The 144,179-nt window shown below is 44.4% G+C and overlaps 2 protein-coding genes across 4 annotated transcripts; one reads left to right on the top strand and one right to left on the bottom strand.

Moving 5' to 3' along the window:
• Positions 1–41,173: 41,173 nt before the first annotated feature.
• On the bottom strand, positions 41,174–136,532 carry LOC121283261 (intraflagellar transport associated protein). The gene is made up of 6 exons (XM_041197643.1): positions 136,528–136,532; positions 131,931–132,106; positions 81,307–81,443; positions 53,604–53,670; positions 43,043–43,176; positions 41,174–41,524 (listed from the first exon to the last, which is right to left on the bottom strand). Exons 1-6 carry the CDS (start codon positions 136,530–136,532, stop codon positions 41,369–41,371), a joined length of 675 nt encoding a protein of 224 aa, XP_041053577.1. The 3' UTR covers positions 41,174–41,368.
• On the top strand, positions 102,091–140,875 carry rag2 (recombination activating gene 2). 3 transcript variants are annotated; one of them, XM_041196741.1, is made up of 3 exons: positions 102,091–102,113; positions 110,653–110,738; positions 138,448–140,875. In XM_041196741.1, the coding sequence occupies exon 3, from the start codon at positions 138,472–138,474 to the stop codon at positions 140,023–140,025; it is 1,554 nt and encodes a 517-aa protein (XP_041052675.1). In that variant the 5' UTR covers positions 102,091–102,113; positions 110,653–110,738; positions 138,448–138,471; the 3' UTR covers positions 140,026–140,875. The 3 variants fall into 3 exon arrangements, with proteins under 3 accessions (XP_041052675.1, XP_041052676.1, XP_041052677.1); XM_041196742.1 differs by lacking the exons at positions 102,091–102,113; positions 110,653–110,738 and adding an exon at positions 119,423–119,602; XM_041196743.1 differs by lacking the exons at positions 102,091–102,113; positions 110,653–110,738 and adding an exon at positions 136,198–136,271.
• The last annotated feature ends 3,304 nt before the right edge of the window (positions 140,876–144,179 follow it).

Below are 144,179 nucleotides of genomic sequence, written 5' to 3'. Positions count from 1 at the left end.
CGAGTGGCTAGGGTCTGGAATATACAGTCTGAGAGTGTGGGGGAGACAGGTTCAATCGAGTGGTTAAGATCTGGAATATACAGTCTGAGAGTGTGGGGGAGACAGGTTCAATCGAGTGGTTAAGATCTGGAACGCGCAGTCCAGGAAACTAAAGCCCTCCCTCCTGTGCCATCTCTTCAGCCACGCTTTCAGCCTCTCTTTCCTCCTATTCCTATACTCACTAGCACGTGGCACAGGGAGTGATCCAGAGTTTACAACTTTTGAGGTTCTGCTTTTTAATCTAACTAGCTCCCTAAATTATTATTGCAGAACCTCATCCCTCTTTCTACCTATGTCATTGGTACCAATGCGAACCACGACCTCTGACTGTTTGCCCTCTCCGTTCAGAATGCTCTGCAGCCATTGTGTGACATCCTTGACCCTGGCACCAGGGAGGCAACAGCATCCTGGAGTCACATCTATGGCTGCAGAAGTGCCTGTCTGCACCCCTCACTCGAGTCCCCTCCCACTATTGTTCCTACCCTCTTACTCCTCCCCCCCTTGTGCAGCTGAGCCACCCACAGTGCCGTGAAATTGTCTCTGGCTGCACTCTCCAGAGGAACCTTCACCCTCACCGTTTTCCAACACAGAAAAATGGTTCTTGAGTGAGATGCACTCAGGCTTTCCTGATTACCTGCCTGCCTCCATTCTTCTGACTGGTGGTCACCTATTCCCTCTCTGACTGCACTTCCTTAAGCTGCAGAGTGACCACATCTAAAAACGAGCCATCCACGTGACTCTCAGCCTCGCGGATGCTCCGCTGTGTCTCCAGCTGATACTCAAGCTCCAAGTCTCATTACTCAAACTGGTCAAGCCGGTGGCACTTCCTGCACATCTGGTCATCCAGACTCCGAGGAGTGTCCAAGAATTCCCACATGCTGCAGGCTGCACAACGCCTGGGACTGAGCTCCCTTACCATACTTTTTGTTTGTTTTTAATTAAAAGATTATTTCCTTAAATTTAAACCCTGCTCTGCACACTGAATCTCTCTCTTTACAGCCCCGCTCTGCTCACTGAATCTTTCTCTTTACAGCCCCACCCTGCTCACTGAATCTCTCTCTTTACACCCCGACTCTGCTCACTGAATCTCTCTCTTTACACCCCGACTCTGCTCACTGAATCTCTCTCTTTACAGCCCCGCTCTGCTCACTGAATCTCTCTCTTTACACCCCGACTCTGCTCACTGAATCTCTCTCTTTACAGCCCCGCTCTGCTCACTGAATCTTTCTCTTTACAGCCCCACCCTGCTCACTGAATCTCTCTCTTTACACCCCCGCTCTGCTCACAGGTTCTCGCTCTTTACAGCCCCGCTCTGCTCACTGAATCTTTCTCTTTACAGCCCCACCCTGCTCACTGAATCTTTCTCTTTACATCCCCGCTCTGCTCACTGAATCTCTCTCTTTACAGCCCCGCTCTGCTCACTGAATCTCTCTCTTTACAGCCCCGCTCTGCACACTGATGTCTTGCTGTGCCGTTATCAGAACCGAGTACTCCTGATAGTCTGATAATGGAAAAATCTTTGATGTAACTTCTTAATTGTAGCAGATAAGGTTGGTGGCTTCATCTTAAATATGGTTATCCATTTTGAATGAGCATCAACAATGAGCAGAATCATTGTTTTTTTCCCATGAAAGGTCCCACAAAGTCAACGTGTAATTGTACCCATGGTCTTCCTGGACATTCCCAAGGGTGTAATGGAGCTGTTGAAGGCAAGAAAGAACAAAGAACAAAGAAAAGTACAGCACAGGAACAGGCCCTTCGGTCCTCCAAGCCTGCGCTGATCATATTGCCCGTCAAACTAAAACATTTTGCGCTTCTATGGTCTGTATCCCTCTATTCCCATCCTATTCATGTATTTGTCAAGCTGCCTCTTAAACACCACTATCGTACCTGCTTCCACCACCTCCTCTGGCAGCGAATTCCAGGCACTCACTACCCTCTGTGTAAAAAACTTGCCCCGCACATCTTCTCTATAGTTTTCTCCTCTCACCTTAAATCTATGTCCCCTAGTAATTGACTCTTCCACCCTGGGAAAAAGCTTCTGACTATCTACTCTGTTCATGCCATTCATAATTTTGTAAACTTCTATCAAGTCGCCCCTCAATCTCCGTCACTCTAGTGAGAACAATCCGAGTTTCTCCAACCTCTCCTCATAGCTAATAACCTCCAAACCAGGCAGCATCCTGGTAAACCTCCTCTGCACCCTCTCCAATGCCTCCATATCCTTCTGGTAATGTGGTGACCAGAATTGCACGCAATATTCCAAGTGTGGCCTAACCAAGGTTCTATACAGCTGCAGCATGACTTCCCAGCTTTTATACTCAATACCCCTGCCAATGAAGACAAGCATGCCATACGCCTTCCTGACTACCTTATCCACCTGCGTTGCCACTTTCAGTGACCTGTGGACCTGTACACCCAGATCCCTCTGCCTGTCAATGCACTTAAGGGTTCTGTCATTTACTGTATAATTCCTACCTGTATTAGACCTTCCAAAATGCATTACCTCGCATTTGTCCGGATTAAACTGCATCTGCCATTTCTCCGCCTCAAGACTCCAACCGACCTATATCCCGTTGTATCCTTTGACAATCCTCTTCAGTATCTGCAACTCCTCTAACCTTAGTGTCATCTGCAAACTTACTAATTAGCCCAGTTACATTTTCCTCCAAATCATTTATGTATACTACAAACAGCAAAGGTCCCAGCACTGATCCCTGCAGAACTCCACTAGTCACAGCTCTCCATTCAGAAAAGCACCCTTCCATTGCTACCCTCTATCTTCTATGACCAAGCCAATTCTGTATCCATCTTGCCAGCTCACCTCTGATCCTGTGCAACTTTACCTTCTGTACCAGTCTGCCATGAGGGACCTTGTCAAAGGCCTTACTGAAATCCATGTAGATAACACCCATTACCCTTCCATCATCGATCATCTTTGTCACTTCCTCGAAAAACTCGATCAAGTTAGTGAGACACGACCTCCCCTTCACAAAACCATGCTGCCTCTCACTAATACACCCATTTGCTTCCAAATGGTAGTAAATCCTGTCACGAAGAATCTTCTTCAATAATTTCCCTACCACTGAGGTAAGGCTCACCGGCCTGTAATTTCCTGGATTATCCCTGCTACCCTTCTTAAACAATGGAACAACTGGAACAACATTGGCCATTCTCCAGTCCTCTGGGACCTCACCCATAGCCAGTGAGGATACAAAGATTTCTGTCAAGGCCCCAGCAATCTCCTCCCTTGCCTCCCTCAGTGCTCCGGGGTAGATCCCATCTGGCCCTGGGGACTTATCCACCTTAATATTCTTCAAGATGCCTAACACCTCCTCTTTTTTGATCTCAACATGATCCAGGCTATCTACACACTCTTCCCTAGACAAATCGACCGCTAAGTCCTTCTCTTTGGTGAATACTAATGAGAAGTATTCATTTAGTATCTCTCCCATTTCTTCTGGCTCCACACACAGATTCCCACCTCTGTCCCTGAGTGGGCCAACCCTTTCCCTGGCTACCCTCTTGCTTTTTACATATGTATAAAAGGCCTTGGGATTTTCCTTAATTCTGGTTGCCAATGACTTTTCATGACCCCTGTTAACCCTCCTGACTCCTTGCTTAAGTTTCTTCCTACTTTATTTATATTCTCCATGGGCTTCATCTGTTCCCAGCCTTCTAGCCCTTACGAATGCTTCCCTCTTTTTGAATAATCTCATAATATCCTTTGTTATCCAAGGTTGCTGAAACTTGCCATACTTATCCTTCATCCTGTCAGGAACATGCCAGTCCTGAATTCTTATCAACTGAAATTTGAAAGCCCCCCACATGTCAGTTGTTGATTTGCCCTCAAACATCCACCTCCAGTCTAGATTCCTCAGTTCCTGCCTAATATTGTTATAATTAGCCTTCCCCCAATTAAGCACCTTAACCCGAGGACTCCTGTTATCCTTATCCACCAGTACCTTGAAACTTACTGAATTATCGTCACTTTTCCCGAAATGCTCCCCTACTGAAACTTTGGCCACCTGGCCGGGTTCATTCCCTAATACCAGGTCCAGTATTGCCCCTTCCCTAGTTGGACTGTCTACATATTGTCTCAGGAAGCCCTGCTGGATGCACCTTACAAATTCTGCACCATCCAAACCCCTAGCACTAAGTGATTCCCAGTCAATATAGGGAAAGTTCAAATCACCCACCACAACAACCCTATTGCTCTTACATCTTTCCAAAATCTGCCTACATAACTGTTCCTCAATCTCCTGCTGGCAATTGGGAGACCTATAGTAAACCCCCAACATTGTGACTGCACCCTTCCTATTCCAGAGCTCTACCCATACTGCCTCGCTGCATGAGCCCACCGAGGTGTCCTCCTGTCCTACAGCTGTGATATTCCCCTTAACCAGCAGTGCAACTCCCCCACCTCTTCTACATCCCTCTCTATCCTACCTGAAACATCTAAATCCTGGAACATTTATCTGCCAAACCTGTCCATCCTTCAACCAAGTCTCTGTAATAGAAATAACATCATAGTCCCAAGTACTAATCCAAGCTCTAAGCTCATCCACCTTGCCTGTTATACTCCTCGCACTGAAACAAATGTATTGAGGACACCCAGTCCCACTGTGTTCAGTAATTTCTCCCTGCGTGCCCTTCCTCTTTGTCCTACTGGCCATATTCACTGGTCCCCAGTCATTTATTTCACCTGCTGACCTATTGCTCTGGTTCCCACCTCCCTGCCATACTAGCTTAAACCCTCCTGAGTGACACTAGCAAACCCCGCAGCCAGGATATTGGTGCCCCTCCAGTTTAGATGCAACCCGTCCTTCTTGTACAGGTCCCACCTGCCCCGGAAGAGATCCCAATGATCCAGATATCAGAAACCCTCCCTCCTACACCGTCTGTTCAGGCTCGTATTTAGCTGCACTATCTTCCTATTTCTAGCCTCACTGGCACGTGGCACAGAGAGTAATCCTGAGATTACATCCCTAGAGGTCCTGTTTTTTAACTTTCTGCCTAACTCCTGAACTCCCGCTGCAGGACCTCGTCACTCTTTCTGCCTTTGTCATTAGTACCAATGTCTGCCACGACCTCTGGCTGTACTCTTTTACAATTGCTGACATTGCACACAATTCTTCACTAAACTCTCTATTTCACCATCCATTCCCAGGCCACCATAGATAGCTGTGTGCTATGATCTTCATTTGGGAAATTCCTGAATGTGCGCTATGTATTTCAATTAAAAGAGGCTCCCTTCCCTTTGGAGGAATTATCACTCGTGGTCCCCACAATAAGATGCCATCCTGGCTGATAATTTCATGTCTCCTGATAAAGTACGGTTTCATTTTATCAGATACAGGCTCCTGTGGCCAACCACGTAGCACTTGTTCTCATACTTGAGATAGGACTGGGTCCCGACTTGTCCAGTCTCTGATCTGTTGAGCACATACTAGCGAGGAGTCTAAGAAATTTAACAATAAAATACATTTCTGCGGAATTGGGACTTGCTCATCATTTTCTTGTAAAGGCAAACAACTAAGCACGTCGGCATTTGTGATTTGACTGTCAGGCCTACATACAGAAGTGTATTTGTATGCTGCCAGGATTGAAGCCTATCGTTGAATTCTTGCTGAGGCTGTGGGTGATATAGCCTTGTCCTCACTGAACAATCCCTGCAATGGGTTGTGGTCTGAAATGATTATAAAATGGTGGCCGTGTACATACTGGAGAAATTTCTTGACACCCAAGATGATGGACGGGCCTTTTTCTATCTGCGAATATCCCTTTTCCGTTGTGGTGAGCGTTCTTGATACGAAACCTATAGGCTATTCTGTGTCCTCGTCCATCCAATGAGAGAGCACTGCTGCCGCTCCATAGGGAGATGTGTCACATGTCAGTAGTAATTCTTTCCTCTGGTCCTAATGCACTAATAGATTGGACAAGTGCAACAATTGTTTCACCTTTATGAAAGCTTCTTTCTGGGGTGCCTCCCAAGACCAACGTTGGTTCTTTTAGAGTAGAGAATGCAGGGGGGGCAGCACTGTAGACAAATTGATTAAGAACAGCCCATAATAGTTGATCATTCCTGGGAATGATTTGAGCTCTAAGACGTTCTTTGGTGCAGGTGCCTCTCTTATGGCTCTCACTTTCTCCTCAACTGAGTAGAGACCGTGGGAACCTACCCAGTGACCCAAATAGATTACCTCCCTCGTTTGCAATGTGCAATTTTCTGTTTTTAGATGCACTCCAACTTGCAAGAAACGTTTTAAGGCTTCTTCTAAATTTGCCAAATGCTTTTTTTCAGTGAATCCTGTCACCAATACATCGTCTAAATAGACTAAAACCTGAGGCAGACCCTGCAGTAAGCTTTCTATTGTTCTCTGAAAGATGGTACAAGTGGAGGAGACACCGAAAGGCAAGCATGTATATTGGTACAACCCTTTGTGGTGTTAATTTTGACAAATTCCCGGGAGGCATCATCCAACTCTACTTGTTGACAGCATGACTCATATCAAGCTTCATGTAGCTGGTTCCACCTGCTGGCTTGGCATACGGGTCTTTGATTTTTGGAATGGGATGCCTGTCTAGCTTAATTACTTTATTAACCATCAGTTTGTAGTCTCCACAAATTCGGACGTTTTGGTCAGGTTTAAAGATGGGGACTATGAGCCCCACCCATTCTAAGAACTGCACAGTTTTCTTGTAGTGCATAAGGTACTAGTCTGGCCTTCATGAATTGGGGGGGGCAGTGGGGTTGCCTCAGGATCCACATGAATTTTTGCCTGCAGCCCCTGGATCTTCCCAAGTTCATCCTTGAAGACTGTGGTGCACTTTCGAAGGAGGAAGGAGCTCTGGTAACACACTTGCTCTGAACGGGAAAATTTCAGCCATTCAAATTTAATCTCCTTTCACCAGTTTCGCCCCAGGAGACTTGGCCCTCTCCTGCTACCACCATCGAGGGCAGCTTTGCCAACTGGCTTCCATAATGGACACTTACTCTGCTTATGCCTCTGACTTTAATGACTTCACCCGTGTGTGTTTTTCATTGGGTAGTTATTTCCTCTAAAGCTAATTGATATTCCCCATTATTCAGAAATCTGAAGGTATGTTCCCCAATTACTGTAGTGGAGGCTCCTGTGTTCACTTCCATTCTAACGGGTCTACTATTCACTTTCCCTGTTACATATATTGGTTCTGTCTTTCCAACCTTCAAATTAAATGAGTAAATATCTGAATTTGTGTTTCAGACTCTTCTACATTGTAGATCCCACTGGGTCTTTTCTTTTGTTTGAAAGTCTGCTTGTCTCTTTCCTTGCACCATCTCATTATGTGTCCATTTCTGTGACAATAAAAACATTCGAGTTTTTTAAACTGCCAATCGTTAAAAGACTGCTTGTTTTCACCTGTATTGAAATTATTCTTTGTTTTCGCCGCTAAGTCATTTTTTCTCTTTTTCCAGCTAGCGGGGGCTGTTTCCTGCTTCTCAGCAGAGTCTTGCATTTTGGCATTCTTTTTGGCTGGGGCTTCCCACCTGATGTGGAGGATGGAGTCATTTTTCCCTCCCTGCACAGCTTTGAATCTCTCACTACTCTCCCCAGGTCCAGTTCTCTCTCTAATGCTCCCCAGGTCCAGTTCTCTCTCTAACGCTCCCCAGGTCCAGTTCTCTCTCTAACGCCTTCTTGAAATCCAAATTTACTTTGGGTAATAATCTCTTCTGAATCGTGTCTTCATTCACACAGCACACTAAACAATCTCTGAGCATGTTGTTTAGAGATGTACCAAACCCACAATGTTCTGTTAACTGTTTCAAACTTGCCACAAGGCAGCAACTGTCTCCCCTGGGGCTCTATTTCTCGAGTTAAACTTGAACCTTTGCATCATTACTGAGGGCTTTGGTTGGTAATGACCCTTCACGAGGTCCACCAATTCATCAAAATCTTTCAAATATGGGGCACTGGGTCTCGTTAAACTTTGAATCAAGCCACAGGTTTTATTCCCACATGCACTTAAGAGGATCGCTCACCTCTTCTCTTCCCCTGTAATTTCATTTGCTTGGAAAAAGAGCGCCAGGCGTTTAATATAATGAGACCAATCATCCATGGCTAGATTGAAAGGATCAATTCTTCCAAATTGCAGCATTCTGAGAAGGAATTACTTCTTCAATTCGAGCAGAACTTCTACTTGTAATTACTGTACGAGGTACAGTGCTGATTTTTTTTCACTTGATTTCTTCTGTTAAACTTATTTTCTCATCATCGCCAGTTTGTTGTAAGTGGTGGCCAAATTGGTACTGTTGAAAGAGTTGATCAGCAGACACTTCTTAGGTGGAAGACTTTCAGTTTAATTACAAAGGTACTCAACAACAACTACATGCATGGTTTCACTTCAAACTCTATCTCTACACTACTAACTACCAACTACTAACTACTGAGGTAGCCACGCTACTCTCCTATTGGGTGTTGAATATCATGTGATCTTCCTTAACAAGCATTCTTCTTAAAGGTGTATTACACATTAGATAAAGCCATAATTACCACAGTGTCATAGTCTGAAAAGGAAAAAAATTTGCGGGACTATGGGGAAAAGGCAGGAGAGTGGCTCTAGGTGAATTGATCCTTCAGAGGGCCAACACAAACATGACAGGCTGAATGGCCTACTTCTACATTGTAACCATTCTGTGATTCTATTGTTCAAATCTTTCTCACATCTTTAAATCATCAAATGCATGCTGAACCTCACTTATATAAACAGCTGTTTTACATATGGAATTTTTATTTTGTGGGTGGATTCTCCACAGAAGGACTCTTGTCCATGAACTGATTTAGTGCTTCATTTCCTCGTGGGCACACAGGAGAATTCAAAAGGGAATTGGGCAGATAGTAGCAAAGGAACATTTGCAGGGCTCTGGGGAAGAATGGGGCAGTAGAACCTGTTGGAGAGCTCTTTCAAAGAGACACCACAGGCTAAATGAGCAGCTAACCTCTTTTTCTGCTGTAAGATTCTATGAATTCTTCTCTTGAAGTAGTTATAATTCCATTTGGAATAGAAACCCTTAAGCACAAAAAAGCCATGTGCCTCTGATGAGAATTTTAGAATCCATCGATCACCTCGGGGATACACAACATTGTTCTAACGGCCATGCAGTCTCACGTCCACAAAATGGAAGAGTATTACTCAAGCAGAAAATGAGATTTTTAATCTATTATGATGTGTGGGTATATAATATAATGTTGAATCTTAAACTATTTGATGATAACCTTTGGAGATTAAACCAAAGGTTGGAAGCTATTCAAAGGAGGAAAGTATACAAAGTTTGAAATTGACTTCCTTTTAAATTAATTAATCCTATTATGGCCCATTTCTGCCATTCAATCTCTATATACCATTTTTACATCATTAACAGCATTTGTAAAGCAACATCTCCACACTGGGCTTGCAAGAAATGGGAGGTGGATATTGTTGCCTAGTGTATAACTGATGTATGACTGGTGTATAACTGGTGATAGGGATCATCGGCCCATTATTGAACATGCCAGGTTTAATTTCTGGTGATTTCAATGAAGGTAAAAATAAGACAGTTTCTACCATTTTACAACCAGACAGTGAAGTGAAAATGCCCCATGGTGTTTTATGACCAGCTCATTTTATTGGTGGGAGTTGTAGTGCACGGTTGAAGTACTGATATTTTATTGGTGGGAGTTGTAGCGCACGGTTGAAGTGCTGATATTTTATTGGTGGGAGTTGTAGCGCACGGTTGAAGTGCTGATATTTTATTGGTGGGAGTTGTAGTGCACGGTAGAAGTGCGGATATTTGGGCCTGTCGTGATCATTTATTTGAAGTTTTAATTATAAGATAACTTTTTCAATTTTTATACTCATCCTCCTGGTATGTAGAGGTACTATTGCACTGGCATATGTACAATTCATCATTGTCAGTTGTGATTTAAAAGTCTTTGTGCATAAAAACAAATTCATTCTCCCAAGGTGTCAGAACAGAATATACTGGAAAATAAAACTTTACCAGACAGCATAATTATCCCAAAAAACAAAAAAAGTTTTCCCAGGAGTTATAATAACAAAGATTGAGCAGCTTTCCCAGTTTCTTTGTATTTATACCGCAGGTTTTGTATAAGGTATGTAAAGTAGTGTCACTGAAGGTGAGCAAGCTCAAACCAATACGGCTTTGAAAAATACAGTGATCCAGTCATTCAGGGTCAGTTCAGGGTCGGCACCTTTTCAGGGCGTTTCTCTGATTGCCTTGTTATACTTTTGCTTTTACAACCAACAAACTGAACAACTTAGTTGGGATATTCCTGTGGGATTTCCCTCACATCTCGTAAACAGACTCTATTCTGCCTCTTCTCTTTGACCTGTCAGGTTGGTTGTACATCTTTGCGTAAAGATAAATCTTCCTCAGATTGTCAGAGAAGTTTCCATCTGAAACATTTATGACTATTCTATCTCTGTTCAAGTTGGCTTTTAATGGTCCGTGCTCACAATTGTCAGCTAGACGGGATAGTCTATTGATGAATGAGTTGATCCCTTCTCCCTACTTTTGACTGCATTGGTTAAATTTTACCTTCCCTATCACAATATGTCTGCAGAGACTGAAGAATGCCTGAAAGGCTCCAATGATATCCTCAGATGAGGCTGTCTCTTTGCTCACACCCAGTCTAGCCAACACATCATCCACGATGCTCCCGACAGCATATAATGAAATGCTAACTTGATTTTTGGTATTTTTAATGACAAGGCCTGAAACGTTGTGGCACCAGGTGAAATGCCTACACCAAATTTACATTTTCTCAGCCTGTCAGTGGCCTTCTGTGTTTTGCAATGATTGAGGGGTTGGCAAGGTAGTAACTGTCATGATGCAGCAGATGATGTGTACCAGGTGGGTCAAATCTACGAGGGAAACTTGATCACACGGTTACAACAATTTTGCAATTTGTATTTTATTTTGCAATGTGTATCTTGAATTGAGTAGTAAAAAGTCCACCAAGACTTAGAGGTTTTTTACAAAATTAAATTAAACATTTATTAATAAAAGATTTCAAGCACTTTGTTTGGCTTAGCTTCTTCTAGCTAGGTGTAACACCTTACTGTCTCTTTGAAATTCAAACTAACCTAATTTATCTATAAATGCAAATTTTCCTTACACCTCACATTTTAAAACTTTAGCCATGTTTACGTATTTAGCATTTCAAACCGAGCTTCCTTTTTATGACCCAAAAGCCTCCAGACCAGCTGTCTCCAGTTCAATTAAATTCCCTCCCCCCCCCAATACACACCAAGAGAAACTAACCCAAACTATTCTATTAACGCACTTTTACAATAAATCACAATAATATTATGAAAATTATTATATTTTCATGAGAGTAATTATTTCTCACCCTGGGTCGAAGTTCCCTTTCACTGCGCTGCCTGCCTTGCTAATCGCTTGGTTGTCCTCATGTTTTTCCTCTCTGGTGTGGTTACTGGATTGTCCTCGATGTCCTCCAGCCCTGCTCTGTACCTGCCGCTGGGTGTCTCTACAGACTTTTCCCGCGTTTCCACCTGTTATTCTGTGGGTGTAGTCACTGCTGCCACCATCTGTTCTTGTGAGCTTGTCTCAGATTCCATGGTTTCCTACTCCAGAAGAGATGCTGTTGGAGACAATGGTCTTTTGTTCAAAACCCTTTATTTATATCACTAACTATTTACAAGCTTATAGAACATCAGGATTTAGCAACAGCTTCTTTCTAAGGTGCTTCTCACTCACCTTCTCTCAGTGAGTGACATCACTGTGACATAGCTCCTTATGGACGTACTCAGTAGATATCATTAGATACTTTACGATCTTGTTTGGGTCCAGATTTGTGCACGAGCAACTTAACCAACTGCAGTATCAGTGAACACAGCCCCAGTTCTCCAAACAATGAAGAGTCCCATACCTTATCTGCTCTTTGCTAATAATACAGCCAAAATACTCAAATAAAAGCCACCAGAAAATAAAAATTCCCTTTTCATCAATGAAACCATCACATATTTTGCATTCCCTTAGCGCCTGGCTTGAAGATGCCTTTGCCAGTCCTTATGAACCTTTGCAGTTCTATCCCAGTTGCTGTCCTGTGTCTGGTGGGAAGGCTGTTGGAGGAGACGGTCGATAGCTTTGCAGACTGTCCTTCAGCAGCTATGGCCCTAAAAAGTCCAGCTTTGGGTTTCACCATCTAGACCTGGGTGCCAGCAGCCTGAACTGTGCCTGATAGACAACAGCAAGGGCACGACAGAGTCAGTGGGTGGGAGCTGTCATCCTGAGAAGGGTATTGGATTGTTTGAGCGGGTGGGGTTGGGGCCAAGTGGTTGTTTAAACCCCCACCCCCACCAGGTTAATGTGGCATAAACGGCCACTTAAAGTCATGAACAAGCCTGTTGTTGACTCATTTGAGGAGCAGACTCAGATTTTAGTTTTAAGAGTTAGGATTGACAAGCTGTCAGAGCCATGACCTGGAGGAGAAGGAGGTGATGGCATCCCGGGGAGCAGAGTGCGGGACAGAGGTCAAAGGCAGCATTGAAGAGGCAAGGCTGAGGGGTGACCCTCATTCACAAGCAAGAGATAATAAGTAATAAGAAATATACTTCATTCTGTATTCCTCACAAGGGCCTTTTTATAATAGAGATCAGGGTTGTGGAGGGACAGGGGGTTCAGGCAGATTCTATAGTCTAATGCCAATGAAAGAAGAGCTTATGAGGAAATGGAATGAAGCCTCTCCAAGTTTAGGCTGACCTGTGATGAGGAGCAGCATGTGTCAGAGAAGAATTATATATTGCTGGGTACCGGGAGGCAGGAGCAGCAGAAAGGCTCCAGAATATGAACCTCACCCAAACCTCCCAGCACACTCCAACACTTTGCCAACCCTCACTCTCCTTTCTCCAGATTTTCCCCAGGATGAAACAGAAACATATACATCAGCTTTAGTGCAACAACTTTCCCAGTGCCTTATGAGTCATCAATTCATTACTCAAGTGACATCACCATGGTGACCTGCACTGATGGTCACTCCTACAAGGTGCTGCGCCCATGTTTGAGGATGAGGCGGAAGCAGGCAGACTACTTGATCATAGGACGGAGAGGCTGCAGCAGCCATCCTCATTGTGGAGGTGTCAGGGGATAGGGGCACCTCCAAAACCTGCTGTATTGGCAATGCTGCAGGCGGCCATTACCACAGGATGACCCTACAGAAGTTTCCCCCATCGGAGGGACCATGAGGTGGATGATGATGGCTGAGCCCCCCGAGGGGTAGCCCCCTCATCACCGTCTATCACCTCCTTAGCCCCTTTGATGATCACTGGAGGGAAACCACCAGCTTGGCTATAGCCATTTGCTCCTCTAGCTGGACATTGCAGTTTGTAACTAACATGTCAGCGCATGGTTCCTGCATCCTCCCTGACTGATGCCACACATGGTTCTTCGTAATGTTGACCAATCTCTCGATGGGGGAGCTCATGCACTTAAAGCGCTGATTCATTACAGGCCACAAGAGATGAACGGACTCCTCCATTCTTATCCCATGACTCTGCAGTGCCTCAGATAATTCTGCTGTGTGGGTACACATCTCACTCTGGTTCTTCAAGTGGATGTGACTGTTTCTGACTCCCTAGGCTCTGTGTCTCCGTCCTGTTGAGCAGGGCTGTGCCTGTTCTCCATCCTCCAAGCGGGATTGGCCACAGCTGGTTCAGCCTCCCGATTCCTCCGGCGAGTCACCCTGAGCTACCAACTCTACCAAGGCAATGAGGTGCACGCAGGAATGCTGATCAGCTCTTTGCCGAACCAGAATGTAACCTATGGAATGTAACCTATAGGATGCATATAACTTAAAGTGACCTGTGAGAATTTATTTTTCATTTTATTCGATGGCTGTTACTTGTCATTTTAAATTTCATTTGATCACCTGGATCCTGAATCTCGGAAAATAAACAACATCCAGAAATCTTACTAAATGTAGGAAAGATTATTTTTGCTCTCAGTCTGAGCTACGATTTTAGACATCAATTCACAAGGTTTTTGTAGTTATGTTAAGCATTTTTTCAGAGTTCGGAGGATTTTCTATGTTTGTGGATTTCTTGTTGCTGTGGGTTAATTACAAACGATGGATTCTCGAAATGGTGTTTGGAAGCAGAATATTGTCTAATTTTGTGGGTAAAACTAGGGGTTAATAAATTAACATTCACATACAAGACAGCAAAACTGCTATAAAACAAAAAACTGCGATGCTGGAAATCCAAAACAAAAACAGAATTACCTGGAAAAACTCAGCAGGTCTGGCAGCATCGGCGGAGAAGAAAAGAGTTGACGTTTCGAGTCCTCATGACCCTTCAACAGAACTAGGTGAATCCAAGGAAGGGGTGAAATATAAGCTGGTTTAAGGTGTGTTGGGTGGGGGGGGTTGGGTGGGGGGAGAGAAGTGGAGGGGGGTGGTGTGGTTGTAGGGACAAACAAGCAGTAATAGAAGCAGATCATCAAAAGATGTCACAGACAAAAGAACAAAAGAACACATAGGTGTTGAAGTTAGTGATATTATCTAAACAAATGTGCTAATTAAGAATGGATGGTAGGGCACTCAAGGTATAGCTCTAGTGGGGATGGGGGGAGCATAAAAGATTTAAAAATATTTAAAAATAATGGAAATAGGTGGGAAAAGAAAAATCTATATAATTTATTGGAAAAAACAAAAGGAAGGGAGAAGAAACAGAAAGGGGGTGGGGATGGAGGGGGGAGTTCAAGACCTAAAGTTGTTGAATTCAATATTCAGTCCGGAAGGCTGTAAAGTCCTTAGTCGGAAGATGAGGTGTTGTTCCTCCAGTTTGCGTTGGGCTTCACTGGAACAATGCAGCAAACCAAGGACAGACATGTGGGCAAGAGAGCAGGATGGAGTGTTAAAATGGCAAGCGACAGGGAGGTTTGGGTCTTTCTTATGGTCTGTCATGAGGGCTACACAGCAATATGATTGATTCATTTCCTTATACCATTGATTTTCTATCCTCCATGTGCAATTAACAGCAAGATGGAAGGTCCAGTTAACATGCGCCTCAGACCCAACATTTGCTGCGAGACCTGGCCAACACTCCCCCACTACAGCCTTTATCAGGAGAGTAAGTTAGAAAAACAGATGGACACAGCAAGAATTATATTGTTAGACCTTTGCTCTGTGCCCAGTGGGGAAGCTGAAAATGGTGCTGGTCCTGTCAATGTAAAGGTGCCCCAAGGCCCACAGAAGGTTTTCCTAAATTCAGGGTCACTTCCAGACAAGACTGCTGAGTGATGAGAAGGGGGAACGAGCTTCCTCAAATTCTGTTAGAGATACAAACTGTACAAAACATGAATTCCTTTAGCCTTTTAAACCATCTATAGTCCTATCATTCTGCTGAGCAACTAAGGTCAAATTATATTAAGATAAAGTTTGCTAAAATAAAATAAAAAGAGAAAGTCATCCCTGGCCTTTTCCCAGTGACATGTTAATCAGTCCATATTTTGAAAGTGTGGGGATCACAGTTACCCACGTCTCCAGCCAACACATTGGGCAGGATTTGCCTGTCGGCGAGTGGGGGAACAGGTCCCACTTGCCGACACGTAAAATGATGCGCAGTGACGTGGACGGAACTCCTGACATCACCGCGTCCCATTTAAATTTTCCGGTAGGTGGAAAATCATCTGTGTGTCCGCCGACCTGTCAATGGCCAATCAAGGCCATTGACCGAGTCATTTAGCTAATCAATGGGTCAGGCCAGGAGCCCCGGCGGGAACTAGAAAAAGCATCAAACCTCATCTTTGAGGGACATTTTAATAAAGTTTATATAAAAATTATGGATATGTCCCAACTCATGTGACAGTGTCACATGAGGGGACATGTTAGGGAAATTTTATTATTCTGTTTTTATCTTTTTTACATTTAGCGCCGATCTCCCTGAGGCTGCACTTAGCCTCAGAGAGATGAGTCGCTCTATCGTGCGCATGCGCAAAAGAGCGCACTCTCGATTTTGGGATTCCCCCCGCCCGCACAGGGAACACATAGCGCTTCCATGCAGATGTCACGCTGGGCGGGCCTTAATTGGCCGGCACACACAAAATGGTGCCGTGCCCCGATCAGGCTTCAACTTCACCCCTGACAGGGGGAAAATCCTGCCCATTATAAGTCTTAAGAATTGGGTAATGAATGTGAATTCATGAAGCTGATGGACACAGGTCTGTTTATGAAGAATGAGAGACCATTAGCACTAACCCAAGAAAACGTTCACAGCAGACCCAAGTAAGATTTTCCAGACAGATAACTCTCTTTTGGTGGGTTGATTGACCTGATATGGGAGTTTATGCTGCTGAGAGCGAGACTCACCCCTTGCTCACAAGGCCAGTGTTTGTGCCACAAGCCAAAACTGGTATTTAACATGGGGTGTGAATGCAACCTAAATAATAATCTAACTGAGGGAGGGGATGAGTGTGAGCACTGACACAGCGGGACTGGCAATGCAGGTAGGAAGCTATAAATCTGAAATGTGGAGGAATTTGTTTGAAGACTTATCATTTTTGTCAGTTAAGATATTGAAATGAAGCAACAAGGAACATGATGGGTGATACTATCAAGGTGGGAAAAAGAGAAGACCACTCAGGCACGTCTCCTGCCGGTGTGTAGGATGACAGAGTGGAGGACCATGCAGACACTCTGTAGTAATTTCCTACTGGTTATTGCTTGGGTCAAGCACCTGCTACAGCACATGGACCATCAGTGAAGTTAAGGTCACTTTGCCCTGCCCCACTGAGCAGCCTCAACCCTCAGACAAGGTAGAAAGTTCTCAGCTGGAGATTCTCAGCCACAATGACATCCCCATTTGCAACACAAATACATGCATTTTAATGACATCTCTGAAATAAAAACTGGCAATTTAGTGTCAGAAGTTTAACTAAACAGAAATAATGAAAGTCACTGAGCTTTAGATTTCTATGTTCACTGCCCAAGTGTTAACCTGTCAGGACAAATTAAATGGTCTCTATAAAATCCACCTCATTGAAATCTACGGAGTCAAAATCAGACAGGCGGCTTCGGTGGAGAGTGATCTGCTCGGCCTGCTTCCTCACAAGGTGGAGGAGACAAAAGTCAACCACTGAGATTTTACAGAGGAAGAGTTATCCAACTGGCTCTCTGGCATCAGAGTTATGGACATCACTGGGAAAGGGCAGAATATTCTGGGGGAGGGGTGTGAGGCGGGAAACATCCAGAAACATTGGAAGGAAAAGTTTAGCGGTCCCACAGTCAGAGTTTCAGGAACTCAGGAGGAGGGTCAAGAGCAGGACCTGAAAGATCATAATCTCTGAATTGCCCTCAGTGTCACATTGTAATGAGTACAGGATTAGGAGGATAATCTTTCTTCGTCTTCTCTCTTCCTGTGCCTAGTAGCACATACAACTTATAGGAAGAGAGGGAATGGGTGATCACAAATTAGACAAGAGGAATCAGGCAGGTTGTACAGGGGTCCCCTGAGTGCATCCCACTCTCTAACCAGTATTCAGTCTGAATACTGGTGAGAGTGATTGTTCCTCCAGGGAGTGCAGCAGGAACTAAGCCCAAGGCACCAGAGGTGGCCCAGCTATACAGGGGGGCACAGAGAACACTGGAGGAGCCATAGTGATAGGAGATTTGATAGTGGAATGGACAGGTATTTCAGTGGCTGCAGACATGAATGCAGGATGGTGTTTTACCTCCCTGGTGCCAGGGTCAAGGATGTCACTGAACGATTGTAGAGCACACTGAGGGGAGAGAGTGAACAGCCTCCCTGGACCACATTGGTACCAACAACGTGGGTAGAAAGAGGGATGTGGTCCTACAGTCAGAATTTATGGAGCTTGGCAGGAACTTAGCAAGCAGGACTTTAAAATCGGTAATCTCCGGATTACTCCCAGTGCCACACGCAAGTGAGTATAGAAATAGGAGGATCAGACAGGTGAATATGTGGATGCAGGAGGAAGGCTTTTAGATTCTCGGGACACTCTGGGGGAGATGGGGCCCGTGCAAGCCAGACAGGTTGCACCTGAACAATTTCCTTGCAGGGCGATTAGCTGGTGTGATTGGGGGGAGTTTTAACCTGACTAGGAAGGAGTGTGGGAACCAGGCGGTAATATCAGAAAGGAATACCAAGGTGCACCGACTACTGCGAGAGACAGACAGCACTAGAGTAGGAAATAGTAAGTTATTGGCCAGAATTTTACAATCCTGCCACGGTGTCTCCCCCCCTTCCCCCTCCCCCCTCCCCCCCATCTCCTTCCCCCCTCCCCCCTTCCCCCTCCCCCTCCCCCCCTCTCCTTCCCCCCTCCCCCCACCCCCTCCCCCCTCCCCCGCTCCCCTCTCCTTCCCCCCTCCCCAACTCCCCCTCCCCGGTGGATGAGACGAGCCATTTAAATCTCTATTCAGCTCGGGGGGACCGTAATATCCCGCCGGGTGGGAGGGGCGGTAAAATCCTGGCCATTGTGTGGGTTTAGAGTAAGGGAGAAAATAATTACAGGCGCAGGTTGCCATGTGGAAATATGGCGCTGTGGCGATAACAGAGACATGGTCCAAAGAAGGGTGGGACTGGGTGTTAAATATTTCTCAGTGCAAGGTGTTCAGGAAAGATAGAGCAGGGAGGAAAGGAGGAGAGGTGGTGGTATTGTTTAAGGAGAGCATTGCAGTGCTGGAGAAAGAAGATGTCCCAGAGGGGTCAAGGGGAGAATCTATTTGGCTAGAGCTAAGAAACAGAAAGGGTGCAGTTATATTGCTCAGTTTAGTCTATAGGTCACCAACTAGTGGGAAGGGTGTAGAGGAACAAATTTGCAAGGAAGTTACAGAAAAGTGTAAGAATTATAGAATAGTTATAATGGGGGATTTTAATTAACCGACAATAGACCATGAGCTAATCATGTTACGATTGGAATACACGATTGATCATGTTTGAATTAATGGCAATTGCAGAGGAGAGGTCACATGACAAGCCAACCACTTGTGTGTGTTAAGCACATGCCCAGCAGAACTGTACAAGCAGCCATGAAGCTTTGTCTCTCTCCATTTGCAGCAAACAGAGATTTTAACGAAAGAACTCAACTCCACATCTGCATTTCCAGAAGAACAACCAACTCATCGTCTACAACTTTAAATAGCGAGCATCAAGACCATCGAATTCAGCCTGAAGCCAGCCAAGTCACCAAACTACAGAGTGTACAACTCTTTCATTGTTTCTTTGCACTCTTATTTCCAAATCTACCCTTCCCCACTCTGTAATCTGTGTTTGTGTGTGTGACCGAAAGTCAGTTTATTGTTACGTATTTTATTGTTTTACTTGCATTGGTTTAAGTATAATAAAAGCTAACCTCTTTCTTTGTTAAACTCAAGAAAACCTGCCCTATTGGTTCTTTTATGATCGCAGCATGTAAATAGTTAAGTACTCACTGAATTGGAAAATGACCTTTTCAAACAAAGGTCAGACAAGGAGAGGGCAAAGAGGGAGAGCCATTCGACCTCTGCTTGCCTGGTCATAATTCTGGTGAAAGGCAGCTTCAATGGGATAAGAATGGATCTGAACCAGAAACAATTGGAATCAAAGGTTGGCAGGGAAAACAGTAACTGAACAATGGGATGCCTTTAAAGGAGAGATGGTTCAGGCACAGTCAAGGTTTGTTCCCACGAAAGGGAAAGGCAGCAAATCCAGAGCTCCCTGGATGGTGAAAGCGATAGAGATGAAGGTGAAGAAGAAAAAGTGTGTTTATCACAGAGAACCAGGAGGAATATAGAAGCTTCAGAGGCGAACTGACAAAACAAATAAGAGAAGCAAAGAGAGAGTGTGAATAAAGACTGGCAGCTATGAAGGGAATCCAAAAGTCTTCTACAGGCAAAGTCTCATTTAGGCCGTTTGTACTTCAAGTTGATAAAGCACCAGGACCAGATGAGTTGTATTCAAGATACTGAAGGAAACAAGGCTGGAAATTACAGAGGCACTGGCAATAATTTTTCAGTCTTCCTTGGACTCAGGGGTGGGGCCAAAGGACCGGAGAATTGCAAACATCACGCCCTTATTCAAAAAAGGGTGTAAAGATAAACCTGGCATCTATAGGCCAGTCAGTTTAATTTCAGTGGTGGGGAAACTTCTAGAAACAATAATTTGGGACAAGGCTAATAGTCAAATGCGAGTTAATGAAGGAAAGCCAAAATGGACTTGGTTAAGGGCAAATTGTATTTAACTAACTTGCTGGAGTTTTTTGAAGAGGTAACAGAGAGGGCTGATGAGGGCAATGCTGTCGATGTGGTGTACATAGATTCCAAAAGGCGTTTGACACCGTGCCACACAACAGACTTGTGAGCAAAGTTATAGCTCATCGAATAAAAGGGACAGTAGCAACATGGATACAGAATTGGCTGAGTGACAGGAAACAGAGAGTCGTGGTGAATGGATGTTTTGTATGCTGGAGGAAGGTTTGTAGTGGAGTTCCCCAGGAGTCAGTGTTGGGACCCTTGCTTTTCCTTATATCTATTAATAACCTAGAGCTTGGTATACAGGACACAATTTCAAAATTTGAGAACAGTACAAAACTTGGAAGTATGTGCGAGGATAGCGTAGATCTTCAAAAGGATGTAGACAGGTCGGTGGACCAGAGGCAGATGAAACTTAATGTAGAGAAGTGTGAAGTTATTACTTTGGTAGGAAGACTGCGAAGAAGCAAAATATGTGGATAGATTGGAGAAGCTGGGATTGTTCTCTTTACAGAAGAACAGGCTGGGAGGAGATTTGACAGAGATGCACAAAATCATGAGGGATCTAGACAGAGTAGAGAAACCTTTCCCATTGCTGGGTAGGTTGAGAACCAGAAGAGATTGGTACAAGATGAAGGGCCAAAGAACCTATGGCGACATGATGAAAAACCTCTTTACACAGCGAGTGGTTAGGATCTAGAATGAACTGCCTGGGAGTGCACTGTAACAGCGTGAAATCGCGACAAGTTTAGTGAGAAGGGAGGTGGGGAAGAGGGAAGGGAGAAGCTCTTTCCTTTTTCTTTCTCATTCTGCAGGAGACCAGGAGTTGAAAAGCTGCACGAGAGGGCTGAGTTTTGAAAACATCCAAGAGTGACATCACAGGAGGAATGCAAGTTCATTGGCTGGTGAGAAACTGCTGTTAGGGAGGGTCTTCAACTCGCTGAAAATTAGAAAAACACATTCTCCTTAAAGGAAGGAGCTACACAGATTTCAGTAAGAAACACATAAGCAATAGGGAAGTAAAGTTAAGTCAAAGCTGGGTAAAATAAAGCAGTATAAGTAAACCAAAGTAAAACGAAGTTAACATAAGGAAAGTAAATTAAAGCCATGGCAGGGTGGTCATGTGGAATGTATATCCTGTAATATGTGGGAAGTCATGGGCATTACCAGTGTCCTAGACGACCACATGTGCAGGAAGCGTCACCAGCTGCAGAACCTTGAGCTCTGCGTTTCGGAGCTCAACGAGTAGCTGAAGTCACAGTGGCACATCCGCAAGGCTGCCAGCTACGTGGATAGCACGTTCAGAGAGGTGGTCACACTGCAGCTTAGGGCCCTGGAGGCAGGAGGAGTGACCACCAGGCAGTCCAAGAAAATTAGGGAGGCAGTGCAGGAGTTCCCTGGGGTCCCGCTTGACAATGTTTTCCCATTTTGGATACTGGTGAGGGTGTTGGTTTCTCGGAGGAGTGCAGTCAGACCCAGGTTTGTGGCACCCACGAGTGGCTCAGCTGTGCCGGAGGGGAGGAAGAAGAAAGGAAGAGCAGTAGAAATAGGGGATTTGTTTGTTTGAGGGACAGACAGGCATTTCTGCAGCCATAGACGTGGCTCCAGGATGGTGTGTTGCCTCCCTGGTACCAGGGTCAAGGATGTCACTGAGTGGCTGCAGGATAATCTGAAGCAGGAGGGTGAACAGCCAGGGGGTCATGGTCCACGTTGATACCAATGACTTAGGTAGGAAAGGGGATGAGGTCCTGAAAGCAGACTTCAGGGAACTAAGAAGGAAATTGAAAAGCAGGACCTCTATAGCAGTAATCTCAGGATTACTCCCCGCCCCAAGTGTAAATGAGTATAGCAATAGGAGAATTGAACGATTAAACATGTAGATAGGAAGCTGATGTAGGAGGGAGGACATCAGATTTCTGAGACACTGGGACTGGTTCTGGGGAAGGTGGGACCTGTACAAGCCGGACGGTCTACACCTGAACAGGACTGGGATGAGTATCCTCGCAGGGACATTTGCTGGTGCTCTTGTGGGTGAGGTACGGTTTTATGGCAGTGGGATGGGAACCTGGGAGCGAACTCAGAGTCGGGAATGGGAGATCGAAGATTAATGAGTGACTCAAAGACAGAAGCAGCACAGATTAAGAAATGTACAGCACTGGAATTTTTTAGTGTTAAAAGATTTAAGGTGACTGGTAGAAGGATTAGAGGGGACACATGGGAAAAACTTTTCATTCAGAGGGGGGTGAGTGTCTGGAATTCGCTGCCTAAGTTGGTGGCTGAGGCTGAAATACTCACCTCATTTCAAAGGTACCTGGATCTGCACCTGAAGTGCTGGAACCTGTAGGGCTACAGACCAGGGGCTGAAAAGTGGGATTAAAATGAGTGGCTAGTTTCTTCTCTTTTTATGGCCAGCACAGACACAATGGGCTGAATGGGGGAAGTGATGGTGTAGTGGTATTTCTGCTAGACAAATAATCCTGAGACCAGGGTAATGCTCTGGGGACCTGGGTTCAAATCCTTATACAGCAGATGGTAGCATTTGAATTTAATAAAAGTCTGATTATGACCATGAAACTGTTGTTGATTGTTGTAAAAACCCACCTGCTTCACTAATGCTCTTTAGGGAAGGAAATCTCTTGTCCTTACCTGGTCTGGCCTATATGTGACTCCAGACATGACTCTTAAATGCCCTCTGAATTAGGGATGGGCAATAAATGCTGGCCTAGCCAGTGATGCCCAGAGCCGATGCATTTTTAAAAGTTGCCTCTTTCTGCGCTGTAATATTTTTTTTGGAGGGTGGATTAATTGTGGCTTTCAAAAGGGAAGCAATATGATTGGTCAGCCAGCTGATGGGGTAAAGGCAGGGGGGTGGGACTAGCTGTGTTGTACTTGCAGGGGTACAGCATGGACGCTGTGCACTAACTGTTCTGTGATTCTATCAACAGCCAGGAGAAATAAACCAACAACTAACCTGAAAGTGGGTGATGATCCCTTTAAATGGCTGCTTGGGGATCTTTCATCCTTGTGAACTCATGTGAGGGTTTAAGGAAAGCTTTGGCTGGAGCAGTGTGTGAGAAACTGCTGTTGCACAATGACTAAAGTCATGATTGACCTGAGATAAAAACAAAAAAACTGCGGATGCTGGAAATCCAAAACAAAAACAGAATTACCTGGAAAAACTCAGCAGGTCTGGCAGCATCGGCAGAGAAGAAAAGAGTTGACGTTTCGAGTCCTCATGACCCTTTGAAGGGTCATGAGGACTCGAAACGTCAACTCTTTTCTTCTCCGCTGATGCTGCCAGACCTGCTGAGTTTTTCCAGGTAATTCTGTTTTTGTTTCATGATTGACCTGCTTTGCACATGGGTGAACGTTAGGGTTGTATGTGTTCATTCCTTTACCAATGTGGCTACCGATGCAGTTTGTATCAGACATGTGCATTGTCTTGTTTCTTGTTTCAATGATACACACAGGCTGTTGACATTGTAGCTGAGCTAACTTTATTGATAACACTTTTTCCTAACCTAAACAAACACATGTCTGCAGTAATTTAGTTCTATCAAGACAGGTTCCAACATGTGATATCTGACCTTCAACCCCCATTCAGGTGACCCCCCTATCTAGTACAGAGTACCGTATAGTATTTAATACTGGAGTCCACTACCACAATCGACTATTATCATGACATGTGCATCACTAACAGCATTTTTCAACCTCAAGGGACCTCATTGCTCCCAAGAGACAAAGGCTACTGAGTCCAATTTCACCCCATCATTAATTCTACTTGTTTGTGAACAGATTTAAATTATGCTATATTGTGACATTATTAAGTATTTGGGATGGTAATGTTGTGATTTTCCAGATAAATTTAATGTGAAGAGCATTTGGCTTGTCAGCAAGCTTAGAATTTAGTTCAGAGCTTCCTAAAGATATAGACCCATCATCTCGCTCCATAATACAAGACTGCCACCATGTGGTGTCATCTAAAAGCACCAGTATTTCTGAGGCAGAGATTGATGCAGAAAGCAAGTGGTGATTAGTCCAGCATTAACTGAGCTACCCTGCATCATGCAGCATTATCAGAGGTTTTATTTTCAGTGGGAAAATATCATGTTAAAGATACTAAGCATTTCTGCAATCTTTACTCTCACATCTAGTCCATTACGGAGAATAACTGAGTGATAGATTGAAATTATCAGGGTGAAATTGCATGACCCAGTTCTCCCTGACTCTCAAGATTTTAGCATCCACAGAGAAGCTGGGGAAATGTAGATTAGATCATGTACCAATGAAGTAATTGGTGATTTCTGCCAAGGGAACGGTGGCTTTACTCCCCAGGGATTTCTGTGGGAGTTCTGTACTATAACCCAATAATAGGATCTGTAGCTCTGACATTACTATGAGTGGTTGTATGAGTGCTTGTGCCTGGCTATCACATAAATCTTGCACACTTTGGGCTGGATGCTGAACGTCAGCTCAGAGCAGGGTCTCAGGGGGCCTGGCTGGCAAACCCCAGCAAGGGGTGTAGGATGGGGGTGGGGGCTGGGTTTGAGACACGCGGGGAGGTATAAAGGGGAATATAACCTTGGGAGCATGCCTCCACTGGGCACAGAGGATCCCCAAAGGAGATTCTGCCCTCACCTTGCCCAAAACCAAGCCCTGCAGTAAAATCTGCTGGGCTATTCCTCCCCCGACCTCCGGTGGGGGGCTTCCCTGCTGTTGTTAAAACAGCAGCAGAGATAGACCGAGGCACTTCTGTGGCTGCTAATTGGCTACTCAAGAGCCTCAATAGGCCAGGGGTGGACTGCCTAGCTCCTCACCGCCCACTATAAAGTGGGAGACAGGTCAGAGGCAGGCAGGAAGGCCACACATTGTATTTTACTGTATGTTCCCTGGTCCCCACCTTCAAACACACCGGCTGCTGGGCCGGGGGGTAGGGGGCAGAGGGTGTAAAATCCAAAGCTTCCTGTTGGACAATTGTTGGCTTTTATATTGTCACTGTGGTAAAGTACATACCGTGGACACTGACTACACTGGAAATACTTGTTTGAATTTAATGAGAGCTAAATCTCAAAACTGGAACTATTCGGCAACAGGAAACTTGAGAATAAATACCTGTTACCATGACGTCATCAAGGATCAGATGGATATTTGTTCCCCACCTTCACACAATCACTGGTGGAGCTTTAAAACCAACTCTACCGCCTCTCATGAGCATCCCACTGCCTTTAACCTTCAGGCTTCTTGCCCAACAATCAAATATTGGATGAGCAGAAATTTTTTCCAACTAAATATTGAGAAGACGGAAGCTGCTGACTTCAGTATCCACCAGAAACCCTTCCCTTGCCAGTGACTCCACTCGTCTCTCTGGCAACTGAGTGAAGCTGAACCAGACTCTTCACAGTCTTGTTATCCTCGTTAACTCTGAGATTGTCTATTCCCAGCACTGTGACATCAGCAGATTCTGCCTCTGCCTCAGGTCACTTGCTGCTGAAATCCTTGCCCATGTCTTTGTTACCTCAAGACTTGCTGATCCCAATGTATCATTGGCTGGCCCCCATAAACACAAGTTCACCCAAAACTCTGCTGCCCTTATCTTAACCTGCACCCCATTTCCCCATCATCCCTGTGCTCACTGACTGACATTGTCTCCCAGTTAAGTACATGGGCTCTGTATCCAGGAGAAATGCTGATTCGCAATCCTGGGGAGCTCAGCTCTCTTCCATGTTGGAGCTTAAATGGACCATTTACAGCACAGTTTGTAATCCAATATCAAACCGCCCCTCCTTGTTGTCAGGCAGACACCTGAACAGGTCACATGACCCCCTTCATTTTACCTTAAATTAAAGAGACAGTCCCAAAACAAAACAATTTTATAAACTCCATAAGCACATTGCTACCATGGTGACCTTGCACCATGAACGCTTTTGTCATTTAATCTCTCCTACCTTCCACCCAATCAGAGACCTTCCTTTTTGTTCTCCTTCGCTGTGACCCCTCCTTTCACTTGTTTAAAAACTGTTGCATCTCCAGTTTTCCCCAGTTTTGATGAAAGGTCATCGATCTGAATTCCTGGTTCCCTCTCGCTAGATGCTGCCAGATCTTTTTCTCTTCATACTTACAAGTTTTGTCAGTTCTCATCTGAGCCACTGGATGGAGCACATTAGACAGGAGATGGTTTGTTCCGTGTATCACACTCAATGTGCAGCTCCTGTTGGCGATCATCAGTGAGGAGCCAGTATTGAGAGGAAAATGGGAGAGTTCTTTTGCGGCAGGGGGAGGGGGTGAAAATGTCATCTGAAAATATATGTGAAACAAAAGTTGATTATTCACTATTATTTGCTTGAAGCTGAATAATTTCAAAACTTTTCTTTTCCATTTTAGGAAATGTTATCACAATAATCAAGGCCAGTGTCATGGAGAAGCAACTTAACAGCACAGAAATCATTGTCAAACTCAACTTGAATTTCTGAAACTAAATAGAAAATCACATGAAGGATCCTGGAAAAGAAATACAGCAATCTTTCTCAAAGTACTTAGAGTGCTTTCAGAAGAGATTTACATCTGTATTTGCAAATACCACATAAAAGAATCTGACCTGTTAAAAACATCAGCAATTTTGGTAGCAGATAAAGACATGAGCACTTAAAGAAAAGGAAAGTGCCAAATTCCGGATGACAACAGGAATATTGTCATCTGTCCAATAATTGCAAATCTCCATAATGCATCCAGCTGACATCTAACTGCTGAACAGACCAGTGACACTGCCTTCAACTTTATGAAAAAGTAGCCATTATGAAAGTTTACAATGACGATACTTCTTTTGGATATTCTTTGACAAATATTGGATCTTTCTCCGAGTGACTTCCACTCCATTTCCTTTCATCGCCATTCAATCTGCCGTATAAGTTAATGTTTTCTAAAAGAGAAAGGGATTGTTAACGTTCTTCCATATTCGTTTCTCAAGATGAAGGTGTTTCTCTGGAAGTGGAAAACCCTGGAGATGGAAGGCCATTTTACCTTTAGTTTTTGAAAAAAATCAAGAACAGCGAGTAATCCAGTGAGTAATCCAGTACTAGTTTAGTGGGGGGACAGGTGTCAGATATTGTCTCCATATAATAATAGCAACCTATAGTGATTATACAAATTGGTTCAGGACAAACAAGTTAAATGCTTACCAATCCCAAATTTCCATTTGTTAGATAGCAAAACACTGCTTCAGAAGATTATTTTGTAAGGGATAATTACATTCCACAAATGCAGCAATTATCCCAATCCTATCACTAACATCATGGAACAACAATAGTCACTCTATCGATTATATTAAACATCAGGTGGAATCTGATTGCATTGAGTAAATTACTCTGTTTCCTTCTGAACCCTTTGTATTACAACCTTGCCTTAGAATTGTAATTGAATCAGGTGGGTTACATGTAGAATCATGAAGATCAGGAAGTGATTACAAGATTTTAATCTGATCAATTCATTCATAAGATTTCATAAACTATAGTCCTTACAGGGTGGTGATATTCACTTTTGGATCATTTTTTGATAGTGTAACACAGTGACTGAGATGCTGAACAGTGTTATGCATCATGATGAAGAATTGCTCAGAAAAGAGACGTTGTGTTGAAGCTTTTCGTCTTGTACTCATCAGGACAGATTCACAAGGATACCAAATCTCAAAGGGAACAACAATTAATACTGCATGAGAAGATAGTGGTGATTGGTTGGCGAGAGCACTCTGGTAGAAGTGTTGCCATGGGGAATGCCCCAGGGAGCAGTTAACTGCCTCTTCCAATCAGATGAGTAAAAATCTTCAAGAGCATGTCTCTTTCATCAGCAATCCTCAAGTTCTGTACTACCAAGTGATTATTTAAATATAGATGTATTCCTGTCACAAAGATAGGCTCTTGCCCCATCTTCACTTGTACTCTCACTAACTTCTGCATTTGCATTGCTCAGACCCCATCTGCAATACTGATGTCCAGTTTTGGGTACCAAACCTCAAGATGGGTATATTGGCCATGATAGGGTGTAGAGCAGATTCAGGACTGCTATAGTACAAACAGCATTCCCAAAGACCATTGCTGACCCCTGTTTGGCCCCCTCTCAATTATCCCACACAACTCTCCTGTCCAAGCACACCCTTCCCTATCAAGCCCTTCATGATGACTGACTGGTTTCAGCATCGACCCAAGGGGCACAACATGTCCCAGGTTCATGCTTGTGGAACCAGCGAGTTACCCCTGGACATCTGATGACATTTAACAATTTATGCACCTTATTTCATGAACATCTAGTTCAGGTATGGTGCTGTGAGTTGCAAGGTGAACTAAGCCTTTATAAAATTCTTCTCATACAATATCCCCAATGCCTATTAAAATTACATTTCTATTTTCGACACCATCTTTATACCTTGGGTAAGACTCCAACTTTAGCATGCATTAATGTCAAATGATAGATATGAGTAATAGCTGTAAAATAGGATGTGAAGGGGAGAGAGGAACTTGGTGAAATTACAATCACTAGGGAAGAGGTACTGAGCAAACTGAGGGAGCTGTGGGCTGACAAGTCTCCGGGTCCAGATGGACTTCATCCTAGGGTCTTTAAAGAGGTGGCTAATGAGGTCATAAACGCATTGGTATTAATTTTCCAAAATTCACCAGATTCTGGAAAGGTTCCATCACTCTGGAAAATATAATCCCTCTATTCAAGAAGAGAGGGGGGCAGGAAACTATAGGTCAGTTAGCTTTACATCTGTCACGGGAAAGGTGCTATATTTGATCATTAAACAGCTTATAGCTGGGCACAGAGAAACTCAAGGCAATGGGGTAGTTTCAACATGGTTTTGTGAAAGGGAAATCATTTTCAACCAATTTATCAGAGTTCTTTGAAGGAGTAACATGTGCAATGGATAAAGGGGAGCACATAGACATACTATACTTGGATTTCCAGAAGAGGTTTGATAAGGTGCCATATCAAAGGTTATCATAGAATTTGAAAGCTCATGGTGTAGGGGGTAATACATTGAATTGGACTGAAGATTGACTGGCTGGCAGAAAGCAGGGAGTATGCATAAATTAGTCTTTGTCTGATTGGCAGGATGTGGCAAGTGGAGTCCCGCAGGGGTCTGTACTGGGGCCTCAACTTTTTACAATTTATATCAATGACTTAGATGAGGGGAGTGAAGGCATGGTAGCTAAATTTGCAGATGAGACAAAGATAGGTAGGAAAGTATGTTGTGAAGAGGACATAAGGAGGTTGTAGACAGATATAGATAGGTTGAGTGAGTGGGCAGAAATCTGACAGGTGGAGTATGATGTGGGAAAATGTAAAGTTGTTCACTTTGGCAGGAAGAATAAAAAGGCAGAGTATTACTTAAATGGAGAATGAGGTGCAGAGGGATCTAGGTGTTCTTGTGCATGAGGCACAAAAAGTTAGTATGCAGGTACAGCAAGTAATTAAGAAAGCTAATGAAATGCTAGCCTTTATTACGAGAGGAATTGAACATATAAGTAAGGATGTTATACTTCAGTTATATAGGGCATTGGTGAGACTGCACCTCAAATACTGCATGTGTGCAGTTTTGGTCTCCTTATTTAAGGAAGGATGTAAATACATTGGAGGTGGTTCAGAGGAGGTTTACTAGATTGATACCTGGAATGAGTGGGTTGTCTTATGAGGAAAGGTTGGACAGACTGGGCTTGTTCCCACTGGAGTTTAGAAGAGTGAGGGGTGATTTGATTGAAGTAACAAGATCCTGAACGGCCTTGACAAGGTGGACGTGGAAAGGATGTTTCCTCTTGTGGGTGAGTCCAGAACTAGGGGGAACTGTTTTAAAATTAGGGGTCACCCTTTTCGGACAGAGATGAGGAGAATTTTTTTCTCTCTGAGGGTTGTGTGACTTTGGAACTCTCTGCCCCAGAAGGTGGTGGAGGTGGGGACATTGAATATTTTTAAGGCAGAGGTAGATAGATTCTTGTTAGGCAAGGGGATCAAAGGTTATTGGGGGGTAGATGGGAATGTGGAACTCAAAACATAATCAGCCATGATCTTTTTGAATAGTGCAGCAGGCTTGAGGGACTGAATGGCCTCCTTCTGCTCCTATTTCATATGATCATATGTTTGTATGTTCGAGTCTGGAGTACAAAACTAGTAGGGAACTTGGTTGAGATTACTAAAACTAGTTGCACTTGGGAACACTGCAATGTGCCCAGAGACACTTTCATCCTGTTATTATGTGTCCTTAAATTTGGCTTATAAATTGTGTCCCTAGGAATATACCAGAGCTCAGGCATAGTTGTAATGGCTGAAAGTTGGGATGATTGATGTGCAAGGTCTCTGTGTTGAACTTACCCATAACATTTCAACACACAGATGGGAGTGGAGATGGCACATCTTACATCTTCACATGACACATCCTGGCAATGTTTTGCAGCATGTCTGGGCACCATCTATGAAAGCCCAGGAACTACTCAATGCTACTCTCTTCCATTCAGCATAATAAATTTGTAAAGACAATAGATCTTGCTTTGTCACACATTCTGGGTTGGGGTCCACAGGTGAAAGAGAGCATAAACCATGTCCGTTTAATGCTTAAGTTACAGAATGAAGTAGCTTTATCTTCAATATGCAACAATGACCAAATAAGACAAACATTATTTTCATTTGTATATAAAAATATTACTTGAGTTCTTAAAGCTTTAACAATGAATCAAATAACCAATTACTGATGAGTCAAACTTAATTTATGAAACTGAATGGGAATTGATTAATGATTCTGGCCCAAATAAAATGAAAGCAGTTATCGCAGCTTTGTGCTGTAACAGATGTTTCAGTTACCTCACACCCCTGTGTGGTCAGCTCAGCTCAGCTCGTAACACAGTTATCACACTGCCAGACATAACCAAATTTTACTGATGACATGGGTCTGTGTTAATATTTTGCATAGTTTTGTTTGACTCAACAAATATCTTTGTGAAAAAATAACAATACTGCACTGAGACACCCAAAGCATTAAGCACCTGACAGGTTGTTCAATGCAACTTCTGATGGCCTAGAAACGATCCAATCGCATTGGAGCTCCCTCAGCTTGAGGTAATTCTTACCACATGTGCTATACCCTCGCCCACCTGTGGCAACTGTCATTTTAACCCACATCTGAACTGTTTGGAGTGGGAAAGCCCATAATCACATACACACATCTTTGTGGTGTGTGTAACTGAAACTCATGTGGTCTTCTCTGTGGCTTGAGGCTTCTTCGTTACAAATGCAAGCTTCAACCATCTGCAAATACCTTACATATTGTGCACTGGTTTAAAGAAACATGAGAAACTTTAGTGATACAAACTATCAATGGTGCAAATGACCCAGTCCTAATCCTTTGAGCTGTAAACTCCATTCTACCTGGTATTCCGCTTGCAATCAATGTGAAATGCTGCTTTGCAATCAAACTATATGTCATCAGTTGCAGTTGTTGATAAAAATGAGCAAGATAAAACAAGGATAAGAGAACAATGGTTCATGGGTGGAGTTGCCCCAGATTTGCAATAAGTGTGGTAGCGGGCAGATAAACGTTTTACCCACTGGCCACGATGGTGGGTTTTCACGCTGTATCGTCCCAAACCTAACGCATTAAATATACATTCCCAGGAAACACGTTTTGTTGGCAGGCGGGCTCTCATTCACCCGCCCGCCATCACCTCGCTACTTGCCAGGAGCCATTAGTCCAGTCAGGTGCACATCTTAGTGCTTTCAAACCACGACTACTATAGGGAACATGTCCATGAAAAGCAAGAGGACTGCAGCCTCCAGGTTTACTGACTTGTCACTGGAACATCTTTTGGATGCCATGGAGATCTGCTGTGATGTCCTCTACCCCCTCTCTGGCCACAGGATGGGCAGCAGTGTTACCAACCAGCCTTGGGACTCGGTGGCAGCGGTGGTCAGCGCCAACGCCCTGCAAAGGAGGACAGCCACCCCGTGCCGCCACAGGATGAATGATCTCCTTTGTTCCGCCAGGGTAAGTCACTCTTCTCATCACCCTCAACTCACACACTCACAAACCCATCACACATCCACAGGGATCTCACACCTCAAGGGACAGCACCACTAACTCTCACACACACCCTCACATCTCCATCAGGCTCATATCCTCTGAAACTCACATCCTCATCCTGTCCATGTCTCCGCTCACCACATAAACATTCTACGCAGTGCCGTGTGTCCTGCTCACACTCTCCCCATCTGTTTCCATGCAGGAGAAACCTGCTCATAATAGCAGGGGGATGTCCCAGACTGGGAGTGGAGTGGCCCACATTCGGCCCCTCACTCACTTTGAGGAGTGTGCCATCGTGCTGACCGGTGAGGACGTGGACCCTGCCTGTGGTGACAGTGAGGTTGGCAGCAAACACCCATGTGAGGATCCCGCACCATATCATCCCTCTCTCAACGCAACTGTGAGCTCTCTCTCTCCTGCTTTTGACTCTGCTGCCATTCACTAATTCTCTCTACTTTGGTTCACAGGGAGCTCTGCCAAGTGACTGACACCCTCAGCCAGCCAGTCCCTCAGCTCCATCCAGGTCCTCACCTGCAGCCAAGAGGACACCTCCTCCGGTGAAGAGGTGGAAATAAGCAGCCTGGAAGACCCATCACCTCAGAGGGAGCAGCCGGCCCACGATTGATTCTGGAGGGAAAAGTATGCATGTGGCAGGGCCTTTCAGAGCCTCTTACAAGCTCTCCCACGCTCGCTGACCCTTCACGGCTCACACTCATCCCAATTTCCTGAGCATTTTGAATGCTGCCTGCTGGGGTTTGCTTTCAGTTGACCAACAGAGCTGACCTTCATCTCCACCCACCCACTGATCACACTCCCATGCAGCACCTGATCTCACCTACCATGACTCTCGTTTCACTTTCGATTTAGCCGCATGCTCTGGTTTCACTGCATTGTGCGCTCCCTGTCTTTTCCCTGCCCCCAGTCACCCATTTCCTCTCTCCCATCACTGTCGCCGCCCTGGCATCACCTTCCACCTCCCCTCCATGACCTACCAGCCACAATCCTTTCGGGGATGTCCAGGTGAACGTGCACATTCCCTTCCTTCCCGAAAATCCCACCCCCATCCAAATTAACATCCACAACATTCTCCTTCCCACCCCCATGGTCCGTGTCTGCCTCTGAGTTCCCACTAACCACCCTCGTCATCCCATCTACTGATACCATAGAGCCCTCACCCTCCCACCCTATCGCCTCACCTGCCCTTGTCATTCTCACCCTTCCTCCATACCACGCCCACCCTCAATTCACTCCCCAGGAGGCAGACATGGGCCTATCCGACCCCTCCCTCCCCGTGCACACTCACCTGGACGTTCCCCACTCCGCATCCCTTACCCCCTCTGCACCCCTCCCCCACAGAATCCCTTCCCCCCAGAACCCCTTCCTCCCAGAACACCTCCCCCCTGAACCCCTTCCCCCAGAACCCCTCCCCCCCAGAACCCCTTCCCCTCCCCCGGAATCCCTCCTGCCCCAGAACACTTCCCCCCACCCCACAGTCCTCCCCACCCCTACTCCTTCCCCTCAACGCACCCCTTCCTGCTACCGAACACCCCCCCTCTCCGCACTCCTTCCTCCCCCTGGAAACCCTCCCCTCTCCACACTCCTTCCCTTGCACCTTCCACCCCTTAACACCTACCTCCCCAGTTGCTGTCTTCTCCCCATTACCCCTCCTCCCCCTCCCAACCTCCCCCCGACACCTTCACTCCCCCTCCCAACCTCATCCCCATCCGATATCTCTTCCTCTCCCAACTGATCCTAGACCTTCCTCTCCCACCCTCTCGACCATTATCCGTTGTGAGCATCAACGGTGACTTTCCAGCTTCCATGAGCTGCTTTGCAGCAGAGACATGTCCCTGAGAATCCACCCAGCAGGCCACGGACGTCCCCCCAGGGTGCTGTTGCTGTGGGGCTTCAGCATCTTCTGCGTCCATGATCTGAGCAATGCCCTGGTGGGAAGTCCTGACTTCAGCACGTCACAGTTGTTAAGGTTTGTTCTGTACCGGTGTGCTTTCCCACCAACATGGGTGACATGGGGGTCGGGGTTGGGGTGGGGAGAATGATTCCAGCAGGTAGGCCTAATAATGGTAGAACGATATGCTGATGTACTACAATGAGTTTTCTGGCATTCAATGGCAGAGAACGTGGCCCACGATTGGCGGACTGAGCGGACGATTGCAAACTGGCCTCCCCACTCTCCGGTTTTTGGTCCATTTTAGCGTGAGCTTCATGTGTCAGCGGAAATGGTCAGGCTATTCAGTGTCATTAACACGATGACAGTAAAACTGCAGGACAACCTCATAACATCAAATTCATTTGCAATTTCTAATTAATTACCAAGAGACTCCGTTGCCTACAAATGTTCCCAAATTATCAATTCTACATTCTAAATTTGAAGACAAAAAGCAGGTGTTGAATGTTCTAAAACAATCTGGATAAATCCACAAAAGGTTCTTGCAGTTCTACAAAAATGGCATCGAAGTGTTTAGTATCTGAGAATTTCTCAGTTTAGTTTTGTGAAAATGATAACATTGATAACAAAAGGAAAACAAAATCAGAACTTCGACAATCACAGCAGCTGAATGGTAAACAGCCAAGTTAGAAATGTCGACCCAATTTTTAAAAATATTCGTTCATGTGATGTGGGTGTCGCTGGCTGCGTCAGCATTTTTTCCCCATCCCTAATTGCTCATGAGAAGGTGTTGGTGAGCTGCCTTCTTGAGCCACTGCAGTCCATGTGGTGTAGGTGCACCCACAGTGCCGTTAGGAAGGGAGTTCCAGGAATTTTAACCCAGCGACAGTGAAGGAACGGTGACATATTTCCAAATCAGGGTGGAGAGTGACTTGGAGGGGAACTTCCGGGTGGTGGTGTTCCCATCTATCTGCTGTGCTTGTCCTTCTAGCTGGTATCAATCGCGGGTTTGGAAGATGCTGTCCAAGGAGGCTTGGTGAATTCCTGCAGTGCATCTTGTAGATGGTACACACTGCTGCTACTGTGCGTCGGTGGTGGAGGGATTGAATGTTTGTGGTTGGGGTGTTAATCAAGCGGCTGCTTTGTCCTGGATGATATCAAGCTTCTTGATTGTTGTTGGAGCTGTACTCATCCAGGCAAGTGGGGAGTAATCCATCACACTCCTGACTTGTGCCTTGTAGATAGTGAACAGCTTTGGGGAGTCAGGAGATGAGTTAATCTCTGCAGGATTCCTAGCCTCCTGTAGCCACAATATTTATATGGCTAGTTCAGTTGAGTTTCTGGTCAATGGTAACCCCCAGGATGTTGATAGTGGGGGAATTCAGTAATGGTAATGCCATTGAATGTCAAGGGGCAATGGTTGGATTCTCTCTTGTTGGACATGGTCATTGCCTGGCACTTGTGCGGTGCAAATGTTATTTGCCACTTGTCAGCCCAAGCCTGGATGTTGTCCAGGTCTTGCTGCATTTGGAAATGAACTGCTTCAGTATCTGAGGAGTTGCGAATGGTGCTGAACATTGTGCAACATCAGCGAACATTCCCACTTCTGACCTTATGATGGAAGGAAGGTCATTGATGAAGCAGCTGAAGATGGTTGGGCTGAGGACACTACCCTGAGGAACTCCTGCAGTGATGTCCTGGAACTGGGATGACTGACCTCCAACAACCACAACCATCTTCCTTTGTGCTAAGTATGACTCCAACTGGTGGAGATTTTTCCCCTGATTCCCATTGACTCCAGTTTTGCTAGGGCTCCTTGATGCCACACTTGGTCAAATGCTGCCTTGATATCAAGGACAGTCACTCTCACCTCACCTCAGGAGTTCAGCTCTTTTGTCCATGTTTGAACCAAGGCTGTAATGAGGTCAGGAGCTGAGTGGCCCTGACGGAATCCAAACTGAGCATCAGTGAGCAGGTTATTGCTAAGCAAGTGCTGCTTGATAGCACGTTTGATGAACCCTTCTATTACTTTACTGATGATCGAGATAGACTGATGGGGCGGTAATTGGCTGGGTTGGATTTGTCCTGCTTTTTGTGATTCATGATAGATAATGGAATCCTTGGCATTTGCAGCAAGGCCAGCATTTATTTCCTATTCCTAATTGTCCTTGAGAAGGTGCTGCTGATCTGCCTTCTTGAAAGCAACTTAGGCTGGCTTGCTAGGCCATTTCAGAGGGCAGTTAAGAGTCAATCACATAGATGAGAATCTGGAGTCACATATAAGCCAGACTGGATAAGGGGGACAGATTTTCTTTCCTAAAGGACATTAAGTGAACCAGATGGGCCTTTCTAACAATACAGTAGTTTCATGGTCACCGTTACTAAGACTAGTTTTTTTATTCCAGATTTATTTAATTAATTGAATTTAAGTTCCCTTGTTGACAGGGTGGAATTTGAACTCTGGATCATTAGTCCAGACCTATGGACTTTTGGTTTAGTGACATAATCACTACATTACTGCATCCTGTTCACCACCTTGATCACTGAAAACACAGCTTCACAGAGGGAAGCGCAAATATCTTTGCTTGTACATTGATGCAAAACTGTTTATGTTTGGAAATGAATGAATCACATGATTTAAAATACTGTTCACTTATACATTCTCAGCACCTTCCCTGATATACAGCTCCAAAGTTTTCACCCTTTGACCCTTGAGATGTGAGTCAGCCAGCAATGGATCAATGAGAGTCCATTACTGGCAGCGGCATTTGAACCCTGCAAATCAGTAAGACATTTTTTTCTCAGTCAATTGCAGAAATTTTGCAAAATGAGAGTATGACTCAGGTCTGCCTCTAGATTAATGAACAGTCTCTCCTGAAACAAAAAAGCATTTTCCTAAATAACTACCAATTTCACTGAACCAATCATGTCAGAATCCATTTGTTGGTATCTGTCACCATATATAGCAAAATGGTCTGTAATATCCTTTCAAAAACAAAAGGTCAAAAAAGCATACAGCATCGGAAAGACGAGAATGTACATTACTTCTCGGTTTCACAAATTGTGGTGAGTGGGGGTGGGTGGGGGAGGGGGGAGCAGAAATAAGCTACAAAAAGCCTGTTGAAGGATTTGAGGCATTCAAGAGGGCATTAGATAATTTGAATAGAAACAATGTGCAAGGGTACGGGGAAAAGGCAGGGCAATAGCACTAGGTCATAATGCTCATTGGGAGAGCCAGTACAGATATGATGGACCGAATGGCCCCTTCTATGCTGTTAAAATTCTGTGATTCTGTGATTAAATAATAAGAGGCTGAAGCCTTCCCATTAGTTAAGTGCTGTTGTGTTCACACTTTCATAAGCAAACATTCTCAGCTACCAGAAATTTCTTGAGCACTTGCAAAGTAACAACAAAAACCATTATCTGTATCAGCAGGAGGATCCGTTCCTTTGCTGTACCACCATAAGCATATGAATACAATATTTTAAGACGTAGGTTATATTATTTACCTTATCTAAAGCTCTAGAATAAAAATCCTGCATTTTCAATTTGGTCAGCAACTGCTGAAATAAATTTTTATCCTGCTACTAAATCCTTGAGAAATGTTGTTTGTTCCAAGTTAAGCCCTGCCAAATGTTATCTGGATTGCTTAAGCAGAATTTACTTTCTGTCACATTTTAAAATCGTTGTAAGCATTCTCAATCTGGAATGCTTTTTATAGTTGAACTACAGATAAAGAATAGAAAATAAAGCCTTTTTTTCAGTTCTAGTCCTCTATTTACTGAACTGGCACTGGAGAGTAAAAGTGAGCAGAGTGCATTATTTCCCCTTTGCTGTTAAGGTTGGATAATGAGGATAAACACATAGCAGCAATTGCAATGAAACTTGGCAGAGATTATAAATAAACAAAAAAATTTAAACTAAAGTAATACTAAGCAACAAAAATAGCCTCATTCCTTGAAGCCACAAAAAACACTAAGGAAGCAGAATATTCTGAAATATAATGTAAAATAAACTATACTAATATTAATTGTATTCCAGGCAAAGTTCCATAAATTTCCAAGTTCAGAAAAAATATATATATACTATTTCCAAGAAATCAAATGTGCCTCGTCAATTGATAAAGCAAATTGCATCCCAGTCACTCGTGCTACCACAAAGATTAATTCACGTTTCAGTGGCAACAAAGCACATTAGCTGGTGATTAGCATGATATCTTCTATCAGCAACAAACACACAAATCCAAGAGAAAGAAATAAAGTCACCTCATTCATCCCCACTGGATATTGTTACAATATCGGTAGGGACTAGTAACTTTTAAAAACAAATTTGAACTCCCAATTATTAACTGAAAGAATTATACCACAAGATTTTATGTTTTAAACAAAAATTTTTACTGTACAAGAGTTAAACAAAACAGATACTAACAACTTAACACTATTATCTGTAATCATTTACACTTTACACCCAAAAATCTCAATAGAACATTCCTCGTTCTAATTTTATTTCCACCCAAGAGTTCCCCTATACTTTACAGGATCTTGAGAGTTCATTCACTTCTTCTGGGACAAAAACAAGGTGTGCCACAGCTCTCAGGAATTCACTTTGATTCTCCTCAGTGTTCCACTGTTTTCTGAGGTATGAGATTTCTTCAGGTCTTTCCACTGGCATCCTACTAGGCGAACCCTCCAACTTTCCTTCAACATCTCACAATTGTAGACCCCTCAGTTCAAATATGGGCCTTGCTGCATTCTTGCTTGGTGACTCCAAATCAGAAACTGCGACTAGTCTGCAGCTCCTGGTAGATTCTCTTTCCCTCTCTGTGTCTGTCTTAAAGCTGCTCCCAGGCTGACTGCCAACTTCTTTGGGAAATCAGCCAGATAAAACCCTAAGCCAAAAAAAAATGCCCTGCAACATAGGCCCACAGCAATGTGGCACACCTGGCATGTCCCAGACAGTGATTTAAACTGATTATCCCTAATTCTCAAACCTTCCCTTTGTTCTGGGAAACCACATGAATAATTTAAACCCCTCATTGAGACAGCTGAAGACACCCCTTCTCTACCAAGAAGCTCAGGTGGCCCATTGTTTAGTTTCCAATACTTTCCACTGTGACCTTATAAAATAAACATAGGCCACCATATGAATTGCAATTACTTTAGGGGGAAAATTTTCTGTCGGCGAACGGGGCAGGGCTTGCTTGCCGGGGCCTAAAATGACGAGCGGTGATGTTGGTCGTGCGTCCCGGTGCCACAGCGCGTCATTCAGACTTTTAGTTCGGCGGGTGCATAGCCGAGTGGGCTGCACACCCACCAAACTATCAAAGGCCAATTAAGGCCTGTTAAGGCCTTATTGACCTTGTTAGTGGAGCTGCCCGTTCAACGTTAAGGTTGGCGGGCAGGCGAAGAGCCCCAGTGGCCTTTGCATAAAGAATGAAACTTCATCTACGTGCAGGATGAGGTTTCATGCATGAATTAAATTTAATCCAAAAAGTTTTAATAAAATTTAAGGCCATGTCCCAGCCCATGTGACAGTGTCACATGAGGGGACATGTCACTGAATTTTTTTTTGTTCCTCATTAAATTTTTATGATTTCAGCTGATCTCTCTGAGGCAGCACCTTTTTCTACATTCTTTCGTGTGCATGCACAGAAGAGCACACTCCAGACTCAGGCACCCTCCCCCCCAGCACACACAGCACTTCCGGGTGCGTGTCACACTGGGCGGGCCTAAATTGGCCCGCCCATGTAAAATGGCAGCACCCAGACGACGGGGGGCGCCAATTGGATGTGTGCCCGCCCACACCCACTCCCGCCCGGCCTGCCTGACAGGCAGAAAATTCTGCCCTAGGTCTATTTACCAGCTTCTCAAACCGGAAATTTTCATTTATCTTACATTTAAAGATGTCAATTCCCAAACTAAAAGTTATAATCCAATCATGAAATTATATATTTGTAACACTATTACTTAAAATAAAATCGGATATATGATGTGATTTGAAAGGTATTTTTTATAATTTTATCGCAAAGTTCAAAGAGCCATCATAAACCACATATTTGTCGTTTGTATCATTATCTGAACCTCGAAACGAGGATAATTCTTGGGTACCAATTTTCTGGCAGGGGGAGTTCCTTTACCAATTAGTTCAACCTACTAAAGGAGGAAATTCACTCCCTCTGTTGGATATACTATACTATGCAAAGAATTTCTTAATAATTGGGTGATTATTTCTCCATGAGGCTGTGCAATGGAATTACAAGGCATCATATTCTTTTGTCAATATCAGTGAGGCATCAAGAAAACAGAGCATCAGAAACAAGCACAAAAAGAAATAACAAGCCCACATACAAATGATTCTCCTCTATATATAACTGACAATAGACGTGTTAGCTTTCTGTCTTTGTGGACCATCTAGCTATATGTCACCTGTTACAATGAAAACTTAAATGAATATTTCCATTTAATTTGTACATTTTTCAAAAGACTGATCTGATTTACCCAACAGTGAGAAAGTGTTGCTATTTCTCTTCTATACAAATTATTCCTATTTTTTTTTATTTTTAATAGAAAACAAAATCAGCTTCTGAGTAAAAGTGGAAAGAAGAAATGCATGAGCACTTGAGTTGCAAATACAAATCCTTATGTAAAACAAAAATAAAAATACTTGCAAAATCTCAGCAGGTCTGACAGCATCTGCGGAGAGGAACACAGTTAACGTTTCAAGTCCGTATGACTCTTCAACAGAACTCGAAACGTTAACTGTATTCCTCTCTGCAGATGCTGCCAGACCTGCTGAGTTTTTCCAGGTATTTTTATTTTTGTTTTGGATTTCCAGCATCCGCAGTTTTTTTGCTTCTAATCCTTAAGTAATTGGATAAACTTGTGCTTTTTACCCCAAATATTAATAACAATGCATCACATGTTCATATTAAATATTTCTGTCTATTTTAATGGTTTAAAGTAAGACTCAATGCCATTAATAAAACATGAAATGTGTTAATATTGCACAGCATGATTTCAAATCATAATGGTTCTTCTTGGGGTTGAAAATGTCTCCCTTCCAGATTCTGCTTCAAATCTAAGTCTGATTGACTGCACCAAGAAATGGCAGAATCCTTTAGCTTTTTGCATTAAATTCTCTACCACCTGTCCTCTGTTTTGACAAGGCAGAGATAGTTTGAAGTTCAGCCTCAGTGTATTTGGGCTTGAGATGGACACAGTCATAGTCAAAATTTTCATCCAACGTGAAAGGTTGGACTTCATCTGTCAATACCTGATGAAAAATAAGGAGAAATACATTTTATTGCTGGCAGCTTATGATGGGGACATGATCTTCTAATGCCAGATGTCACAGGATTGTGTGTTAAATGACAAGGTGTCAAAATATGGATGTGAGAACTAATACCTGCTCTGCCCTGAATCAACATAAAATAATGCTGAGTGCTTCCAGGGAGAAAAGATAATATTTTTTTAAAACTGCAAGCAGTATAAAATCTCTGTGCAGCCCCGTGTTTACATTGATCAACGGTACCTTCTCGGATTAAAATTAATGGGCCAAATTTCACAGTCAGCGACGAAACAACAGCATTCACCTCTAAGCTCAAAGAAAGCAGCCCACAAAGATCTAGCAATCTCTGAGGTATGGATTTGTCCCTTTCCAACAGCAGTTTAAAATCTGGTGGCAAGTCAAGGGGATCTCCCAGCAGTCGGCAACAGTGATGTCAGCAAGCAAAGTAAAGAGCCAATCACATTGAAGTATTTCCACAGATGGCAAACCAGGTAGTTAAAAGCACGGATTATCATCACTTTTAATTTGGATTTTTTGGGGGATGAAATAAATAATTGTGATTGGATTAAGATAGAAGCTAAAATATAAACAAACTTCAAAAAGATTTTAAAATGTGCAGATGTTTTTTATCGTAAAGGAGAAATCTGACATTCCACAAATATAAAATCAGCTTCTCAGGGCCAGTGAGCTTGCTTAGCAGTAATTGTGAACCTAGTATACTATTAAAAACCTAGTTACACCTCATTCAGCAAGGTGTAACTTTGACAAGGGATGTGAAACGAGACAGTGTAAAAGTGGAACTTTTCCTCAATTCACTGATTACTTATGAGCTGCATTCAGGGGAACCTGAACAGCACGCCCTCTGGTGAAGGGTAGAATCACCAACAGCAACTTCTGGATCTCCAAGTTATTCTGTACATGTGCAGACTCCCAAAGTTGCAGTTGAAGTAATAACAGTGAATGTTGACATTTTCACCTTCATTGCCATTGCAAAATCTGGGCCAATGTCTAAATAGTATATTCTTGCCCTTTAAGAACTTTTATATTAGAACAAATATAAGATTGCAAACAAAAACTCCGACTGCCTGACAAAACCTGCATTATTCTCACGTTGTTTCTCCCCTCATTACAAACATATGAAATAGGAGCAGAAATAGGCCATTCGGCCCCTCGAGCCTGCTCCAACATTCAATAATTAATATTAACTAGAAGAAAGCATTCCTTTTCAAAAGTAAAGATAGGCTGAAAGCAGGAAATGTATCTTAATTCAAAGGATGCCTATTACTACTTCCATGCAGAGCACAGAAGAAACAGTCCATCAAAAAGTATTTTGGATTTGAATGTTCAGACAGGCAAAAACAAATGCAGTTTGGATTTGAGTAAATCAGTGGTTGACAGAAAGTATGATCTGTGAGAAAGAGCAATGCAGAAAAGCAACAAACTACTCTGCAGCAGTGTAAAGCTTCCAAAATATTTTCAAGAGTTCTTAAATAATTGACATACCTGATCAGGTGTTTTATTATTAAACTCTTCAACATTCGGATTCACTTTGAAGTTAAGTGATGTGTATTTACATTCGCAATGAGAATAATCGGCAGCACTCTCCTCTTTTATTTCACCCGGGAGTATGTCTCGTCCTAGATTCAGTGGCAGAGAATAACACAAGCTGGAAATGTTTATAAATATTTTAGCAGGGCAAAATATTTGGCAAATAAATAACATAGAAATGAGAACACGTAAACAAATCCAATTAGAAAATCACACCACAATAGAGTTAAATTCTCTTCATATTTTGAAGATTACTTTCTCTTATGAATGACAATTACCAGCAACATAAATGATTAACTTTTTTTAAAAAACCTGTGGGCAAAATTTTTACCAGAGTGGGCGGGCGCACACCTGACCCACTCGAGTGTGAAATGACATATGATGACATCGGCCGAATGTCCCAACATCAATGCGCAGTCGCATGATATCTCAGTCAGCAGGCATGCACGAGAATTGACAGCACACCCGCCGACAATTAGGAGGCCTATTAAGATCATTAAAAAGGTAATTAACCTAAATTTTTCACAGTCCGTCCAACCTTATGGTGGACAGGCAAAAAGACCAAGTGGCCTTTGAATTTTTTTGGAAGCCACATCCACAGGTGGGACGAGGTTTCCAACATCAAACAAAAATAAAATAAAACTTTTCAAATTTCATTTAAGTGTCAGAGTCACATGAGGGGACATGTTTTAAACATTTTAAAAATCTTTATTTATAAATTTTAAACCTCTTCATCTCCCTGAGGCAGCTCTGTTCCTCAGGTAGATTTTTAAACGCTCACTCGCATACATGTGCAAAGTTCCACCCTCCTCCCGCACAGGCTGTGCTGACGCTCGTATTTCACGCTGGGTGGACCTTAATTGGTCTGCCAGCGTGAAATCGCGGTCCAGCCCCAATCGCAGGCGGTGGTCAACTTCCAGACTGCCCCCATCAAGCCTGCCAGATAAGGACAAAATTCTGCCCTATGAATTTGCATTGTGGGAGCACCACTACAAAGGGACGGCAGGGATTCAAGGAGAAGGCCCACCACCAACTTCTTAACAAATGTGACCTTGCCAGCATGACCCTCATCAGAAAACATTTTTTAAAAATGGGATTGACTGAGGATTAATGCAATACCTTTGTACCACAAAAATAACCAGTATTTCTGTTTTAGGTTTAGTCTATTAAACAACTTTTTATTCCACGTAATCCTTCAATCCTATTTTATTATACTCAGTAATTGAAATTTGTTGAAAGCTGTTTCAGGGTGGCAAGCTGTGCATGCCACAGCACGCTATTAACCTGCAACATACTACACACTGGAATAACAGGATTCTGCTCACCACTCAATTTCCTCACAAAGCAAGTTCTCAATATGAGTCATGATGTAAGCAAGAGAGAGGCATATTCTCAGGGGAAAAATGTGTATGCAAGTTACCTTAGGGCACACTCACAGCCAGTCACAGAACAATATTGAAAAAGAAGAGCTAGCTTGCATTTCGTGTCTTTCATGACCCCAGAATATCCAAAAGTACATATGGCTAATTAATTATTTTGGAAATGTGGTAAGGAAACATAGCCGCCGCTTTACACAGTGAGATGAATGAACCGATTTCCTGTTTAGTGGTGTTGCTTGCAGACACCAGGTGAGCTACCCTGCTCTTCCTCAAATAGCATCATGGGATCTTGTACACTACCTGATAAGGCATAAGCACTTATCCTAATACAGCATTTCTGACAGATGCAACAATCCCTTAGCAACGCATTTGAGTGTCAGCCTAGATTCTGAGCCCATGACCCTCTGATTCATAAGTGAGAGCGTTACCACTGAGCCAATGTTGAGACTGTAATACGAGATGTGGTTATCCACCTGTCCTTCCAGCTAAGAAAGTTAATGGTGCTTCTTTCTTTTACTCATTCAAGGGATCTGGGTGTCACTGGCTAGATCAGCATTTATTACCCTTGAGAAGGTGGTGGTGAGCTGCCTTCTTGAACCGCTGCAGTCCATGTGGTGTAGGTACACCCATAGTGCTGTTAGGAAGGGAGTTCCAAGATTTTGACCCAGCAACAAGTGAAGGAACGGCGATATAGTTCCAAATCAGGATGGCAAGTGGCTTGGAGGGGAACTTGGAGGGGAACTGTTGATAGTGGGGGATTCAGTGATGGTAATGTCATTGAATGTCAAGGGGCGACGGTTAGATTCTCTCTTGTTGGAGATGGTCATTGCCTGGCACTTGGGTGGCATGAATGTCACTGAGCCTGAATATGATCCAGGTCTTGCTGCATATGGACACGGACTGCTTCAGATTTATTTAAGTACATCAAAATTTCAAAAAAGAGGTTAAGAAATCTTAAATTAGGATAAAAATTATGAAAACAGATTTTAAACTAAATATTCTCCTATGCTGATATTCTCATTATAGAAAAGCTACTTTACAAAATTAAACACATGTATTTAATAAGAAAAACAGACTACACATTGTTTTGTGCTTTAAAGCAACATTGAAGGATAGAGAAGTTTCCAGATAGGATGTTTTGTTATGATTTGAAATTTATGGTTACATTTCACAGAAGATGTCATCTAGCCACAGAAGCATCCCTCCCAAAATTCATTTTTTTAGATGGGCAAGAGGAACAAGTTATTTATAAAAAAGATCTCACTTTAACATGGTGACATAGCTCATTTTCATTTGATACGATCATCATGGACCTTGTGATATTCTAACCTCATTAAAAAGGGGGCTAAAGTATAAATGAACAACAGGACGTTGATATCAGTCTCCCACCCTAATGCCTGCTGTCTGAGTTATCTTGCACAGCAGTGATTATGATGGACATTTGTGGAAAATAACTGAATAAAGGAGAAGAAACAGACAACAATCCGACAGCATGCCAGTTTTGTTGCTGTCTTCTCAATGAAGCACATATCTTGGGTTGGGAAGTAGGAGAGATAGGTTGACGTATCAGGGCTTTCTTTTTTATTATGATCCAGGCAGAGATCTTTGAAGTATTGGTTGCCAGTCAAGCCACAGTTAACACAAATGAAAACACTTGTGTACATACACAGCCCACTGGCTATCATAAAATGATCATCAGTTTTGGGCAGAGAACTAAGCAGCTGATTTTCTACATGAGTGGGTAATGAAGATAAAAGCCATTGTGCATATGGAGGAAATATGTTGACTGATTGTGGGTATCAGTACTGTGGTGAACCAAGTCATTTTGGAAGGGTTTGGGTGTGATAACCATGGAGAACAGTACTTCATTTGCTGCTGTCCTAAAGTGATACTATAATATCTAATGTGTCCAGGTTCTATGTATCGTTAGATAGTGCTATGATTGCCCAAAATGAAGAATTTAATCCACGGAGGTTCTGAAGCTTAACTGGCACAAACTGAATCAGAAAGCCCATCAACTACTGCTATAGCACTGTTCATTTAACAGGAAAATTACAGAAGACAGCAATGTTAAAAAAAGGAAATCCATTACATAACTAGATTATTATACAACAGAGTCAACATCGGGACATAGCCTGGAATTATTCCATTATTAGCATACATTCACAAAAGATAGAACTTACACTTAAAAAAGCCCTTTTCACAACCTCCAAATGTTCTGACATACTTTACAGCCAATGAAATACTTTCTTTTGAATTTGGTCATGGAATGTGGGCATCGCTGACTAAACCGGCATTTATTGCCTTTCCTAATTGCCCTTGAGAAGGTGGTGGTGAGCTGCCTCCTTGAACCGCTGCAGTCCATGTGGTGTAGGTACACCCACAGTGCTGTTAGGGAGGGAGCTCCAGGGACGCACACCTGATGTCACCACACACCATTTTACGCATCGGTGAGCAGGGCCGCCCCTGCACGCTGACCCGAAGACTCTGGCCTTAAATACTTAACATAGTTTGAAGTTCGGAGGTCAGGGACTACAGGCCCTGATGAACCTCAGGCCAGGAAATGGCTGCACATGCGCAGCTCAAGGTTTTTATGTTCTTCAGGCCAGGGACCAGCCCTGCGTGTCTGTGCAGAAGAAAAGGAGCAGAACAGCATGAAAATATAGGTCAGAGGACCTGATATGAAGCACTACCATCTTGTAGGTTTCCCAGGGAGCAGAACATGGGAGGGGCCAGGGAGAAGGTCCCAAAAAAGAAGTCCCAGGTAAGAGACAAGGCCAAGAAACAGAAATAATGAAGTTAAAGAAAGGAGCAGAGTAGTAGTCCCCAAATTCAATAAAGAGCTTGCAGGGAGCAGACTTTGAGTGAAGTGGACACAAGAGGAGCCTCAAGAATTCGAGAAGGCAGCCGAAGGTTGTTGACTCTGTGCCGTGGGCCATTGGGGAAAAGGTACCCCTTTGGAGAAGTGGTTCTGTTTGGCATGGCCAAAGATCTGAGATCGTGTGTAAGAAGGTGCAGCTTGAGCGCACTTAGAGATCTAGGGAAAAGAATGTTGGAAGCTGAGATTGAAATCCTGTGAGATGGGTCATTGTTGAAGCCGTCCAAATGGGAACAACTTTTGAAGAGAATGCCAAGGTGAGATTCCAGATGTGGAAATTGGACATCCTTGAGGGAAAGCCAAAATTTCAGTGAGATTGGCTGGCTCACAATGTGACAAACATCTGGGTGGGCTGTTGAGAAATCCATGGAATCTGTTTTGGTCTCATCTGTTGTCTAGTATGGTGTGTCCGACCACAGCTCGCCTGTTAATTCACACGTACATCATTCTTACCTTGAATGTTAGAGTATAAGATACTATAAATTCTTTTAACTTTCTGAACTTGTACAGTAAAGTTTATTTTTGTTTGTTCCAATCCTGTGGAATCTTATGGCTTTATTCACTTAGTAAGTGTCTTGACTGTCAAACTTTATCTGCTTCAAATAAAACGTAATTGGTCCCTAACTGGATCTACCCCGACATCCCAGGGTCTAGCCAAGGATCATAATAATATACGGCAGGTCATTAGGAAAACTAATAGAATGTTATTGTTCATTGCAAGGGGAATTGAATAAAAAAGTAGGGAGGTTATGTTTCAGTTGTACAGGGCATTTGTGAGACCACATCTGGAGTACTGTGTACAGTATTGGTCTCCTTATTTAAAGGACGATATAAATGCATTAGAAGCAGTTCAGAGAACATTTACTAGACCAATACCTGGAATAGGTGGTTTGTCTTATGAGGAAAGGTTGGACAAGCTGGCCTTGTATCCACTGGAGTTTAGAAGAGTAAGAAGCAACTGATTGAAACATATAAGATCCTGAGGGGTCTTGACAGGGTGGATGAGGAGACAATGTTTCCTCTTATGGAAGAACCTAGAACAAGCGGTCATTGTTTAAAAATAAGGGGTCGCCCATTCAAGACAAAGATGAGGAGAATTTCTTTCTCTCAGAGAGTCGTGAGTCCTTGGAACTCCCTTCCTCAAAAGACAGTGGAAGCAGAGTCTTTCAATATTTTTAAGGCAGAGCAAGAAAGATTCTTGATAAGCAAGGGGATGAAAAGTTATCGGGGGTAGGCAGGAATGTGGGGTTGAGGTTACAATCAGATCAGCCATGATCGGATTGAATGGCGGAGTAGGTAGGCTTGAGGGGCTGAATGGCCTACTCCTGCTCCTCATTCGTATATAAATAACGTTTTGAGTCTAAAAGGACTTCCTCCGAGCTGGAGAGAGGTAGAAATATGGTAGGTTTTATGCTGTTGAAAAAGGTGCAGATGGAACAAAATAGAAGGTCAGGGTTAGGTTGGAGGTTCAGGAAAGATTAAATGACAAAGATGTCATGGATCACAAGACAAAGGGAGTGGTAATGATAGTATTAAAGATTAAAGCACATGTTAATAGCAGAATAAAGGCCAGCACTGTCTGAAAACAAAATAGCAGAATGTGTTAATAGCAGAGAAAGTGTCAGCGCTGTCTGAAAGCAAAAACATGAGAACAAGATACAGACTGGCACCTGGGTTGGTGGGGGGATATTAAAATGGTGGACAGAGTTCATGGTCTGGCCTTCCTGATCTCCGCCCTCCTTTGCGCTCTCTGGTTGTAGCATCCAATCTCTGCTTCCAATCCTTCTGAGTGCCACCCTTAACCTTTCTGATCTCCTCCTGATCCTTCTGATCTCCCCCCACCTACCACCCCAACACCCACCCCAAACTTTCTGTCTTTCCCCTCCCCATTCCTCCACAGCCTTTCCAATCCCTTCCTCCATCCTGTCCATTTTCTGGATGCAACCTGGTACCCAGCAGTCAGCCAGTCCCTCAGTCTGATTGACTGTGACCAAGAAACAGAGACAAAAATTGTTAATCAGCTTTGGCCATCAAATTTGGCAGGACCTGAGAGAGACGCGGGCCGGAATTTTACCACCCAGTTGCGCTGGGGATGGGGCTGTAAAATACAGCGAGCCATTCTAAACACCACTGACTTCAGCAGGAGCGTAAAATCCCACTGCCGTAAAATTCCACCCTTGTTCTTTCACAAAACCGCCTCCTGTTCCCTCTCAACTTCCTTTTAAACATCAGAGCCAGATTGTCAGATTGCCTTTCAGTCACATGGGAAACACAGGCAAGTCCAAATCTGTACTTACTTGATGCCCACACTTCTGTAGGATTTATTATTTAGAAATCAGGGAGTTTTTTTTTAAGCATACCTTCACACACAAGCATTTCCCTTTGGGGAATAGTGGGGAGATGATGGAACGATTTCCAGACTGATGACTAACCCATAGAACCCCCATCATGAGCCATCCTTCCTGGCATGGGACCCGACCCTGAAGCTTCTGGCCCAGAGGTAGGAGCACTACCACTGTGCCACAGGGCTTCCTATGACAAAATCAGGGGTGAGAACCATGTTGGTTTTTCCCAGATATACACAATAAAACTGTAATGCTCATATTGCCACCTTTGCTGAGATCAGAAAAGCAATTTTTTAAATGATTTAGCCCTATAAACTACTGAACAGAGGAACATGCTGCCAAAGATCATCAGGACAAATGCAAGAACGCCAAATTTCAAATGACCACAATAATCTATACAACAGGAAAAAAGGATGCTGACTGGTTGGAAAATTGACTCTGATTGGCCGAGTTGTTACCATGGGGAAAGCAACATGGAACTATGGGCTCCCCAAGCTCCTAGGTAGTTCAAATAAGGCACAAGGCTTGAATATTTGACTGCAGAGAATGGATCCCTGCGTATGAATGTATGTTGCTTCAAGCAAGCATAAATGAGACATATTACAAGCTCAACTGATGTTTAATTGTCTTTCAGTACAGCTATTAACACACTTAGGGATTGTTCAGCAAGTGCTGCCAATTGCAGAATCACATCTAACAGTAGACATTAGTGTGCTGTTCATAATAGTCAGGGTACAGACAGACCAGACTCAACCAGCCTGTACTTGCAGAACCCAAAACAAAATATCTACTGTTAGATGTGATTTGCAATTGTCTAGCAATTGCTGACTGGTCAAAGCCTCTCCACCATCTGCACAGCATAAATCTGGGATGTGATAGAATACTACAGTCAGGAATTTCAATATGATCTAGGACAAAGCAGTTCACTTGACCAGCACTTTGTGCAATAGCCTAAACAGCCACCTTTTCTATGACAAGTTTATCTGGGCTGCAGTAGGTATTATTTACAGAATGCTCTGCAACAGCTCGCCCAGGCTTCTTTGGTAGCACCTCTCAAATCCACAATACCCACCAGCTAGAAGTTCAAAGACAGCAAGGACATGGGAATACCACCACTTCCAAGTTTCCCTCCAAAATCAGACCATCCTGATATGGACATACACCATCTTTCCTTCATCATCCATGGGTCAAAATCCTGCAATAACCTACCTGTCAGCGTTATGGGAGTACCTTCACACAAAGGACTGCAGCAGCTCAAGAAGGTCCATCTCAGCAACTAGCAAATGGCAATAAACGTTGGCTTTGTCACCAATGCCTATGTCCTAAGAATTATTCTTTTTAAATCCAATTGCATTCAATAAATTACCTAATAACCTCTGTTTTAATATGAATAGATTGCAGTTATGTAAGGACTGAGTAGTGTAGCTCTAGGTGTCTCACCACACCGAGGACATATTGCACAAATCCAATGCAAGCTAAATTTAGTTTTTGTTTCCTGTTTCTATTTGAGAAAACACAGCATCAATACATCAACAAGTAGTTTTATCATGATGTCCCAATTACAGCATTGGGCCAGTTGCTTAGCCAATGAGTGTAGTCATTAGTGATGGTTGCTGTTTTGTTGCTTATCTGCCCATCTGTGTTTTGATGAGCTGCAATGGCGCAGAACAGCCCAGACAGAGGCAACTGTGGAATAGCCGGGACAGCCCCCGGGCAGCAGTTGCTGGAATCACTAATAACTCACATTCAAATATAGAGGGCGCTAAATACTTCCAGCAATTCAATTCACAATAAAACAAAACCATCTTGTGCTCAGTAGAAAAAGATTAAAATCAATGCATTAACTGTGTGAATATTCATAATTGCAACTGAGAAGCCTCCTACCAATGTGATGCAACTGAAGGGGTAGAACTTGCATGTGAGTTCATAAAATGATTATTAATCAATTATTTTAAACTAGTTCCAAATATTCTTACCAATCATGTTACCAATAATTCAAGGTTAAGCCAAAACCATTGAACAATGTACAGGGTAATCTTGTACTAACAGAAGACTGGAAGATTGCAAATGTTTCACTCTGTTTAAAAAAGGGGGAAGGAATAAACACAGGAACAGCAGGTCAGTCAGCCTAACGCCGGTGTTAGAGAAGCTTTCATTAACCCAGGGCAGAATTAGTGGGTACTCTGGAAAAGTATTTGTTAATAAATGAAAGTCCAGCACAGATTTATGAAAGATGTTTGTGTTCAGCCAGAGTAGCATTCCATTCTGGGTACCACATTTTAGGAAAAATGTCAAGGGCTTGGACAGTGAACAGAAGAGATTTACTAGAATGGGACCATTGATGAGAGACTTGTTATGTGGAGAGACCAGAGAAACTGGGGTTCTTCTCCTTAGAGCAGAGAAGATTAAGAGGAGTTTTGATAGCGGTGCCCAAAATCGTGAAGTATTTTGATAGAGTAAGTAAAGAGAAATGTTTCCAATGGCACAAGAGTTAGTGACCAGAGAAGCAGATTTATGGTGATAGACAAAAGAATTAGAGGCAACGTGAAAACACAGGCTGGATTTTACAGCACCCCACTCCCACACCCCACTGGCGGCTTTGAATCTAACGGATGGCCTACCCACAACAGCCCCGCCTGTCCCTGCTCCTCCTGCAATTTTATCAGTAACAGGAGTGGCATTGGGCAGCCTGCCGGCCAGTGGGCCAATCGAGGCCCTTAAATGGACATTTAATGCCTACTTGAGGGCCTCATCCTGCCACTGCTCCCAGGATATAGCCAGTGATGAGAGAGGCCCATGCCAAGCACCAGTCCGACAGGTTTCCCTGCATGGGCTGGTAGCGGGTGAGGTCCTTAACAGGTCCCTTTAGCTCATCAGAGGGCCCAATTAAGGTGTTACCCATCCCAGGTTGCCATCCCCCAATGGTCTCTCGAACCTTGACCCCCACCACCCCCCCTAGCCAGGGCCTGCCAGCTTGACATCCAGTGAAACCCCCACTTACGTGAGTCAGTGCAGCTCAACTCCTCAAGCCTCGAGTGCAGTCCCAGCGGTGGCCACCGTTCCCAGTGGTGCTGTCGGTACTTGACAGCTGCTGGCCTCTGATAGGTTGGCAGCTCACTGAGGAGGGAGTTCCTGTCGCTGAAAGGCAGAAATCCCACCTACAGCCTGGTAATGGCCAGGGGCAGCTGTTCTTTTGCGTAGGCGGGTTCCCCTTAGACTTATAGAGGGCGGGGACAACACTGCCCCACAAAATCCAGCCAAACATTTTTTCACTCAGTATGTTATTGTCACTTGAATGCACTGACTGAAAGGATAGTGGAAGGAGCTCAAAGTGATATTCAAAAGGGTATTGGCTGAACACTTGAAGGGAAAACTTGATAGGGCTATAGAAAAGAACAGCGGGGAGGGGTTTATTGGATAACTCTTTCAAAGGCTCAGGCACATTAAGCCGAATGGCTGTGCTGTAACATTCTATGATTTTAACTAATGAATTTGGTTCACACTAACCAAATGCTTTAGATAATTTAAAATTCTCATTAATGAGTGAAAGCTTTTAACAATTTATAATATTGAAATGTAAGGATTGAACTATTGGATAGTGTCTAATTTTGACTGGATTTGGAATTGAATGGATTTATTCTTGGCAAATTGTTTTACAGTGATTGGAAACTATTTCAGCTAATGTGACACTGAGGTATCACCTGGAAAGGTATGCTAAACACTTTTCCGGATATGAGAATAAATTGAGAATTAAGGGAGATATAAACGCTAACATATTTATCTGACAGAGAAGTCTTCATTTTTGAAATCAAAGGATCCTGAACAGGTGCTGACAACATAACTTGGTAAATTCACTTGCTCAGTTTAAATGATTGCAGCATAACAAAACAGCTATACAAAATACTGGCACCTACCAGCGTCACTTCGGTGTGCAGTAACTTTCTCACTGTCCATTTCCTCAATGCCAATGTAATTGCCCACCTTAAATAAATTAAAAGACAAGCAAAATGTGAACACAAATTCTTCAATGATTAGCATCTTCAAAACCAAACAGTAAACTTGTGAAACTTATTTGTTATCTATAGATATCTATTCTGGCTGCCCAGTACCATGTACTGTATTAGACCTTACAGTGGAAAGTTTGAAATATTGAGAGAAAATCCAACAAGGAAGCATTATTACACTGTCTGATAAAATAACCACTATTCCCTGAAGCAAAGGATGACATGCAAAGTGAAACAAAAAGATTTAAATAGAGCCTTTTAAATTATATCAAAATGGAATTAATCATTGAGACTCTGGCCCCAATATTTACTGGGAGATTTCTGCATCTGGAACACCAGCAATTAACAGAAAGGAGGAGATTCTGCTAAATTCGCCTCCTATCTGCTGCCGTGTTTTCCAGACTCTGGGAAACCCAATTTGCAGCTACTAAATTTAAATCATTCCTAAAATCTGAGAAATAGAGCCTCCTTTAAATATTGGAATCACTGATGTGCCTCTCCTGGGTGGGTTACTCAGACGATCCCAACTTGCCCTGGTTAATCTAGAAGTTGATACATTCCCGGCAGTTAAGGTACTGTTCCATATTTTTACCAGTTTAACTCATGACCATCTATCATGTTGGGGGTTAAAATTGACTCCCCTCTGTGTCCATTAAACCTCTTAACAAAACAGAGATGAGAAGAAAGAACTTCCAAATTGATAATGGTCACATGTAACTGTATGTAGCATCTACAAGACGCACTGCAGGAATTCACCAAGGCTCCTTAGACAGCACCTTCCAAAGCCATGACCACTACCATGTAGAAGGACAAGGGCACCAGATACATGGGAACACCACCACCTGGAAGTTCCCCTCCAAGTCATTCACCATCCTGACTTGGAAATATATCGCCATTCCTTCACTGTCGCTGGGTCAAAATCCTGGGGCTCCGTCCATAACAGGACTGTGGGTGTACCTACACCACATGGACTGCAGCGGTTCAAGAAGGCAGCTCACCACCACCTTCCCAAGGCCAATTAGGGATGGGAAATAAATGTTGGCCCAGCCAATGACACCCACATCCCATAAATGAATAAGAAATGCATTTAGCATGCTTGTGTCAATTTGCCATGTGCGTACCTTTATGCAGGCATAAATTGTGGACAGGAGTGTTGTATACAGTAAACTTATACAGCTCATATGTGAACATCATCAGTCAGTCTTGGGCTCAACCCCAAGGCCTACACAAAAAGGAGATGTTTTCTAATTTTTTTAAATTTAAATGTTTTAAAAATATTTAAGAGAACTTATATCAATAATAAATACTAAATTATGACTTTCTGTCCACCTTCCCATGGTTTTCTTTGAGACCAAAACTTATATTATAATCTTGAAGCAGTCTAATACATTACAGGAAAATGCTAACACCTTGCTGCTAGAAGGTTTAGTCACTCAAACCAGGGCAATTTAAATTTAAAATTTCATTTAAATTTAAAATTAAAATTATATTCCATTTGACCTAAACATATATTATGGTTATGATCTGGAATGTACTGCCTGAAAGGGTGGGGGAGGCAGATTCAAATCATCACTTGCAAAGCACCTGAAGGGAAAAAATGCAGGGCTGTGAGGAAAGGGCCAGGGATTGAATCTAGTTAAACTGCTTTTACAGAAAGCCAGCATGAACTCAATGGGGCAAATGGCCTCCTCCTGTGCTGTAACCATTCTGACTATTCTATTCTAATTATACTGTACCACTTAATTTACCAGAACTGGTGGGCAACTCTGTGCTCTACAGACAGTTGGCAGGTAATAGACTCTGCCTGTAGGAAGCATGCCAGCTTTAGCAAAGGTATAGGTGATTTTTCAACACTAACCCTGAACAAGCAGCCACAGAGGCCAGTTTGTCCAGTTTGATAAAGGAGTGGGATTTTTTAAATAGGCAAGAAACCAATGAAACAGGCCATTTGGCAAGAAGGTTGGAATTCTGGCACTGGGCATCCTTCGTAATTTGCAGTAACAAAATGTTAGCACTTTACTGCATTTTTTTGTTTCATGTTTACAATGCTAATTACTACATTCAATTATTAGAAGAATAGAAAAAACATAACATTTTTCTTGAGTCTCCATAAAGTATTCAAAATGTTATTTCATTTTATAACTACAATACATTCATCATACTGACAAGATGAAGTAATATATTCTGTACGAAACAAAAGAAATGCACACTGCTCACTCTACCGTAAACATGGTTAAAAACTGTTCTATATAGTTAACACAAACAGGAAACATTTGTTGCAAGTAACACAGTCAAGTATGTAAGAGGAATGAAAGTGTCACAAAATCTGAACACAGAAGTAACAGTGTCAAATTCCTGGAGTAAATTATTTAGTTAGGAATGCAATCAATTATTAAAAAATAATTTGTTTTACGAAAAAAGACTATCCTTTTATATGTCAGTCCTATGCAAAACTTAGCTTCATTAAAAGAGGCTATGTAGCACCTATTACTGTCAACTCAAACAGCCAGGCCAGGTTTGTTATCTACCATGGCCCAGGTTTATTTAAAGGAAATCAATGTAGACAGTGTATACAACATTCTCAAACACATTAAGGTTCAGTCCTTCATTTTAATATCGCAACTATTAGGCATTTGAAAAATAATTCAGCCAAATTTTTAAAATTCTGGAAAAATACAATCTTATTACTGTGGTTTCTAGGCAGTCAAATAAGTACATGTCTATTTTTACCTGGATCTAATAAGCTGTTAACAAAATTATAGGAACATACGCATTTGAAATATGATTTTTCTAAGGTTACTCATTCAGGTACTCTAGCACCATTCAGGTACTCTAGCACCATTCGTTAAAACTTGAATTTCATCCCATAGCAACTGGTCTGTAGAGCAAATATTTACCACAAATTCTGCCCTTAGCCTTTAACTATAGTCTGAAAAAAATTCACACAATTGTTTTACAGTTTTGAAATCCAGTTTGTGTGAAACAAACAATAGCCAGGATTTTCCCCTTGGCGATTTGGGGGCGGGGTCCGCTCGCCGAGGGGAAAATGACTCGGGATGACGTTGGGAGGAACCCCCGATGTCATCCCGGTCCATTTAAATCTTCAGGAAGGCGGGCGGACAGTGAAATCAGCTGTCTGCCCGCTGACCTGTCAATGGCCAATTGAGGCCATTGACAGGCTAATTCACCTTGTTAAAGACCTGGCTGTCCAAGCTTAAGGCTGGCGGGCAGGCCCAGAGCCCCAGCAGGCTCCAGATTATTCATGAAACTTCATCCACTGGCAGGATGAAGTTTCATGTCCGTTTTTTAAAAATTTAATAAACTTTATGTGTTTCTTATTAACATATCCCATTTCGTGTGACATCGTCACATGAGGGGAACATGATAATAATTTTAATATTTCTCTATTTTTTGACTTTTCTTACCTGTCAGTAAACTCCCCGAGACAGGACTTTGCCTCAGGGAGCAGTGCGCGCATGCATGAAAGATCGCACTTTGACAGCTGAGAAATCCCTCAACCCCACCCCCCCCACCCCCGCACAGGGTGTGCATAGCGCTTCCCATCGGGCAGGCTGCTGGGTGGGCCTTAATTGGCCCGCCCGCTCAAAATGGCAGCCAGCCCCGTTTCGGCGGCGGAGTTCGGCTGCCCGCCCACCACCGAGCCGGTGGGACCCGCCCGCCAACCAAGGGCAAAATTCTGCCCAATATCTTTTGTATACTTAATTGGTCCAAATACAGGAGAGGCAGTAAATCTCAAAATCAGAAAATCAATATAATTACAAAGTCTTTAAAAAGCACCACCATTAAAGGAATGTTATCTTTTGTAGAAAAATTGAAGTTTACAGGAAAGGAAGAGGTCATTTGGCCATCATATTTGTGCTGGTTCTTGCTAGATCAGTCCAAATCTAATCCCAATGCCCTTCATCCTCCTCTACCTCAAATGTTATGTCTACTCTTCCCTTAAAATATAAAAAGGTCTCTGCCACAACTAACACCCTATTGCAAAGCATTCCAAGTTTGACTAACTCTCCACATAAATACATTTTTTTTCTCTCCTAGTGACCACTTTAAAATGATCATTTCATTCTGACTCCCCAACTACAGAAAGTAATATTTCCCATTCAAAACCCTTTCTAATTTTTAAGACATCTATTATGTCTCCTGCTGGCCTTTTCTGCATCAGTGGAACTGACGCCAATGTCTCAAGTCTCTCAAAGTTGTCTGGGAGCTCTCTGTTTAATGTGTTCCTCGATATTATTTTTTAAGCGATTAATGTTTTTTTTAATAAATGATTCTTTGGGCACATCTCCCTTATCTGGTCTTCCAGTCAGATATGAAAGGAATGCCAGGCAAAGTTATGGGGCTGTATCTGTACCGAATGCTGCCTAAGGTAGCAGATCAAAAAAAAAGGATGCAAACACATCAGGTTCAGTCAACCACCTTCAAAATGGCAGCCTTGCCAAGCTGCAGCATGATTTAACACTTTAAAAACACACGATCTACCTTTCTGTAACAGAGTAACAAATCCCCACTTAGGTGATTTTTTAATACATCGGCTAACAGCCACTGCTGGTACATGTATGTAATTATACAGCCACTGCTAGGTCATGTATGTAATTATAAAGGCCACTGCTGGTACATGTATGTAATTATAACAGCCACTGCTGGGACATGTATGTAATTGTAACAGCCACTACTGGTACATGTATGTAATTATAACAACCACTGCTGGTACACATATGTAATTATAACAGCCACTGCTGGTACACATATGTAATTATAACAGCCACTGCTGGTACATGTATGTAAATATAACAGCCACTGCTGGTACATGTATGTAATTATAACAGCCACTGCTGGTACACGTATGTAATTATAACAGCCACTGCTGGTACATGTATATAATTATAACAGCCACTGCTGGTACATGTATGTAAATATAACAGCCACTGCTGGGACATGTATGTAATTATAACAGCCACTGCTGGTACATGTATGTAAATATGACAGCCACTGCTGGTACATGTATGTAAACATAACTGCCACTGCTGGCACATGTATGTAATTATAACAGCCACTGCTGGTACATGTATGTAAATATAACAGCTACTGCTGGTACATGTATGTAAACATAACTGCCACTGCTGGCACATGTATGTAATTATAACAGCCACTGCTGGTACATGTATGTAAATATAACAGCCACTGCTGGTACATGTATGTAAACATAACAGCCACTGCTGGTACATGTATGTAATTATAACAGCCACTGCTGGTACATGTATTTAATTATAACAGCCACTGCTGGTACATGTATGTAAATATAACAGCCACTGCTGGTACATGTATGTAATTATAACAGCCACTGCTGGTACACGTATGTAATTATAACAGCCACTGCTGGTACATGTATATAATTATAACAGCCACTGCTGGTACATGTATGTAAATATAACAGCCACTGCTGGTACATGTATGTAAACATAACAGCCACTGCTGGTACATGTATGTAATTATAACAGCCACTGCTGGTACATGTATTTAATTATAACAGCCACTGCTGGTACATGTATGTAAATATAACAGCCACTGCTGGGACATGTATGTAATTATAACAGCCACTGCTGGTACATGTATATAATTATAACAGCCACTGCTGGTACATGTATGTAAATATAACAGCCACTGCTGGTACATGTATGTAAACATAACAGCCACTGCTGGTACATGTATGTAATTATAACAGCCACTGCTGGTACATGTATGTAAATATAACAGCCACTGCTGGTACATGTATGTAAACATAACTGCCACTGCTGGCACATGTATGTAATTATAACAGCCACTGCTGGTACATGTATGTAAATATAACAGCCACTGCTGGTACATGTATGTAAACATAACTGCCACTGCTGGCACATGTATGTAATTATAACAGCCACTGTTGGTACATGTATGTAAATATAACAGCCACTGCTGGAACATGTATGTAATTATAACAGCCACTGCTGCTGCATGTACATTGAAATGATCATACTAATGCCTATGGCTGCTCGCAAATTGACTGTTGTGTTTCCGATGTTACAACAGCCACACTTGAAAACATTATTATTGGCTGTATTCTCTTTGGGACATCCTGAAGTCATGAAAGGCACTATGTGCATGTAAGTCTGCCTTTCTTTTTCTTTGCTGTCAGGGATGGAGAGAGGAGAAAGAGGGGAAGAATAGTTCAGGTCAACCTGTGACTGCTAGTCAATAATTAGCTCCAGGAGCTGGTGATGTACCATTCAATAAAATTGCAAAAATATCAGTGACCCATACAAACTGGTCAACAAACGATTACTTTTTTTATTCATTCACAGGATGTGGACATCACTGGTGAAGGTACTCCCATAGTACTGTTAGGGAGGGTGTTCCAGGATTTTGACCAAGCAACAATGAAGGAACATCGATATACTGCCATCTCAGGATGGTATATAATTTGGAGGTAATGGTATTCCCATAGGCCTGCTTCCCTTGTCCTTTCAGGTAGAGGTCACAGTTCTGAGAGGTGCTACAAAGAAGCATTGGCCAGTTGCTGCAGTTTTGGATCTTGAACCACTGAACTGGCAGCGAAGGAAGCAAAGGTTTAAAGTGTTGAGTGGGATACATATCAAGGCTGCTTTGTCCTGGTGTTGTTGAGCCTCTTAAATGCTGTTGGAGCTGCAGTCAGCAGGCAAGTGGAGAGTATTCCATCACCTTCCTGACTTGTGCCTTGTGGACAGTGGAAAGAATTTGGGACGGGGGATAGTCACTCACTGCAGAACACCCAGATTCTAATCTACTCTTGTAGCCCCAGTATTTATGTGGCTGGTCCAGTTCAGATTCTGGTCAATGGATTAATTAGTGACCTCATAGTAAAAGATCCTCTAGACAAGAGTGATCATAACATGACAGGATTTCATATTCAATTTGAGGGTGAGAAATGGGGGTCTAAAATTGCATGTTAAAATTAAATAAAGATAACTACAAAGGTATGAAGACAGAATTGGTAAAAGTGGGATCGGAAAAGAGATTAAAAGGTAAGACGGTGGAGAAGCAGTGGCAGTTATTTGAGATATTTCATAACTCTCAACAAAGATACGAGAAGAAAGATATATGAGAAAGATTCTATGAGAAGGATGCTCTATTCATGGCTAACGAGGGAAGTTAAGGATGGCATCAAATTGAAAGAAAAGGCGTACAATGCTGCAAAGATTAGTGGTAGGCCTAAAGATTGGGAAAATTTTAGAAACCAGCAAAGGATGACTAAAGAATAAAATAAAGAGAACAAAATTAGATAATGAGAGAAAACTAGCAAGAATATAAACACAGACAGTGAAAGCTTCTACAAATATATAAAAGGGAAAAGAGTAGCTAAAGTGACCTGTTGGTCACTCTCCACTTGCCTGGTGACTGCAGCTCCAACAGCATTTAAGAGGCTCAACAACACCAGGACAAAGCAGCCTTGATATGTATCCCATTCAACACTTTAAACCTTTACTTCCTTCGCTGCCAGTTCACTGTGGTTCAAGATCCAAAACTGCAGCAACTGGCCAATGCTTCTTTGTAGCACCTCTCAGAACTGTGATCTCTACCTGAAAGGACAAGGGAAGCAGGCCTATGGGAATACCATTACCTCCAAATTACCTCATCCTTAGAGGGTGAGACTGAGGAATTAATAATGGCAAACAAGGAAATGGCAGAGACTTTGAACAAGTATTTTGTATCTGTCTTCACAGTAGAAGATACAAGGAGCATCCCAAAAATAGTAGAAAATCAAGTGACAAATGGGAGGGAGGAACTTGAAACTATCATGATCACTAGAGGAAAAGTACTGGGAAAACTAATGGGACTAAAGGCTGACAAGTCCCCTGGACCTGAAGGCCTGCATCCTAAGTCTAAATGAAAGGGGCTGCAGAACTTGTGAATGCATTGGTTGTAATCTTTGAAAAATTCCTCAATTCTGGAAAGGTCACAACAATTGGAAAACTGCAAATGTAACACCTCTGTTACAGACTTGATTTTCTAGACAGGTTTATCGTAAGAAACAGTGAACTTTAAACAGGGCTTCAGCCTCAGTTACATGCTTGCATCAAGATCCACAACTAGACACAAACTCCACCCCTAAGGTTCTCCACACTTACGGCTGATTTGTTCACACTGTCATGTGATACCACATAGTACAATAAGTCTTAAAGCCACAGTCACTACATTCCTTAAGGTTGCAGTTACTACAGTCCTCCTCTAAATTTTTTTTACAATGTAAATTTACAAGAATAAGTACATTCATGACATTACAATTATATAGACAGATCATGAAATTATAAGTTCAGCCTCTCAGGTGGTTTCCTGATCCAGGTGGAAGGTTGTGGCTCCACGACTTTAGAATCTCTTACTGAATCTTCATTATCTGGAACCGCAGCAACATCAGGTACCTCCTTAAGCCCAGGCAGTTCAGTGTTATCCACTCTGACAGAGATATCAGGTATGTCTATCCTTGGTTTATCAATCACAACAGGGGCCACAGGTTCTACAATGGTTACAGGTGGAACATTGGTTTGTTGGGGGATCTCCCTTCTTCTCCAATGATCCATATGGTTTTGGACGATCCAGCCCTCAACTTCTATGTGGAACGACGATGGTCCGATCACAAAACTATTACACCAGGTAACCAACTCGATCCACCAGCGAAGTTCCATACAAATACTGTTTCACCGACAGTAAATTCTCGCTCTCAACTATGCAAATCATGAGTCACTTTTCTCATTCTCTTGACTGCTCTCTACATCCCCTTCCAAATTGGGAAGTACCAGGCTTAATCTCATTCAAAGGCAGTGCTTCATAAGTAATTATGAAGGTGTTGAATCTGTAGTAGTGTGCGAGGTCGTTCTACAGTGAAACAGGAAACGTGATAGTTTAGTCTCCAATGTTCCTCACGATAATTCTTTTCATTCCAACTTTAAGTTTGTACTGTTCTCTCAGCCAATCCATTAGATGATGGATGATAGGGTGTTGTCTTTACGTGTTTGATGCCATTTAGGCTCACAAATCTTTTAAATTCCGCACTAGTAAATGCAGTACCATGGTCTTTTCTGAACCATCTTTTCTTCTGTCTACCAAGAGTTTAGTCTCGTCCTTCATTTTGACTTCACAGTCAACCAGACTTTTTTCAGACGAACTCTCAAGTTGGTTCAGTTCAGGGGTTGGGCTACCTGTGGTTTCATCACCCACTTACATTTTGGAAAGTTCCACGACTTTTCCTTCTAATGCCTCTTTTGTTTCACTCAGCTGACTCTTCAACTCTTCTGTCTCCTTCTTGTATCTTTTAGCTTCTTCCCGGAACCTTGAACATTGCTGCGTCTTCTCTGCCAACTGGTTCTTCAGTTTGTTCAGAGTGACGTTAAATTCATTCTGCTTCTCTCCGCATTTTCCAGAGGTGAGGTGAGAGTGACTGCCCTTGACATCAAGGCAGCATTTGACCAAGTGTGGCATCAAGGAGCCCTAGCAAAACTAGACTCAATGGAAATCGGGGGGAAACTCTCCACTGGTTGGATCATACCTAGCACAAAGGAAGATGGTTATGGTTGTTGGAGGTCAGTCGTCTCAGCTACAGGACATCACTGCAGGAGTTCCTCAGGGTAGTGTCCAAGGCCCAACCATCTTCAGCTCCTTCATCAATTCCCTTCCTTCCATCATAAGGTCAGAAGTGGGGATGTTCGCTGATGATTGCACAATGTTCAGCTCCATTTGCAACTCCTCAGATACTGAAGCAGTCCATGTCCAAATACAGCAAGACCTGGGCAATATCCAAGCTTGGGCTGACAAATGGCAAGTAACATTCGCAACACACAAGTGCCAGGCAATGACCATCTACAAGAGAGAATCCAACCATCGCCCCTTGATGTTCAATGGCATTAACATTGCTGAATCCTCCACTATCAACATTCTGGAGGTTACTACTAACCAGAAACTGAACTGGACTAGCCATACAAATACTGTGCCTAAAAGAGCAAGTCAGAGGCTAGGAATCCTGCAGTGAGTAACTCACCTCCTGACTCCCCAAAGCCTGTCCACCATCTACAAGGCACAATTCAGGAGTGTGATGGAATACTCCCCACTTGCCTTGATGAGTACAACTCCTACAACACTCAAGAAGCTGGACACCGACCAGGGCAAAGCAGCTCATTTGATTGGCACCACATCCACAAACATTCACTCCCTCCACCATTGATGCACAGTGTGTACCATCTACAAGATGCACTGCAGGAATTCACCAAGGCTCCTTAGACAGCCCCTTCCAAACCCACAACCACTACCATCTAGAAGGACAAGGGCAGCAGATAGATGGGAACATCAGCACATGGCGGTTCCTCTCCAAGCCACTCACCATCCTGATTTGGAAATATATCGCCGTTCCTTCACTGTCGCTGGGTCAAAATCCTGGAACTCCCTCCCTAACAGCACTGTGGGTGTACCTACACCACATGGACTGCAGCGGTTCAAGAAGGCAGCTCAACACCACCTTCTCAAGGGCAACTAGGGATGGCAATAAATGCTGGTCTAGCCAGCGAAGCCCACATCCCGTGAATGCATAAAGAAAATTTAATAATGCATTTACGGGAAACACGCTGGATCACTGGCAGGCAGGCTCGGATTTACCTGCCACGCCGTGACCTCATTGCTTCCTCACTTCAGACGCCATATTTAAAGCACACCAAAGCACATGCCTATTTCATGTCTTCAGACCAGGACTGCTTCAGGCGACAGATGGCCCTGAAAACAAAGGACGGCAGCCCCCAAATGTAGTGATGCCTCTCTGGGATACCTGCTGGATGCAGTGGATGACTGCACGATGTCCTCTACCCCCCGCTCTGGCCACAGGGGATCCGGCAGAGTCACCAATCCGGCCTGGGAGGCAGTGGCAGTGGTGGTCAGTGCCATCGGAGCACAGAGGAGGTCAGCCAGCCAGTGCAGGAAGAGGGTGAATGTTCTCATCTATTCCACCAGGGTTAAGTCAACTACCTCATCACTCTCAACTCACACATTCACAAACCCATCACACATCCACAGGGATCTCACACCTTCAGGGGAGGCACCACTAACACACACACCCTCACATCTCCATCCGAGTCATATCGTCTGGACCACGCATCCTCATTCCTGCCCATGCCTCCGCTCACCACACAGTATATTCCACACTGTGCCATGTGTCCTGCTCACTCTTTCTCCATCTATTTTCATGCAGGAGGAGCTGGCTTACAACAGCAGGGAGAGATCCCAGACCAGGGGTGGAGTGGCCCACATTAAGCCCCTCACTCACTTTGAGGAGTGTGCCATCGCGCTGACTAGTGAGGACTGTGCCTGTGCCTGTGGTGACAGTGAGGTTGGCAGTTAGGACCCTGCACCACCTCATCCCTCTCTCAACACAACTGTGAGTGTCTCTCTCTCTCCTGTTTTTGACTCTGCTGCCATGCACTTATTATCTCTACTTTGGTTCACAGGGAGCTCTGCCAAGTGACTGACACCCTCAGCCAGCCAGTCCCTCAGCTCCATCCACATCGTCCCCTCCAGCCAAGAGGACACCTCCTCCATTGAAGAGCTGGAAATAAACAATCTGGAAGACCCGTCACAGCGCTTACCCACACCCTGCACCAGCATAGGGATACACACCTCGGTGGGACCTAGTCCTAGAGCAGGCTCGGGTTCACAATCTGCTGGTCACCACACGGACAGGTGTCCGCAGCAGGGAGAGGCAGGTTCAGCCGAGCTCCCCAGCACTCGGAGGACTGTTGGGAAAGAGGCATCTGTGAGGCCCGAGTCAGATGATGATCTCTGGAATTGGGCTTCCCACTCATCGTAGAGAGTCAGCAGAAGAAAGGGGAACATCATGCAGAGCTGTTGGAAGCCCTCAACAGAGTAGTAGGAAAGTCGAAGGAGTGCGTCCGCCTGCTCTCTGATGAACTGGTGTCCACTGTGTGCGCATGGAGGTCTCCATAAGAAGGAGTGTGGATGCCATGAACACCCTGGTACAGCAGAAGGCAGAGATGTGTGCAGGCCTGTACTCAATTGCGGTAGCCATGGGTGCGTTCCTGCAGTAGCAATGTGAAAGGGAAACGGGGCACCTTGACATTCCTCCAGGTGCACCTTCCCCTCAAGGAGTCAGGCCGGAGCCCTCGGGCACCCGAAGGGAGAGGAGCAGTAAATGGACACCCATGGGTCATCCACTCAGGAATCTCAGAGGCTGTCCTCTCCCTCCTAGTTCCTTATGCCGGTGACCCCTTCAACCTCGTATTCTGTCACCGCAGAGGGATCAGCTGACGCACAGGAGGACTGTCAAAGCAAGCCAGGGCCCCCAAGTCCTTAGATCTCTAGAGGACACACGCTAAAGTCATCAGAGGTAACAGGGCCAACCATCACCTAGGCTGTCTCCACCCCTGCTGCAAATGTCAGGGCAGCACTTAGAAGACATGGTAGGCCTAGAAAAGATAAGAATTTCTGACCATAAGTGGTTGCACGGCTGAACACATTTTGTCACTTTATAATCTGAAAATATATTCATTTTCACTGAATGTTGGTTTTCAGCTTCATTTACAAGTTTCTCAACTGCTCCCACTGAACTCCCCCACACTAGCAATAACTCCAGTTTGGGTTCTGCCAGGGTCACTCAGCTTCTGGCCTCATTAAAGCCTTGGTTCAAACACGGACAAAAGAGCTGAAGTCCAGAGGTGAGATATCAGGAAGATATAATAATTTTCATAAGGTTATTGGAATTTATTGTAGAGTAATAGTGGGGTCTGTGTCTATGGGTTTGTGTATGGGGGGGCGGGGGGTTTAATTGAATTACAGCTGATCTGGATGCTTTGATGTATCAGATGGGAAACTGGGTTTGAAATGCTATGTAGGTCTACATGGGTGAAGTTTTATAATGTGAGGTGTAAAGGGAACATTTGCATTTTTAAATAAACCAGACTAGCTTAAATTTAAAAGAGGGGGTGAAATGTTTCACCTAGTAGAAGTTAAGAAACAGTGTGTTTATTTTTCCCAAAGATTACTGGTAAAATTGGTACTATGATAGATTTTTATTATTTGAGAGGTAAAGTCCAAAGACATAGTGAAACAATAGGAATATGCATTCAAAGGGGAAAATGTGTATAAAGGAGAGAAGGCTGTGTGTAAGGGCAAGAATTCTAAGATCTAACAAGTGTGAAAAGCCTCTAGCCTCTGTACCCAAACTGAATTGAAGTTAAAAAAACTCACTTTGAACTCGACTGTTCAGGGTATCTTATTGCTTTGCCTGGGTCTTTTAAAATCTATGTGCTTTTACCATTGCCTTAATGGAGGTGTAACTGGGAGTTAGATTAACTAGGGAAGCTAGGGGTTATCATAGTAGCAATTTATAAACCTATTTATATGCTGAAAAACATTTTTTATTAATTAAGGTTTAATTTAGTTTTGTAAAAGAGCAATGAGAATCAATAGTCTTATTACTATTGAATTCAAAGCCCGCATCTCAAAATAAATACAAATTGCAAATAGTTGTGGCAGTGCTTCAAGTTTCCCTCTGGGAATTGAGGAGCTTTGCATTTACCATCCACCTGCCATAACATGAGGTAAGAGTAACTGTCCTTGACATCACAGCAGCATTTGACTGAGTGTGGCATCAAGGAGCCCCAGCAAAACTAGACTTAATGGAAATCAGGGGGAAAACTGTCTGCTGGTTGGAATCATACCAAGCACAAAGGAAGATGGTTATGTTTGTTGGAGGTCAATCATCTCAGTTCCTGGACATCACTGCAGAAGATCTTCAGGGTAGTGTCCAAGGCCCAACTGTCTTCAGCTCCTTCATCAATTCCCTTCCTTCCATCATAAGGTCAGAAGTGGGGATGTTCGCTGATGATTGCACAATGTTCAGCTCCATTCGCAACTCCTCAGATACTGAAGCAGTCCATGTCCAAATACAGCAAGACCTGGACAATATCCAAGCTTGGGCTGACAAATGGCTAGTAACATTTGCACCACAAAAGTGTCAAGCAATGACCATCTCCAACAAGAGAGAATCTAGCCATCACCCTGTGACATTCAATGGCTTTACCATCACTGGGTCTCCCACTATCAACACCCTGGAGGTTACCATTGACCAGAAACTGCACACAGGAACTGCAGCGGTTCAAGAAGGCAGCTCACCTTCTCAAGAGCAACTAGGGACGGACAATAAATGTTAGCCTAGCTAGCGATGAAAAGATCCCAGAAATTAATATAAAAACACAGGCAGTTTAGCTGCACGCAGCCAGGCCAAGGGTGATTCTGGAAGGAGAAGTGTGTGTGTGGCAGTGCCGTTCAGAACCTTGTGCAAGTACTCTCCCATGCACACGAAACCTTCACCAACAGACTCATCTCGCTGTCCTGAGCATCCCTGCTGGGGTTCGCTTTCAGTTGTCCATCTGAGCTGACCTGCATCTCCGCCCAGCCATTGATCACACTCCCATGCAGCACCCGTACCCGTCCAACACGAGGCTCCGCTCACTTTCAATTTTGACAGCCATGGTGGTCATTAAGTTTCTGATCAGCTCCCTATCCTTTCCCTTCCCCCAGTCACCCATGTCCTTTCCCCCATCTGTTGATCCCCTTGGCAAGACCTTCCACCTCCCCACCATCAACTACCAACCCAAACCCTATTCTTTCCAGGATGTCCAGGTGAATGAGCATGTTATCCACCTTCCTGAGAATCCCACCCCCATCCACATTGACCTCTCTGCCTCCTTCTTCTCCCCACCGCCCCCCATGGTCTGTGTCTGCTTCTGAGTCCCCACCAACGATCCTCGACGTCCCTTCTACCACTACCATCGCACCCTCCTTCTGCACTGTAACAATTCTGTGTTTCTTAAATGGTGAGAGATTGGGAAGCATTGATGTCCAATGAGGGACTTGCTCATAAGTCACTGAAAGCTAAATGCAGGGGCAACAAGCAATTAGGGAGGCAAATGGAACCTTTATTGCAAAGAGATTTGAGTACAGAAGTAAGGAAGTCTTGCTGCAATTGTATAACATCTTGGTGAGCTCACACCTGGAGTACTGTGCAGTTTTGGTCTCATTATCTAAGGAACGATATACTAGCCATAGAGGGAGTGCAATGAATGTTAACCAGGCTAATCCCTGGGATGGCAGGATTGAACAGAGATTGAGGAAATTGGGCCTGTATTCTCTACAGTTTAGAAGAATGAGAGGTGACCTCATTAAAGTACACAAAATTCTTGCAGGGCTCGACAGGGAAATGCAGGAAGGATAGCTCTCATAGAATCACAGAATTGTTACAGTGCACAAGGAGGCCATTCGGCCCATTGTGTCAGCACCTGCTCTCGGAATGAACTTTATGACTCCGTGCCATTCTCCTGCCTTTTCCCCATAACCCTGCACATTGTTTCTATATAAATAATGCCCTCTTCAATGCCTTGATTGTACCTGCCTCCACCACACTTCCAGGCAGTGCATTCCAGGCCCAAACCACTCGCTGTGTGAAAAAGTTTTTTCTCATATCACATTTGCTCCTTTTGCAAATCACTTTAAATCTGTGCCACCTCATTCTCAATCCTTTTACGAGTGGCAACAGTTTCTCTCTATAATCTCTGTCCAGCCCCTTCATGATTTTGAACATCTCTATCAAGTCTCTTCTTAGCCTCCTCCTCTCCAAAGAGTACAGTCCCAACTTCTCCAATCTATCCTCATAACTCAAGTTTCTCATCCCTGGAACCAATCTTGTAAAACTCTTCTGCAAGAGGGTCACAATATGTTCACATCCTTCCTAAAGTTTGGCACCCAAAACTATACACAATGCTCCAGCTGAGTTCTAACTAGTCTCCTATACAAGTTCAGCATAACCTCCTTGCTCTTGTACTCTATACTCCTATGAATAAAGTCTAAGATACTGCATATTTATTAACTGCTCTCTCCACCTGTCCTGCCACCTTTAATGACTTATGCACATATACACCCAGGTCCCTCTGCTCCTGCACACCTTTAGAGTTGTACCCTTTATTTTATATTGTCTCTCCATGTTCTCCCTACAAAAATGAATCACCTCACACTTCTCTGTATTGAACTTCATCTGCCACCTATCTGCCCACTCCACCAACCTGTCTATGTCCTTTTGAAGTTCTACACTGTCCTCCTCACAATTTATAATGCTTCTAAGTTTTGTATCATCTGCAAATTTTGAAATTGTCCCCTATACACCAAGATCTTGATCATCTATATCAGAAAAAGCAAGGGTCCTAATACCGGCCCTTGGGAACTCCACTACAAACCTTCCTCCAGCCAAAAAATATCCATTACCCATTACTCACTGTTTCCTATCCCTCAGCCAATTTTGTATCCGTTTTGCTACTGTCCCTTTTATTCCTGCTTTGATTCCCCTGGATGGGTGGTGTAGGGGGGGCAGTGTAGAACCATAAGACCATAAGACGTAGCAGCAGAAATTAGGCCATTTGGCCCATCGAGTCTGCTCCACCATTCAATCATGGCTGATAACTTTCTCAACCCCATTCTCCTGCCTTCTCCCCGTAACCTTTGATCCCCTTACCAGTCAAGAACCTATCTATCTCAATCTTAAATACACTCAATGACTTGGCCACCACAGCCTTCTGTGGCAATAAATTCCATAGATTCACCACTCTGGCTAAAGAAGTTTCTCCTCATCTCTGTTGTAAAAGGTCTTCCCTTTACTCTGAGGCTATGCCCTCGGATCCAAGTCTCTCCTACTAATGGAAACATCTTCCCCACATCCACTCTATCCAGGCCTTTCAGTATTCTGTAAGTTTCAATCAGATCCTCCCTCATCCTTCTAAACTCCATCGAGTATAGACCCAGAGTCCTCAAACGTTCCTCATACGTTAAGCCTTTCATTCCTGGAATCATTCTCGTGAACCTCCTCTGGACCCTGTCCAGGGCCAGCATGTCCTTCCTGAGATACGGGGCCCAAAATTGAACAAAGAACAAAGAACAAAGAAAAGTTCAGCACAGGAACAGACCCTCCAGCCCTCCAAGCCTGCCCCGATCATATTGCTTGTCAAACTAAAACATTTTGCACTTCCGGGGTCTGTATCCCTCTATTCCCATCCTAATCATGTATTTATCAAGCTGCCTCTTAAACACCACTATCGTACCTGCTTCCACCACCTCCTCTGGCAGCGAATTCCAGACACTCACTACCCTCTGCGTAAAAAACTTGCCCCGCACATCTCTTCTATAGTTTTCTCCTCTCACCTTAAATCTATGTCCCCTAGTAATTGACTCTTACACCCTGGGAAAAAGCTTCTGACTATCTACTCTGTCCATGCCATTCATAACTTCTATCAAGTCGCCCCTCAATCTCCGTCACTCTAGTGAGAACAATCCGAGTTTCTCCAACTTCTCCTCATAGCTAATAACCTCCAAACCAGGCAGCATCCTGGTAAACCTCCTCTGCACCCTCTCCAACGCCTCCATATCCTTCTGGTAATGAGTTAGCAGAATTGCACGCAATATTCCAAGTATGGCCTAACCAAGGTTCTATACAACTGCAGCATGACTTCCCAGCTTTTATACTCAATACCCCTGCCAATGAAGGCAAGCATGTCATATGCCTTCCCGACGACCTTGTCCACCTGCGTTGCCACTTTCAGTAACCTGTGGACCTGTACACCCAGATCCCTCTGCCTGTCAATGCACTTAAGAGTTCTGCCATTTACTGTATAATTCCTGCCTGTATTAGACCTTCCAAAATGCATTACCTTGCATTTGTCCGGATTAAACTCCATCTGCCATTTCTCCGCCCAAGTCTCCAACCAATCTGTATCCTGTTGTATCCTTTGACAATCCTCTTCACTATCTGCAACTCCTTCAACCTTAGTGTCGTCTGCAAACTAATTAGCCCAGTTACATTTTCCTCCAAATCATTTATGTATACGACAAATAGCAAAGGTCCCAGCACTGATCCCTGCGGAACACCACTACTCACAGCTCTCCATTCAGAAAAGCACCCTTCCACTGCTACCCTCTGTCTTCTATGACCAAGCCAATTCTGTATCCATCCTGCCAGCTCACCTCTGATCCCATGCGACTTTACCTTCTGTGTCAGTCTGCCATGAGGGACCTTGTCAAAGGCCTTACTGAAATCCATGTATATAACATCCACTGCCCTTCCATCGTCGATCATCTTTGTCACTTCCTCGAAAAACTCGATCAAGTTAGTGAGACACAACCTCCCCTTCACAAAACCATGCTGCCTCTCATTAATATGCCCATTTGCTTCCGAATTGGTGCAAATCCTGTCACGAAGAATCTTCTCCAATAATTTCCCTATCACTGACGTAAGGCTCACCGGCCTGTAATTTCCTGGATTATCCCTGCTACCATTCTTAAACAATGGAACAACATTGGCCATTCTCCAGTCCTCTGGGACCTCACCCGTAGCCAGTGAGGATACAAAGATTTCTGTCAAAGCCCCAGCAATCTCCTCCCTTGCCTCCCTCAGTACTCTGGGGTAGATCCTATCTGGCCCTGGGGACTTATCCACTTTAATATTCTTCAAGACGCCTAACACCTCCTCTAAAGAATAATATTGCTCACAATATTCTAAATGTGGTCTGACCAAAGCCTTATAAAGCCTCAGCAGCACATCCCTGCTTTTATATTCTAGTCCTCTTGAAATAAATGCCAACATTGCATTTGCCTTCCTACCGACTCAACCTGCAAGTTAACCTTAAGAGAATCCTGGACTAGGACTCCCAAGTCCCTTTGCACTCCAGATTTCTGAATTCTCTCCCCATTTAGAAAATAAACTATGCCTCTATTCTTCCTACCAAAGTGCATGACCTCACACTTCCCCACGTTGTATTCCATCTGCCACTTCTTTGCCCATTCTCCTAACCTGTCTAAGTCCTTCTGCAGCCTCCCCGCCTCCTCAATACTGCCTGTCCCTCCACCTATCTTTGTATCATCTGCAAACTTAGCCAGGATGCCCTCAGTTCCTTCATATAGATCATTAATGTATAAAGTGAAAAGTTGTGGTCCCAACACTGACCCCTGCGGAATTCCACTAGTCACTGGCCGCCATCCTGAGAAGGACCCCCTTATCCCCACTCTCTGCCTCCTGCCAGACAGCCAATCTTCTATCCATGCTAGTACCTTGCCTCTAACATCATGGGCTCTTATCTTACTGAGCAGCCTCCTGTGCGGCACCTTGTCAAAGGCCTTCTGGAAGTCCAAGTAGATAACATCCATTGGCTCTCCTTTGTCTAACCTACTTGTTACCTCCTCAAAGAATTCTAACAGATTTGTCAGGCATGACCTCCCCTTGATGAAACCATGCTGACTTTGCCCTATTTTACCATGCACTTCCAAGTATTCTGAAATCTCATCCTTAATAATGGCCCCTAAAATCTTACCAACAACCGAGGTCAGGCTAATCAGCCTATAATTTCCCGTCTTTTGCCTCACTCCCTTCTTAAACAGGGGGGGTTATATTAGCGATTTTCCAGTCCTCTGGGACCCTCCCTGACTCCAGTGATTCCTGAAAGATCACCACTAATGCCTCCACTATCTCTTCAGCTATCTCCTTCAGAACTCTGGGATGTAATCCATCTGGTCCAGGTGATTTATCCACATTCAGACCTTTCAGTTTTCCTAGCAACTTCTCCTTGGTAATAGCCACCATACTCACCTCTGCCCGACTCTCTTGAATTTTGGGAATGTTACTCGACACAAATTACCTATTCAGTTCCTCCGCCATTTCTTCATTCCCCATTATTACTTCTCCAGCGTCATTTTCCAGCAGCCCAATGTCCACTTTTGCCTCTCTCTTATGCTCTATATACCAAAAAAAACTCTTGCAATCTTCTTTTATATTACTGGCTAGTTTACCCTCATATTTAATCTTCTCCCTCCTTATTTCTTTTTTAGTTGTCCTCTGTTGGTCTTTGTAGACTTCCCAATCCCCTGGTTTCCCACTGCTCTTCGCTGCATTGTATGCTTTCTCTTTAGCTTTTATGCTGTCCCTGACTTCCCTGGTCAGCCAAGGTTGCCTCGTCCTCCCTTTAGTATGCTTCTTCTTCCTAGGGATGAATTTTTGCTGTGTCTCCCAAATTACTCCCAGAAACTCCTGCCATTGCTGTTCCACTGTCTTTCCTGCTAGGCTCATCTCCCAGTCAATTCTGGCCAGCTCCTCCCTCATGCCTCTGTAGTGCCTTTATTCAACTGTAATACCATTACATCTGATTCCAGCTTTTTCCTCTCAAATTACAGGGTAAATTCTATCATCTTATGGTCACTTCCTCCTAAGGATTCCTTCATCTTAAGCTCCCTTATCAAATCTGCCTCATTACACATCACTAAATCTAGAATTGCCTGTTCCCTAGTGGGCTCCACCACAAGCTGCTCCAAAAAGCCATCTCATAGACATTCCACAAATTCCTTTTCTTGGGATCCACTACCGACCTGATTTTCCCAGTCTACCCGCATATTGAAATCCCCCAGGATCACTGTAACCTTGCCTTTCTTACACGCCTTTCTATCTCCTGGTGTATCTTGTGCCCCACAATCCTGACTACTGTTCGGAGGCCTGTACATAACTCCCATTATGTTTTTTTTACCTTTGCGGTTCCTCAACTCTAACCACACAGATTCTACATCAGCTGAACCTATGTTATTTCTTGCTATCGATTTAATTTCATTTCTTACTAACAAAGCAACCCCACCCCCTCTGCCAACCTGCTGTCTTTTCGATAGGATGTATATCCTTGGATATTTAGCTCCCAGTCCTGATCCCCTTGCAGCCATGTCTCCGTGATGCCCACCACATCATACCTGCCAATTTCAATCTGTGCCACAAGCTCATTTACCTTATTTCGTATACTGCGTGCATTCAGATACAACACCTTCAGTCCTGTACTTCCCGTCCCCCTTCTCACTGTCATCCCTTTATCTGATGTGCTTGCAGTTAGATTCCTAGCCCTTTCCAAACACTCTGTCCTATTTTGTGTTCTGGAGACTTTAATAGCCTCTCCTGGGCTCTCCTTTCTTTTCAGTTTTTTCATAATTTTCCATGAAGTTGAATCCACGCCCCCCGCCCCCCCCCCACCACCACCCCCCCACCGGCCACACGCTAACCTGCTGCTTTGTTTCCCATTAGTAATACTTCTTGGAGTTTTACCCTTCCCTTCCCCCATCCACTTTCTAGTTTAAAGTCCTGTTGACCACCCTATTTACCCTTTTCGCTAGAACATTGGTCCCAGATCGGTTCAGGTGGAGACCGTCCCAATGGTACAGATCCCTCCTGTTCCAATACTGATGCCAGTGCCCCATGAAATGGAACCCCTCTTTCCTGCACCACTCCTTTAGCCACGTGTTTAGTTCCCTTATTCTCACGTCCCTATGCCAATTTGCACGTGGCTCGGGTAGTAATCCAGAGATTATAACCCTTGAGGACCTGTTCTTTAATTTAGTTCCTAGTTCCTGATAATCCCCAAACAGGTCCTCTTTCCTAGTCTTACCTATGTTATTTGTCCCGACGTGGACCACAACAACTGGATCCTCCCCTTCCCTCTCCAATATCCTTTCAAGCCGGTCAGAGATGTCCCTCAGCCTGGCACCGGGCAGACAACATACCATGTGGGACTCTCGATCCTGCTTACAAAGGAAGCTATCAATTCCCCTAATTATATAATCCCCTACAACTACCACTTGTCTTTTTGCTCCCCCCTCTTGAATGGCCTCCTGTGCCACGGTGCTGTGGTCAGCTGGTTCATCCTCCCTACAGCCCTGTTCCTCATCCACACAGGGAGCAAGTACCTCGTACCTGTTGGACAAGGTCAAGAGCTGAGGCTCCTCTGTTCCTGAACACAGGATCCCTCTACCTGACTCACTTGCAGTCACATCCTGCTGACCCTGACCACTGACCAAATTTGAGGTACTTAATCTACCGGGTGTGACCACTTTCTGAAACAAAGCGTCCAGGTAACTCTCCTCCTCCTGGATGTGCCGCAGCATCCGGAGCTCGGACTCCAGCTCATCAATTCTGAGCCGGAGTTCCTCCAGCAACCAACACTTGCTACAGATGTGGTCACTGCGGCTCACAATGGGATCTGCCAGCTCCCACATCATACAGCTACAGCACATCAGCTGCCCAGCCATCTCGACTTAGTTAATTCATTTATTAATTAGCTTTGCAGTGTTTTTTTTCAAATTTGGTACAGATTTCCTACCAACCAATCAGGTCACAGCTTTCCTGTGAAGTCACTTTTTCGCTTTTACCCTGTGTCTCCGCTCTCCTCACACTCTTTTGTCCTGTGTCTCCGCTCTCCTTGCGCTCTTTTACCCTGTGTCTCCGCTCTCCTCACACTCTTTTGTCCTGTGTCTCCGCTCTCCTCGCGCTCTTTTATCCTGTGTCTCCGCTCTCCTCACGCTCTTTTATCCTGTGTCTCCGCTCTCCTCATGCTCTTTGATCCTGTGTCTCCGCTCTCCTCGTGCTCTTTTATCCTGTGTCTCCGCCGCTCTCATGCTCTTTTATCCTGTGTCTCCGCTGCTCTCCTCATGCTCTTTTATCCTGTGTCTCCGCTCTCCTTGCACTCTTTTATCCTGTGTCTCCATTGTTCTCCTCATGCTCTTTTATCCTGTGTCTCCGCTCCCCTCGCGCTCTTTTATCCTGTGTCTCCGCCGCTCTCCTCGTGCTCATTTATCCTGTGTCTCTGCTCTCCTCGTGCTCATTTACGCTGTGTCTCCGCTCTCCTGGTGCTCTTTGATCCTGTGGTCTCTGCTCTCCTCACACTCTTTTATCCTGTATCTCCGCTCTCCTCGTGCTCTTTGATCCTGTGGTCTCCGCTCTCCTCACACTCTTTTTCCCTTTGTCTCCGCTCCCCTCGCGCTCTTTTATCCTGTGTCCCCGCTCTCCTCGTGCTCATTTATCCTGTGTCTCCACTCTCCTCGTGCTCTTTTATGCTGTGTCTCCGCCGCTCTCCTCATGCTTTTTTATCCTGTGTCTCCGCTCTCCTCGTGCTCTTTGATCCTGTGTCTCCACTCTCCTCACACTCTCTTATCCTGTGTCTCTGCTCTCCTTGCACTCTTTTATCCTGTGTCTCCGCTCCTCCCACTCTTTTATCCTGTGTCTCCACTCTCCTCGTGCTCTTTTATCCTGTGTCTCCGCTCTCCTCACACTCTTTTATCCTGTGTCTCCGCTCTCCTCCTGCTCTTTTATCCTGTGTCTCCGCTTTCCTCACACTCTTTTATCCTGTGTCTCCTCTCTCCTCACACTCTTTTATCCTGTGTCTCCGGTCTCCTCATGTTCTTTTATCCTGTGTCTCTGCTCTCCTTGTGCTCTTTTATCCTGTGTCTCCGCTCTCCTCACACTCTTTTATCCTGTGTCACCGCTCTCCTCGCGCTCTTTTATCCTGTGTCTCCGCCGCACTCCTCGTGCTCATTTATCCTGTGTCTCCGCTCTACTCGTGCTCATTTACGCTGTGTCTCAGCTCTCCTTGTGCTCTTTTATCCTGTGTCTCCGCTGCTCTCCTCGCACTCTTTTATCCTGTGTCTCTGCTCTCCTCGTGCTCTTTTATCCTGTGTCTCCGCTCTCCTCGTGCTCTTTTATCCTGTGTCTCTGCTCTCCTCGTGCTCTTTGATCCTGTGTCTCCGCTCTCCTCGCACTCTTTTATCCTGTGTCTCTGCCGCACTCCTCGCGCTCTTTTATCCTGTGTCTCCACTCTCCTCGTGCTCTTTTATCCTGTGATTCTGCTCTCCTCGTGCTCTTTTATCCTGTGTCTCTGCTGCTCTCCTCGCGCTCTTTTATCCTGTGTCTCCGCTCTCCTCGTGCTCTTTTATCCTGTGTGTCTGCTCTCCTCGTGCTCTTTAATCCTATGTCTCAGCTCTCCTCGCGTCTTTTATCCTGTGTCTCCGCTCTCCTCGTGCTCTTTTATCCTGTGTCTCCGCCACTCTTCTCGCGCTCTTTTATACTGTGTCTCCGCTGCTCTCGTCGTGCTCTTTTATCCTGTGTCTCTGCTCTCCTCGCGCTCTTTTATCCTGTGTCTCTGCCGCTCTCCTCGCGCTTTTTTATCCTGTGTCTCCGCTCTCCTCGCGCTCTTGTATCCTGTGTCTCCGCTCTTCTCGTGCTCTTTTATCCTGTGTCTCAGCTCTCCTCACACTCTTGTATCCTGTGTCTCCGCTCTCCTCGTGCTCTTTTATCCTGTGTCTCAGCTCTCCTCGCGCTCTTGTATCCTGTGTCTCCGCTCTCCTCTCACTCTTTTATCCTGTGTCTCCGCTGCTCTCCTCGTGCTCTTTTATCCTGTGTCTCCGCTCTCCTCGCGCTCTTTTATCCTTTGTCTCCGCCGCTCTCCTCACCCGATTTTATCCTGTGACTCCGCTCTCCTCACGCTCTTTTACCCTGTGTCTCCGCTCTCCTTGCGCTCTTTTATCCTTTGTCTCCGCCGGTCTCCTCACACTCTTATCCAGCAGTCACACTCTCAGTATAAGAATTAGAACATTTAGGACCAAGATGAGGAGGAATTTCTTCAGTCAGAGAGTGGTGAATCTTTGAAATTTTCTATCCCAGAGATCTGTGGAGGTTCAGTCATTGAGCATTTTCAAAGCAGAGGTTGATAGATTTCTAGATACCAATGATATCAAAGGGTACAGGGGTAGTGCAGAAAGATGACATTGAGGTAGAAGATCAGCCATGATCTAGTTAAATGGCAGACAGGCTCAAGGGGCTGAATGGCCTACTCCTGCGCCTACGTTCCTATGGTTTTTTGCATCGGCGAGCAGGTTATTAGTGAGTAAATTCCCTCAATTGTACTGTCACAAATGCCTTGCATCATTTTGCTGATGGTTACTAAAGCGGTACAGTGATTGGCCACAGTGGCTTTGTCCTGCTTTTGTGGACAGGGCACATTTGGGCAATTTTCCACTTTATCGGATAGATGCCAGAGTTATTGCTGTGCTGAAATAGTATTTAAAGTCTAGTTTTCAGCTCCCTTTTAGAATGGACTATCATCATTCCAATTTCTACAAGCACATAACAGGGACAAGCAATTCGTACCCGAGTTATGTTGAGGTTTTTTAGTTAAACACGTTTGACGCAAGCATACCAGCTCCCTATGAGCTTGAGATCGCTCGCTAAAAGTGGAAGTCAAAATATGACTTTTCTTGCCAAATACAAATACAAAAGAGACCAAAACAGAATGGAATATAGTTGCAATCCCCTGGTTATCATGATTCTCCTAGTATCAATGTTATAGAAATAACCACTCTGGTTCCTTCCTTTTACATTGAAATATTAAACTGCCTAAAGCGGAAAAGACAAATAACTAAACTTGGAATGGTCACTTTAACTCTTCCGGCCATCATCAAGCCCCATTCTCAGAATCTGTAAACAGTCAGCTCTTCAGCAAAAACAAAGTACACAAAAACACCAGTGGAAGATGTTGGGGTTTGGTGGTGCACGCTTATATTGCTGTAAGTTTTAATTTCAGAAGAGTTAAGTACCTGAAACTATATTTTAAGATGAAGATTTTGGCTTGATTTCTCAGTTAGGAAAATTGTGTTCCAATATTGGCATTGCTGTGTAAACTAATGGAAAAAATATAAGTGCAATTTCCAAGAGCGCCTCATTATCAGTATCTTTTTAACGAAATATAATTATCGTTAATTATGATTAACATATTTCTTTCTTGATTTTTGCTGTTGACTCTTGAGTTATATTTATTTAAATACATCATTAATTAATTACAGAGGCTGACAATATGATAAAGCCGAATTGTCAGCAGGGATGCAGTCATTAAACCATGTAGCTTTGAAATAATTCAATTTTCAATGTACAAGTTAATTCTCCTATTAGGGTCTCAGTAATCCTCTTAAACCAGTTTTTAAATAGTCATTTGTGGGAGAGACTAGAACTAGGGGACACAGTTTAAAAACAAGGGGTCTCCCATTTAAAATGGAGATATGGGGCAGACTTTTCTGCCTGTCGGGCAGGCGGAGTAGGAGCAGGTGCAGGCGGGAGTGGGAGCGGGCGCAGACGGGAGCGGGCACAGGCGGGAGTGGGAGCGGGAGTGGGAGCGGGAGCGGGCAAAGGCGGGAGTGGGAGCGGGAGTGGGAGCGGGAGCGGGCAAAGGCGGGAGTGGGAGTGGAAGCGGGAGCGGGAGTGGGAGCGGGCGCAGGCGGGAGCGGGCGCAGGCGGGAGCGGGCACAGGCGGACGCAGACCCAATCTGTGCTCCCGATTGGTTCCGTGCCACCATTTTGCATGGGTGGGCCAGTTAAGGCCCGCCCAGCGTGACACACACCTGGAAACACTGTGCGCTCCCCGTGCGGGCAGGGTGGAAGTTTCCAGGTATTTCTGTTTCTGTTTTTGTTTTGGATTTCCACCATCCGCAGTTTTTTGCTTTTATCTCAGGGTGGAAGTTGCCTGAGTCAGAAGTGTGCTGTGCGAAAGAGCGCAGAAATCTCCCTGAGGCACAGAGGTGCCTCATGGAGATTAGTTTTAAGTCCTAAAAGTTTAATAAAGTGGTGAGAAAACTTTCATGACATTTCCCCTCATGTGAAACTGTCACATGAGGTGGGACATGTGCATTAATTTCAATAAAAATTTTTGTCAAATTTTAAAATCATTCATCCTGCCCATGGATGAGGTTCCATGAAAATGCGAAGGCCGCCTGGGCTCTTCGCCTGCCCCCCAACCTTAAGGTAATTATTTTAATTGAGAGTTAAATGGCCTTAATAGGCCTTTGACAGTTCGGCAGGTATGCAGCCAACTCGGGTGCATGCTCGCCCAACTGAAAGTCTGAATGAGTTGCAGTGACATCAGGACGCACGCCCGACATCACCACTCGTCATTTTATGCCTCAGCGAGCAGGCCCCGTCCCCACTCGCCAAGCTGAAGATTCAGCCCTGGGAGAACTTTTTTCTCTCAGAGGGCTGTGAATCTGTAGAACTTTCTTCCGTAGAGAGCGGTGGAGGCCAGGTCAATGAAAATTTTTAAGGCAGAGGTAAATAGATTCTTGACTAACAGGGGAGTCAAAGGTTACCAGGGGTAGGCAGGAATGTGGAGTTGAGGCCACAATCAGTTCAGCCATGATCTTATTGAATGGCGGAGCAGGCTCGAGGGGATGGATGGCCTACTCCTGCTCCTAATTCCTATGTTTCTATGTCATAGAGCATTGAAAGTATTATCAATAGTATCTAAATATCTTTTTTGAAATTACTCCCAGTAGTTTCCAAATGACCTTGTGTAAGTTTGCTAGACAGAAAAACAAAATGTGGATAACACAAAATGGAGGTACTTTGTAAACTTTTCAAATTTCTTTACATGATAGTGTTGTCTTGCTTATTTTAAAGTATGCTGAATAATCAGTAACTGCACAACTTTTTGATAAACCTAAATCAGCTACAAATTTCAATATAAAACAGTAACTGCCCTTTAAAGTGCCTCCATGTTCAGCCTGAGCTCCCTTATGCACTCCTCATGAATGCCAAACAACTGCCTCTCTGCATTAAAAGAAACCTAAATGGTTTTTCACATTGCAACTATATTGAATGATAACTTGTAAATTTCATCTGCTTCTAATACAAACTTGCCTCTTGGTCATCCTTAGGTGTCTCTCCTCCTTTCTGTCGTGAATTCTCTGACCATTCCCTCTGAACTAGTTTGTATTGATTGTCTTCTGTTGTGCTGCCAACTTCAGGAGGTGACACCTTTTGTTTCTTCAGGTCCTCTGAATAAAGGGCAAATACATCAAGAAATTTACATAGGTAACCTTTTATATCACTCTAGTTTACAATTTAAATCCACAAAGCTGGGTACTAATTTGCACCTAGAAGATGCAAAATATCTTTCACTGAATAATTCATTTGAAGAGAAAGTGGGCAGACCTTTGAAGCTGCAATATGAACCAATGTGAAGGACACGCTTTTCAAACAGCAACTGTTTTCAAATTCAAACAGTAACTTTTAGAAAGTACATGAGGAAAGGTGAAAGTTGTGGTGCAATATAGAGCAAGTACTGGAACCTTTTAGAAATAGACCCAAGAGGTAACCACAAATAGAATGTCCTTTGATTTTAGCTGGAGGCTCTCGCTTGCTAGTCATAGCAGTACAAAGTGAACTCAAAATAACCACATCCAGGCTGTCAAACTACAAATTTTCTTAGAATACATAGCTTTGTGGTCTTTGATGCGATCCAAATAATGAGTTCAACGAACATAATTTTCACACTGAAGCTCACCACTGTTAATGTAATCTATATTTTAAAAATCTTACATTTATGTACGCTTCCTCTCTACAAATCCATCCTTCCTGTTGTATCATTTATGGCACACTTTTCTGTCAACTGCTTCCATTAATAATCTTATTTATCATAATGTGAATATAAATTTGTCATGCTATAATTACACTTTAGAATTTCAGTTATGAGCTTTCCAGCTCCTCAGTTTAGGCTGCAGAAAGGTTCTTATACTCCAACCTACTGGTTCCCAAGTTGCACCCAGTCTTACTAGTTACTATGAACAATATGGCTTCAATATCTTATTAAAATAGGGACCGAATTTATGGCTTTAAAAATAGGGACTAAATTACGTCTGCAAACGACAAGAGCAAAGTACTACAGATGCTGGAAATCTGAAAAAAAAAACACAGGGAAGAATTTTCGGGTTGGCAAGCGGGGGGGGGGGGGCCTGCTCGCCGGCGTGTAAAATGAGGCATGGCGACATGAGGCGTGTCATTTAGACTGTCAGTTCAGCGGCCCTCGGCTGCACTCCCACCAAACTGTCAAAGGCCTATTAAGGCCATTAAGAAAGTAATTAAAATTATTAAGAATGCTGCCTGTCCAACCTTAAGGTTGTCGGGCAGGCAAAGAGCCCAGGCGGCCTTTGCATTTTTCATTAAACTTCATCCACGAGTGGGATGAGGTTTCATGAAGGGTTTATTAATTAAATAAAAAATGTTGAAAAAAATTACTGGACATGTCCCAGCTCATGTGACAGTTTCACATGACAAGACATGTCCTCACATATTTTTTTCACCTTTCTTCCTCCCTGAGGCACCTTTGTGCCGCGGGGAGATTTCTGCACTCTTTGTGCCGCGGGGAGATTTCTGCACTCTTTGTGCCTCGGGGAGATTTCTGCACTCTTTGTGCCTCGGGGAGATTTCTGCACTCTTTGTGCCGCGGGGAGATTTCTGCACTCTTTGTGCCGCGGGGAGATTTCTGCACTCTTTGTGCCTCAGGGAGATTTCTGCACTCTTTGTGCCGCGGGGAGATTTCTGCACTCTTTGTGCCTCGGGGAGATTTCTGCACTCTTTGTGCCTCGGGGAGATTTCTGCACTCTTTGTGCCGCGGGGAGATTTCTGCACTCTTTGTGCCTCAGGGAGATTTCTGCACTCTTTGTGCCTCGGGGAGATTTCTGCACTCTTTGTGCCGCGGGGAGATTTCTGCACTCTTTGTGCCTCGGGGAGATTTCTGCACTCTTTGTGCCGCGAGGAGATTTCTGCACTCTTTGTGCCGCGGGGAGATTTCTGCACTCTTTGTGCCGCGGGAAGATTTCTGCACTCTTTGTGCCTCGGGGAGATTTCTGCACTCTTTGTGCCGCGAGGAGATTTCTGCACTCTTTGTGCCGCGGGGAGATTTCTGCACTCTTTTGCAAGCATGTGCGAAACAACACAGGCCGTGACTCAGGGAATCCACCCCCCCGCACGCACAGGGAGCGCTCAGCACTTCCCAGGAGTGCATCATGCTGGACAGGTCCTAATTGGCCCACCCGTGTGAAATGGCAGCGTGGCCCCGATCGGGGCGCCGATCAGGTTCGCGCCCACCCCCACACAACCCCCGCCCTCGACAGGGGGAAACTTCTGACCACAGTTCTGACAAAATGTCATTGAGCTGAAACAGTAACTCTGCTTTTCTCTCCACAGATGCTGCCAGACCTACCGAATATTTCCAGTATTTTCGGCTTTGTGTTTGAGTTACGACAAATGGCACTTCCGACATTTATAAATTGACATCACGTTTTGACTTTCCCACATCAGTTTTGACTTTACGACCCCACGCCAGCAAACAAGTTCAAATGTTCATACCTGCGCATCATCGTTCTGCACGGCCAATCTCTCTAACTCAAAACCCTCAGTTGTGGTTCCAGTGCCTTTACTACAGTACTGTACTATATTTCTACATGTATTTTTAGCTTATTATGTGATTTTTTAATGCCATTATGATTGTTATTACGGGGGGGGGTGGTGGTGGTGGTGGTGTTGGCAAAATGGTATTGTCACTGGACTGGTATTCCAGAGACCCAGGGTAATACTCTAAGGACCTGGGATCAAATCCCACCATGGCAGATAAAAATCTGGAATTAAGACTCTGATGATGACCATGAAACCATTGCCGATTGTTGTATAAACCCATCTGGTTCACTAATGCCCTTTAGGGGGGTAAATCTGATGACCTTACCTGGTGTGACCTACATGTGACTCCAGACCCACAGCAATGTGGTTGACTCTTAAATGCCATCTGAACAAGGGCAATTAGGGCAGTTTAGAATTCACCAGAGGAGGACCAAAGGATTGATTAAGTGTGGAAAAATAGAATATGAGAGTAAACTTGCAAGGAACATAAAAGCAGACAGTTAAACTTCTGTGAGTATTAATAAAAAGAAAAAGAGTAGTGAAGACAAATGTCTTACAGTCTGAAACGGGAGAATTTATAATAGAAAATAAGGAAATGGCAAAGCAATTAAACAGCTTCTGTAGTTCTGTCTTCATGGAGGAAGACACATAGCTTCCCAGAAATAGTAGGGAACCAAGGGCCTAATGAAAAGGAGGAATTGAAGGAAATTAGTATTGCTAAAACAATAGTGCTGGACAATATCGTTGTGGAGACAAAATCCCACCTTCACATTGAGAATGCCCTCCATCATGTTGTGTGCTACTACCACTGTGCTAAATGGGATAGATCTCAAACAGATCTAGCAACTCAAGACTGGGCATCCATGAGGCGCTGTGGGCCATCAGCAGCAGCAGAATTGTACTCAACACAATCTGTGACCTCATGGCCCGGCATATCCCCCACTCTACCATTACCATCAAGCCAGGAGATCAATCCTGGCTCAATGAAGAATGCAGGAGGGCATGCCAGGAGCAGCACCAAGCATACCTAAAAATGATGTGTCAAACTGGTGAAGCTATTACACAGGACTATTTGCATTCCAACCAGCATAAGCAGCAAGTGATAGACAGAGCTAAGCGATCCCACAACCAACGGATCAGATCTAAGCTCTGCAGCCTTGCCACATCTAGTCGTGAATGGTGGTAGACAATTAAACACTTCACTGGAGGAGAAAGCTCCACAAATATCCCCAGCCTCAATGATGGAGGAGCCCAGCACAGTAGATTTGTCAAGCACGATTTCCCTTTCATAAATCCATGCTGACTCTGTCTGATTCTGCCATTGTTTTCCAAGCGCTCAGCTATTAAATCTTTTATAATGGACTCCAGAATTTTCCCCACTACCGATGTCAGGCTGACTGGTCTATAATTCCGTTTTCTCTCTACCTCCCTTTTTAAATAGTGGGGTTACATTAGCTACCCTCTAACCTGTAGGAGCTGTTCCAGTCTATAGAATCTCGGAAGATGATCACCAATGCAACCACTATTTCTAGGGCCATTTCCTTAAGTACTCTGGGATGTAGATTATCAGGCCCTGGGGATTTATCGGCCTTCAATCCCATCAATTTCCCCAACATTATTTCACTACTAATACTGATTTCTTTCAGTTCCTCCCTCTCACTAAACCCTGTGTTCCCCAACATTTCTGGTATGTTATTTGTGTCTTCCTTTGTGAAGGCAAAACCGAAGTATGTATTTAGTTGGTCAGCCATTTCTTTGTTCCCCATTATAAATTCCCCTATTTCTGACTGTAAGGGACCTACATTTGTCTTCACCAATCTTTTTCCCTTCACACACCTATGGAAACTTTTAGTCAGTTTTTATGTTCCCCGCAAGCTTACTCTTGTACTCTATTTTCTCCTTCTTAATCAATCCCTTGGTCTTCCTTTGCTGAATTCTAAATTGCTCCGAATCCTCAGGTCTGTTGTTTTTTCTGGCCAATTTGTTTGCCTCTTCCTTGGATCTAATACTATCTCTAATTTCCCTTCTAAGCCATGGTTTGACCACCTTTCCTGTCTTATTTTTGTGCCAGACAGGAATAAACAATTGTTGCAGTTCACCCATGCACTCTTTGAATGTTTCCCATTGCCTATCCACCGTCATCCCTTTAAGTAATGTTTCCCAATCCATAAAAGCCAACTCGCGCCTCATACCATTGTAGTTTCCTTTATTAAGATTGAGGATCCTAGTCTCAGAATCAACTACGTCACTCTCCATCTTGATGAAGAATTCTATTATATTATGGTCATCCTCAAGGGGCCTCGCACAACTCGATTGCCAATTATTCCTTTTTCATTACACAATACCCAGTCTAGGCTGGCCTGTTCTCTAGTAGCTTCCTCAACGTATTGGTCCAGAAAACCATCCCACTCCAGGAACTCCTCCTCTATGGTATTGTTACTAATTTGATTTGCCCAATCTATATGCAGATTAAAGCCACCCATAATTACTGATAAAAACAAAAAAACTGCGGATGCTGGAAATCCAAAACAAAAACAGAATTACCTGGAAAAACTCAGCAGGTCTGGCAGCATAGGCGGAGAAGAAAAGAGTTGACGTTTCGAGTCCTCATGACCCTTCGACAGAACTTGAGTTCGAGTCCAAGAAAGATTTGAAATATAAGCTGGTTTAAGGTGTGTGTGTGGGGGGCGGAGAGATAGAGAGACAGAGAGGTGGAGGGGGGGGTGGTGTGGTTGTAAGGACAAACAAGCAGTGATAGAAGCAGATCATCAAAAGATGTCAACGACAATAGTACAATAGAACACATAGGTGTTAGAGTTAAAGTTGGTGATATTATCTAAACGAATGTGCTAATTAAGAATGGATGGTAGGGCACTCAAGGTATAGCTCTAGTGGTTTTTTTTTATTATATAATGGAAATAGGTGGGAAAAGGAAAATCTTTATAATTTATTGGAAAAAAAAGGGAAGGGGGAAACAGAAAGGGGGTGGGGATGGGGGAGGGAGCTCACGACCTAAAGTTGTTGAATTCAATATTCAGTCCGGAAGGCTGTAAAGTCCCTAGTCGGAAGATGAGGTGTTGTTCCTCCAGTTTGCGTTGGGCTTCACTGGAACAATGCAGCAAGCCAAGGACAGACATGTGGGCAAGAGAGCAGGGTGGAGTGTTAAAATGGCAAGCGACAGGGAGGTTTGGGTCATTCTTGCGGACAGACCGCAGGTGTTCTGCAAAGCGGTCGCCCAGTTTACGTTTGGTCTCTCCAATGTAGAGGAGACCACATTGGGAGCAACGAATGCAGTAGACTAAGTTGGGGGAAATGCAAGTGAAATGCTGCTTCACTTGAAAGGAGTGTTTGGGTCCTTGGACGGTGAGGAGAGAGGAAGTGAAGGGGCAGGTGTTGCCTCTTTTTCGTGGGCATGGGGTGGTGCCATAGGAGGGGGTTGAGGAGTAGGGGGTGATGGAGGAGTGGACCAGGGTGTCCCGGAGGGAGCGATCCCTACGGAATGCCGATAAAGGGGGTGAAGGGAAGATGTGTTTGGTGGTGGCATCATGCTGGAGTTGGCGGAAATGGCGGAGGATGATCCTTTGAATGCGGAGGCTGGTGGGGTGATAAGTGAGGACAAGGGGGACCCTATCATGTTTCTGGGAGGGAGGAGAAGGCGTGAGGGCGGATGCGCGGGAGATGGGCCGGACATGGTTGAGGGCCCTGTCAACGACCGTGGGTGGAAAACCTCGGTTAAGGAAGAAGGAGGACATGTCAGAGGAACTGTTTTTGAATGTAGCATCATCGGAACAGATGCGACGGAGGCGAAGGAACTGAGAGAATGGGATGGAGTCCTTACAGGAAGCGGGGTGTGAGGAGCTGTAGTCGAGATAGCTGTGGGAGTCGGTGGGTTTGTAATGGATATTGGTGGACAGTCTATCACCAGAGATTGAGACAGAGAGGTCAAGGAAGGGAAGGGAAGTGTCAGAGATGGACCACGTGAAAATGATGGAGGGGTGGAGATTGGAAGCAAAATTAATAAATTTTTCCAAGTCCCGACGAGAGCATGAAGCGGCACCGAAGTAATCATCGATGTACCGGAGAAAGAGTTGTGGAAGGGGGCCGGAGTAGGACTGGAACGAGGAATGTTCCACATACCCCATAAAGAGACAGGCATAGCTGGGGCCCATGCGGGTACCCATAGCCACACCTTTTATTTGGAGGAAGTGAGAGGAGTTGAAGGAGAAATTGTTCAGCGTGAGAACAAGTTCAGCCAGACGGAGGAGAGTAGTGGTGGATGGGGATTGTTCGGGCCTCTGTTCGAGGAAGAAGCTAAGGGCCCTCAGACCATCCTGGTGGGGGATGGAGGTGTAGAGGGATTGGACGTCCATGGTGAAGAGGAAGCGGTTGGGGCCAGGGAACTGGAAATTGTTGATGTGACGTAAGGTGTCAGAGGAATCACGGATGTAGGTGGGAAGGGACTGGACAAGGGGAGAGAGAAGGGAGTCAAGATAACGAGAAATGAGGAACAACATCTCATCTTCCGACTAGGGACTTTACAGCCTTCCGGACTGAATATTGAATTCAACAACTTTAGGTCGTGAGCTCCCTCCCCCATCCCCACCCCCTTTCTGTTTCCCCCTTCCCTTTTTTTTCCAATAAATTATAAAGATTTTCCTTTTCCCACCTATTTCCATTATATAATAAAAAAAAACCCCACTAGAGCTATACCTTGAGTGCCCTACCATCCATTCTTAATTAGCACATTCGTTTAGATAATATCACCAACTTTAACTCTAACACCTATGTGTTCTATTGTACTATTGTCGTTGACATCTTTTGATGATCTGCTTCTATCACTGCTTGTTTGTCCTTACAACCACACAGGGTCCAATGAGGACAGACTGTTTTCACTGAGATGATGTTTAATTATCTGGATTAAATTAATACTGCAGCACAAAATGAATGACGTCTCCATGTGAAATGACTGGATGAAGCAATGGTAAGAATTCTTCTTTTCTGTAGTTTCTGGGGCAGAGGGAGGTAATCTGCTTACAGTCCGTCATAGAAACATCAGCCCAGATCTTCCTGTCTCTGGATCGTTGGTGACCAGACTTAGGATGACAGGTGTTGACGTTTCGAGTCCTCATGACCCTTCGACAGAACTTGAGTTCGAGTCCAAGAAAGAGGTGAAATATAAGCTGGTTTAAGGTGTGTGTGTCGGGGGCAGAGAGAGAGAGAGAGAGAAGTGGAGGGGGGGTGTGGTTGTAGGGACAAACAAGCAGTGATAGAAGCAGATCATCAAAAGATGTCAACAACAATAGAACAAAAGAACACACAGGTGTTAAAGTTGGTGATATTATCTAAACGAATGTGCTAATTAAGAATGGATGGTAGGGCACTCAAGGTATAGCTCTAGTGGGGGTGAGGAGAGCATAAAATATTTTAAAATATTTAAAAATAATGGAAATAGGTGGGAAAAGAAAAATCTATATAATTTATTGGAAAAAAAGGAAGGGGGAAACAGAAAGGGGGTGGGGATGGGGATGACTGCCACTGCTCTTCAAGAAATGCCTACCTCCTTGAAGAAGTTCTGTTCCTTTCTGCGACAAGATTTCCGTTCCTCTCTTTTGCCTTGCTCACCTTCATTGCTTTCCACTTCCCTCCTGGTGTTTGACAAGGTGTTTACTAAAACCCGCTTTCACAGCCATATCTTCTTTCTCAGTGACTGTCTCCGTCTCCGAGTTACCCCACGTGGATTTCAACTGAAATTCCACCCCTCATGTTTCGAACCCACCCAGGATTACAGGTATCTCCGGGACATAAAACGTTTCTCGGACTGCTGTTCCCGTCACATCCTGAGATCCACACTCAGTGACATGCGCCGCCATATGAACACACTCGACCTCTCCCTCCAGCAGCATCGCCGTACCCTTTTTCAAAGCTGCGCGTGCCCCCAGTTTCATTTTATCCTTTGGCTCATCCGACGCCTCAACAAGAAACTTTTTCTCTTTCTCTCAAGTGCTAAGGAACGCAAGCTCCAACAACTCATCAACACCAACACCCATCTAGGACGCTCCACCCCTGCCTGTCCCTCCGTCCCCACCCTTTCTTCCAATCCCAGCCCCAGCCGTGTATTCACTATACCCCCTGACCTTCCCCTCTCCGATGCTGAACGTTCAGTGCTCAGCAAAGGACTTAGTTTCATACCCTTACGCCCTCACCTCAATGAATTTCGGGCTCGGCACGATACTGAACTCTTCTTCCGCCGTCTTCGTCTCCGGGCTCACTTCTTTGGGCAGGAGTCCTCTCCCAGTTCAACGGATCCTTTTACCCATCTCCAATATTCTCCCTCCACCTGGACCCCTCCCTCTGGATTCTTACCTTCTCTCGATCTTTTCATTGAGAACTGTCGGCGCGACATTAGTCGTCTCAATTTCGCTGCTCCTCTCACCCATTCTAACCTGTCTCTCTCTGAACTTACTGCACTCCATTCTCTCAGGTCCAACCCTGACATTGTCATCAAACCCGCTGACAAGGGTGGTGCTGTTGTTGTCTGGCGCACTGACCTCTACCTCGCGGAGGCTGAGCGTCAACTCGCAGACACTTCCTCCTACCTCTCCCTGGACCATGACCCCACCACTGAACATCAAGCCATTGTTTCCAGGACTGTCACTGACCTCATCTCCTCTGGGGATCTCCCTCCCACAGCTTCCAACCTGATAGTCGCCCAACCTCGGACGGCCCGCTTCTATCTCCTACCCAAAATCCACAAACAGAACTGCCCCGGTAGACCGATCGTCTCAGCTTGCTCCTGCCCCACAGAACTCATTTCTCGTTATCTTGACTCCCTTCTCTCTCCCCTTGTCCAGTCCCTTCCCACCTACATCCGTGATTCCTCTGACACCTTACGTCACATCAACAATTTCCAGTTCCCTGGCCCCAACCGCTTCCTCTTCACCATGGACGTCCAATCCCTCTACACCTCCATCCCCCACCAGGATGGTCTGAGGGCCCTTAGCTTCTTCCTCGAACAGAGGCCCGAACAATCCCCATCCACCACTACTCTCCTCCGTCTGGCTGAACTTGTTCTCACGCTGAACAATTTCTCCTTCAACTCCTCTCACTTCCTCCAAATAAAAGGTGTGGCTATGGGTACCCGCATGGGCCCCAGCTATGCCTGTCTCTTTATGGGGTATGTGGAACATTCCTCGTTCCAGTCCTACTCCGGCCCCCTTCCACAACTCTTTCTCCGGTACATCGATGATTACTTCGGTGCCGCTTCATGCTCTCGTCGGGACTTGGAAAAATTTATTAATTTTGCTTCCAATCTCCACCCCTCCATCATTTTCACGTGGTCCATCTCTGACACTTCCCTTCCCTTCCTTGACCTCTCTGTCTCAATCTCTGGTGATAGACTGTCCACCAATATCCACTACAAACCCACCGACTCCCACAGCTATCTCGACTACAGCTCCTCACACCCCGCTTCCTGTAAGGACTCCATCCCATTCTCCCAGTTCCTTCGCCTCCGTCGCATCTGTTCCGATGATGCTACATTCAAAAACAGTTCCTCTGACATGTCCTCCTTCTTCCTTAACCGAGGTTTTCCACCCACGGTCGTTGACAGGGCCCTCAACCATGTCCGGCCCATCTCCCGCGCATCCGCCCTCACGCCTTCTCCTCCCTCCCAGAAACATGATAGGGTCCCCCTTGTCCTCACTTATCACCCCACCAGCCTCCGCATTCAAAGGATCATCCTCCGCCATTTCCGCCAACTCCAGCATGATGCCACCACCAAACACATCTTCCCTTCACCCCCTTTATCGGCATTCCGTAGGGATCGCTCCCTCCGGGACACCCTGGTCCACTCCTCCATCACCCCCTACTCCTCAACCCCCTCCTATTGCACCACCCCATGCCCACGCAAAAGATGCAACACCTGCCCCTTCACTTCCTCTCTCCTCAAATCTTTCTTGGACTCGAACTCAAGTTCTGTCGAAGGGTCATGAGAACTTGAAACGTCAACTCTTTTCTTCTCCGCCGATGCTGCCAGACCTGCTGAGTTTTTCCAGGTAATTCTGTTTTTGTTCATAATTACTGATGTTCATTTATTGCATGTGTCTCTAATTTCCTGTTTAATGCCATTCCCAACATCACCACTACAATTTGGGGGTCTATATACAACCCCCACTAATGACTTTTGCCCCTTAATGTTTCTCAGCTCTACCCATACAGATTCCACATCATCGGAACTAATACCTTTCCTCACTATTATGTTAATTTCCTCTTTAACCAGCAATGCAACTCCACCGCCTTTTCCTTTTTGTCTGTCCTTCCTAAGTACTGAATGCCCCTGGATGTTCAGTTCCCTACCCTGGTTACCCTGCACCCATGTTTCCATAATCCCGACTATATCACACCTGTTTACATCTATTTGCATGGATAATTCATCCAATTTATTGCAAATGCTCCTCGCGTTAAGGCACAGTGCCTTCAGGCTGGTCTTTTTAACCTTACTTGTCCCATTCCCACTATTTTTCACTGAGGTCCCGTTTGATTGTTGCCCTTGATTTCTCTGCCTATCACTATTCTTACCCCTATTCTGTCTTTTGTTCTTGTCCTTGATTCCCCCTCTTCTGACTCCTTGCAAAGGTTCCCATCCCCCTGTCATTTTAGTTTAAACCCTCCCCAACCACACTAGTAAATGTTCCCCCTAGGACATCAGTCCCAGTCCTGCCGAGGTGTAACCCGTCCAGTTTGTACTGATCCCACCTTCCCCAGGACCAGTCCCAGGAACCTGAAACCCTCCCCCTCACACCATCTCTTCAGCCACATATTCATCCCATATATCCAGCTATTTCTCCTCTGGCTAGCACGTGGCACTTGTACTAATCCTTTGAGGTCCTACTTTTCAACTTACTTCCTAACTCCCTATATTCTGCTTTTAGGAACTCATCCCTTTTTTTTACCTATATGGTTTGTACCAATGTGTACCACAACCACTGGCTGCTCACCCTCCCCCTTCAGAGTGTCCTGTAGCCACTCTGAGACATCCTTGACCCTAGCACCAGGGAGGCAACATACCATCCTGGAGTCTCTTTTCTGGCCACAGAAATGCCTATCTATTCCCCTTACAATTGAATCCCCTATAACTATTGCATTCCCACACTTTTTACTCCTCCCCTGTGCAGCAGAGCCAACCGTGGTGCAACAAATTTGGCTGTTGCTGCTTTCCCCTGAGAGGCCATTCCCCCCAACAGTATCCAAAGCGGTATATCTGTTTTACAGGGGAGTAGCCACAGGAGATTCCTGCACTGCCTGCCTAGTCCTCTTGTTCTGTCTTGTGGTCACCCATTCCCTTCCTGCCTGTGGACTCTTAGCCTGTGGTGTGACCATCTCTCTATACGTGCTATCCACAATACTCTCCATCTCGTGGATGCTCCACAGTGTCCCCAGATGTCGCTCCAGTTCCGAAACTAAGGCCTCCAGGAGCTGCAGCTGGAGACATTTCCCGTACGCATGCTGGCCCCAGGCACTGGAAATGTTCCCGGCTTCCCACATGGAGCAGGAGGAGGACACCATGGCTTCCACTCTCCTGCCATGACTCACCCCTTTAAATTATCTTTTGGAAGATACTTAATATCAAATATTATCAATTACTCTAGGGCCCTTCTTCCCTGCTCCACGTTGTTACAGAATATAGCCCTTACAAGCAATAAACCACAAAATAAGACCTTAAGAGCTATAAGCGATAAAAGTAGTAAATACTTACCCAACACTGTGGCATCTGTGGCACTGAATTAGGAGGGAAAATGTGATTCCAGTGAGTTGTGATTTTAATGGGTATTCATGACATGCTATGATTCATGTCAGGGTTCCCGACAGGGATCAGTGGGAAGGTCGACCTGCCATTAGGCACCATGAAAATCCTGAAGGGAAAATTCCAACTTATTTTCCCACTCATGGCTATCGGTCTTTTGGCCTCACATCCAATGGGCAGAATTGTCCATGCCCACTGGCATCATCTGTGCTCGGAGGTGTGAGTGGATAATATGGCGAGAGGGCCAAAAATCGATTTCACAACGTTGTGAAACCAGATTGTGACTGTCCGCCCAGCCTGTCCTTAGCAGGCTGCGTTTCCAGCCATCAGATGTCGGGAACCTATTTGTCATCCATCTGCAGATCATTATCAGGCTAGCCCACTGGACTCATTCCCCAAACACTGGGTCATCCGCCCATGTCGGCAATTCACAACTGTACATAAGTGACGTGCTCCTGGTAAGTCACTCGGGACTTTGAGGTTTGTTTTGCCTACCTTGCTTCGGGCAGCACTCACAGTCTCAGCGCCAGGCATCACACACAGCACCACATCACTTTTAGGGGGGGTCATGGGCAGGTCTTTACCTACCAGACCAGCCATAAGGCGGGGTTGGCTTTGTATGGCTGCAGGGCTAAGGCTTGCTTGGGGAGGGGGGAGAAGTGGCCTCAGGCAAAGGAAGAGGCTGCAGGGTGAGGACTGTACAGAGGAAGAGGGGTAATCCCAGGGTTTGTGTGGGGGCACATGCTGATCTATGCAAGTGGCCTCAAGATGGTGAGGGCTGAGGAGATAGTTTCCAGAGGAGATGAGGCCAGATGGAGATGTGAGGGTGTGTGTGAGAGAGAGAGAGTGGTGATGTCCCTCGGGCTGGCAGTGAGTGAGATGCCAGTGAATATATGATGGACTTGTGAGTGTGTGAGTTTAAAGTGATCAGATAATTGCCATGGCCTGGTGGCACAGATAAGATCATTCATCCTCTGTATGCATTGGATTGCCAACCTCTTCTGTGCAGCATTGGCACCGATCACTACTGCCATCGCCTACCAAGCCGGAGTGGCAATGTTGCTGTCCCTCCAGCAGCCAGAGTGTGGTCAGAGGTCATCACGTTGGACCTCCACTGTGTCCAAAAGGCGCTTGAGGGACATGCCACTAGATCTGGGGGCTGCAGTCTTCTTACCTATTGGAGCCATGTCTTATTTGCAGCAGTCCTGGACTGGAAGTACTGAGAGGTGTGTGCGCGGCTGCACTTTAAATATGGTGCCTGGCGTGATGAAGCGGCAAAGTGAGGATGTGGCATGCGAATTAGAGCCTGCCCACCATGGAAATGGCATGTTTCCCAGGAATGTATAATTAATGCAGCAGGTTTAGGATGATACGGCGTGAGAAGCCACCATTGCAGCCCGCGGGTAAAACATTGTTTACCGCACAGCGCAAATCTGGGATGATTCCATCCAGTATCGCATTCCCATCCACTATAATTCCCGACCCTAGCGGGAGCGGAAAATTCCAGTCATCATCCAAGAAGCAGGGGCCACTCACAAAATACTCCATGCTGCCCAGAGTGAATTAATCACCATTGGGAGTTTACACTAATTGTGCTCATCTATGGGCCTTTTGAGAGTTCCACAAATGAAGCTGGATCTTTTGGGCACAAGGACACAAATAGGTACATTTTGTAAGGTTTTTAATGAACTTTTTTTCAATTTACAAAGGAACTGAGTACACCAATTAACTAGAAAACAGTTATGCATATATTTTAAAATGTTCAGTCATTTGAAATCAGGTTAGTCACAAGAAGCTGTTTTAAAATGATTATTTTCTTATGATAAACCCATTTTCAGCTAAATTAATCAAACTTTACCAAGTTACCACTCTTAAAATATATCAGGGATTAATTTTTAAAGCATTTTTTAAAATTACGTTTTAATATGCTGTCTAATTATGCTAATTCAATGCAGATTTTAAATTGGTGATATACAAATCAGATTGAGTGGAACCAAGAGTGGGTTGGAGGGATGGGGAGGGAGCAACACTTTTCAAATCAGGTGCAATTTGCACGTCATTTGCACTGGAATCGTCAATTGTGCCCAAAACGGAAACTCCATCCCTCTGTACTTCCCTTGACTTCATCCATTATTGAAGACTCATCGCCTGACAAAGCTGCTTACCTTTCCTAAGGTGCATAAACGATTCCAGGAATTCAGCATATGTTTGTTCATGGCTGCTACAAAACCTTTCCAAAACATCAAAGGCTTTTCCCCCTTCCTCCATAATTTGCAATGCCACCACAGCAGGCGTATTTAACGCAGTAGACATTTAATGTAGAATATAAAAGGATGGTAGGAGAAGTTACATGAAAGATACAACATATGGGCCTGGGTATTTTGCTCAGTAGCACCTCATCACTAATTTCAAAGGAAGTTGCTCACAAAGATCTAGCAATCTTTCTCCTTTCTACGGACAACTACAGGAGAGTCTGGGTTCAGCAAAAGTGCTGTCATCAAACAGATTAAGCAGCCAATCACATTGAAGGATTCTCACCAACAGCTAACTGGCAAGTAACCTGTTCTGATGAAAGGTCATCAGCCTGAAACATTATTTCTGTTTCCCTCCATAGATGCTGACCTGCTGAGTATTTCCAGTATTTTTTTTATTTTTAAACCAGGAAACAAGATGTACTGATTATCCATCACTTTTTAATCACCACAGCAAAATAAAGATTAGGGTACACATGACATTTAGAAAGAAAGTATAAAATCATAAACAAGCTTTAAAGCAGAAAACTTAAAAGCTATGGAATTTTCATCATAATGAATTCCCTCTGCAGGGACTTCAACAACACACCCTGTGGAGCAGCAGAGAATCACTGACCACAACTTCAGCATTTCCATGTAAAATTGCAAAATGTGTGGTCGCGAGAATATTGAGTCAGGAAATCGGGCACCTCTGACCACTTAAAGGGAGCCAGCACTATTAAAGGACAGTTGCACTTTGGTTGCAGAGAGTCATTCTCAAAGGGCTAATTTGATTGTAAGGGGTCCAGACAGGGCACCCAGGTTCTCTGCACATTGGAGACCCCTGGTGCAGACAGCGGACAGAAGGAGGGAAACCCTGCTCTCCGCTTGGGGCAGGAAGCCCTCCAGATTACACATTCACCATCATTGGAAAGAGGATGTTGATAAGGCCAATGCCGGGAACCTATCTTCCAGGTCATGACTATAATGCTGGAGGGAAAAAAAAATTCAATGACATGACCAAGGTTGCCAAGGTAAGAATTGCTGCTCTCTGAATTCTCTGCTCACACCTCAAACCTCACTACTCACAATACTCCCACCCTGTTTACCATCACTCTTCTATAATCACTACAGAACACTCACTCCACCTTCTTCTCCTTATATTCACACACTCACCACTATTTCAACCCTTGTTTTCCCACACCCAACATCTTACACACTGCCTACTAGCTATTCAACCGTGACAAGCAATTTTTTTTTAAACATCTAACAAGGTTGGCCCTAAAACAGCAAGTGTAGGACCCTAATTTGAATAATTTCTTCATTATCTTAAATTGTTCCGGTAGGTACACTGGACAGGGCTGCCTAATCCAATATGGCAGCACCTAGTGTCGCTCCCTGTTCACCATATGGGATATTGAGGCACTCACTTGGTGTCTAAATTACAGTTGTGGTGCCATCAAATTTCTTAGCCATTTTCTTTAGTTTACAGTTTGGTGAAAAGCAAGGATATTGGTGACTTTTTCTAAAAATACTGCAGCAAAAACTGTTGCATAAATGCAGCTAATAAAGCTAAGTGGAAACTCGGACAAAAACACTAAACAGCCTTATGTATCTTGCTGAAATTGATTCCAACAGGATTTTTATTGAGAATGACAGTTTTGCCACTTCTTGCTATTTACTGATGTAATTGTGTTTTATCATTAAAGGAGGTAAAATTGAACTGCTTAAGAAACAAATTTCTCGCATTTTAACTGAGAAACCCCCAAAGCAAAATGGAACATAAAATGCTCTAAATTCACCTGCTTCTGAAATTTAAAATGCTTTTTAACAACGAAACCAGGATGATGCATCACGAAGTATGCTGTCTAGCATTTTAAAAAATAACAGTTAAAATCTGCAATAGAGCAAAACTCCAACTTCTGCAAATCTGTTCTCTGGGGACTCTCAAATGAACTAGCATAAAATGTTTACACAAGGCTTTCTGAATGGTTCATGCAAAACTCAGTGGTTTTGTAACAGGAAACATTCTTGTTATCAATTGTTTTTACTTCTATCACTGACAACTGAGTTAGGAAACATACAAACTGCTGCAGAAATTTTTAAAAATTTACCTGAAAAACTGTTTGTAATTTCTTCTAATCAATTACATAATTTATATATTTGTTGAGGTGGCAACCGACACCCTGGACTGGCAAATGATATCCTTGACAACGCAACTGTTATCAAGTAAGTGATCAGACAACTTTCTTATAGCACCATTGTGTTGTACAAATTATGCTGCAAGAATTCAAACTGAACTAAATTAGGTTCTTTGGTATTTTCTCCTTGTGCTGTTTACTTTCGTACAAGTGCCAGAACAATTTTCCTAGAGAAAGAAAGATTGAAGAACTTGCAATTTATATAGTGAATTTCATATTCTCAAGATGTCCCAAAATGTGCCACAACCGATCATTTGTAGATTCCACAGAGATTGAGATGCATGTCTTGTTAATCTGTTTTGGTGCTGTCAGTTAAGGACTCAATGCTGTGCACTGAGAGAATTCTGTTCTTCTTCAAAAACTGCCATGGAATTATTTTTTTAGATCTACCTGAGCAACCAGACAGGACTTTGGCTGACACGTGACTCCTTTTAGTTCCCAACATCTGCTGTCATAGATCATGGAAACTCAGTTCAGAAAGCGTTAATACTCTTTTCATTCATCAAGGCCTTACAGCCAACTACAAACCCCACCATGCTCTGTCTTTATCTGCCACTTGTAAAGACAGGGTCAGGCTTTCAAAGTGGACATTTGCAAAGTCATCTACATTTGGAGGTAACTAGAGGCAGAAAATGTAGATAGAGAAGGGGCCAAATCACCAAATCTTTGTGAGAGGAGAGCCATGGAGATTCTGGGGTGGGTGGCAAAGACACAGTGGGATATGGCAGGTAGAAGGCCATTCCCAAATTCATATAGTTTGTATCCTTTGTTTATTTTATTCCTTTTCTCTTTTATTGTGCTAGAGAGGTGTCACATCTTCAAATATTAAAGGGATATATGTCAGGAAGGGGGTAAAACAGTAGACATGTGCCATTCAATCATTCAAGTCAATACTCACCTTCTGTGAGCATATGAACATGAGATTTAAGACTCCTAGTTCTGACAGTGTACTCGGTGCTTCTAGGTTATCACATTTAATGGGACATATAGTCAACACTACATAGCCTAGCACAAACTGAGTAACAGTGCTGCCCAAATGTAGAATCACATCGAAAAGTAGACATTTTGTTTTGGGTTTTGCAAGTGCGGGCTAGATGAGTATGGAATAAAAAGGGATTGAAAATCAACCGTATTCATCTAGCCTGCGCTTTCTTTGATGTTCAATTCTTCTCATAATAAAGGATAGCATTCCATTAGCCTTCTTGATTACTTGCTGTACCTGCACACTAACCTTTTGTGACTCATGTACTAGAACACCCAGATCCGTCTGCATCTCAGAGTTCTGCAGTCGTTCTCCGTTTAAGTAACACTCTGTTTTCTATTCTTCCTGCCAAAGTGAATAACTTCACATTTTCCCACATTATACTCCATCTGCCAGATTTTTTCCCACTCACTCAACTTATCTATATCTGCAAACCTTTTATGCCTTCTTCACAACATACTTTCAAACATATCTTTGTGTCATCTGCAAATTTAGCTACCATACCTTCACTCCCCCTCCGCCCCATCTAAGTCGTTGATGTAAATTGTAAAAGCTTGAGTCCCCAGCACAGACTCCTGTGGGACTCCACTCCTCAAATTCTGTCAATCAGACAAGGACCCATTTATGCATACACTCTGTTTTCTGCCAGTCAGCCAATCTCCTATCCACGCTAATACGTTACCCCCTATACCATGCGCTTCTATTTTCTGCAATAAACTTTGATGTGGCACCTTATCAAATGCCTTCTGGAAATCCAAGTACAGTACATCTACAGTCTCCCCTTTATCCACAGCACATGTTACTCCTTCAAAGAATTCTAATAAATTGATTAAACATGATTTCCCTTTCATAAAACTATGCTGGCTCTTTCTGATTACCTTGAGCTTTTCTAAGTGCCTTCCTATAACCTCTTTAATGATCGATTCTAACACCTTTCCCACGACAGATGTCAAGCTAACTGCCTATAGTTACCTGTTTTCTGCCTCCCTTCCTTCTTGAGTAGAGGGGCCATATTTGCTACTTTCCACATGGAACCTTTCCTGAATCTAGGGAATTTTGGAAGATTAGCACCAACGTCTACTACTTCATTAACCACCTCTTTTAAGACCCTAGGATGAAGTCCATCTGGAGACTTGTCATCCCACAGCTCCATCAGTTTGCTCAGTACCCCTTCCCTAGTGATTGTAATTTCACCAATTTCCTCTCTCCCACCTCCTGATTTACAGCTATTACTGGAATGTTTTTTGTATCATCTATAGTGAAGACAGAAGCAAATTATTTTTTCATTTCATCTACCATTTCCTTATTATCTACTATTAGCTTACCATTCTCACTCTCTGGAGGACCAATCATCTAACCTGCCATTCATCTTTCTGGGGTTAAATGCTTTTTCCTTAAGTTTGATGCTTCCCCTAACTCCTTTAGGTAATCTTACCTAAGAAACATTGCACAGCACAGCAAATTTCTTCCTCCCTGCTCCTAGGCTTTGACCTTGGGTAAAATAACATTCCCATGCTCTGTCACTTTCATCCACATTGCTTTGACATTGCTGTTTACTGCAGGATGGTTCTCATCTGAAAAGATAAGTTCTTCCCTGCATGACCTCCAAAGCTATGTCACTGAATGGAGCATTACTGAACCTCATCCACCTCTATTTTTATACTCAGTTGCTTTAAAGTGACCATCAGCCTTTTTAAAGCTACTGTCATAAATAACCTGTTCCTTATCCTGTGGTGATCCTAAGGATACTAAGAAGACCAAATATTTATTCTAATGGGCTGACCTCACCCTACAACTTGCACCTTTGCTTTCTGTTTCACAATGAGAATGGCATCCAAATACTTAATAAAAACAATAAATTAAGCTATAAGCATACTAATTTAAATCTCTAAATCTTGGAGAAGCATTCAATTGTGAATAATTAAACAAGGCAAAAAGCTTATCTTTGTGTGGTTTGAACTGATGAGATGTAGGCATCTGTCAACTCCCTTTCTTAGAAGAGCTCCTCATACAGTAACAACCACAAAAAATGTAACATTTGGCAAGGTACATTATAAAGAATGTAAACGGTCAGGGAGATGCAGTGTGTACCTTTTATAATCATACATTACAGAATAATGAGGATTCTATTCCAGTGATCAGTTCACTAAATACTATACATTTTGAAAACACGGACTCAATATTGTGCACTTCTTAACATTTTTAAGTTTGTTTCACTAAAACAAATTAATAAAAGTATCAAGTCCAACAATATGCACTGCAGCAGCACAGAGCTCTGAACATGCCACATACAGAACTAGAGTGGAGATCAAGGACTGGATTATAGCCATCAAATCATCCAAATTTTGCTTTGGCCAAAAATTAAGGAATGTCCGTTCTTCTACATAACTTAGAGAGAAAACTTTCTTTTAAACATTTAATCATCACCTATTCTGAATGACTGTAAGGCATCTTAAGAAAGGCAAAACAGGTAAGCAATTTAAAGTATCCTTTTTTTCTTAAAGCATAGGATGACACAGTTTGGACCAGCTGTTGGCTGGAGCAATCCACTGCCCTTACTCTCTCTCTCCACAGCTTTACGGGTGGGAGTTTCCATTCCGGGACTAAGTCCTGGGCGGGGCAAGGACAGGGAGTGTTTCCCATTGCGGAGGCTGCCGGGAATAGCATTGTGTGACCCCAGCCTCATTAACTATGCAATCGGAGGTTTCCTGATGCTGTTCACAGCGAAGCGGGCTGGATGGTGAGCGCCCCACCATAATTTCCGAGGCACCATATTTTAAAGGCGCCCGGACAGAACACTGAGGAAGGAGATGGCCCAAAGAGGATAGGGAGCTCCGGTGCCCAAATTCAGCAAAGCTTCTCTGCGCGTCCTACTCAACCAAGTGGAGGCCAGGAGGGACGTCCTCTAGCCACAGGATGGGAGGAGGAGGCCGAGCAGGGAGATGAACCCTGCATGGGAGCAAGTCTCCAGGGTAGTCAGTGCCCAGGGCCTCCAGCAGAGGACTGCCCTGCAATGCTGAAAAAGGATGAATGACCTCATCCGCTCCACCAGGGTAAGTGAATCCTCAGCTGCTCACACTCACCTCAATGAATGGCACAAGGGACATGGGTCTCAGTGGCAACGTGATATGGTGATGCCTCATAGCCCCACTGTAGTCCGTCTGCTCTGCAGGCGGAGAGACCACTGTGGGTCCCTGACCCTTCCACTCAGAGAGCTCACGTGCTGTCTGGGGGGATGGGGTGAAGGGGCTCAGGTATTGAGCGCAGCAGCAAGCACCGCTAACCACATGTCTCTGTGAGCCTTATCATTCTATCTGTCTGGGCTCACCGCTCTGGAGAGTGCTGGACCAGAACCCTTCTGGACAACCTGAAGTGCATCAATCACATGTCACACAATCCAATGTCTTATTTTGTAAGGCTGAAAGCATGGGAAAGATACATGAAACCCAATTGCTCTCAACCCCATCTTCTCTATTTTAGCAGGAGAAGTTAAACCATAGTAGAAGAGAGAGGGAGAAGACAGGAGGGGGTTGGCCACACTTCAAAGAACAGACTGACTTTGAGGAGTGGGCAGCCCAGCTGACAGGGATGGAGCAGGACAGATCCATCGGAGATGGAGAGATTGGCTTGCAGCCTCCCTTGGGTAAGCATCCATGCTTCTCATAAAGGTTGCATGGTCCCCCATTTTGGAGGCAGCTCATGCAGTCACTCGCTCTCTCCTTTCTCACTTACAGGTGCCACCAGGAAGAGGGCAAGGCCCAAAAGTGAAGAAGCCCTGCCCAGCACTCGGACAAGCCCAGAGGGGAGCAAGGATATAGAAAGTGCACGAGTAGAGGCACAGCAGACACCTGCACCCTCCACCAGCCCAGAGACACACACCTCAGTGGGTATTAGTTCTAGTTTAGGAAGGGTCTCACATTCTGGTGGTCACTGCACAGAAATGCGTCTGCAGCAGGAGGAAGCAGTGTCAGCCAAGATCACCGGCGCTTAGAGGAATGCTGGGGAAGAGGCATCTGGTGGATTGTGCCTGATGACAGGCCTTCCGAGAGATGCTGGAGAGGCAGTAAGAAATGAGGAAAAATCAGGCAGTGATGTCAGAGGCCCTCATCAGGGTGGCACGTGAGTTCGAGGACAGCATCTGCCTGCTGGCTAATGACATTGTGCCAACCTGTGCACACATGGAGATCTCCAGGGGGAGGGTGGCAGACTCCATGGAGAACCTGGTTCAGCAGATTCTGCCAGAGATGCACACAGAACTGCACTCCATCGCTCTAGCCATGTGTGAGCTTTCGCAGTAGCTACACAAGATGGGGACAGGGAACCCAACCTCCCTCCAGGTGCCCTTTCCCCTCAAGGAGTCAGGCAGGGGCCTTCAGACATTCAAAGGGAGGAGGCGTGGCAGTTGCACACCCCGGGACCTCCACTCAGGACACTCAAGAATGTGTCCAGCTCTTCCGAATTCCCTTTGCCTGTAACACTTTCAACCTCATCATCTGTGACTGCAGAGGGAGCAGCTGCCCCACTGCAGGACAGCCAAAGTGAGCCAGGGCCCTCCAGGCCTCATGCCTCAGGACGTCCGCCAAGTTCATCCAAGGCAACAGTGTCAACTGGTCAGCAGGCTGCCTCCACCCCTGCTGCGGATGTCAGGACAGCACTTAGAAGAAGTGTTAGGGAAAGAAAAATTAACAAGTTCTGATTTCACAAGTGGTTGCACTATGATTATTACACTTTTCACACTTTTATAAATATAGTTCACTTGCACTTTAATCATGTCTGATGTGGTTTATTTGACCCTCACCCCACATCTTTCAAGGGACACCCCACGACCCCTAGAATCAGGCATCTGCAGGGAGGTAAAGGTATCTGCCAGGACCTTTGTGAGCCATACACAAGAATCCTCCTATGCACACTGAGCCTTTGCCCTTCACGCTCTCAACTGTCCCAAGGCCCTAGCATTGTAAGTACTTCCTGCTGGGGGTTCTCCTTCAGTTGTCCAGTTGAGCTGATCTACATCTCTGCCCAATCCTGATGACCCAACTCCCATGCAGCACCTCGAGATCTCCACCACGAGGCTCTGCATAGTAACTTGCAGCCATGGTCATCGTCACCTTTGAGGTAGAGTCTTAAAGCTTATCCCCTCCCCTGTCACCCACAACCTCTCATCCCATTACCACTGACTGTCTCCCCCCCAAAGAATCAGTTTTCACCTCTCCACAGTTGCCTTTCAACTCTCCCCCATCACTTTCCATCCCGTACAGGTGACTGTTGAAGTCCCCTAGCTTCCCAAATAACCCACCCCTGTTATGATAGACATGTCCCCCCTCATTCTTCTGACACCCTCCAATTCCGCATCACATTCCACATTCCCTCCAACTGGCTGGCCTTCACTTGACATCACCACACCCTCACTCTCCCATCCTACAGGCTCCCACTGCCCCCTTTAATCGTCACCATCCTGTCCTATCACCAGTACCCTCAATATGCCCCCCAGGAATCTTCCATTGACTCAACTGACCCCTCCCTCTGAACACCTTTTCCCTCTTGCCCCCAATGCCAGTCCACACCCCTACATCTCCCCCATCCCTGCCCACACTTCTACACCACCCCTGTGCCCACTCACATCCCCCCCATGCCTGCCCATACCCCTAAAGCTCCCCATGCCCCTTCATCCCTGCACAACCACCCCTTCCCACCCTCCTGCTCCATTCCAGCTCATTCATTCCACAACCCCCGCAGAATCTCTCTTTTTCCTACTACCCCAACCTCCCTCACTCCCTCTGGACATCCATATCCACACCACCTCTTCATTCCTCTCCTGTCTAATCCACCCCTGCAACCCCAGCACAGACCATCGCCGCCCAACAGCACCTCCTGCAGCCTTCTACATGCAGCTTGAAGATCCATCTCCTGGGAGAAGTTGCTGCTTGAAAATTTGAACCTGGGAGAAGTTGCTGTGCCAAGAACAACCACCTCCTGGATGCTGCTGCAGTGAGAAGATCCACATGGTTGATGCTCCAGCCACCCACTGCTGCATGTGGCGTTCCAACGTCCGGTCACTGAGGGCTTCCATCTTTTCTTTGGATCTCTGCAGGATTTCTTCAACTAAGTGCTGACGTGTACACACCATGTTGGTCCAGACATGTCCTGGACTGGCGTGAGTCTTTGCTGGCATTGCGGACGATCGGGCAGTGGGGGGGAGATGATTCCAGTCGGGCCTACTTCTGCATCCCACGTACGGGATGCAAATCGGTTTCAGGAATGGCGACCCACCATGATGGGCAGGAGCGCAAGATCCCACCCACACTTTACACCGGCGGAAAATTGATTTTTCAGCTCCCATCACATCCTTCACCCCGCTCGCCATTAAACCCGCCACAGAGGGGGAACCAGAAAATTCCACCATATATCTTCCTTGGTTTCAATTATTTATCAACTCTTTCTTAAAGCAACTGCTCAAGTTACAACTGCTCCTTGTATCAAGGCATTCCATGTTCCAAGAATCTTCTGCATTAAACAATTTCTTCTAACCTTTCTCCTCTCTTTCTGCACAACAGTTTTAAACCAGTAATGACTTTCCCACCAGAGGAAATAGGGGTCCACTTTCCTCTCTGTGAGCCCACTGGTGGCACAACAGGCTCAATACATCTGTCATTACAAAGAAGGATGCAATTTTCCTGTCCTAGACGTAGTCCCAGCACAAGCTTAAGCCATAGTTGAACCTCACATCTGAAAACTGAACTCTAACCAGGAATGTAGTTGAAGACCTGAGAGGTCTTTGGTGGAGAAGGCTTGAGGGAAATTTCTTAACTGCCTGCAACATTTTAGTCTGGTTCCCAAGATGTCCATGAGCCTTTTCTTTATTCTTTCATGGGATGTGGGCATCGCTGGCTGGGCCAACATTTTTATTGCCTTTCCCTAATTGCCCTTGAGAAGGTGGTGGTGAGCTGCCTTCTTGAACCACTGCAGTCCATGTGGTGTAGGTACACCCACAGTGCTGTTAGGGAGGGAGTTCCAGGATTTTGATCCAATGGCAGGGAGGGAACGGCGATATATTTCCAAGTCAGGATGGTGAGGGGCTTGGAGAGGAACTTCCAGGTGGTGATGTCCCACATATCTGCTGCCCTTGTCCTTCTGGTTGGGAGAAGTCAAAGGTTTGGAAGGTGCTGCCTAAGTGATTTCCTGCAGCGCATCTTGTAGATGGTGCACACTGCTGCCACTGTTCATTGGTGATGGAGGGATTGAACGTTGGAGTGAGTGGATGGGCTGCCAATCAAGTGGGCTGCTTTGTCCTGGATGATTTTGAGCTTCTTGAGTGTTGTTGGAGCTGCACTCATCCAGGCAGTTGGAGAGGAGAATATAGAAAGCAGAGTGGTGAAATCAAAAAGGAAATTAGGAAAGCAAAGAGAGGGCATGGAAGGATACCGGCAAGCAAAATCAAGGAGAATCTAAAAATGTTTTATCAATACATTAAGAGTACGAGGATAACTAAGGAGAGAATAGAGCCCATAAAAGGTAACCTATGTGTGGAGGCAGAGGATGTGGGTATGGTTCTTAATGAATATTTTGCATCTGTCTTCATAAAAGAGGGGGACAATGCAGACATTGTAGTTAAGGAGGAGGAGTATGAAATTTTGGATGTGATAAACGTAGGGAGAGAGGAAGTATTTGCATCCTTGGAAGTGGATAAATCACCAGAGCTGGATAAAATGTACCCCGGGCTGTTAAAAGAAGCCAGGAAGGAATTAGCTGAAGGTCTGACCATCATTTTTTAATCCTCACTGGATACAGTTGAGGTGCAAGAGGATTGGAGGATTGATACTGTTGTATTTTTGTTTAAGAAGGGAATGAGGGATAGACTGAATAATTACCAGTCTCATCTGGTGTCAGTAGCGGGCAAATTATTGGAATCAATTCTGAGGGACAGGATAACCTGTCACTTAGAAAGGCACAGATTGATCAGGGACAGTCAGCATGGATTTGTTAAGGGAAGGTCATGTCTGACTAATTTAAATGAATTTTTTGAGGAAGTAACAAGGAGAATTGAGGAGGGTACTGCAATTGATGAAGTCCACGTGGATTTTAGCAAGGCTTTTTATAAGGTCCCACGTGGTGGACTGGTTAAAAAAGTAACAGTCCATGGGATCCAGGAGAATGTAGCATGCTGGGTACAAAATTCGCTGAGTGGCAGGAAACAAAGGGTAATTGTTGACGGGTGTTTATGTGACTGGAAGGCTGTTCCCAGTGGTGTTCCACAGGGCTCAGTACTCAGGCCCCTGATTTTTGTGGTATATATTAATGATTTGAACATAAATGTAGGGGGAATGATCAAGAAGTTTGCAGACGATACAAAAATTGGCTGCACGGAGGAGGATTGCTGTAGACTGCAGGAAGAGATCAATGGACTGGTCAGGTGGGCAGAAATATGGCAAATAGAATTCAACCCAGAAAAGTGTGAGGTGTTGCATCTGGGGAGGTAAAACAAGGCAAAGGATTACACAATAAATGGGAGGATTCTGAGAGGTGTAGACAAAGTGTGGGACCTTAGAATGAATGTCCACAGATCCCTGAAGGTAGCCAGGCAAGTTGATGACTTGGTTAAGAAGCCAAATGGAATCCTTTCATTGATTAGCCAAGGCATTGAATTTAAGAGTAGAGAGGGTTATACTGGGACTAAATAAACATTATTTAGGTCACAACTTGAGTACTGTGTGCAATTCTGGTCACCTCACTACACAGAGGATGTAGTTACACTAAAGAGGGTACAGAGAAGGTTTACGAGGATGTCGCTAGGACTGAAAAATTGCAGCAAGGGGAAAAGGTTGGATAGGCTCTGGTTATTCTCATTGGAACAGAGGAGGCTGAGGGGAGATTTGATTGAGATGTACAAAATTGTGAGGGGCCTGGATACAGTGGATGGGAAGGGCCTATTTACTTTAGCAGAGGCCAGTGACTAGGGGGCATAGATTTAAAGTGATTGGTAGAAAGATCAGAGGGGAGATGAGGATTTTCTTTTACCTAGAGAGTTGTGGGGTCTTGGGCTCACTGCCTAAAAGGGTAGTAGAGGCTGTTACCGCCACGAATGGAGGAGTGCACTGTCCGTCTCTAGTTCCACTACTCCACAGGTCACAACATACGTTTAAATGATTTCTCCAGCAAGCTATACGGCCAAATATGTGCTTCCCTATGAACCTCAGAATGACTACGCTATGCCCAGATTTCTTCAATGAAGAACAAAATTGTTAACTTATTATAAAAGTAGACTTGTCAAGTAAAAAGGCAAAGCTTATTAACATACAGTATGAAATAAGAAAGAAATCAAAAAAATAATTTTCAGAAAGTTTTTGATACAGTCACACGTAAGAGATTAGTGTGTAATTAAAGCACATGAGATTGGAGTCATATATTGGCATGGATTGAGAATTGGTTAGCAGACAGGAAACAGCAAGTAGGAATAAACAGGTCTTTTTCAGGGTGGCAGGCGGTGACTAGTGGGGTACCACAGGGATCGGTGCTTGGGCCCCAGTTATTCACAATATATACCAATGATTTGAATGAGGGAACTAAATGTAATATTTACAAGTTTGCTGATGACATGAAACTTGGTGGGAATGTGAGCAATGAGGAAGGCGTTAAGAGATTTCAAGGTGATTTAAAAACAGAAAATGCTGGAAAAACTCAGCAGATCTGACAACATCTGTGGAGGCAGAAACAGAGTTAACATTTTCGAGTGCGTATGACTCTTCTTCAGAGCTGTCCTATGGACTTGAAACGTTAACTGCTTCTCTCTCCACAGATGCTATCAGACCTGCTGAGTTTTTCCAGCATTTTCTGTTTTTATTTCAGATTTCCAGCCTCCGCAGTATTTTCCTTTAATTAGACAGGTTGAGTGAGTGGGCAAATACATGGCAGATGCAGTATAAGATGGATAAGTGTGAAGTTATCCACTTTGATAGGAAAAACAGAATGGCAGGATATTATTTAAATGACGATAAGATTGGGAAATGTTGATGTATAAAGGGACCTGGGTGTCCTTGTACACCAATCACTGAAAGCAAGCATGCAGGTGCAGCAAGCAGTTAAGAAGGCAAATGGTATGTTGGCCTTCATTGCAAGAGGACTTGAGTACAGGAGCAAGGATGTCTTACTGCAGCTGTATAGGCCCTTGGTGAGACCACACCTGGAGTATTCTGTGCAGTTTTGGTCTCCTTACCTAAGAAAGGACATACTTGTCATAGAGGGAGTGCAGCGAAGGTTCACCAGACTGATTCCTGGGATGGCAGGATTGTCAAATAAGAAGGGATTGGGCCGGCTAGGCCTATATTCACTGGAGATTAGAAGAATGAGAGAGGATCTCTTTGAAACGTATAAAATTCTGACAGGGGCGGACAGACTGGATGCAGTGATGATATTTCCTCACCGGTGCCTTGATGGCCACATGTGTGCTGTCGATTGCATCCTGGACATGGGGGAACCAGCAATCGCTGCAAACCCTCTGGTTCCCTCAGCCTGGCTGGCCCCATCCATACAGTAATGAATAAACACTCCTGAACAGAGCATCAGTCACCAGCTGTGGACAGCTGATTGGAAGACCCCACAAAGATATCCCACAGACCCCTAGAAAGAGCCGGAGGCATAGATGTTGAGGGCCACTGTGACCTTCAGAGCCACTGGCATGGGCTGTCCACCCACACAGTTGGAGTTGACCTCAGACCCAATCATCTGACAAATCGAGGTCACAGTCTCTCCGGAGAGACGGAGCCTCCTTCAGCACTGCAACTCAGACATATTCAAGTAGCTGCATCGCTGACTGTAAACCCTGGCAGCAGGATAGTGGCGCCTTCTGTGACCCCTTCCACCTTGGACTACCAGCTGGCCCTGCATCCCTTGTGTCTCCGCCTCTCCTCCTCTGGAAGCTGCATTGGGACACCTGGCCTCCTCTCCCTTCTACCCCTCTCTTCCTCCCCAGAGGAGGTGCCACTAGCGGAGACCACAATCCCCATTACCAGGCTACAGAAGGCTGTCTGGTGCCTGGAAGGGTCCACATGGTCAAAATTTTCCAGGGGCCTTGGAGACACCAATGAGTCCTGAAATGAAGCCTTGAAATGCTCAGAAGCCCAGGACAGAGATAAAGCTGTCAAGTTCAAATAAGCAACCAGCAGCAAGCTATCTCCTAAACTCCTCACTACTCACAATGGCAATGCTGCAGACCCTTTTTATCCCACCCTTGGATGAGGTTTCATTAAAACTGGGCTGCCCGCTCTGCAGTCCTGCCACAATACCACACACTGCGCCTGTTTCTGTTAAACAAAATAAGTGACAGCCATTCGATGATTCATTCCTCAGTGCAATGTCTTGACCAATCAGAGTCAAACTGCTTGGTTAAAATTTCAAACAATGCTTGGCAGTTCACTCTCAGTCACCATCAACTGGTGCATTTTCCATGGCAATGTCTCTACCAATCAGAGTCCACTTGTTAACCAATCAGCACTTTCTTCTCATACAGTATAAATATGTTGACATTGGTATTTTCTTGCAAATTGTCCTGATGACTGCAAGATGAAAAACTTCAACAAAAAATGTCTCTTTTTTCAGCAATGCCTTCAGAAAAGCTCATTTGAGAAGTCAGTCATCCATGGTGAAGTTCCTGTGCCTCAGAGGAAAGGTCATTGACTTGTCAGGTGAGTGTCCAAGTTATTAATGTTGTTCACCTGTTAGCTGACCCTGGAACAGATGGCCTATCATGGGCTTTCCCATGGAAGAATTGTCATTCTTGCTACCTAATTAAAGTGTACTGTGTTGAACCACTGAAAGCATGGTGTGGGTTCACATGACACAGCCAGGGAGATGGCATCGTCCTGCCACCACTACCTGATACAGATATTCTGCAGCAATGTAGTTAGCTGACAAGACTCAGTGGATGAATGGTGAACCATGCCATGCTCATTATCCCATCCACTTCCCTCTTGCCATCCATCCATCCCTTCACCAAATCCCTCACAGCTGCACACTGTCACAGCATAACAGTGTGACTAATAGGGAGGAAACCAGTAGGGATATCAGTGGTCGTGGAGCGCAGCACGCTACCTTGGAATGACAGCTGCAACATGCATGGCACCTAGCATTTGCACAGAGCATTTTAACAGTAATCATTGATGATTTCCAGAAAATGGTTAGTGTATGTAAGCACAGAAAAGTGAATGAGAGCACTGTAATCTGAATGGCTCACAACCCTTTTCACCTTACATTTTTATTGACAGGATGTCAAACAGAGGAGATATGGGGAAAGGGATGGGTCCAGCTGCCCCATGATTTTCTGATCAGGACATTCAGGTGTTAGCGGAAGAGGTTCAGAGGAGGAGATCTGTCCTGTAGCTTACTGGCCCTCAGTATCCACCTGCCACAACCAAGAAAGCCTGAATGCAATTTGCAACCGGGGTGAGCACAGCAGGAGAGCATAAGCATTCTGGATTCAGTGCAGGAAAAGGTTCAATGACCTGCTACATTCTGGCAACGTGAGTAGCTTGACTCATCCACACAGAGGTCTATGGGAAGGGTCATATCTGCATGCTGCAGCTAAGGTGCAAGACCTGGCACATACCTCTGCTTTAGCTTTGATGCTTGTATGTGTAAGCAGCTCATGTAGGTACATGGAGAACAGATGTGAAAAAGCACTGTGATGCACAGACACGATAAAGAGAAATTTCGCTACATTCACGAGATATTAGTTAACATAAATTTAGGTCGTTGTTGCAGTCGAAAAAGGGTGAAGAACACTAAGGAGATGGCCGAACAATCCATTCAGTTGAATAACTGGCCATGGAGATTACCCCTGAACACGGCACTTCCCATTTTTAAGGGGGCAGGAATGGCATGGAGTGTTTCTTGGAGGCAGCTGGCCATTTACATCATCAGCTGCTGTACTCCAGTGGGATTTTGGTAGACTCCAAGCATGGATCCCAAAGTGTACACAGAAGACCTGGTAAGAACAGGTCTGAATTTTGTGCATTTCTTTGGATAGCCAGGGTACCCCTTTGGACCGTTGTAGCTACTACTATGGAATTAGCTTTAAACTTGTCTTCACTGTCCAGAACTGGCACAAACTCAATACCAACTGTCTTGCCTTAAGCCAATGGAGTAGGAGGGTGGGGCTGGTGGGCTAGCAGGGCAATCTTTTTTTGCCCCTACTGACTCGTGCATCTAGGTGCCAGGAAGAACTTCATACTTGAGGATGTGCATTGCACTTTGTGTGAAAGATACAAGATGGGTATGGCACCCTCGTACATAGAGTAAGTGAGTCACCGTGAGCAGCTGGTGGCCAGAGGGTGGGCAGAGAGACAGGAGGCCGAGGCTGCTGCCCTCGCACCAGAAAGGATGAGGAGAAGCAGGACAAGTAGGTACTACCCTGTGGGAAGGGCGTACATCTTACCTCACTATGACAGAGAACCAGTGCCAAAGGTGACTGAGATGGTGAACCCCATGCCCTGCCAGTGGCTGTGAAGATGACCACTGCTCTCAATTTTTTTGCCTCAGGATCTTTCTAGGGATCGTCCGGAGACCCATCTGGTATATCCCAGCCAGCAGCACACAGCTGCATTAAGGCAGTAAATAGTGCCCTGTTTGCTCGTATCGGGGAACACATCAATTTCCCTGTAGATTTTGCATCTCAGACACAGCGAGCCACAGCCTTTGCCCAATTAGCAGGCTTCCCTCATGCGCACGGTTTTATTGATTGCAACCCAGTTGCCAAAAAGGCTCCAACTCATCATTTGGGATCAAAGGGCTGGTTGCTAAATTTGCTGATGATACAAAGATAGGTAGGAAAGTTAGTTGTGAAGAGGACATGAGGCTACAAAATGACATAGATAGATTAAGTGAGTGGGCAAAGATCTGGCAAATGGAGTATAATGTGGGCAAATGGGAAATTGTCCAAAAAGAAGCATATTATTTAAATGGTGAGAAATTGCAGAGCTCTGAGGTTCAGTGGGTTCTGGGTGTCCTAGTGCATGAGTCACAAAAGTATAGTATGCAGGTACAGGGGGTAATTAGGAAATCTAATAGAATGTTATTGTTCATTGCAAAGGGAACTGCATACAAAAATTGTGAGGCTATGCTTCAATTGTACAGGACACCAGTGGGACCACATTTGGAGTACTTTGTACAGTATTGGCCTCCTTATTTAAGGAAGGATGTAAATGCATTAGAAATAGTTCAGAGAAGATTTACTAGACTAAAATCAGGAATGGGTAATTGCCTTATATGGAAAGATTGGACGGGCTAGGCTTGTATCCGCTAGAGTTTAGACGAGTAAGAGGTGACTTGATTGAAACATATAAGATCCTGAGGGATCTTGACTGGGTGGATGTGGAAAGGATGTTTGCTCTTGTGGGAGAATCTAGAACTATGGGTCACTGTTTAAAAATAAGGGCGAGAGCTATTTTTTCCTCTCAGATGGTAGTGAGTCTTTGGAACTTCCTTCATCAAAATGCAGTGGAAGCAGTCTTTGAATGTTTCCAAGGCAGATCCTTGATAGACAATGGGATGAAGGTTTACCAGGGGTAGGTGGGAGGTTACAGTCAGATCAGCCATGATTGTATTGAATGGTGGAGCAGACTCAAAGGGCTGAGTGGCCTACTCCTGCTCCTAGTTCGTATGTTTGTAGACTAAGTAGTTCCTAGCTCTCTCAGCTATTTCAGCCACCAACACAGATCAGTGGTTGGCTTCTCAGGGACAAGGGCTCCTCCTTAAGAACCTGGCTAAAGACCCCCTTTAGATGGAGGCAGAGTGCAACTACAATAGCAGCCATGTTGTCACCAGCTGCACCATTGAGCAGGCAATTGGCATTTTATAAACGTGCTTCACGTGTCTCCATTGCTCAGGTGGAGGTCTGCAATATGCTCCAGCAAGGGTACCAAGAATAGTAATGGTGAGCTGCATGCTGCACAACATTGTGCAGTGATGGGGCATGCAAATCAATGAATATGAGGCCATGGGCAGAGCTCCAACCTCTGAGGAGAAGGAAAATGAGGAGCCCCTGTCCATTTTGACGATTCAGAACTGGATGAAGATGAGGAGGTTGTGAATGAAGAGGAGCTGCGAGGCATGGCCGTGTAGCCAGGAGGGGAGGTCTGTAGTGTACAAACATACACCGAGCTCCATACATGTGTAAGTAAATTCATTCAAGAAGTGCTCAATGTGAAAAGTGTAACCACGGTGAACCCATTAGTGCTCTAGGTGCCCTGCGCTCATGCACACTCCTACAATGTTCCCCCCCTCAGAGGCAGGCTGCTCACTTCTTGGCCTATATGGCAATGAGGAGCATTGTGCAGGCACCCATTTGGGGACCTTCAGTCTGTGGCCTCGGCATCTCTGCATGGGCAGCCGTGGTCACTGGCAGCTGTGGAGCAGACGAGGGATCTGACAGAGAGACTGGTGACGTGGAAGAAAATAAGAGTGTTGAGAAGCTTCTGGTACCTTCACCCTCCTCAGTTACCTCCACAGCCCTGGGTTGGCCTTCATGTAGGGCTGTTGGTGCTGGCTGCAGATGTGTAGCAGTTGTCTGTTCCAACAGCCACCATTTCAACAGTGTGATGACAGTGCTCATACCCTGGACTGATGCAGGCTACTGAGGGAGCCTGGCTAAATCGCTGCTCTTGCATCCACTCTGAGTATTGCTGCACGTGTGGCCAATCTCTCATGATCGGAGCTGATGGAGATGAGTACCTGAGCCAATGTGGAGCTCAGAATGGTAATGGACTCCTCTTTTTGCAGTCTTACAGCTCCCACTACCTCAGGGAACTCTGCAGATGTGCATACATCGGCTGCTGATTGGGCAAATATTGTGTCCCAAAAGGTGACTTTTGAGGCTCCATGTTCCTTCCCACTGGAGCATCATTGTGACTTTCCTCCTTCCTCCAAGGGCACTGTACACTGCTATCTCTGACTCTGACTCCTCCTCCTGCACTCTGATGCGGTGACTTTCACCCTATGCCACTGACTCTACGTGTGCTACATCCCCCCGATGCACTGGTATCAGAGTTGGCGGAGTATGGGCTAGTAAGCTCTGATGCTGCCCCCTTGGATATCTCTTCCCCCTCCTGATACCTGAGGGATGAGGTAGACTGGGGTTGCTGGGGGATGGTGAGCAAGCAAAGTTGAGACCTGTGTGGGACACAGTGAGATATTTAGGTATAACCATTCACATTGTGAAAGCACACTCTGATGCATGTCACTGTCTTTAACCATGCTCGTGCTGCCCTTATCACATAACGCCATCCTTGCACTCCCTGTCCACAGGTCCCATTGTGCTCAGTGAACTGACATCATGACCTCTACCATTACTACCATGTGCTAAGGTGATTTTAACACTGCCTTTATCAACTGCTACCAGTGATTTACCATCACTAACAGACAGTTGCTCAAGGATCCTGGCAATCTCCATGGCCAGTTATTCAACTGAGTGAATTGTTCTCAGCCAGGCTGACCCACCCCCAGACCGGGCCTTCTCCTTAGTGTTCTTCACTCTTTTTTGACTGCAACAACAACCTAAATTTATGTTAACTGATATCTCGTGAATGCAGTGAAATTTCTCTTCATCGTGTCTGTGCATCACAGTGCTCTTTCACATCTGTTCTCCATGTACCTACATGAGCTGCTTACACATACAAGCATCAAAGCTAAAGCAGAGGTATGTGCCAGGTCTTGCACCTTAGCTGCAGCACGCAGATATGACCCTTCCCATAGACCTCTGTGTGGATGAGTCAAGCTACTCACGTTGCCAGAATGTAGCAGGTCATTGAACCTTTTCCTGCACTGAATCCAGAATGCTTATGCTCTCCTGCTGTGCTCACCCCGGTTGCAAATTGCATTCAGGCTTTCTTGGTTGTGGCAGGTGGATACTGAGGGCCAGTAAGCTACAGGACAGATCTCCTCCTCTGAACCTCTTCCGCTAACACCTGAATGTCCTGATCAGAAAATCATGGGGCAGCTGGACCCATCCCTTTCCCCATATCTCCTCTGTTTGACATCCTGTCAATAAAAATGTAAGGTGAAAAGGGTTGTGAGCCATTCAGATTACAGTGCTCTCATTCACTTTTCTGTGCTTACATACACTAACCATTTTCTGGAAATCATCAATGATTACTGTTAAAATGCTCTGTGCAAATGCTAGGTGCCATGCATGTTGCAGCTGTCATTCCAAGGTAGCGTGCTGCGCTCCACGACCACTGATATCCCTACTGGTTTCCTCCCTATTAGTCACACTGTTATGCTGTGACAGTGTGCAGCTGTGAGGGATTTGGTGAAGGGTCAACAGTTTGGGTGCATCCTGATGGATGGATGGCAAGAGGGAAGTGGATGGGATAATGAGCATGGCATAGTTCATCATTTATCCACTGAGTCTTGTCAGCTAACTACATTGCTGCAGAATATCTATATCAGATAGTGGTAGCAGGACGATGCCATCTCCCTGGCTGTGTCATGTGAACCCACATCATGCTTTCATTGGTTCAATACAGTACACTTTAATTAGGCAGCAAGAAGATGATGGGGGTCAGCCCCAACTTACATACGAACATACAAATTAGGAGCAGCAGTAGGCCACTTGGACCCTTGAGCTTGCCTACCTTCAATCTTCAATAAGATCATGGCTGATCTGAACGTCACCTCAACCCCACATTCCTGCCTACCCCCCGATAACCTTTCACCCCCTTGTTAATCAAGACTCTATCTAGTTCTGCCTTAAAAATATTCAAAGACTCTGCTTCTATCTCCTTTTGAAGAAGGGAGTTCCAAAGACTCACTACCCTCTGAGAGAAAAAAATCCTCATCTCTGTCAAATGAGCAACCCCTTATTTTTAAACAGTGACCCCTAATTCTAGATTCTCCCACAAGTCGAAACATCCTCTCCACATCCACCCTGTCAAGACCCCTCAGGATCTGAAAGGTTTCAATTAAATTGCCTTTTACTCTTCTAAATTCCAGCGGATACGAGCCTAACCTGTCCAGCCTTTCCTCATAAGACAACCTGCCCATTCCAGGTATTAGTCTAGTAAACCTTCTCTGAACTGCTTCTAATGCATTTACATCTTTCTTTAAATAAGGAGACCAATACTCCAGATGTGGTCTCACCAATGCCCTGTACAACTGAAGCAAAACCGCCCTACTTTTGTATTCAATTCCCCTCACGATAAATTATCTATTAGCTTACCTAATTACCTGCTGTACATGCATACTAACCTTCTGTGATTCATGCACTAGGACACCCAGATCCCTCTGAAGCTTAGAGCTCTGCAGTCTCTCACCATTTAAATAACAAGCTTCGATTTTATTCTACCTGCCAAAATAAACGATTTCACATTTGCCCACATTATAATCCATTTGCCAGATCTTTGCCCACTCACTTAACTATCTATATCACATTATAGTCTCCTTAGTTCCTCTTCACAATTTATTTTCCTACCTATCTTTGTGTCGTCAGCAAGTTTAGCCACCATTCCTTCGGTCCTTTCATCCAAGTCATTTATATAAATTGTAAAAAGTTGAGGCCCCAGAACTGATCCCTGTAGTACACCACTTGTCACTTCCTGCCAACCAAAAAAAGACCCGTTTATGCCAACTCTCTGCTTCCTGTTAGCCAGCCAATCTTCTATCCATGCCAATATGTTACCCTCTTCACCATGAGCTTTTATTTTCTGCAATAACCTTTGATGTGGCACCTCATCAAATGCCTTCTTGAAATCAAAGTACAGTACATCCATCGGTTCTCCTTTATCCACAGCACATGGGCCTCCTTCAAGAACTCCAATAAATTGGTTAAACATGATAATAAAATGTAGTTTTCCCCGCCTGCTAATGCACTTAGAGCAAATCTGGGATGATTCTGCCCTATGTCTATGAATTCAATACAATTCATAATCAAGAGGAGTGGTGGTCTATTACGGTTCACTCCGAGTTGCTGTGGTAACATACACTTTTACATGTATGTTGTAGTCTGGAGCTATGGGTTGTGATGGTAGAGGCTCCAATTTCTTTCCAACATATGGCTAACCAGGAATCTATCCTGCTCTTACCGCCTCTCAGTGGTGTTTGTTGGAAGGATTTTCAGGTTAATACTCAACCTGTCTGACCACATGGTGAACACACCTTCCATGGCCTTCAGGTCCAGGGGGGGAGCTGGAACCTGGAGCTTCTAGCTCAGAGGCAGGGACATGACCAACTACACCACAAGACCTCCTTATAATCAAGAGTACAATGCTTTTTAGAACTGATCCTGAGCACCTTCTATCATCTATTTACCATTATTATTGAGCTGCCACCTGAATCTGTTTGTCTGGTTACTGAATAAATATTAGTGTGTATTTGCATTATAACACAAACAACTTCATATAAACATAACCACTGTCTCCCACAACATGCAGCTTGGGTGATTATTTTTAGAAAATTTTTTTTGCTAAAAATCATACTAAATTGGAGCAGAGTTTCCACTTTGGTAGAATCAGGAAATTACAGCTCAGAATTACACGGGTTAGGTTACAGTCCAAGTTTCTGCTAAAAATAATTTGTTTAATCAGAAATGTAAAATCTTCAATGAACCAGCACAATTAGGCAGTGTTATAGAACGTAAATCTGTCGTTTCTTTCCATTAAAGAGTATTCATAGACGGATTTGAGTGCTAACCTGATGCAACTTTATTAATATAACTGAAAATGGGTTTATCACCAAAAATAAGCATTTGTAATAAGGGTGTGCAATCCTACATCTGTATGTAACTTGGTTTTAAATCACTAAAAATTACTTTAAAAAAACTACACAGAACTATTTAATAGTTTCTTAATTTACACCTCAGTTTCTTAGTAAAAATTTTTTGACATGATAAACTCTAAAAAAAACTTAAACTTAGTACCTGCAATGTCTAAAATAGAGCACAGTCTGAGGAGCTTTTCCAAAAAGCGCAATTAGTTGGAAGATGGTGTAGGGGGTCAGACTGAATATTGAACCCAGTGTAAAAGATCACAGAAAACACAAAGTAGTTTTGGGCGTCATGCACATTTAAAATGCCTCAATTATTTTGTGCTGGTTTGTACAATTCCACCCAGATTGCACTGAAATCACTGGCATAAACCAGCAGAAAGTCTCTCCTTAATATTGAAGCCCCGGTTTTAATTTAAAGTGAGATTCATAATAAGATAACTAACCACTTTGAAGAATTTGACCAAGTTTTGGGAGGATGTGAATGTTAATAAAGGACTTAAGATTGAACTTTGCAGATAGTAGCAAATGCATTGATGTATTGGTTATCTTGTTCATTTAGAACATACCACGTCATTGTTGCATCTGCTGTGCACCAGCAATCAGACAGTTACTCTGATCAGGATAGTATTTGGTACCATCTGCACCCAGCTGTAAACTCTCTCAAAAATCTCCTACGCTGTTTCATGCTACGTATTTACCAAGTGTTCTGCTCCTCTTAATTCTACAAGCAAGATCAGTCTCCTAAAGTGCTTTGTCCTGTGCTGGTAAAATTATCTGAAAAACTTGATTCAAGGTAAGGATAGAGGCCTGCCAGAGTGGCTGATCCAGCCCATAGCAATCATGTGTGTCAATAGATTATTTACATATTTAAAGTTGTGCATTGTTGTTATTGATTGATTGATCACAGCCTTATGAAGTATAGAAAGGTTGCTGAGTGGTGACCAGGGGTTATTATAAATAGAGCCAATCTCTGCATAAATAACTTAGTCTAGAAAAACATTAAATACACTTTGACACAAAATATTATCTATTAATGTTACGGTTAAACAGAAAATAAACTCTGTTAATGCCATCATGTCATATATTAAAAAGGGACAAGCTGAAAAAAAAGTTAAAATAATTACCATTTGTGACTCAGAGAGAAAACAGTCCAGAAAATTGAGTGGGAGACAAGAGTCATGTCCTTACACAGCTGATTAAAGTTGATGATCATATTTGTGCTCTACTTTCTCTCTAACAGTGAAGATCTCCATGCTGGATTAATATACAAATGTCTTAATACCGATTAAGGGCAATTTCTGTATTCAAAGGATAGTAATGCAGATAGCAAAATGGATCAGAAAATCGAATAGGCTGGAAACTAATCTACTCAAGTTTTATTCAAAGGAAATCTGGAACCAGGAAAGACAGTGATTAAAAACCTGTAATATTTCACAGCTGTCATTGTATTGGAAGAAAGCTAAGGTAACTCAAAATACATTTAGCACAGAGGATAGAGAGAAAAGATAAACTGAAATAGACTTAACATTAACTACGGACAGTGACAAGCAACCATTTTGTAACCCAGGTTGTGAGAAAGTTTGTTTTTTTATTGAAGTTTGATGATGTTACATCCTCAATGTTGGTCTATACTGTAGTTTTTGAAACACCACAGAGTCATTTAGTTATCCTGTAACCTGCTCATGTCACAGTCTGGAAATAAACATTTTGAACTTAAACTCTCGAAATAGATCAGTTAGTTTCCAATTGTGTCTGCCTCAGAATTTAAATCCAAAGCTCATGAAAATGATAGCTGTAGTTGTCTGCACTCTGACAAGTTCGATATTTGAGGACAGATGTGATCAAAGCTGGTCTCAGGCATGAAGAATGGTCAGCTGGGTGAGGTACCAGAGGGCAGTTGGTCTCCAACCTGATTCTCTCCTTAAGGAAAGAGAACTGGAGGAGGATCAGGGAATGGCGGCCCACAAACTCCCTTCTGTTTCTGTTATATGAATAAGAATATGATTACCAAATTGGATATTGGTTAGTTTCTTTTTAAAAAGTGTAAAAGTCCAAAGGGTAACCCAGGGTTACTCCACAAGCAAAAGGCAAACTAATTGCAAATTTGGACAAAGACTACTATAAATGTAAATTTTGTATAAAAGTTGAATTTTAGTTAATACTTAGGCGAAAGAAAAATATTATTTAATTCCTGATCTGCCATGGTCATCATTAACAATGAAAACTGAAAACAAAAATCTATTCTGCACACTGTCTCCAAGTTGCAGTCTCTTCAGTCATGGACATTCAAAACTGACAATAAGTGTAATAAGCAATGAAAGCCCTAGATAACACCACTGGATAGAACAGTAACTACTGAAATGTTTTTGTAAAATATTCGATCCTCTCTGCTGCAGTATTTATTGTTCACTCAGTTTTGGAGTAACACTGTGTCATTCAGTACAAACACTATGCATCAGCAGCAGCATAAAGCAACTTTACGAAAAACCAAAACATATGAATCACGTAGAAACCATTTGCCAAGGCCACTGTAACTCATTATACAGTTAGCTGACAGCAAAAGGTCTATTAAAAGTATGTCTATGGATCACAATGCAACAGGGTGTGAAGAGAATGCAAGTATTTTTTTTATTATTCATTCATGGGATGTGGGCTTCGCAGGCTGGGCCAGCATTTATTGCTCATCAATAATGGTGAGCTGCCTTCTTGAGCCGCTGCAGTCCATGTGTGTAGGTACACCCACAGTGCTGTTAGGAAGAGAGTTCCAGTATTTTGACCCAGCGACTGGGAAGAAACGGCGATATATTTCCAAGTCAGGATGGTGGGTGACTTGGAGGGGAACTTCCAGGTGGTGGTGTTCCCATCTATCTGCTGCCCTTGTTCTTCTAGATGGTAGTGGTCATGGGTTTGGAAGGTGCTATCTAAGGAGTCTCGGTAAATTCCTGCAGTGCTTCTTGTAGATGATACACACTGCTGCTACTGTGCGTCGGTGGTGGACGGAGTGAATGTTTGTGGATGTGGTGCCAATCAAGTGGGTTGCTCTGTCCTGGATGGTGTCAAGCTTCTTGAGTGTTGTGGGAGCTGCACTCATCCAGGCAAGTGGAGAGTATTCCATCACATTCCTGACTTGTGCCTTGGACTGGCTTTGGGGAGTCAGGAGGTGAGTTACTTGTCGCAGGATTCCTAGCCTCTGACCTGCTCTTGTAGCCATGTATTTATATGGCTGGTACAGTTCAGTTTCCGGTCAATGGTAACGTCCAGGATGTTGATAATGGGGTATTCAGTGATGGTAATGCCATTGAACATCAAGGGGCAATGATTAGATTCTCTCCTGTTGAAGATGGTCATTGCCTGACACTTGTGTGGCACGAATGTTACTTGCCCCACAAGCCTGGGTATTGTCCAGGTCTTGCTGCATTTGGACGTGGACTGCTTCAGTATCTGAGGAGTCGTGAATGATGCTGAACATTGTGTAATCATCAGTCAACATCCCCACTTCTGACCTTATAATGGAAGGAAGGTCATTGATGAAGCAGCTGAAGATGGTTAGGCCGAGGACACTACCTTGAGGAACTCCTGCTGTGATGTCATGGAGCTGAGATGACTGACCTCCAACAACCACAACCATCTTCCTTTGTTCTAGGTATGACTCAAATCAGCAGAGAGTTTTCCCCCTGATTCCCAATGACTCCAGTTTTGCAAGGGCTCCTTGATGCCACTCTTGGTCAAATGCAGCCTTGATGTCAAGGGCAGATACTCTCACCTCACCTCAGAAGTTCAGTTCTTTTGTCCATGTTTGAAACAAGGCTGTAGTGATTTATTTGTAATGATTTAGCCTATTTTGATCTTTTCTACCACATAATCCCCTCCCCCCCACCCCACCCCCACTAGGGCCATCTGTCACTTGCTCATCCTGCTTTCTACTCTTAATGTCACCATTATCACCTCCTTTAGTCAATATCACCACCATCAACACCCCTTCGATCTTTTGTTTATGACATCTTTTGCAATCTCTCCTTTGCCTCCAGCTATCACTGGTCTTCTATTCAGCTTCACCTGTCCCACTCCCCCTTAAACAGTATATATTTCACCAGATTTCTACTTCGCTTTAGTTCTGAAGAAGTCATCTGGACTCGAAACGTTAACTCTGTCCTTGTTCTCCACAGATTCTGTCAGACCTGCTGACTTTTTCCAGCAATTTTTGTTTTTGTTTCAGTTTTCCAGCATCCACAGTATTTTGCTTTTATCTGTAATGATTGATTTTTGCTACAGAGGTTATCTGCTGTTTTATATCATGTCAGTGAAGTGACAATAACAAGGGCAACACTAAGTGCTTTTACTTCTCTTTTGCTTCTAAACCACTAAACACAGACTGACAGCAGGGATATATGACCACTGTATGTAATGATAAAAAGAAAAACATTAAGATAACTGTTTGCTGTTACCATTTCAAACTGCTGAACAATTTAATAATAGTAAACAGCTAAAATCAAAATTAATTTGAAGGTCAATAGAAGCTGAAACTTGGAAGTATAACTGATAGCTCAGACAGATGGATCCAACAAATCCAAATATTAAAAATGAGACAACATCACTGAGCAGGACAAGTGCCTTCCTCTAGCCACTTGGAGGAGTTGGTTCAGGAATAAATGTTGGCCAGGACACTAGAATAACCCTTTCCCTCTTCAAATATAGCTCTGATTGTTTACATCCAATTGAGAGTTTAAAATATCATCCAAAAGATAGCATCTCCAACGGTGCAGCACTCCCCAAGTATTGCACTGAAGTGTCAGCCAGGATTATGTGCTCAAGTCTCTGGAGTGGGACTTGAACCCACAACCTTCTGCCTCAGAGATGAGAGTTTGAAAACTGAGCCAAAGTTGGCACCTAATAAAGAAATGGCAGATCCAAATAAATGCCAAACTACCCAATTCACCCGCTAAGTCATTAAAAATTCCTGTACAATTCCTCATCATTTGCTTTAGTATATTAAGAATAAATTACATCTGCTCAACTAAAATCATCAGCATTTTAGATTTTAGAACAATACTGTTGTTTTAAACCATATTTAGGGAGACGTTTAAAACATTGTATTTCTGAGGTAAGACTAACTACTTTAAAAACCAGTCATAATCCTCTCGTTACATATTACTTAACTAATGAAGATTTTCCATTTTCATAAACACCTTCAGAACATGAAGAATTAGCATGAGGTTCACTTTGTGCTGTTCAGTGGTTACTGAAGAAAACCAAATTCCCGTTAGTCAATGTGCTGATTGAAAAATTTCAATCTGAATTCCAGACTAAAAGTACATTCTAGAAACAATTCTAGAAATGTGAATGACATGATATTGTCAGATTTCTTGCACAAACTATAAGAACAGGTGTTGCAACATTGGTTCCTTAAGGCAAACCGGATTCTTTAAAAAAAATGGTTTCAATACAAACAAAACCTAAAGACTGGATTACTCAGCAGTCCAGGTGGCCTGGTGGTTAACACCACTTCTTTCTGCAACAAGTACCTCTAGGCCCATGTTTCAATAAATTGTATTTTGGGAGAAAACTTAGAGTCACTGAAACTTATTTTTTTAAAGTATTGCTTTCTAAGGTGTTACACATGCACCAAGTCTAAAGGTAAGAGCAGGAATATTAGAATTCAAAAGAGAAAATGAAATGCCCATACCAAAGCTGTTTTTGCAAAATGTTGTAACTGTACAAATTACACACGTGCCATAGGCTAGAGTAATAGAAAGTGGTGTAACTCAAAAGTGGAAAACACACTGGACCCTGATGGTAAGCAACCTTGAATATGTAAAGTCAGACAGGAAAGAGCAAAGGCTCTGAACACAGCCTTCCAAACATACAAGGATGTTTGCTTGTGCCAAAGGACAAGAGTATTCCTAAGGCTGACACTTCAGTAGCGTACTGAGAGAGCACTGCACTGTCGGATGTGCCATTTTTCAGCTGAGACGTTAAACCAAGAACCCACCTGTCTGCTCAGGTGGATGTAGGAACATAGGAGCAGGAGTAGGCCATTCGGCCCTTTGAGCCTGCTGCACCATTCAATAAGATCATGGCTGGTCTGACTGTGGTCTCAGCTCCACTTTCCTGTCTACCCAACATAACCCTTGACTCCCTTGTCTACCAAAGATCTGCCTAACTCTGCTTTAAATAAATTCAGAGACCTAGCCTCCACTGTTCGCTGGGCAAGAGAACTCCATACAGCAACAACCCTTTGGGAGAAAAGGTTTGTCCTCATCTCTGTCTTGATAGGGAGACATCTTATTTGTAAACTGTGTCCCCTAGTTTTAGTTTCCCCCACAAGAGGAAACACTCTCCCGGTATCCAAAATATCCAGTCCCCACAGGATCTTATATGATTCAATAAGATCACCTCTCATTCTTCTAATCTCCAATGGGTACAGGCCCAACCTGTTCAGCCTTTCTCCATAAGACAACCCCTTCATCCCAGGAATGAGTCCGGTGAACCTTCTCTGAAATGCCTCTAAAGCAATTCTATCTTTTTTTAAATAAGGAGACCAAAACTGCACATGGTGCTCCAGATGTAGTCTCATCAAGGCCCTGTACAGCTGCAGTAAAACTTCCCTGTTTTTATATTCCATTTATCTTGCAATAAATTCCAACATTACATTTGCCTTCCTAATCACTTGCTGTTACTACATACTAACTTAATGTGATTCATGGACCAGGACACCCAGGTCTCTCTGTAACACCGAGTTCAGCAATCTCCCTCCATTTAAATAGTATTCTACTTTTCTATTCTATTTGCCAAAATGAACAAGTTCACATTTACCTGCATTGTACTCCATCTGTCAAATTTTTTGCCCACTCACTTAACCTGTCTATATCTCTTTGCAGACTCTCCACCTCCTCCTGACAACTTACTTTCCACCTGTCTTGGTGTCATCATCAAATTTAGCTACCATACATTCAGTGCCTTCATCCAAATCATTGATATAGCTAACAACAAAGAGACTTCAGGATAAGATCAAGTCACACAGTATTAAAGGGAATGTAGTGACATGGGACTCGTTAATGTATGAGGATGTTATAGTGGTGTGCACTTGTCTGTATTATATTTATTGCAGGCAAAGACATTGTATAGTGGCATGATTTCAACTTACAAACATCAAAATAGGAAGCATGGTTAACTTTGGAACAGTCTATGTGAGTCAGAGTGCAGTGGATGCCGGGATGCTGGATAAATTTAAGGAGGAGATAGACAGATTTTTAATTAGTAACCGAGTTGAAAGGTTATGGGGAGAGGGCGGGAAATTGGAGTTGAGGCCAAAATGAGATCAGCCATGATCGTATTGAATGTCGGGGCAGGCTCGAGGGGCTGAATTGCCTACCCCTGTTCCTAGTTCTTACGTTCTTATGTCCAGGAACACAAAGGCAGGTTAGTAAACTGAATGGGTTGATGTCAGATGAAATTTAATCCAGAAAGATGAAGGCTTATACAGGATGAATAAAGAGAGCATTCTATCTATATTAAATGGCAAAAGATATAAATCAATGTTTGGGAAAAGAAAAAGGTACAGGGAAAGAACAAAGGGCTGAGACTGTGTGCATTGCTCTTTCTGTAAGGTAGTACGGGTAAAATTCACCAGACGACATCCTTCTGTACAATATAAATTATGATTCTACAGTGATTCCTGAATGATAGTGATCACCTGGAGCTCATTAGAACCCATGGGACTTTGTGAATAAATACGAATAAGAGATTCTCGGCTGAATCTTATCCGTTAACGGTATCATGTCACCATTCCTTCATTGTCGCTGGGTCAAAATCCTGGAACTCCCTCCCTAACAGCACTGTGGGTGTACCTACACCACATGGACTGTGGCAGTTCAAGAAGGCAGCTCACCACCACCTTCTCAAGGGCAATTAGGGATGGGCAATAAATGCTGGACCAGCCAGTGAAGCCCACATCCCATAAAAGAATTGAAGGTGTGCACTCTCCTGAAGGCAGAGAGATCATTAGGGTTTGGTTTTACTAGCACCTGGTGTCATTCTGTGTGGACAGGGTTGGGCAAGTGATTGGGGGGGAAGATGCTGAAGAGTGGAGGGTATCTGAAGCCTGATCCTGCTCCATAACGAAATCCTGTTTCTGCTCAGGGTCCAGATCCAGCTCCTGATCTAGATAGCACCTGATCCAGCTCCTCCTTCTCCTTCTGATCCTAATCCCACTCCTGATCCTAATCCAGGTCCAGGTCCTGCTCCTAGTCAAGCTTCTGCTCCTGATCGAGCTCCTGATCCAGCTCTTGTTCCTGATCCAGATCCTGTTCCCACTCCTGATCGAGCTTCTGATCCAGATCCTAATGCTGCTCCTGATCCAGATCCTGTTCCCGCTCCTGATCCTGCTCTTGTTCCAGCTCCTGTTCCTGCTACAACTCTGCTCCTGTTCCCTCTCCTGATCCAGCTCCTAATCTTGATCCTGCTCCTAATCCTGATCCAGGTTCTGATCCTGATCCAGGTCCTGATCCTGATGCTGCTCCTGACCCTGCTCCAAGTCCAGCTCCTGACCCTGCTCCTGATCCTGACCCTGCTCCTGATTCTGTTCCAGCTCCTGATCCTCATCCTGATCCTGGTCCAAGTCCAGCTCCTGATCCTGGTCTAAGTCCTGCTCCAGGTCCTGATCCTGGCCCAGATCCTGATCTTGATCTAGGTCCTGATCCTGTTCCTGACCCTGATCCAGGTCCTGATCCTGATCCAGGTCCTGATCCTGATCCTGGTCCTGATCCTGATCCAGGTCCTAATCCTGATCCTGATCCAGGTCCTAATCCTGATCCTGATCCAGGTCCTAATCCTGATCCTGATCCTGGTCAAGGTCCTGATCCTGGTCCTGATCCAGGCCCTGATCCTGATCCTGACCCTGATCCTAGTTCAGGTCCTGCTCTAGATCCTGATCCCGATCCAGGTCCAGGTCCTGACCGTGATCCAGGTCCTGATCCTGATCCAGGTCCTGATCTTGATCATGGTCCAGGTCCTGATCCTGCTCCAGGTCCAGGTCCTTGTCCTGATCCTGATCATGACCGTGATCCAGGTCCTGGTCCTGATCCTGACCCTGATCCAGGTCCAGGTCCTGATCCTGATCCTGATCCTGACCCAGGTCCAGGTCCTGATCCTGATCCTGATCCAGGTCCAGGTCCTGATCCTGACCCTGATCCAGGTCCAGGTCCTGATCCTGAGCCTGACCCTGACCCTGATCCAGGTCCAGGTCCTGACCCTGATCCTGGTCCTGATCCAGCTCCAGGTCCTGATCCTGATCCTGACCCTGATCCTGGTCCTGATCCAGCTCCAGGTCCAGATCCTGATCCTGACCCTGATCCTGGTCCTGATCCTGATCCTGACCCTGATCCAGGTCCAGATCCTGATCCAGATCCTGACCCTGATCCTGGTCCTGACCCTGATCCAGGTCCAGGTCCTGATCCAGATCCTGACCCTGATCCTGGTCCTGACCCTGATCCAGGTCCAGGTCCTGATCCAGATCCTGACCCTGATCCTGGTCCTGACCCTGATCCAGGTCCAGGTCCTGATCCAGATCCTGACCCTGATCCTGGTCCTGACCCTGATCCAGGTCCAGGTCCTGATCCAGATCCTGACCCTGATCCTGGTCCTGACCCTGATCTAGGTCCAGGTCCTGATCCAGATCCTGACCCTGATCCTGGTCCTGACCCTGATCCAGGTCCAGGTCCTGATCCAGATCCTGACCCTGATCCTGGTCCTGACCCTGATCCAGGTCCAGGTCCTGATCCAGATCCTGACCCTGATCCAGGTCCTGACCCTGATCCAGGTCCAGGTCCTGATCCAGATCCTGACCCTGATCCTGGTCCTGACCCTGATCCAGGTCCAGGTCCTGATCCTGACCCTGATCCTGATCCAGGTTCAGGTCCTGATCCTGATCCTGACCCTGATCCTGATCCTGATCCTGACCCTGATCCTGATCCAGGTCCAGGTCCTGATCCTTATCCAGATCCTGACCCTGATCCTGGTCCTGACCCTGATCCAGGTCCAGGTCCTGATCCAGATCCTGACCCTGATCCAGGTCCTGACCCTGATCCAGGTCCAGGTCCTGATCCAGATCCTGACCCTGATCCTGGTCCTGACCCTGATCCAGGTCCAGGTCCTGATCCTGACCCTGATCCTGATCCAGGTCCAGGTCCTGATCCTGATCCTGATCCTGACCCTGATCCAGCTCCAGGTCCTGACCCAGGTCCAGGTCCTGATCCTGATCCTGACCCTGATCCAGCTCCAGGTCCTGACCCAGGTCCAGGTCCTGATCCTGATCCTGATCCTGATCCAGGTCCTGATCCTGATCCTGATCCTGACCCAGGTCCAGGTCCTGATCCTGACCCTGATCCAGGTCCAGGTCCTGATCCTGATCCTGACCCAGGTCCAGGTCCTGATCCAGCTCCAGGTCCTGACCCAGGTCCAGGTCCTGATCCTGATCCTGATCCTGATCCAGGTCCTGATCCTGATCCTGATCCTGACCCAGGTCCAGGTCCTGATCCTGATCCTGATCCTGACCCAGGTCCAGGTCCTGATCCTGACCCTGATCCTGACCCAGGTCCAGGTCCTGATCCTGACCCTGATCCTGACCCAGGTCCAGGTCCTGATCCTGACCCTGACCCAGGTCCAGGTCCTGATCCTGACCCTGATCCTGACCCAGGTCCAGGTCCTGATCCTGACCCTGATCCAGGTCCAGGTCCTGATCCTGACCCTGATCCTGACCCAGGTCCAGGTCCTGATCCTGACCCTGATCCAGGTCCAGGTCCTGATCCTGACCCTGATCCAGGTCCAGGTCCTGATCCTGACCCTGATCCTGACCCAGGTCCAGGTCCTGATCCTGACCCTGATCCAGGTCCAGGTCCTGATCCTGACCCTGATCCTGACCCAGGTCCAGGTCCTGATCCTGACCCTGATCCTGACCCAGGTCCAGGTCCTGATCCTGACCCTGATCCAGGTCCAGGTCCTGACCCTGACCCTGATCCTGACCCAGGTCCAGGTCCTGATCCTGACCCTGATCCAGGTCCAGGTCCTGATCCTGACCCTGATCCAGGTCCAGGTCCTGATCCTGACCCTGATCCTGACCCAGGTCCAGGTCCTGATCCTGACCCTGATCCAGGTCCAGGTCCTGATCCTGACCCTGATCCTGACCCAGGTCCAGGTCCTGATCCTGACCCTGATCCAGGTCCAGGTCCTGATCCTGATCCTGATCCTGATCCAGGTCCTGATCCTGATCCAGGTCCTGATCCTGATCCTGATCCTGATCCTGACCCAGGTCCAGGTCCTGATCCTGACCCTGATCCAGGTCCAGGTCCAGGTCCTGATCCTGACCCTGATCCAGGTCCAGGTCCTGATCCTGATCCTGACCCAGGTCCAGGTCCTGATCCAGGTCCAGGTCCTGATCCAGGTCCAGGTCCAGGTCCTGATCCTGATCCTGACCCTGATCCAGGTCCTGATCCAGGTCCTGATCCTGACCCTGATCCAGGTCCAGGTCCTGATCCTGACCCTGATCCAGGTCCAGGTCCAGGTCCTGATCCTGACCCTGATCCAGGTCCAGGTCCAGGTCCTGATCCTGACCCTGATCCAGGTCCAGGTCCTGATCCTGATCCTGACCCAGGTCCAGGTCCTGATCCAGGTCCAGGTCCAGGTCCAGGTCCTGATCCTGATCCTGACCCAGGTCCAGGTCCTGATCCAGGTCCAGGTCCTGATCCAGGTCCAGGTCCAGGTCCTGATCCTGATCCTGACCCTGATCCAGGTCCAGGTCCTGATCCAGGTCCTGATCCTGATCCAGGTCCAGGTCCTGATCCTGATCCTGATCCAGGTCCAGGTCCTGATCCTGATCCTGATCCTGATCCTGATCCTGACCCTGATCCAGGTCCAGGTCCTGATCCAGGTCCTGATCCTGATCCAGGTCCAGGTCCTGATCCTGATCCTGATCCTGATCCTGATCCAGGTCCAGGTCCTGATCCTGATCCTGATCCTGATCCTGATCCTGACCCTGATCCAGGTCCAGGTCCTGATCCAGGTCCTGATCCTGATCCAGGTCCAGGTCCTGATCCTGATCCTGATCCTGATCCTGATCCAGGTCCAGGTCCTGATCCTGACCCTGATCCTGATCCAGGTCCAGGTCCTGATCCTGATCCTGATCCTGACCCTGATCCAGGTCCAGGTCCTGATCCTGATCCTGATCCTGACCCTGATCCTGATCCAGGTCCTGATCCTGATCCTGATCCTGATCCTGATCCTGATCCAGGTCCAGGTCCTGATCCTGATCCTGATCCTGATCCTGATCCTGATCCAGGTCCTGATCCTGATCCTGATCCTGATCCAGGTCCTGATCCTGATCCTGATCCTGATCCAGGTCCTGATCCTGATCCTGATCCTGATCCTGACCCTGATCCAGGTCCAGGTCCTGATCCTGATCCTGATCCAGGTCCTGATCCTGATCCTGATCCTGACCCTGATCCAGGTCCAGGTCCTGATCCTGATCCTGATCCTGACCCTGATCCTGATCCAGGTCCTGATCCTGATCCTGATCCAGGTCCAGGTCCTGATCCTGATCCTGATCCTGATCCTGATCCAGGTCCAGGTCCTGATCCTGATCCTGATCCTGATCCTGACCCTGATCCTGATCCAGGTCCAGGTCCTGATCCTGATCCTGATCCTGATCCAGGTCCAGGTCCTGATCCTGATCCTGATCCTGATCCTGACCCTGATCCTGATCCAGGTCCAGGTCCTGATCCTGATCCTGATCCTGATCCAGGTCCAGGTCCAGGTCCTGATCCTGATCCTGATCCTGATCCTGATCCAGGTCCAGGTCCTGATCCTGATCCTGATCCTGATCCAGGTCCTGACCCTGATCCAGGTCCAGGTCCTGATCCTGATCCAGGTCCTGATCCTGATCCTGATCCTGATCCTGATCCTGATCCGGGAATATTTAATCTATTATTTGTTGGGGTTTGAGGCCTCAGACGGCTCCAAGTTGCAGTTTGTTATTAATGAGCCGTTGCTGTAATTCTGTTCTATAATTAACATATAATTGGAGTTTGTGATGAACATTTTAATAATTTTGGAGTTTGCTGTTCTCTTACCTTCTGTCCTGACGCCTAGCAACGCCAAGTGGGCGGGGCCGGGCCGGGGGTGCGGAGCATGCTGGGAGTTGTGGTCCTGTTGGGCGGAGTCTGGAACTACAACTCCCAATAGGCAGAGCGGCCCGTACCCACCGGAAATGGGCCCACCTAACAAATCAACTCTCTGAATATTGGTTCTGGAACCCAAGGGAGCAAGTGGGGACTAGATGTGTCATCTAATGTCTCTTACACCATTCCATTATTAGGTGATATCCTATAAATATGTTGAATATATTGTTATATCCAATGCTCCCAAATATTAATCCCACAAATATCACAGTGGATTGTAAAGATGTGGTATACCAAAGAGTAGAGACAAGGCAAGAGAGAAAGTATTAATATGGGAGATGATAAACAGACCATGACATGAAGGGTCAGAGAGTACAATCCAAGAGTAAATCAGCAGATGGGGAGGTTACAAAAATAATAAAAGGACAAAACTGAAGGCCCTGTATCTAAATACACATAACAATCGAAACAAAACAGATGAACTGATAGTGCAACTGGAATAAGAAAGCACAATCTAATAACCGTTACAGAGATGTGGCTGCAAGATGATGCAGATTGGGACCTGAATATTGAAGGGTATGTGATATTTAGGAAGGACCGGGAGCTAGGAAAAGGTGGATTAATTAAAGATGATATTAGAGAGAGATGATCTAAGTTCAGGAAACCAAGATGTAGAAGTTGTTTGGGCAGAGATGAGGAATGATTAAGGTATGAAGTCACTTGTGGGTACAGGCCCCCTAACAATAATCACATAGTAGGACAGGATATCAAAGAAAAAATAATGGGAGCTTTTCAGAAAGGTACAGTGATTACACGGGGGATTTTAATCTACATATAGACTGGAAAAATCAAATAAGCAAAGGTAGCATACATAAGGAGCACATAGAATATTTTCGAGATATTTTCTGAGAACAGCACGTTCTGGTACCAACCAGAGAGCAGGCTATACTAGACCTGGTATTGAGCAACAAGATAGAATTAATTGATAACCTCATAGTGAAGGCACCCCTAGGTAGCAGTGATCTTAATATAACTGAGTTTTACATTCAGTTTGAGGGAAAGAAGAGTGGGTCGAAGACTAATATTTTAAACTTAAATAAGGGCAATTATGAGGGCATGAAATCAGAGGCAGCAGAGGTGAACTGGAAATTCAGGTTAAGGGATAGACCAATAGAAATGCAGTGGTGGACATTAAGGGGGATATTTGAGAATACACAGAATAGATACATTCCAACAAGAAAGAAAAATTCCAAGGGAGGACCCACCATCTGTGGTTGACTAAAAAAGTTAATGATAGAAACAAACTTAGAGAAAAAGCATATACTTGTGCAAAGACATGTGGCAGGTCAGAAGATTGGACAGAATATAAAAACAGCAAAGAGTTACTACAAGATTAATAAGGAGACAGAATATAGAGTACTAGAGAAAGTCAGCTAGAAATATAATGACAGAGATTAAAAATTTCTGCAGGCACTTAAAAAAGAAAAGAGTTAACGTGAGTGTTGGTCCAATAGAAAGTGAGTCCGGGGAATTAATAATGGAAAATAAAGAGATGGCAGATAAATTGAACAGGTATTTTGCATCGGTCTTCACTATAGGGAATACAAGTAACATCCCAGAAAGAGCTGTAAATCAAGAATTGGAAGGGAGGGAGGAACTCAAGACAATTACAATCATCAGGGAAGTGGCACTGAGCAAATTGTTGGAACTGCGGGCAGACAAGTCCCCGGGTCCTGGACTTCACCCTAGGGTCTTAAAAGAAGTGGCTAGTGGGATCATTGAAGCATTGGTTTGAATTTTCCAAAATTCCCTCGATTTGGGGAAGGTTCCATTAGATTGGAAATTAGCAAATGTAATTCCTTTATTCAAAAAGAAAGGGAGACTGAAAGCAGAAAATTATAGGCCAGTTAATTTCATATCTAATATAGGGAAAATGTTAGAAGCTATTATTAAAGACGTTATTGCAGGGCACTTAGCAAAATTCAACTTTTTACACTTTATATAGATGATTTGGAAGAAGGGACCAAAGGTATGGCTACTAAATTTGCTGATGACAGAAAGATAGGTAGGAAAGTAAATTGTGAAGAGAACATAAGGAGGCTGTAAAAGGTTGGAGATAGGTTAAGTGAGTAGGTAAAGATCTGGCAAATGGGGTATATTGTGGGAAAATGTGAAATTGTCCATTTCAGCAGGAAGAATAAAAAAGTAGCATATTATTCTAAATGGTGAGAGATTGCAGAGCACTGAGATGCAGAGGGATCTGAGTGTCCTAGTGCATGAATCACAAAAGTACAGCAAGTCATTAGGAAAGCTAATAGAACATTATCATTTATTGCAAGGATAATTGAATGCAAGAGTAAGTAGGTTATGTTCAGTTGTACAGAGTGATGTGGAATTCCCAGTTCCTGAAACAAAACAGGAAGTTTTGCTCTCTCTAGGCATGAGTGGATTTTATTGGAAATTCGTGCCAAACTTTGGCAATGTTGCTACTCTGCTGACTGGATTGCTAAAAAGGAATAGAAAATTCCAATGTACACAGGAGTATCAGAATGCATTTGACAGCTTGAACGCTGTATTAACAATTTCACCTGTTCTATCAGCACTGATTATACAAAGCAGTTTAAGTTGGCTATTGATACCAGTGATATTAGTATTGCTGCCAGTGTTGTGGGTGTTGTTGCTGAGTTGCTACAAGAAGATGAACTGGGCATTGAGAAGCCGATAGGGTATTTCTCACAGCAATTGAATGTACATCAGAAGAAATTTTCAACTATAGGGAAAGAGACTTTAAGTTTGGTGTTAGCTTTGCAGCATTTTGAAGTGTATGTTGCAAACAATTATTCAGTCACAGTTATATATACTGACCACAATCCTTTGAAGTTTCTGGAAAAGTTTTGGAACAGAAACAATAGGCTGTTTCAGTGGAGTGCAACCATTCAATTTACAAATTATACATGTGGCTGGATGAAAAGATTTTATTGCAGAAACATTGTCAAGAATTTAAAATTCAAAAGAACTTGGATATTGGCAAACGGAGAATGGACTGGAATGAACTCTATTTTTAAAAAGACTTGAATATATTTTCATGGCTAATGCATGTACACTGTGGTGTAATAGTTTTGTCTGTATAGTTAAATGTAGTAAGAGATAAGAAATGGGTTCAAAAATGAAACCCTCTTTTTGGAATTATGATTGTTCATTTTTTGCTAAGGAGGGAAATTTGAGAATGGATGTTATTTTTATATTTTTGGGGAATATTATGTTATTCTGCAAAGAAGACTGTGTGTGTGTGTGTGTGTGAGAGAGAGAGAGAGAGAGAGAGATTTAATTCAACTGGGCAAGAGATTAATATGAGCCAGGTTGCCTGGGGGGTTTAAAACATGAAAAGGATGGAAGTGTTAGGTTGAGGTACAAGTGAATAGGACAGGTCTAACATTTGCATTTTTAGACAAATTTAGAGTTTGTTTGAATATCAAAGGGGAGTCAGAGGTATCAAGAAATGTTTGCATCTTGCAGGAGTTCCATAGATAAATAGTAGTGGGGATCCAAAAGCAAAGACTGAGACATAAAAGATTTTATATTTGGAAGGATTTGAGTTTCAAAGAGGTGTGAGAATAATGGAACTGGAGATGAAATGGGGGAAATAAAAGGTATTTTAGAGTTACTGTGGAGAGCTTAGATGGAGATAGCTAGAGCTGAGTTGGGAGTTGTTAGCTCTGGGCTGGGAGGAGGTGCAGTTTGAATCAGCCATAGAATCAAGTCAGAAAAGCATTGGGCTACAACAAGCAGTTTTATTCTGAAGTGTATTCCACTGCAGAGTGGATGAGGGTAGTGGTCATGTGTTATGCCTTTACTGAAGCTACAGCAGTTTGCCTTGTGTAATATTACTGGATTTCTTTATGGTTAATATGTATAAGGGAGTGTTGCCTGGATGGTAGGTCTGGCTAAGTAGAAAGTTTTTTGGGGATTGTTTTGTAAGACTAACCTTAATTGTGTAACTCTAATCTTGTGTGCTTAATTTTTTTTATTCTTGTTTAATAAAACTTTTACTTTTAATTTTTTAAATCCCAAATGAGTTACTAGACCTGTTATTGCTCAGATCTGCGCATCTTCTTCTCATTTTCAGAATATAGAATAAAAGTTTGGGGCCTATAAGCCAAGTTTCCCTCTGGGATTTGGTTTGTGGTTTAACATCAGCTGTGGTCATATCAGCTGCCTCATTGCGTGGCTCTGGAGAAACCTTTTTAACCCAAAGAGCGTGGACATTCATTGCTGCCATAAGGAGTTGTCAAGGTGAAAAGCATATACTTATTGAGAGGAATGCTCACTAAGTACTCAGGAAAACAGAATAGAAGGACATGTGCTGAAAGGATTAGTTGAAGTAAAGTGGGGGGAGTCTCACATGGCTCATAAACACTGACATGGACTAGTTGGACTGAATGGCCTGATTCTCTGCTGTAAATTCAATCCAATTCAATAAGCTAAAGCTGACCAACAAGTTCAGGCAAAAGACACTGCATAAGTTGCAAACCACCATGACTTCATTTACACCATTTTATTTGTCTGAATGACAATTCACCTTCAACCCTGCCATTACATTTGCTGAATTTGCACATTAAACTTGAATTAATCTCTCAGGTTACTTGTACTAAAACCGTTTAAGTGCCCTTTAACTGCATAAAAGTACAGCATAATTGCAGTTGTTGATCTTCTGTAAATGATCAGGAGTTACTGACACATCTTATTTGAAATAAAAATTCTATTATAGTTGCTTGGAGGGGGGGAGGGTGGGTGGTGCGGTGCTAAGGTGAGGGATTTATGCCTCGTCTGTATGGAGGACATATTGCTACTTTTTTTTATTTGTTCTTGAGATGTTTGCCCAGGAAAAAGACTTTCCCAAGGCTAAGGTAAACCAAGAGGCTGCTGGGATAATGGATGAGATAAAAGAGGAACTCAGAGCAGATAAGCCACCTGGTAGGTGGGGTGCGTTCTAGTTTCCAAGGGCAGAAATGGTAGATACTGGCCAAGTAAATACGGAGCTGGTGCCGCAGGGCTGGTGGATTACTAATGTTACGTGCTTCTTTCATAAAGGGGAGAAGGAGGGCCATCAGGTTACCATGGGCAATGGGAAAGCATTTAGAAACAAAATCCATGGGAAAATTCACAGCCAGTTGGACAAGTGTGGACCAATAAAGGGGAACCAGCAAGGGTTTGTTCTGGATTGAGTTTTTTTTGATGAGGTAACAATCAGGGTAGATGAGGACAGTGCATTGGATGTTGTGTACAGACTTCCAAATGGCTTTTGATAAAATAACACAAATTAGCAAATTTGAAGTCTATGGGAATAGACAGAAGCAGCATGTGTACAACATTAGGTAAGGGAATGAAAACAGAGCGTTCTGGTCAGAGGTTGCTTTAGGTCGCAGGGTGTACACAGTGGAATCCCCCAGCAGGGTGTACACAGTGGAATCCCTCAGCAGGGTGTACACAGTGGAATCCCCCAGCAGGGTGTACACAGGGTGTACACAGTGGAATCCCCCAGCAGGGTGTACACAGGGTGTACACAGTGGAATCCCCCAGCAGGGTGTACACAGGGTGTACACAGTAGAATCCCCCAGCAGGGTGTACACAGGGTGTACACAGTGGAATCCCCCAACAGGGTGTACACAGGGTGTACACAGTGGAATCCCCCAGCAGGGTGTACACAGGGTGTACACAGTGTGTACACAGTGTGTACACAGGGTGTACACAGTGGAATCCCCCAGCGTTCAGTACTTGGTAGGGCAAAGCCATGGTGATGACCAGCAGGAATCTGCAGCCTCCCAACCATTTCCATCATGGGGATTATTCCCTGGACCTATTTCCCTGCCACTGCAAACCAATTTCATCTCCAGCTGATGTACGAGCAATCCATTTAGGGTCTCCAATGACATGGTTCTGCTACTGGAGGATTCCATTGTAACTTTTAGAACTACTGCCCCCAACACTGCCCACCCCCACCCCCCCCAACCAACACCACCAACACCCCCAACCCCCACCGTCGCTGCAACCGACATTCCTAAGGGAGAACAATAGTTCAAATACAAAGCATTTCCTGAGCTGGAACTGAAAAGAAACAAAGTGAGCTGAATGAAGATTTATTGAAACTAAACAGCAGTAACCAGGGTGAAAGCAATTACAGCTTGTGCATTACGAATAATGGATTTTTAAAAACAAAATAATCAATGTACAATGTTTTCATCATTTAATAAAAGAATTTCATATCCTAAAGTAATTGAATTTTGAAATATAAAGTGAAGGTCATTTTAAATTGTTGATTTATCAGACAAATTATAGGGAAAACAACATCTTTGCACCTAGGAAAGTCGTTGCAGAGCAGTTAGCTCCGCATCATCACAATCCATAATAATCAATTTCCTGATAAATCTTTCAGTTCTAATATTATTTCATATTTCTTTTCCTTTCGAAGGTATATCAGCTTTCCACTGCAGAAATGTCACTGCAAATGGTTTCAGATTGCAGCAATTCTACGCTCATCTATCCGGGATTCTCGTTGTTCAATTTTCATGGTGAGGTCTTTTTCTTTGGTCAGAAAGGGTGGCCAAAAAGATCCTGCAGCACGGGAATTTTTCTTCTTCATCTCAAAGGTCACATTCTCAAACTGAAAGCTGTTTCATTTTCGCCTGACTCATGCTACCTCCCTCCTCTGCGCTGTCCTGCAATAACTCATTACTCCGATCCCTCCGAATCAAACAGCCTTTTATATCTCATTCACGGTGGAAGAGATCCAAATAATGACTTACCTAACTCACTTTACTTGATGATGGTTTACAGCAGCAGTGGTAACAAGAGAACATCGCTCCGCTGCATTGAGAAAAATCTTAAAGGGGATGTCCCTCAAGGAAGATATGGTCACAGCATCAATGTGATTCAGAACAAGGGACAAGCCATGTGTGTCTTGTTTGGGGGTAGATGTTACCGGCCTCCAGGGCAAAGAACCACAGAAAACTGGAACAGTGTAGTCGATTGTTTACCACAGGTTTTTCTGATTGATATAAACAATGGTAACTGCACATCCCATATGCTTCCAGAAATAGAAGATGGGTTTTCATTCCATGTCTCCATTGCAAAAATTGACACTGTCTACATATTGGGTGGCCATTCCATTGAAAACAATCATCGCCCTGCAAGGTTGCTTAGTCTAAAAGTTGATCTGTTCGGGACCTATCCAAGTGTACAGTGTACAATACTTAATGGTGGCATCTCTGTATCAAGTGCAATAGTGACCCAAGCGAGCAAAGATGAATTTGTAATTGTTGGTGGTTATGAATCTGAGAACGAGAAACGAATGATTTGTAATACCATCATTTTGGAGAATGATAACATTCAGATCCTGGAAAAGGAGCCTCCAGAATGGTCAAATGATATTAAAGCAAGCAAAACCTGGTTTGGTAGCAATATGGGAAGCAGCGCTGTGTTAATCGGCATCCCAGGAGAAAGCAAGCAAGATACAGCTGAGGCACACTTCTTTTATATAGCAAATTTTGGACAGTTAGAGGAAGAAAACCAAGCCTCTGCCAGCCAGGAATCTTTTACTGATCCGGAAGAATGCAGCACATTTGAAGATTCAGAAGAATTTAACTTTGAAGTGGAAGCTGATTGCTCTGATGATGCAGAGAACTTGGATAATGCTGATGAGGAAGGTTACTGGATTAAATGCAGCTCCACCTGTAAAATGAACGTTAACATCTGGGTGCCTTATTACTCGACAGAACTCAATAAACCTGCAATGATTTTCTGCTCCAGTGAAGGGGATGATGGACACTGGGTACATGCCCAGTGTATGGATCTCTCAGAATCACAGCTGATTCAGTTTTCTCAGGAAAACACAAAGTATTTTTGCAACGAGCATCATAGAGGAATTCGAACTCCACAGAAGAAAAAGCAGATAAAGCGAACACCAATAAAATCCCCACGTAAGAAATCGCCAGCAACACTGAAAAAGACGCCAATGAAGAAAAGCTTTCTGAAGAGACTGTTTGATTGAAACTGTGAGATTTTTAGTATAAATGAGACTTGAAAATGATTGACAATTTGCAACAACTTAGAATTCAACATTTGGGGTCATGGCAATATTTGTGCATTCTGATATCTAGCTTATTTTAAACTTATTACTGTACAAAAATACCCAGCATAGTTGCGTAAGCTATGTATAATTGAATAATTGTGTGGACTTTATATAATCTATGAATAATATGTATGCGGTACACAACAAACATTGAGCCAAAAGTCATCTCAATGTTAACATTGTATAGCCTACATGCACCAAGCTGTGAATTCTTTCTTGTTAAATAAAATACTGTCTATTTTCTTATTTAACAAAGTATATAGTAGAAAGAGTGCAGAAAAGATTCACAAAAATAGTTCTGGGGTGAGGAACTTCAGTTATGTGGATAGGTTGGAGAAGTTGGGATTGTTTTCTGTGGGGAAGACAAGGCTGAGAGGAGATTTGATAGAGGTGTTCAAAATCATGAGGAGTTTGGACAGTGTAGATAGGGAGAAACCATTTCCATTGGTGGAAGGATCGAGAACCATAAGACAGAGATTTATGGTAATTGGTTAAAGAAGAAATGGAGACATGAAGAGAAACTTTTTCACGTGGTGAGTTGTTAGGATCTGGAAAGCCCGAGAGTGTGGTGGAGGCAGATTCCATTGAGGCATTCAAGAGAGAATTGGATTATTATCTGAAAAGGAAGAATTTGCAGGGTTACGGGGAGAAGGACACTGTTTCTCCTTCAGAGAGTCAGTACAGGCACGATGGGCTGAATGGCCTCCTTCTCTGCTGTAACCATTCTATGGTTCTATATTCTGTTGGAAATCTGAAATATTCAGCAGGTCAGGCAGCATCCCTGGAGAGAGGTTGATGACATTTCATCAGGACAAAAGTTCAGAAGGGTAGGAAAAAAATGTTCTGACATTGACCTGAAACATTAATTTTCATGACCTGTTGTGTTTTCTCAGTATTCGCTGTTTTTATTTCTACTTCACTGTAAGTTGCACTAGATTCTCAGGGCAGGATTTTACATGTCGGCGAGTGGGGGCGGGGCCTGCTTGCCGATGCTTAAAATGACGTGCAGTGACATGGGGGGGGAGCTCCCGACATCACCGCGCCCCATTTAAATTTTCAGGAAGGCAGGCGGACAGTGAAATCAGCTCCGTGCCCACTGCCCTGTCAATGGCTAATTGAGGCCAGTGACAGAGTCAATTAAGTAATTAAAGGGCCAGGAGCCCTGGTGCGAACCAGAAAAAGCATGAACCCTCATCCACGGGCGGGCTGAGGTTTCATGTAAGTTTTTAAAAATTTTAATAAAGTTTTTGTGAAAATTATGGACATGTCCCAACTCATATGACACGAGGGGACATGTTTGGGAAATTTTACTTTTCTATTTTTAGGTTTGTTTACATTTTGAGCTGATCTCCCTGAGGCTGCACTTAGCCTCAGGGAAATGAGTCGCTCTATCGTGCGCATGCATGAAAGAGCGCACTCTCGATTTTGGGATATCCCCCCACGCGCACAGGATGCGCATAGCGCTTCTGTGCAGACGTCACACTGGGTGGGCCTTAATTGGCCCGCCCATGTAAAATGGCGCTGTGCCCCCAATCAGGGCCGCTGATCGGAAGTGTACCTGTGCACACCCGCCATTCAACTTCGCCCCCGATGAGGGGAACCTTCAGCCCTCAGTGTTCAGGAGGCCAGAGTAGGGCACATTTATAAAGCATTATGTAAAGAGGGAGTGATATTTAAATGGTGCTGTGCAGAAACATAGGAGGTTTGTTGCTTGAACGTTTGCTATTTTGTAATTTTAGCTCTGATATTTCTTTGGTGTCACTGCCCTGAACCCAATATTTGGGGCACAAAACATGTTTTAAGGAATCTAATTGGAAATTTACTGTTGGTGCTATGCTTGTTAAAACAACCATTATAAACTTGACTCCTGTGGTGCTAATTCTGTAAAGAAATAAAAATAATATTCACAATCTTGAGGGTTTTCTTTGACTTCAGTGCGACAATTATCAACCCTAATTCTGATACACACCATTCCATAGAGAGTACGATGGAAGATGACAATGTAACAGGCTGAAAGGAGCTGTGGGATGCAGAAATTGAGCTAATGTGACTATTCCCAAAATTTGGATCCATGCTGCACTCCGCTCAGTCCTTGATATATCCTGAAGATACTAAAAACAGTAGATTCTTTAATAAATTTCCATATATAATAGTTATTCACACATTTCTGTTTTTTTGCTGTAGTTATTCTCCATTTAGCATTGCCAGTCATAGTTGCAAGAAAACTTTGCACCCCCTACAATCGAAAGTCACTCAGGCAGTACAGACTCTACTGACACACTCAAGTCCCATTCAGCCATCACCCCCTGTGCTCTCTGATCGACATTGGCTCCCAATCCAGCAACACCTCAATTTTACATTTAGAATTGGTGTGTTCAAATTCTCCCATCGCCTTGCCCCTCCCAATTTCTGTACACTTCTCCAGCCCTCCAACCGCATCTCCCCACCTCATTCCCCCCACCCCATCCCTGAGATCTCTGTGCTCTTCCAGTTCTGGCCTCTGGGTTTAATCGCTCCACCATAGGTAACTGTGATTAGCTTCCTAGGCTCTGAGCTCTGGATGTCACTCCCAAAGCTTCTGGTCACGGGTCTTTTATGTGGTTGGTATCAACAGGCACCAAGCCACAGGCTGCTAGTGGGTTCATCAATGTCTGCTGTTCACAACTTGGCCAGAATATCCAGATGAGGTTTGACATGGGGAAAGTTGGGTGTGTATGAATTGATCAAAAAAGGCAATGAGTCCATTAGCAAATAAAACAACTTCCTTGAAAACAAAGGCAGAGGAGATCATCACCAGCTGAAATACAGAGTTGGAGAGATGCATGGAACATTACTTTGAGTTGTTCTCTAGAGAGAAAACTGTCATCGAGGAACATGTAGGCACCATAGAAAACCAGCCTGTCATAGCAGAGCAGGATAGTGAAATCACAGTGAAGGAGCTCAGCAAAAGCTATTGACTCTGTTGCCATGGACAAAGCTCCAGGTGATGATGTTATACAACCTGAACTCATCAAACACGGGAAACAGGCACTGCCGCCGCACCATCTGCATGACCTTCTCTGTCTCTGCTGGAGGGAGGGGCAGTGTCCCAGGATGGGCAGGATGCAATGATTGTGACCCTGTACAAGAACAAGGCAACCACAGCGATTGCAGCAACTGAAGGAACTAACAAGAGGGACCAATCTGACTGCCGCAGATGCATCTGTCCATGACAGTATTAGTAGGAGTGACCACCACACAGTCATTATGAAGACAAAGTCCCGCCTTTGCACTGAGGATACCCTCCATCATGTTGTGTGGCACTACCACTGTGCTAAATGGGATAGGTTTCGAACAGATCTAGCAACTCAAGACTGGGCATCCATGAGGCGCTGTGGGCCATCAGCAGTAGCAGAATTGTACTCGAACACAATCTGTAACCTCATGGCCTGGCATATCCCCTACTCTACCATTACCATCAAGCCAGGGAATCAACCCTGGTACAATGAAGAGTGCAGGAGGACATGCCAGGAGCAGCACCAAGCACACCTAAAAATGAGGTGTCAACCTGATGAAGCTATAAAAGAACATGACTACTTGCGTGCCAAACAGAATAAGCAGCAAATGATAGACAGGGCTAAGCAATCCCACAACCAACAGATCAAACCTAAGCTCCGCAGTCCTGCCACATTCAGTTGTGAATGGTGGTGGACAATTAAGCATCTCACTGGAGGAAGAGGCTCCACAAATATCCCCATCCTCAATGATGGAGGAGCTCAGCACATTAATGCATAAGGTAAGGCTGAAGCATTCACAACCATCTTCAGCCAGGAGTGCTGAGTGGATGATCCATCTCTGGAGGTCACCAGCAAAATAGATGCCAGTCTTCAACCAATTTGATTCACTCCACATGATATCAAGAAATGACTGAAGGCACCGGATACTGCAAAGGCTTTGGGCCCTGACAATATTCCGTCAATGGTACTGAAGACTTGTGCTCCAGAACTTGCTGCACCCCTAGCCAAGCTGTTCCAGTACAGCTACAACACTGGCATCTACCCGGCTATGTGAAAAATTGCCCAGGTATGTCCTGT

The sequence above is a fragment of the Carcharodon carcharias genome, chromosome 10 (genome assembly GCF_017639515.1).
Source record: "Carcharodon carcharias isolate sCarCar2 chromosome 10, sCarCar2.pri, whole genome shotgun sequence".
NCBI classification, from domain to species: Eukaryota; Metazoa; Chordata; class Chondrichthyes; order Lamniformes; family Lamnidae; genus Carcharodon; species Carcharodon carcharias.
Note: the sequence above shows the minus strand (reverse complement) of the source record. Positions and strands in the feature narration are given on the sequence as shown.

Coding starts and splice junctions, on each gene's coding strand:
- LOC121283261 (XM_041197643.1), bottom strand. Junction 53,671..81,306: donor CACCTAAGGATGACCAAGAG/GCAAGTTTGTAT, acceptor AATTTATTTAAG/GTGGGCAATTACATTGGCAT. Junction 41,525..43,042: donor ATAATAAAACACCTGATCAG/GTATGTCAATTA, acceptor ATTTTTCATCAG/GTATTGACAGATGAAGTCCA.
- rag2 (XM_041196741.1), top strand. CDS start 138,472: ATGTCACTGCAAATGGTTTCAGATTGCAGCAATTCTACGCTCATCTAT.